We start from the raw sequence: 121,896 nt of genomic DNA, 5'->3' as shown, positions 1-121,896 counted from the left end.
ATTGAAGAGGACACAAACAAATGGAGAGACATACCACGCTCACGGATTGGAAGAATTCGTATTGTTAAAATGATTCCACACCCCAAAGCAATCTAGAGATTCAATGCCATTCCTATCAAAATGCCAATGGGATTATTTGGAGAACTAGAAAAAAGAATTCTAAAATGTGTGTGGGAACACAAAAGAACCTGAATAGTCAATACAATCTTAAGAAAGAAGCACAAACGTGGACATATCATGTTCCCTGATTTCGAACTATACTACAAGCCCGGAAACATCAAGACAGTATGGTATTGGCACAAAAGAAATACACATAGACCCATGGAACAGAACTGAGAGCCCAGAAACAAACCCATTATGTATGGTGAACTCACCTATGAAAAAGGAGGTGAGATATACAATGGGGAAAAGATAACCTCTTCAATAAATCTTGTTGGGAAAACTGGACTGCAACATGCACAGGAATCTATTTGGAACACTTTCTCATACCATCTACAAAAATAACCTCAAAATGAATCAAATACTTCAACGTAAGACCTGAAGCTATAAAACTCCTAGAAGAAAACATAGGCAGTATGTTCTTTGACATCAGTCTGAGCAATATTTTTTGGATCTGTCTCCTCAAGCAAGGGAAACAAAAGCAAAATAAACGAATGGGATCCCACCTAAAAGAAAAGCTTTTCAACAGCAAAGAAATCATCCACAAAATGAAAAGGCAGCCTACTGAACGTGAGAAAATATTTGCAAACAATACATCGGAAAAGGGGTTTATATCCAAAACGGACGAAGAATTCATGCAATGCAACGTCTAAAAGACTAAAACCCAAGTAAAAAATTGGCAGAAGATCGAACATTTTCCCAAAGAATATATACAGATGGCCAACACATACATGACTACATAGTCAACATCACTTATCATCAGGGAAATGCATACCAAAACAACAATGAAATTACCACCTCACACCTGAAAAAATGGTTATCATCCAAAAGGCAACCAATAAGAAGTTGGTGAGGGGGCTTCCCTGGTGGCGCAGTGGTTGAGAATCTGCCTGTCAATGCAGGGGACACGGGTTTGAGCCCTGGTCTGGGAAGATCCCACATGCTGCGGAGCAACTAGGCCCGTGAGCCACAATTACTGAGCCTGTGCTCTGCAACAAGAGAGGCCGCGATAGTGTGAGGCCCGCGCACCGCGATGAAGAGTGGCCCCCACTTGCCGCAACTAGAGAAAGCCCTCACACGGAAATGAAGACCCAACACAGCCATAAATTAATTAATTAATTTAAAAAAAAAAAGTTGGCGAGGATGTGGAGAAAAGGGAACCCTCAGACACTTTTGTTGGGAATGTGCATTAGTACAGCCACTACGGAAAACATTATGGCGGCTCCTCAAGAAATTAAAAATAGAACTATCATATGATGCAGGAATTACACTTGGGGGTATCTTTCTGAAGGAAACAAAAACACAAATTCAAAAAGATATACACACCCCTATGTTCATGGCAGCTGTACTGACAATAGCCAAGATATGGAAGCCACCAAAGTATCCATCAATTGGCAAATGGGTAAGAAAGATTTCATGTACATATTTACACACACCCAGTGGAATATGACTCAGCCAATAAAAGAGAATGAAATCTTATGACAACATGAATGGACCTAGAGGGTATTATGCTGAGATATGTCATACAGAGAGAGCTAACTTATGATGTCACTCCTATGTAGAATACAAAACAAAAGAACAAGCACAACAAAACAGAAATGGACTCACAGATCCCAAGAACATGCTGGTGGTTGCCAGAGGGGAGGTGGCTGGGGGCATGAGCGCAGTATGTGAGAAAGATTAAGGGGTACAAACTTCCAGTTATAAAACAAATGTCATGGGGATGTAACATACAGCATAGGGAATAGAGTCCATGATACTGTAACAACATTGTATGGTGACATGTAACTGGACTTATCTTGGTGATCATTTTGTGATGTATAAAACTATCAAGTCACTATGTGTTATACCAGAAAACTAATATAATATTGCCCATCAATTATACGTCAATTTAAAAAAAAAGAAGACATATTATCTTAAAAAAGATTGTAGTGAGATAAAAAGCAGATGTCAGATGAAACTCTGAAATGATGCGGGTTGAAAGGACAATGTCCGCTGAAGTTCCACTCTCAAGTGGCCCAGACAAATTGAGGACTGGGTTTCCCTGGTGGCTCAGTGGTTGAGAGTCCGCCTGCCAATGCAGGGGACGCGGGTTCGTGCCCCGGTCCGGGAGGATCCCGCATGCCACGGAGCGGCTGGGCCCGTGAGCCATGGCCGCTGAGCCTGCGCGTCTGGAGCCTGTGCTCCACAACGGGAGAGGCCACAACAGTGAGAGGCCCGCGTACCGGGAAAAAAAAAAAAAAAAAAATTGAGGACTGAAGACGAGCAGCCATGTGATACTACTCGAATGTTTGTTTCTTTGTTTAAATAGACTTTATTTTTTTAAAGAAGTTTTGAGTTCACGGCAGAATTGGGCAGAGTACAGAGAGGTCCCACATATGCCCTGCTCTGCTGTTGCTGCTCCCCCTGTCCCCATCCCCACAGGTGCTCAGAGCCCCCCGCTCCCTGACTATCCAACGACATTGTGTGTGTCAGTCACTATCAATGAATCTACATGGACACCTTCACCGGGGTCCAGAGTTTATATTAGGATTCACTCCTGGTGTGGTACATTCTATGGGTTTTGACAAATGTATTTCACCATGAATGAATGTATCGCACTGAATAGCTTCACCGCCTTAAAAAGCCTCTGTGCTCGACTTATTTATCAGCCCTCACCCCTCAACCCCGCCACAAACCCCTGGCGCTGCAATGGTCTTCTCACCCTTTCCATGGTTTGCCTTTTCCCAAATATCATATGTAGTTGGTACCCTAAGGTATGCCAGTTTTCCAGATTGGCTTCTTTCAGTGAGTAATATGCATTTCAGGTGCCCCATCTGTCTCTCCATGGCTCCATATCTCTCTCTTGTCTTTTCAGTGCTGAAGAACATTCTGTTGCACGGATGTAGCCCAGTCTATGTGTCCATTCACCTCCTAAAGGACATCTTGGTTGCTTCCAAGTTCTGGCAGTTCTGAATAAAGCTGCCCTAAACATCCTGGTGCAGGTTTCTGAGTAGATGTAAGCAATCGACTCATTTGGGTCCACTGATACCAAAAATTCTGAGGGCTGGATCATAGGGTAAGAATGTGTTTCATGGGCTTCCCTGGTGGTGCAGTGGTTACGAATCTGCCTGCCAACGCAGGGGACATGGGTTCGAGCCCTGGTCCGGGAAGATCCCACATGCTGCAGAGCAACTAAGCCCGTGCGCCACAACTACTGAGCCTGCGCGCTAGAGCCTGTGAGCCACAGCTGCTGAGCCCGTGTGCCACAACTACTGAGGCCCACACGCCTACAGCCCGTGCTCCGCAACAAGAGAAGCCACCGCAGTGAGAGGCCCGCGCACCGCAACGAAGAGTAGCCCCCGCTCGCCGCAACTAGAGAAAAGCCCGCGCGCAGCAGCGAAGACCCAACACAGCCAAAAATAAATAATAAATTTAAAAAATAAAAAAAAGAATGTGTTTCATTCTCACAGTTTCTGAAGATGGTAGCTGAGAGCATGTCAGCATACTGAAGAATCAAGCCAAGGAAGGAGGTAGAATTCAAAGATGCTGACAAGAAAAATGTCACCGAGACAAAACCATACCTCCACCCTCTTAGAGTTGACAGCTGGTCCTGAGAACTAAATGGAGACAGATTCACAGGCGAGAAGCATACACATTTATTTCCCATAAGATTTACAAGACACAGGGTGCCCCACTACAGAAATGAAGACAGACCCAGAGAAGTGGCAAAACCTAAATGCTTTTCTGTTGTGTTGAACAAAGAGAGGCGATTGTGGAAAAGGAAGTACACTGTGTGGGGAAGTGAAGGAGTATGAGAATTACGTTTAACAAACTCCATTTGTACAGAATTCTCTCATTCTCCACTTTCTTCCCTTGACGGTAACAATGTCGCTCTCCTTCCAGCAGAGGGAGGACGTCTTCCATGGCGGCAGGAGTGGGGGTTGGGGGGGAGGATATGTTCTCTCCTGCTTTGGGGAAGAAAGAGCAGAAAGGTCCCCGCGCCCTTCTTTGCACCTATTGGGTTGGCCCAAAAGTTCGTTCGGGTTTTTCTGTAACATCCATATTTTGGGAAATTTGATCATTTGTTTTTGCTGTTGTTGGTTTTTTTTTAAAGTGTCCATAGCTCAAAACAATATTCTGGTTTCCTTTACATCTAAGTTCTTTATCTGGGATTTGGCTTCTGACAGGAGGAGGGACACATCTTCCTGACCTGATGGGGCCGGTTAGGCAGGGAAGGATAAGATGGGTGCGGGCCCATGCCTGTTCTTTTCTCATGTGTTGGGAAGACGATTCTGCTCTTGCCAGATAGGACCTAATTTCTCCATGAACGATCTGGCAAGATACCAGATGAAAAGAGGAAGAGCAAAGGTCAAGAGATCACGGAGAAGACTGCTGATAGATGCTGCAGTCTTCTGAGCAATGATTTCCTCAAAGGCACATGCACATCCCTGGTCTCTTCTTCTCAGTGGAGTTCTCACCCCTATTCAGCAGGTCTCTTGGGGGTTAATGGAATGGGGGTGTCCACAGCAGGAGCGGGAGTCCATGACTAGATGGTGGTGTCCACAGCAGGACTGGAGGGTCCATGGTGGGCTGGAGGCCATGCGGCAGGCATGAGTGCCTGTCCACACATCATGGTCGTAGGCCCACACATAGTGCACCTATTGATGTGGTAGAAAGTGCAGTGGTCCAGGGGCCAGTCTAGCCTATTGAGGGTGCCCAGCCCCAAGCAGGTGTATGACCACTGAGCAGTAAGCACAGAGCATATACAGGGTGCCCTGGCCGTGCTCCCACACTCCCAGGGAGGATAGCTCGGCATGGTCCCTGGAAAGACTGGGAGGTCAGCCAGCAGCATTTCCCCCCATCAAGTGCATGAAACAAAAGATGCCTCTGTGCAGAAAGACAGAACATCGCTAACCTGACTGCTGTCCTGAGGAAGGTCAGTAGGCATGGATGGCCCTTGGTCAGCGTCTGGGAATTGGGCTGCGGTATGGGTTGAATGGGCCCCCTCCAAAAGTTATGTCCACATCCTGGCCCCCCAGAACCTGGGAATGGGACCTTGTTTGGAAATAGGATCTAAAGACGCTATTTACGGATCTGGAGATGAGTTTATCCCGGATGAGCGTGGCCCTGAATCCAGTGACAGGTGTCCTTAGAAGAGACAGAAGAGGACAGACACAGGACAAGACTCGTGAAGATGGAGACGGATGTGGCCACGAGCCCAGGGACGCCTGGAACCTCCAAAGGCTGGAAAAGCCAGGAAGCCTCCTCCCCTGGGGCCTCGGGAGGGAGCTCAGCCCTGAGCCGCCTTGATCTCAGACTTCTGGTCTCCAGAACAGAGAGGATCGGTTTTTGCTGTTCTGAGGCTCCATTTGTGGTCATTTGTCATGGCCGCCCCAGGAAGCTACCACAGCTGGGGAACGGCTCCCTGCTTTTATCTAAACCTCCCTCCCGTTAGGGGCGGCCCCTGCACCTACGCCGTTTGCACAAACCATGTGTTTCATGCTGAACACTGGTTCTCCTTCTGGGCACTGGCATTTTGGAGGCTGAGAGCAGACGATGCCAGGTGACCAGCCCCAGCTGGGGGCCAAGTCCCTAATGAGCTTCCCTGGGGGAAAATGTCATGGTTTTACCCTTCCTCACTGGGGGAAGAGATACTCTCAAGACCCTCGAGTGAAGGAGGGGGCATGAGGAAGCCAGCACAGGGATCCCGCCATGCACCCCTACTGTGTGCTGTGACCCATCTTAGCCTTGAGCATACGAGCCTCCCAGCAAGTCCCCGAAAGTGAAGGTGGCCCCGCAGACCTCACTCCTTCCCTCCACGTCTAGTAGGTGGAAGAACCACTTCCTGCCATTCTGGGGGCGGTTCTAGGGTTTTGCGGGCTGAGCCCCTGTCTATGCCCCGCTTCCCCAACAACAGCCACCAGAACAAGCTGTTTGCCCTGTTGTCTGAATGCCCCTCCGCCAATATTCTCAGGAAAGAATTCAGGGGCGTTCACAGCAGTATCTGCAGGCAGCTCTGCACCTGCACCCACGTTCGCATCTTCTCTGTAAACACACTGAGAGCCTTCCCTGACCTCGTGCGTACCCCCTGCTGACCGCCACCGCCTGCCAGCCACAGGCCCCGACCTCAGGTGCCACACCAACTGCCTCCCCATCTGTAAGGGGATAGTAGCCTCTGCCAGTGGGGTGAGCGGAGGGCACACCTACAGCCACAGCACTGGCTCCGTGGATGGCACGGCCCCTCGTGGGCCTGGACCATTTGCTCTCCCCCCTGCCCCCCGCCTGACACACAGTCACGACATGGTGACACTGGCTGCGCGGCGTCCAGGCAGGAGGGGGTCCAGAGGCAGCACCTGGAACCACATCAGATGTGCCTTTCCATGTGCCGTGGACACACAGGGTGTTAGGACTTTGTGTCTAGAAAATAATCCGAGCCCACTAGAAGCTGATCTGTGTATGTGGACTTGAAATCCACAGGCAGGGGTTCTCTCTGGACACTGGCTTGGAAGCTTCTGCACAGGTGCTGGCCACACCAGTGCCTCCTGCCGGAGCCCTCCAGACCTCCTCCCTGGCGGGCACGGCAGAACCCACACCCCACAGGCTCCCTGACAACAGCCGGAGGCGCCAACACTGGCAAGGCCTGGTGGTCACTCCACCAGCACCGCTCAGCCCCTCCTCCCCAGTGACCAGGACAAGGAAGGCCGGGGAGTCCAAGGCCCAGCACGGGTGAAGCTCGACCCACCGCCTCCACGGGACCCCCAGCCCTGCTTACTCAGGCCCACCAGCTGCACCTCCTGGTGTCCGAGTCCCCCTGCACTGACCCACATTCCTGGTGTGGACATCCACGTACACAAGCTGCCCCATGTCCTCTTCCCACACAGGATACCCCTCCATCCCTGCTTCTCCCTGACGACAGCCTGCACCTCACATGTCCTGGGAAGGAAGGAGGTCAGCCTGTCCCACCTGCCTCCGAGGGGCCCAGACGCAGGGCTCAGGGGCTGCTGGGCCTTGGAGTCCAGACACTTCCAGAGGTGGGATGAACCTACCACTGCCCGCTGAAGCTTCCCCGTCCATGATTCAGGAGACAGGAGGACCCACCAAACCGAGCCCGTCCCCAGGCTCTACTGCAAATCTGCTTAGATCCGCTCTCCTGATCCTGAAGACAGACCTGTGGGAAACGGGACCTGCGATTCCCCTAAAGACGATGTTCTGTGCAATTTCCACAAGACCCCTTTCTACTCTGTTCTGGGCAACTTACTAGTCAATCCATGCTGCCATCACCTTTTGAACAGACTGAGAAGCTGAGGCTCCGAGAAGCCAAGTTACCCGCCCAGAAGCACAGACATGGGGCCACAGAGTGGGCTCTGCACCCGCCGCCCGCCCAGGGGGACTGCCTGTTCCCGGCAGGCTCCACGTCCCCCCCTGAGGGGAAGAGCTCACGGAGCCTCCTCTTAGGGGATCAGCTTTGCAAAACCTCTCCTTCAGCAGGATTCATGTTACAAAACTTCCTTTTACCAGGATTTGTCTTCCAATCCTGTTTTGGGAGTCACCTGGGAGGCTTGTCTCCCCGAGCGGGGTCAGTCTCATGTCACCAGGGCAGCTTTCTTGGGTCACACTCACCACTGCTCGTCCACTCCCAACGCAGACCCAGAAAGGCCCCCTGGGCCCCGAGCCCCATGGCTCTGCGTGGGCGCCCACTCCCCTCCTGCCTGTTCCGTCCCTCTGGTGTCCCCGACAGGGTCACCAGGAATTCCCACCTGCCTGGGGCAGGCTGCACCCTCTGTCCCAGGCGGGGGGGTGCCTCCGTGGTGTCAGGTGGAAGAAACAAGAGGTACCCATGGGGCCTCCCTCACGCAGCACAGCAGCCAGCACCCACCTACTGACCTCGTTGCTCTAGACGGGCCCGGGCAGAGGTTCAGACACCAGCAGCCTCTCCTGGTTCTCATCTCATCCCAGCAGTGTCCATGGTGTCCACGGGGGAGTCGCTAAGCAACTCCGTGCCGGCTGCAAAGAGAGGACGCTAGCTCACACGCCCCCCCCAGGGCACAGGAGGCTCTCTCCGGCAGGCATCTCCCAGGATATGGAGCTCACCTGGGCAAGTACCCAGCAGCCCGCGGGGCTCACGTGGGCAGGCACATTCAAGAGCATGGGATTCACCTGGGCAGCCCCCTCCCAGGGCACAGGGCCCACCTGTGCAGGCACCTCCCAGGATATGGAGCTCACCTGGGCAGGCACCCAGCAGCCCACAGGGCCCACCTGGGCAGGCACCCCCGCAGGGCTGGGCACACAGGAACTGCGCCCATAGCCCTCGAAGCAAAGCACCCCAGCCCCACCTGTCCGTCAGAGCTGACCCTGAGCAGCTCAGAGAAGGGCCTGAACTAACACACAGCAGCTCCTGGACATGTCTGCGACCCTGGGCTTCACTCTGTGCAGCCTCCTTCCACTGGCTCTTCCAGAGGCTTCCACTGCACCCAGGCACCAGGCCTCTGTCTCCGCCCACCAGCCCTCCTCTCCCTGACACCTAGATCCCTCTTGTGAGGAGAGGGTCTTCTTGCAGTTGCCTCCCACTCATGGGTCAGTTAAAAGGATTAGAAAACAAGCCGAAGTCACAGCCCCATGTCCATCCTGACCCTCAGGACCTCACACCTGTTCCTTGGACCTGGCTGGTGCAGCAAGGCCCATTTTCTGCAACTGTGAGCCCCTGATGGGCAAGGATTGGCCGATCTGGGCAGCCTGAGTCAGCCAGCCAGCCCTTCCCAGGTGTGCCTGGATCAAGGTCTGGAAACACCCTCCCAGGCAGCAAGAGCGCTTGCAGTTGCTCCTCAGGCCACGCTCCCTGCCCTGTCAGCGGCTGCGGGGCTGGGCTGGTGGTTGGGAGTGAGGGGCCATGCCGTGTGGATGGCCCAGTCTGAATGGGCCTCTGCCGGACCTTTTGCAGGAGTTGCCGGGCTGCCACCCGTTAAAGAGGATGTGTTACCTGTACCTGCTGTTGTAAGTTCTCCCCAGGCAGTGGGGTCCAGGAGCGGAGGGGTAGCTCAGGTAGGTAAATGGAAACTTCCAGAAGAGCACCCAGACCAGGACCACCCGACCATCCCATGTGGCCTGCAACTCGGCATGCGTGCTGTCACTGGCATGGCTCCAAGCACTTTCCTCCATCCTCATCCAGGATGACTTCATCTCAGATCCTTCACTCATTCCACAAAGACCCTTCTTTCAGAAGATGTCCCTGGGCTTCCCTGGTGGCGCAGTGGTTGAGAGTCTGCCTGCTGATGCAGGGGACACGGGTTCGTGCCCCAGTCAGGGAAGATCCCACGTGCCGCGGAGCGGCTGGGCCCGTGAGCCATGGCCGCTGAGCCTGCGCATCTGGAGCCTGTGCTCCGCAACGGGAGAGGCCACAACAGTGAGAGGCCCGTGTACTGCAAAGAAAAAGAAAAAAAAAAAAGAAAATGTCCCTTTGTACATTCTAGGGGACACATCTTTTGGGGCCACCATTCAACCCACTATGTTTGTATAAAATAACCCTCGAATTTTAGGAGATGGCTGAGGTCCCATATAGACTGGCACTGGCAGCAGCCATGTGAGTGGGGGTCTGGGGAGAATGAGGACCCTGGAAATAAGATGGGGTGGGTCAAGCCCTCTGTGGGAGGAGCAGCCAGGCTACTTCCCAGCTTACCTTTTGTATTTTCACTTAGATTGTGGGGCAGTGTCGGCCTTGCCTCTGGGTTTTGCTTTTAAGAAGTCGGATTATCAGTCTTTCTGTGTGGTTTCTCAATTTATGACATATTTAGAAAGGTATTCCCTATTCTGATAACATAAAAATTATTATCCCTCAAGTTCTTCTACAACTGTTTTTTGGTTTTGCATCTTTGGTCCAGCTGGCGTGTGTGTGTGTGTGTGTATCAGGTGTGAGATAGGAGGCTTTTTTCCTAGATGACCACCTAATTTTCTCAATACCAGTCGATGAAAGATCCCTCTTTTCCCAGCTATCTGCAATATTAATCTTCTACTAATCACGTAGGTTTTGGGGTCTATTCTGGCATTTTAATTTTTTTTGTTGTTAATCTGTCTGAGAATCCATGCGTCAGTGCCATTCACACCTGTGAGATCTTTGAATCAGGAGGCAACTAAGAAGTCATAGGCTAGTTGGCAGTGTTTTTCTTAGCGGCACACGAACCAGTGATGCACCTTATAATACACAGTGTCCTAGATTCAACAAAATGGTAATAATTGTGGCTTTAAAATATTGTTTACCTCCTGGTAGGCCTTATCACACCTCATTGCTCAGTGGAAGCACGGAGTCCTAACCACTGGACCGCAGGGAATTCCCTGAATGGGTTTTTAATTAGGATTTCATTAGATGATAGACTAATGAGAAGTGACATTTATATGACATTAAATCTTACCTTTAAGAACATTGTGTGTCTTCACAATGATCCAAGTACTTGTATGTGTGTATATCGCTCAAGAGAATGTTGAAGTTTCTTTTATTTTCATTCTGTAAATATTGGGCGTCTACGTTGGAGATACATCATAAACACAGCAGACCAAAGTCTCCTGCCCTCAGATTTTTGCACACCCTGAGATCAGATATTCTACTGTGTCATCTTCCAGTTTATCTTGCCTTTCACATTTAGATCCACAATTCACTTGCAATTGATTTTTGTTTGATTTCATTCCATCTAGATTGTCAGCTGATGAAGCACCATTTACTGAAAATCTACTTCGCTGTTCACCAGTAGTAATCCTGTAATAAAGCAAGTGCTCATATATGAGTAGGTCTAGGTATATTTCAAAGATAGAATCAGCTTTATTTTTCTTCAATTCACATCTGGAGTTTGTGAAAAAGGAAGGAGCCAAGAATGATGCCATTGTTTGGGCCTGAGAAACAGAGGAGGGGTCAACTATGGGGGAAGGAATCTGGAGGAACAGAGTGGAAGCAGAAAGTCATGGCTTTGGACATAGCTGAGGTGGAGGCATCTCTTAGACATCACAGTGAAAATGTAGGGTAGGCAGGTAGAGATAAAAGTATCAAATTATATCTCTGAGAACCATTACCTTTACAAAATTAAAATCTTAATGTTTTTTTGCTTTCAACTTTTGCTGAAATTAAAAATTGTTTCTTTTTAGTTCTTTGATAATTGGTCATTTTAACCATTTTAAGTGTATATTTCAGGGGCATTAATTACATTCACAATGTTCTGCAACCATCACTATTTCCAAAACTTTGTCATCACGCCAAACAAAACTCTGTACCCATTATGCAATCACTCCAGTTCCCTCCTCCTAGCCCCTTGCAACCACTAATCTTTCTGTCTCTAAGCATTCTCCTTTCCTAGATATTTGTCCTTTTGTATCCAACTTCTTTCATTGAGCATGTTTGGTTTTTTTGTTTGTTTTTTTTGTTTGTTTTTTGCGGTACGCTGGCCTCTCACTGTTGTGGCCTCTCCCGTTGCGGAGCACAGGCTCCAGACGCGCAGGCTCAGCAGCCATGGCTCACGGGCCCAGCCGCTCCACGGCACGTGGGATCTTCCCAGCCCGGGGCACGAACCCGTGTCCCCTGTATCGGCAGGCGGACTCTCAACCACTGCGCCACCTGGGAAGCCCCACTGAGCATGTTTTTAAAGCTTATGCATGTTACAGCATGTATCGTAACTTCATTACTTTTTATGGCTGAATGATATTCCATTGTAAGTACAGTTGACCTTTGAACAATACAGGGGTGAGAAGCACTGACCCTCCATGCCAAAAATCTGTGTAAAGTTTACAGTCAGCCTTCTGCATCCTTGGTTTCACATCCATGAATTTAACAACCACAGACCAGGTAGTAGTATGTATTTATTGAAAAAAATCTAAGTATAAGTGGACCCATGCAGTTCAAACCCATGTTGTTCAAGGGTCAACTGTACATAACACATTTCGTTTATCCATTCATCTACTGATAAACACTTGACTTGTTTCTACCTTTTCGCTATTGTGAATAATGCTGCTATGACATTTATGTATCAGTACACGTATCTGTTTGAATCCCTGTTTGCCGTTCTTTTAGGTATAGACCTAGGAGTAGAATTGCCAGGTCATATGGTAATTTTAACGTTTTGAGGAACCACCAAACTTTTCCACAGTGGCTGCATCATGTTACATTCTCACCAGCAAGGTACAGGGTTCCAGTATCTCCACATTCTCCCCAAGACTTGTTAATTCTCTCTAATCTTGTTATTTTCTGTTGTTGCTGCTTTTTAAATTATAGTTATCTTAGATGTGGGGTGGTTTCTCATTGTGGTTTTGATTTGTATTTCTCTAATGACTAATGATGTTAAGTGACTTTTTATGAGCTTAGTATAACATGCAATAAAACTTAATTTAAGGGTATAGCTTTATGACTTCTGAAAAATATATACACCCATGTAACAACCACCACAATCAAGATACAGAATATTTTCATCACCCAGAATATTCCCTTGTCCCATTCCCAACCATTTCCATCAGCACCAGGCAACCAATGGTCTGCTTGTCTCCAGAGATTAGATCTACATGCACTCCTATGTTCATAGCAGCACTATTTACAATAGTCAAGACATGGAAGCAACCTAAATGTCCATCAACAGATAAATGGATAAAGAAGATGTGTGTGTGTATGTATGTGTGTGTATATATATATATATATACATATATATATATATAAAACAATAGAATATATTGTCTATATATATATATAAGTTTATATATATATATATAAACAATAGAATACTACTCAGCTATAAAAAAGAACGAAATAATGCCATTTGCAGCAAAATGGATGGACCTAGAGGTTATTATACTAAGTGAAGTAAGCGAGACAGAGAAACACAAATATCATATGATATTGTTTATATGTGGAATCTAAAAAAAAAAAAAGATACAAATGAACTTATCTACAAAAAAGAAACAGACTCACAGACATAGAAAACAAACTTATGATTACTAGAGGGGAAAGGGGGAGGAAGGATAAATTAGGAGTTTGAGATTAGCAGATATAAACTAACATACATAAAAATAGACAAACAAGGTCTTACTATATAGCACAGGGAACTATATTCAGTATCTTGTAGTAAACCATGGTGAAAAAGAATATGAAAAATATATATATTACTTAAAAGGATATATAAAAAAGAATTCTAAAAAGAAAATATAAATAACTGAATTGCTTTGATGTACACCAGAAACAAAACATTACTTTACTTTAGTTAATCAACTATACTTTAGTTAAAAAAAAGAAATGCTGATACATGATCTATCGATGAACCTTGAAGACCTTATGCTAAGTGAAATACACCAGACACAAAAGGAAAACTATTGAATGATTCTACTTATATGAGGTACCTAAAAAAGAGATAGAAAATAGTATAGGGGTTACTGGGGAGAGGAGGGAGGGGGATGGGGAGTTATTGTTTAATGGATACAGAATTTCAGTTTGAGATGATGAAAAAGTTCTGGAGGTGGACAGTGGTGATGGTTGCAGAACAATGTGTATGTACTTAATGCCACTGAACCGTACACCTAAAATGGTGTAGACATGTACTCAGATCAGTGCTGCTCAGAGTGAAAAGAATGAACATGTCAGAGGCAATGCCTCGGAGGTTCAGAGACAGCAACGATCCCCCAGGCAGAGGCAGTCAGGGCAGCAGGCCTTTGGAACTTAAAACACCTAAGAATGGGGAGGCGGGCAGGGGTGGGGTGAGGGGGGTGAGTGCATTTTAAGGAGAGAGAAGAGTGAAACAAAAGCAGAGAGGAGAGGAAAGAGCCTTGCATAGTTGCTGCCCCAGAGGAAGGTGGCAGGTCTAGCGCGGGCCTTCTCCGAGCACTTTTCGGCTGGGGTTACGGGCTAGAATTGTTTCCACCACTGCGGGGTCCATTGTCGGGCTAGTGGTGTTCGTCTCATCACAATACAAATAATTTTCAAAAGGTGCTAAACATCACCTCTTCTCACTCAGAAGGACAAGGAAGCTGCTCAGAACATTTTTTTTTAAGTCATTCTTCACTCAACACTTGCTTTTGGTGAGAATCTGCTGATTAACCCTGTCCTCCTCCCCAGGGCCATTTATCTTCTACTACTTATCTGACCTTGTCAAGCTTTGGTTCCCCCACTAAAGGAATTTCAAACATAAGACAGCAGCTGGACAGAGATTTTGTTGGATGGAGAGCCTTCCTGAAGTGCTTGGCCTTGAAAATCTTTATCTACAGATAACAAACTTGGCTGAGTGAGATGCTTTTGGAGGAAGTCACTTTAACAGCTGTACACTTAACGCCATTCCCTGGGCAAATCCCAGCCTGGGGGCCCCACGCTCCCTCCCCGTAGCAAGTAGTTACAGTCAGCATGGACTACAGCTTAAAAGGTGTCTGCCATGTCCTGAAAGCCGTTCTTGGGGGGGGGGCGCTCTTGCCAGGCCCCCTCCTGAGTACAGCTGTGCAGAAGCGCTCCAGCCTACCCCCTAGAGGCCCTGGGGATGCCAGAACTCTGTGTTCTCACAATGTTTATCCCTTGTTCACCATCCCAGAAGGAACCTCCACTGCCTCTCCTGCTGTGCTCTCCCTCCACCCTGCTCTGATTCTCCTCCCCAGTAAACACCCCTCTCCTCTCCAGAGCCTAAACCCCTCTACTATGGGGCTCACAAAGCCCTCCACACCCTCAGCCCTTACCTCCTGCAGTAGATGACACCTAGCTCCCCTGCCCCTAAGGGCTCGGCTTCCCCACGGCCCTCCCCAGCACTGGCTGCTCATTTTCTCACAGTCCGCTAGCTCAGGGTCAGGAGGTGGGGTCACCAGCCTCCCTGCTCCCCAAGGCCACATCCATTTCCCCTCCACTCTCCGAGGTTTAAGCCAGACCTCAACCCATGCCCACCTCCCTCCTGGTCACTCCCCTTACTTACCGAAGACTTTGGCAGCCTTTCTCACAGCCTTCTCTCCACCCGACTGCCACCACCATCCAAGGTGGCCTCTGTGGCCCATCCATCCCACACCCTGGGCTCTCCGTCCCTTGACTTCATCTCCAAATACCTTCCCCTCCACTCCATTTCAGCCACAGCTTCCCATGGGCAGAACGTCTGAGATCCGGAACCCACACACCTGTACCCGCGTGTCATACTCTCCCAACCTTCCGGCCCATCCATCCAGTTACTCCCATCACATTAGCGCTCATTCCTCAGCAAGGCCTCAAATCCATTCATTTCTCCAATTTCTCCCAGTCTACCAGCCCCCTCTGGCCTTACGTCACTCACTCCCTACCCTGCTTGAACTGCGGGCTCCGTCTCTTCAGTTACTCTCTTGTTCAACTCCTCAACATCACCACTGTCTTTCTAACCCCAACCCTGGACAAGTCGAACAGCCTTTTTCTGTGCAAATCTCATGATGGAGAAAAGCACACAGCCTAGGAGAGTGGGGCCTCCAGATCAATGGCCACACATCTCAGCTGGGTCCTCTACGCTGACCACAGTTCTCTGTCCTAGTGCCATGGGGCCCACCCTGGGGAGCACAGCACTCCTCTGACCGAAACCTGATCCATTCTCTCCAGCTCCTCGGCGGCCTTGAGCCACATTTCCTGCTCTCGTCCTCCTACATGGACGACCTTTCCCCGGACCGAGAAACTTCAAGCAGCATCTAAACAAATGAAAGTACTCCGGTCTCTCTCATCTGAAAAGTACATAAATAAGTCTCTCTTGAGCACATCCCCCTCCACCCACTGCCCCATCTCTCTTCCCCTTCATAATCAGATGTCTAGCTCCCTGCCTCGATTTCCCCATCTCCTTACTCCTTGCCCTGCTGTCATCAGGCTCCTGCCTCCACCAGCCACAGCTGCTCGCACAAGGTCACAGGTGTTGCTCTGACACAGCTGACTCTCCCTCCTTGCCCGTGCCTCTGAGACATCACACTCCTGCTGTCTACCTGTATCTCAGCCCCCTCGTCCCATGACCCCTAAGGTTGCAGGTCGCCTAAGATCTCTCACAGGCCTTCTGCTCTCAAAACTTCAACTCCCATCAAACGCTGATGCCTCACAAATCTACATCTTCAGACATGTTCGGCCAACTGCCTGCTAGACTTTTCCACTCAGATGCCGCAGAGGCTACCGCTCAGTGACAACATGGCCAGAACCAAATTACCTTCTCTTCAACTCACTTCTCCTCTACCTCACTCTTCTCAGTGAATGGCAGCCCCACCCATCCTGTCCCAGGGCAGACCCGCACCCAGCATATAACTAAAGATCAATATTTGCAGAATAAAAATGAACCACTGAGCCTCCCTCATTCTCCACAGCCAATCACCACGAATTATCAATTTTACCTCCTACTATATCCCCGTGCTTCTTTCTTAATTGAGGCTGGCTGCCTCCTACACATCCTTCAGAAGGCTTTCAGGGACCCTAACTCCGGAGGGACAGGGATCTTGCCCGCTGTTCCCACGGCCCGTGACTGCCGCCACGGCCCGGACCACCACGCACTGTCCGGCCGGCCCTGATGAGTGACACCCCACTGCACTGGGCGCTCCATCTCCATAAGCGCCCACGGCCGGGCACACAGGAGCCTCCCAGCAAGCACTGAACGGATGGAGCGAAGGAACGTAAGAGTAATGAGCGAAAGGGCCACGGATGACACGCGATCGCGGAAAGAAGGCCGGAAGGCCCCGCGACAGGCAGGACCTCTGGCTGTGCAAGCCCCGCGCCCGGAGCGGCCCCACGCGGCAGCCGAGCAGCCCCGCCCCCAAGTCACGCGGTACTCCCCACGGCCAATGGAAACGGTCCGCTGGCCTCCTCGGCGGACGCTCCCGGCCCGGGCGCGGCTTCTCAGCCAATGGGAGCGGCCTTCGTCGCCCTCGAGGCGGGGCGGGGCGGGGCGCGGGCTCCTGGGATGGCGCGATTGCGGGCCTGTTCTCACGTCGCGTTCCCTCCAGCGTAATCTGGGCTCCTGCTCTGCCAAGCGACGGATGATGGGGCCTCTGGGCGCCCGGCGCGGCCTGGAGTGGCTGCTGGGCCTCTACTTCCTCTCCCACATCCCCATCACCCTGCTCGTGGACCTGCAGGCGGTGCTTCCGCGCGATCTCTACCCTGTGGAGGTGAGGGCGCCGTCTGTCCTAGCCGCCGGTCGCCGAGGTTGGCGCCCCTCGGCGTAGCGATTGCCCCGGCGTCCCCGTGATCTCCCCTCCTCCTGCCTGGCGCCCCGCCTCGCCCACTCAGGGTTCCCTCCTGCTTTCCTTGGATCCCGCCGGCGCTCCGGCCCCTCCTTACCCTTCAACTCGACTTCTTCCTCGGGGTTTTCTTTGTCTCTCCCAGTCGCTTCCCCAAGGCTCCTGGGGCCAAACACCTTGCTCCTTTTAAAGACAGTTCTTCCCTGGGTTTAAGACACACACCCCAGCTCTGGTCAGTTGTCAGTATTTGAGGGAAGTAGCCTGGATGAACCAGTGTCTAAATTATGGACACATGTTGGATTTGTTTTCAAGTTGTGTTTCTTGGGAGAGCTTTAAAAATACCGACTAATGCCAAAGAAATAACGCAAGTAGTATTAGACCCCTCTAAGGGACATTCGCAGAGCGTCCTGATTTCAAGATAGGATCCAGCAACTTCAGAAGCTCATAAGTAAACGACACCTTTTCAAATCGGCCTTTTTTATTCGGTTTGAGCAAGAATGAGCATCTGAGTAGAAACGGAGGCGAAAGCCCCATTTCCTGGTTGTTGGAGAGCATTCTTTACCCCAAACTTTAACTTTTGCTTTAAATGCTTTTTATTTATTGAGTTTTATTTTCATGTCTGGACCCTATAACCTTCTATCACGGAATTCCAGTCCTCAGTTCTATACTTCTCCAATCTGTCTGCAGAACTATAGGCAAGCCTGACGTGTCTACCTAAAGATTTGATTTTAACCTCTGTTTCTCCTTAAATGCTTTTTCTCTGCAGAGCAGGGGTTCTTAACCTGAGGTCCATGAACCCCTAAGAGGGCATGCAAAATTGTGTGTGCCTTGTTTTCCATAGCTTCCATCAACTTTTCCAGGGGTCTGACCCTCCCCAAAAGGTTAAGAGCCACTGCTCAACAATAAACCCCCACTCCGTAGTCTGGTTTGTTTCTAGCTCCAAGCAGAAATGGGAAGACCTCTGACCTACCTTTTCCTGGGAAAAGTGTAGGTTGTGTGTGGCAAGAGCATTGTCTGGGGACTTGGTTCTTCCAAGAACTTCTTGAGTTCCTTGGGCAAGTCAGGGCTCTGTAGCTTCAACTGTCAAGTAGGAGAGAGATGAGTTAAATCACAAGCTCAAACATATACAAGATGTATTAGTTTCCTATTGCTTCTGTAACAAATTACAAAAATACAGTGATTTAAAACAACACGAATTTATTATCTTTCAGTTCTGGAGGTCAGAAGTTTGAAATGAGTCTTGTAGGCCTCGTTCCTTCTGAAGGTCATAGTGGCAGATCTGTTCCTTGCCTCTTCCAGTTTCTGGTGGCTGTGGGTGTTCTTGGCTTGTGGCCACATCACATCAATCTCTGCTTCGGTCCATCACTTTGCTGCCTTTTCTTCTTTAGTCCAATCTCCCTCTGCCCAACTTTTATAAGGACACTTGTAATTACATTTAGGGCCCACCAGATAACCAGGATAGTCTTCCCATCTCCAAATCCTTAACGATAATCACATCTGCAAAGTCACTTTTGCCAAATAGGGTTACAGTCATAGGTTCCAGGGATTAAGATGTGGATGTCTTTGGGAGCCATTATTCAGCCTACAACACAGGCCCAGGTGGTACATGATCCTTCTAAACAGGTCGTCACAGCTCCGCATTAGCCATTAATTGCCTTGAAGAAAGGAGAGCCATGTCTGTGCAAAGTCTATGGGGCCAGCAGAACTCAAGCAGGCTGCCTGTTCACAATCTCTGATGTTATGAGTCCCTTTAATACTAGGCAGTCATAGGACTTCCCTGGTGGTCCAGTGGGTAAGTCTTCGCACTCCCAATTTGGGGGGCCCGGTTCGATCCCTGGTCGGGGAACTAGATCCCACACGCCTGCCGCAACGAAAATCCCGAGTGCCACAACTAAGACCTGGCACAGGCAAAATACATACATACATACATAGCAGTTATGTTACTCCAGGTAGCCAACCGTTCCAGACTTAGCAGCTGTTGGTTTTCCTATCTTTTGTGAATGTGCCATTCCCACAAGTTCTTGCTCTCCACTCACAAAATACAATTAAAATGTTTCCAAAATCATAAAGACCCCATTTAAACTTATATATTTGATTTGGTAGTTTTCTCAGCTTTATTTTTTTAAGTTGACTTGTTGTAAAATGTCAAGGGCCAACATAGTGTGTGTGTGTGTGTGTGTGTGTGTGTGTGTGTGTGTGTGTGTGTGTGTGTGTGTGTGTGTGTGTGTGTGTGTGTGTGTGTGTGTGTGTGTGTGTGTGTGTGTTTGTCTATGATACTGTTTAAAGACCTTAGTAACACAGGGGCCACCCAGCTTGGAAGGCCTGTGTCTCTATTCACCCTTGTTGCTTTGGGGTGGGCAATGATGGTTTTGTTGCTTCTGTATGGGGAAATAATAATAATAAAAGCCCTGAGTTATTTTCACATTCTCTTTGAAAAATGCCAAATTTTAACATCTGTTGTGTTTTTCCTCCCTAAATAGAAGGAATTTCTCCAGAACTAAAAAGCTTGTGGAGTTCACATAATGGTTAGGCTAAAATTTGCAAATATCTTTCTTGGTTTGAAGCAGATCAACACTTGGAAAAACTCTTACTGTGAAACAATAAGAATTTAGTTTGGATTAGAACATGGAGAGGATGGGAAGCATTTTGTAGTATCATCTGCAGCTGGGTAGCATTGCTTCTGTTAAAATACGGGAAAACAAGTGAGCATCTAGATGTTGAAAGTTTGTGCGCTCGTTCTAAGAGGAGTGCAAGCTGTTCAGTAGCAACTTCGGTCTAGAAATCCATGTGCGTAGGCCAGGTGAATATTTTAATGGATAACAGTGATAAGTTGAGTCAAATGTGAGTCAGTTATAAATGGAAACAGTTTTATTTTTTGGGGTCTTACCTAATAATTATTAATGACCAGTTGCACGCTGAGATTTTAATAGGATTAAATTGAACTTCTCCAAATATGTATTACATTCAGTTAAGTAATCTTAACATTTACTGTGTGCTAGCCATTGTTCTAATGACTGTAAGTATTAACTCTTTTTATCTTACCAACAACGAGGTAGGTACTATAACTGGGAAACAAGTTTAGTGAGATTAAGTGCTTTGCCCAGAGCCAGTACTCAGAGCCAGGCACTCAGCCCCTGGGTACCATGCTCATCACTCTGCTTGGGGGTTAAGGACGTTGACCCTCCACAGTCGAAAATCCACGTACAGTTTATAGTCAGCCCTCCATACCCACGTTCCTATCTTCAAATTCAGCCAGCCACCGACTGACCGTGTAGTACTGTAGTATTTACTGTTGAAAAAAATCTGCATATATGCGGACCTGCACAGTTCAAACCCGTGTTGTTCAAGGGTCAACTGTGTTTTAAATTTCGCTGTTATCATCCTGCAGCCCTTAGAAATTACAGTGTTGTACAAATCTGCCTGGATTTATGAAATAGGTGGATCTGAATGTATACGAATTAAATAGAAAGTGAAGTTCAAATGAACCAGAATGCCTTTTTTTAAAAAATAAATTTGTTTTTTGGCTGCATTGGGTCTTTGTTGCTGCGTGTGGGCTTTCTCTAGTTGCAGCGAGCGGGGGCTACTCTTCGTTGCGGTGCGCGGGCTTCTCATTGCAGTGGCTTCTCTTGTTGCAGAGCACAGGCTCTAGGCGTGTGGGCTTCAGTTGTGGCACGCCGGCATAGTAGTTGTGGCTCGCAGGCTCTAGAGTGCAGGCTCAGTAGTTGTGGTGCACGGGCTTAGCTGCTCCGCGGCATGTGGGATCTTCCCGGACCAGAGATCAAACCCATGTCCCCTGCATTGGCAGGCAGATTCTTAACCACTGTGCCACCAGGGAAGCCCAAATGAACCAGAATGCCTTTTAAATTCTGCAATAAATCTTTCAAAATACATCCTTCTAATTTTTTTTTAAAGTAAATCTAGAAAGCAAAGAAGGATCTTAAAAAATTTAGTCCAAGTTTCTTGTTTTACAGATGAGAAAATAGAGCCCAGGAGAGGTGCAGTGAATATTTATGAATATTTTCTACCACATTACCATCCTGAAAAGTGCTTAGAAGGAAGCTAAGGATATTGCTGTGAATTTAAATTTCAAGTCAAATACAAATTCAAGATCACTTGGTCAATAAATTGATTATCTAGCTAAGGCCTTTTTGTAATTAATATTATGCTAACAGAATGTTTGTTTCTGGATGTTTGCTTAAACAAACAAACAGCACACTTGCAGCACAGAGGCCTCTATTTCACAATAGTGAGCCTTTATCTTTAGATTAAAAATTAACAGGAAAAATATCTTTGGATTTTCCATTGTAAGCCAAATGCTTTTCTTGGAAGCTGTCTTGATTTATCATATCACATCTCCAGGAGGTTAAATGTGAAATGTGACAGACCTTCAGTAGTCTATGTAGTGTGGAGAGCCCTAGGCTTTGGGCTCTTAAAAGAGCACAAAGTGGGCAGCCTCAAACCCTCCTGCTTCCTTCCCCTGCCTGCAGCCTCATCTACATGGATCTGCATCTTTTGATTTGACAGTGTCATCACGAAGGTGGGGCCCAAGCTAGAACTGAGACCACTCACTCTCCAGAGTGAGGCAGAGTCTGTTCCTCTGCAAATATACTACTGATCCCCTAAAAGAGAAAAAAAACTTTAGAATTAGGGGGGTAAAGAATGACAAGGAACTTGAGATTTGGGGATAAGTTAGATTGTCTAAAATAGCAACTTCGCAGAGGTTAGATTTACCTCCCTTACACTTCCCCCCCGCACCTCGCCCCCCCAAAAAAGACAAGGAAACTTATTTCTGTATTTGAGGCAATCTGGCCCTTGGAGCTTGCTGTGCAGTTGCTATTTTGAAAGGACAAACGTCAGGATGGTTTTCACATCATTTCTTTATAAAGAAGGCTATTGTTGGCAGATACTTCACGTTTGTGCGTTCAGCTGAGAGCCTACTAAGTGCCACATACTGTTGCTCCTGACAGTATCCACACCTGGACATGTGTTATCACAGACATGCTGGGTAGCACACGGGCTGGAAGAGCTGAGGAAAGCTGCTGGGAGAAGGTAACATTTGAGTTAGAGCTAGTGAGTTTTTATTAAATGACCATCTAGGCTGCACCACAAAAGCCAGCTGGGTGTGCCATCTGCTGCCAAGGGAGCTGGGTAGTGAGAGGCTCTGCCAGCGGGTTGGACCTGCTGAAGCCTGTCCTGCCAGGTAGCTGTATTCATTGTGATCCTCATCTTTTCCCAGCTGAGAAACCTGCGGCAGTGGTATACTGAGGAGTTCAAAGACCCCTTGCTACAGAACCCCCCGGTGTGGTTTAAGTCCTTCCTGTTTTGCGAGCTTGTGTTTCAGCTGCCTTTCTTTCCTGTCGCAACATATGCCTTCTTCAAAGGTTAGTAAATGGGGAAATCCCATTTTTGCTCTGAAACCAGGTCCCAGAAATCTTTTGGGAAAGTTTTACCAAGGGAGAGGGGAGTGGTCCCTGGAGGCTGTATGAGGGTGACATAGGATTGGTGGGAACGGCCAGGATAGATCTTGTATAGGGACATTAATGTGGCTCAGGCTAGTGTCTGTGGTCAGCTGGGCTGCAGGACTGCCTCAGTCAACTGGAAATCTCTCACACACATGAAACCTGAGGCTACTTTCAAGTTTGAACTTGTTCCTTTTTATTGTCCCTCCCCCCCCCCCACCTCACCCCAACAGAATTTCTTTCTTGTTGGTGCGTTTACTTTTCTGCTTTGGGTGGTATCATACTGGCTTTTAAGCAGTAGCATCAAGCTAATCTCTAAATGGCTTAACTTCTCATTTAAAAATTATTCTTACAGTGTCCCCATGACGAATGCCTTTAAAAAGAAGGTGGCCATACCAGTGTTCATGGTAACTAAGCTTGTACAGCTTCTCTCCCACTGGAACCCCCAAGCCATCTCTTAGCAGAATCTCTTGATCCCTCTCACCTATATATAATTACTTAGCAAAGAGATGTTGCTGACAGGGCTGCCCCCGCCTCCTCCCCTTCCCCCAATTGCATTTTAGAACAACCTGGTTTAACTAGTAATGGCGATTTAACTGCCCTAGAGTTTTTCTGAATTAATTCTGACACCACCCAGTGTTCTTTGGCAGTCAGTGGCTAGGGCTCCAGCTGTCACATAAGTCTGCACCTTGGGCATTATTATATCACATCCAGTTTCCACTTGGTGGAAAAGGAGCTAGAATGATTCAGCTGAAGGAAGCAGGCAGAGACAGGGTGGAGGATGCTGTGGACATACCTGGAGCCATGAGCAGATCTAACCCTTATCTCTTTCTCTCCTCGATGACCTCAGGAGGCTGCAGGTGGATCCGCACCCCTGCAATCATCTACTCGGTTCAAACGATGACAACTCTGATTCCAATCCTCTCCACATTTCTACTCGAGGATTTCTCCAAAGCCAGTTGTTTCAGAGGACAAGGACCTAAGACTTTCCACGAACGACTATTCCTTATGTCTGTCTACATGCCCTACTTTCTCATCCCTCTTATACTTCTGCTTTTCATGTTGCACAACCCCTACTACAAGTCTGAGGAGAAAAGAAAGAAAAAATGAGGAAAAATCACCCCGGGTCCAGGGGAGAGGTGACCACGGGGCAGTTTCCTGTTGGACCCAGTACCAGGAAAATGCTCAGAACCCATGTTTTCAGTAGTATTTGAAACACACCAGCAGCAACACACAAGGCCAAGGCACTGGCAGGAGGCACATCAAACCCTCGTCTTCCAAGGGCACTGGCATAAACAGACCGATCACCTGAGGATGAGCAGAGGGGTGAGGGCTAGGTTATAGGGAAGGGGTGCCAAAGGCCTCACTGTGTGCCCAAGTGCCATTGTAGGATTACTAAAGGCAGGACCAGACCAGACACCAGATAAACTTCCAAGCAACACGGCCTACTTGGCATGTTCATGAGTCATTTGATCCACAGTATACCTGTGACTAACCCTTTGACTCATGACTCTACAGCGTGTCACTGGGGTGTCTCAGGCCATTTTTAAGCTTGAAGCTGTGCCTCTGTGATGTTCATTAAAAACTGTTTTCTTGTCCCCACACCTAGGAGGGGGTGAGCTATTCTGTAAGAGGGTTAAACATAGTTTTCCTTAAACGTTCAACCTTGGCATGACCTTCAGTCAGAAATGGGTCAGATTGGAAGGTGTATTGTTCCTGTCCTAAACAGGTTGTCCCAGGAGAAGAGATTTTTTAAAGTCGCCTTGTTTATGCTCTTTCCAAGCCTGTCTTCTATTACTTTTTACAGACCACCTAACATAAGTTCCTTTCACATCTGGTGTCTCAAACCTGTGCTGGAGGTGTCCCTCCTACTGGATAACTTCGTCCTACCGAATAGTTTAATAATTCCTTCCTGTCTCATTCCCAGTCAAAGGCAACGGGTGGCGGGGAGCTGTGCATGACAGGTCCAGTGTGTGCATATAGGGTCTCTTCACGTTAGTACTTGGTATTCTGCTAGCTTTCTCTAAATTCATACTCGAGGCCAACTCAAAAAAAAAAACAAAGAAACTTGTGAACACACATGGAAAATGGTAGATGCTGGTTCTGGTTAGTTCCCCCTTTTTGCCTGTTTTGCTTACAAGCCCTAATGGTCTGATTGTTGGGAGTATCGTCTGACTCCTGTGTCTGGTCAAAATAAAGGTAGCTGCTGACCACTGCCTGGTTTGTTTTGTGGACCAGGGGCTAGAGAGCCCAGGGTTCTCTTACAAAGGGTTAAATGTACATTTCAAGGGCACCAGGAAAAGAGGTAGATCAAGCCATTTGAAAATAATAATTTATTGCTTTTCCTTCCAAAGCTTTGTGAATTTACAAAAAAAGTTTATAGGCCGCTCAGTTCAGACTGAGAATGCAAGAGGTGAGAACCTGGACCACAATGGCCACTGGGTGTTCGCCTGCAGATAGGCACTGACGTCTGAAACAAGCTCCCCCAGATTTGTTTTATTGCCTTCAGAGATGCTGCATTCCTCACACACCATCTCACACAACACACTTGGGTCATTGGTCAAGTCACTGGATTGGTACAGAGGTTTTTTTGTTTTGGGGGTTGTGGGGTTTTTTTTTTTGCCCTTCTGCTAGAAAATGAAATTTTCAGTTCATTTCTGAAAAATAAATTGGTCAATAAATTCATTTTGTTCTGCTTCTACTTTACACAGAGCTTCGTATTCAACCCGATACCTGAAAAACAAAATTGTTAGAAGCCCTCAAAATAGATGAAATAAACCATGGACTTAATTCTTCTAGAGAAGAACGTTAAGTGATTTAGATGATTCCAAGAAACGGTGTGAGTTCAAAATGAAGTTAGTGAGGGCAAGAAAGAGAGAAAAAATAAGAGGCAAAGCCCTACCTAGGGCCACCCATGAGAAGTCTCCAGCCCTGCGAGTCTTCCTTTCACAGAGCCAGCCAACTCTGGACACTCACTACCTGAGTGTTCATGCTCTCAAACTACTAGAGGCTGTCTGATAGTGACATTTTTCTCCCATGAAATGTAATTTTATTTTTATTTTAATCAGGATGACAAGTTAAGACACTATTCCTGGGAGAACGATGATGAACAATAAGGACAAGAGGTGACCATTCGAAAAGGAAAAATAGAACTGCAGTTCAGTAAAGAACTTGCTTTCTGTCAGAACTTCTTACCTTTCAAGCTGCATTTTCTTTTCAGCTATTAGTGCCTGGAGTTGCTGCTGTTGGGCTTCTCTCTGTTTTGCTATAGATTTGAGCAAGTTCCGAGCACCAATGGCCTAGAAAAACACGATACTGCCAAAGAAAGCCATGGCTTCATTAAAGTCCTCAAGTGGGGAAGAGACGCTGCCTGGGGCCGGTGGAGGGTGGGGCCCAGCGTGGGGAAAGTTGAGCCTCAGAGCTTTAGGAGTCAGTCAGAAAGAGACTTAATTAACCTCACGATCCCAAAGTGCCTGGTGAGAACGGAACTGCAGCTCTGACGCAGACCTAGGAGTGTCCCCAGAGCCTGGCACACGGCCCATTTGGTGTGCCATTTGTGTCCTTTGCCAAGTCATCTACACTCTGCACGCCTTCATTTTTTCATTTATAAAATGAGGGTAAACACCTATCTCAGTGATGACGTGAAGATTAAAGGAAACAATGACTGAAAGTACACTGGCATATAAGAGTTCAATAGTAGGTTTAACTGGACCAGGAATTATTTCAGGTGTACAACATAATCATTCAATATTTGCATGGGTATTCTTATTTAAAATCTTGTTCTAATTAAAGAATCCCCGCCCACTTTCCCCTACCCCCAAATAAGAGGGCAGAAGGATGAGAGGCTAGTGAACCAGGCCAAGATTTAGACAAAACTCATGCTGATCTTACCTTCATCTTCTCATTTTCTGCTTCTTTTGCAAGTTGGTCAACAAGCTCAATTAAACCACCAACTATTTTCTGAAACTGGCCAATTTCTTTTGGGGAAAGAACAAAACAAAATGTTTTATTTTCTCAGCATCACCACTCTCCCTCAGCATTCCCTTGCAGCAAGAGGGCAGGGCTAACTGCGCCTTCTAATTTGTGTCAGAAAACGTTTGGTGTCTGACACCCTTGGTCTGAACCTAGAGAAGGGTGGCCAGGTGCCCAGAGCTGGACTGGGGCGTATTTGGATCTTGAGGCACAAAGGGCTGTGTTCATGAAAGAACCGCCTCAGGACGTGAACACTGCCTCTAGACAAGCCTCAGATAAGACACTAGATTTCAGTTAATGGTGGGGTAGGGGCTTTCCACCTATGACCTGAGCTAATAAAAAGCTCAAAGCATTTAAGGACTTAATCTCGCATTTGCTTTTTTCAATGTCCTTGGGTGTAGTGGAACCCCATGTTACTGAGGAGTAAACTAAGGCCCAGAGGGTAGGACGACATGCACACAGCAATCAGAAGACTGGTGAGAGAACCCACGCTACCTTTCACCAGTCAAGCTCTCTCCACAGCCTACAGATGTCCAAAAGCTCAGAAATCCCTGCTCTAGCTAGATCTGCTCTGTATTCACTGCTACTGGGTTTGCTTGGCTGCTGGGACAGGAGGCATCCCGGGTATCTCTAGCTAAAAAAAATGAGTCTTTTGAACTGCCTCTAGAAATTTTCACTCCAAATAATGGCAAGTCAGGGACTTCCCTGGCAGTCCAGTGGTTAGGGCTCTGCACTTCCACTGCAGGGGGCACGGGTTTGATCCCTGGTCAGGGAACACGGGTTTGATCCCTGGTCAGGGAACTATTTATTTACTTATGGCCATGCCCTGAGGCATGGCAGTCAATCAATCCATCAATAAAGGCAAGCCGGGCACTGAGAACACTATTTCTCCCAAGAAATCAGATCATAACTCCACTTCCCACCCCCAAGCCATAGTTCTGAAGTTTAAGGTTCCTGAGATGGCATATCTAAACAAATACCCTCCTCTCTCCATTGCAGTGTTTGTTTTGATTGGTACTCTGGGACTACACAAGAAGACAGGTAGACAAGGTGGGTGGCACACGGGAATTCATGAAGGCCAGGCTCAACCTTCTGGAAGCCAGCAGCTCCACTGTGGCAGGGCCAAAAGCTGCAGTCCGGGGGTGGGGGCGGGGCACAAAGCTGAGTGGCACCATGTCTCCCCAGATGACACTCACTGTCCACAAAGTCCTTGCACTCTTCCTTTAGCTCTATGGTCTGCTGGGTAACCTCTGGGTCCAACACCCGCAGCTTGTTCAGCTCATCAAAGTGCAGCCCTGCTTCACCCAGGATGTCCTTGGCCATGGCTGTAAAGAAACCAGCCCCAATCCCCGATCACTTCCCAGCCACTCAAGGAAATGCCTCCTTCCAGCCCAGCCCCACTCCCGGTCCCGGACACCAATGCCAAAAACCCAGATGTTCCAAAGGCTCCCCCTTCCCTCTGCCTCTGCCTCTCTGAGCCTCACCTGTTTCCTTTCCAGCTTCCCTAGAGAAGAGCAGTCCTGCTCTGAAGGGGTAACAGTGTCAGCCAGGAAGAGGTGTGTCATAGGAGCAAGGGTCAGGAAAGAATAAAGTCCAGTTGCTTGTCACAGGCATCGTTCATTCAACACACATTTCTTGAGGGCCTACTACATGCCAACACTGCTAGATGCTGGGGGTAAAGATGAGTACAACATGGTGCCCGCCCTGGAGGAGCACAGAGTTTAGCTGGAGGAAGACAGACATGTACACTGAAAAATAATACTGTGTTAAGTGCTTTTACAGAAATATCACTAAAGCGTGGAGGAGAATAGAACAGTTAACTTGGGGTGAGGAAGTGACATGTGAACTAAGTTGTGAGCCATAAGCATTTTTATTTAACCACACCTATGTACCCAAAAAGACATAAAAGAGCTTTTCAAATATAGTACAGGAACAACATAAAAGACAAGTAAAAGAAAATCTGAGTGAATTAAAAATTAAGGTTAAAAAAATAAGAACCCAGGTGTAGGAATATTACCCAAAATGTACGCCACAGGCACAGCTGCCTGAACTGGGACCCAAAGGGGTCAGTCTCTTTCTAGCAGAAAACACAAAAAGAAGTGAAATATCATCAAGAACATACCGATAAGGGCCAAGGAAAGGCATTCCAAGCAGAGAAAACAGCCTGGACAAGAGCATGAAGCCACTGGAAGGGCCTATCCTGCCTAGAAGATGAAAAGACAGAGGATGGAGCCGGAAAGGTCGGATGGAGCCAGATCAGAAACACCCTGTGTGCTAAGCTAAGGAGTTTGGCTTTTTTTTTTTTCCGTAGACAAGAGACAAGAGAACCAGCAGCGATAACTTCTCCCTTCCCAGGCCACCTTGCATTCCTGGTCCAAAGGATGCCTCAACTCTGGGAAGGAAACACTGAAAACTCACCCTCGTTCTGGCTTAAACACACACACAAAATAAAATAAAATAAAAATAAGAGAGCACATACCCTGTCTAAAAAGGGAGGCAATGCTACTGAGGTCTAGCCATTGGCTGCTATACCAATTCCCACACCCCAGGTGTTCCGAAGGCTACCACAACCTGGCCCTGCGCCAGCCCTTCCCTCCCACCTCCCCCAGCCTCACCTGTTTCCCTTCCAGCTTCCTTAGAGAAGTTCTGTTCTGAATGGGGTGATTCTGCAAGTGACTTCCCGGGGTAGGTGTGCCATAGGAAGAGCAATGGTTAAAAAGACTTAAGCTCCATTCTTGCAAGAACTGATTTTCAAGAGGACCAGAAATCCAGATTAATATATGAAATCTGATTTTTAAAGGAGAGTATCTAATTCAAAACTTTTAAGCAAGGAAAAAAAAAAAAACATCCAACACTGTGTGGGTCAACTAATGTATGTTTGGCTGTGTATGACCGTGGTCCAGAGCCTTTGGCCTCACTGGAGCCCATTCAAGTAAGTTGGCTAGCATCTTCATTTTGAAACATTTTAATCATCCAGACCTCCCTTATAATTGGGCTTTTAAAAAAGATCTGTCTTCTTATTTGTTCTATTTACACATATAGTCTAAGCATTTAACACCTACCAGCTGATTAATTAGAACAACTGCTTCAAGTAACCTGAGGGCACAAAGATCTGCTTCAACTTCCACTCTCTTCCCTGAGAGCTTGCATTTATTCACAAACATCTACTGAGTCCCTGCTCTGGGGATAGAGAAGTGAAGAAAATGCTTTAATGCTTTAGCTTCTGACCTCTGGACAGACAGTAAAAAGATAATCATGAATTGTGATAACAGTATGAAGAAAAGCACATGGTGCTACGTGAAGCCGAAGCAGGAGGACATAATTCATATGTAAACAAAATTACAAAAAACATTTGTAAACAAAAGTCTTCTGAAAAAGTGACACTCTGAGACCTAAAGGGTGTCCAGAAGTTTTTCAAGTTAAAGGGGGAGGAGGTATTCCAGGCAGAAGGAAAAGCATGTGTGAAGATGCTGAGGCTGTGAGAAATTTGATGTGTTCCAAGAGCCAAAAGGCTAGCGTGGTAGAAACACTGAGCAAGGGGAAGAGAGAAACGGGATGAGGCGAGGTGGGGAGGCTAGGGCTAGATGGCAGAGGGCTCTGAAAGCTGCAGCAATGAGCCTGGATTTTCTCATAAGGGTAATTAATGGGCAGCCCGCAGAGTGGCATAGTCAAATATGCCTTTTAGAGAGATCACTCTAACCCAGGATGGAGAATGGGTTGGAGGGAATAAGAGGATGGAGCTACAACTATCTTGTTCATCACTGTTACCCGAGCATTTGGCATGGTGCCTGCACAGAACTGGCACTCAGCAAATGTCTGTGGCATGAATGGCTGTGACAACAAACAGAGCAAGCTATTTCAGTAACCAAGGCTTGGAGCTGAAGAAAAGTGTTCCGATTTGAGATGTTTTGTAAGTCGAGTTGATAAGACTTAGTAAAGGATGATTGAATGCAGGGGTTTGAGGAGGAGTGAAGGAGAGTCAGGCAAGATTCCCGTGTATCTGGCCGGAGCCAGCTGCACGGCTGGAAGGCACATAGTTGAATGAGATGGGTCAGACCGAAGAGCAAGTGTAGGCAGAGGGTTCACAGCCGACTACGGCATTCTCTCCCAGCTACCACCACACGCGCACCTGAGGAGCACCGGGCACAAAAGCCGGACTAAGCTCCCTGAAGATCAGGGTGGTAACGCGCTCTCCACCCCCCGGGCCCCCGGGCTCTTCCGGACCCACGCTGGGCGCTACGAGCAGGCTCCATCCGTGGGGTGTGGGGAAAACTAGGAAGACCTGGGTGATGGAGCTGGCTGTCTTCACTACGTAAACTCCTTGAACTTATCTGAGCCTCAGTTTCCTCCTAAAATGGTTGCGAGCATCAGCGCGTAAAGCTCCAGGCCCTAGCCGGGGGTAAAACCGGTCCCAGAGCCGGGCGGAATTCCCACGTTTCTTTCACCCTGGGAAGGCTTTTCCTCGGGCCGCGGGCCTGTCAGGCTCATCTTGCCCCGGGCCCGCCCACGTCCCCCGACCCGAAGTTCATGGCTTACCTGTTTACCCCGGCGGCGGCGGCTGCGACCCAGGCTGACGTCGACAGGCAGCTTCTCTCTCCGGTCAGTGGCAGCCGGCGCCCTGCTCGCCAGCCTCAGCAGCGGCCACGGCTACAAGACCTGTTTACGCCTAACATCACTTCCCGACATCGTAAGCCCGTACACCCGCAGAGCCTGCTGGGAAACAGAGGCCTGAGAGGAGAGACGGCTGCCTACAAGACCCAGAGGCCTTTGCACCGGAAAGGCTGCCGGAAGTAGCTGTGCGCTCACCGCGGGATTCTCTCAGGGGCTCCTCCCTCCGCCCTGATTGGGTGCTGGGCCTGCCCCGCCTTATAGTCTCAGGCTCCCGCTGGTTTGGGGCGGAGTCCGCGGGTAGAGGATGGGAGTTTAAGGCCCGGGATTGCTGGAGGGCAGGCGGACACAGTCTAGGGGCGGCACGGTGTCGACTTGCAACCCAGCTGAGAGGAGAGGCGCCACCTGGGAGGGTGAGAGCCGAGCCGGCCCATGCCCTAGGGGAAGGGATGGACGGGTCCTGGGCTGAGCAAAGAGAGTCCCTCCCAGTCCTGGGGAAAAGGCGTGGGACGGCGAAGGGAGGTGGAGAGCTGAAATCCTGCCCTGGGGGTGGGTGTCAGAACCGGTCTCGGTTTCTCGATAGTAGGGAAGGGTACGGGCTGGGGAAGACTCTACAAAGGCCACGGAGAGGTTGGGTCTCGATGAATTTCCCCAGACCCTTTGGATAAAGCATAAGATTTACACCTTGGGTTTCTGCTAGATCCGCCCTTTCTAACCAAGATCGGCTCCTCCCCTCGCCATCCCCAGTATGACGAATTTCTGGGACCTTCTTTCCTTAGGACCCCACCTTGTAACACCGCCGTGGTTGTTTGTCCTTTATTCGTCTTGGGTTGCCATTCGCTTCGCCGAGTGTGACACGGATACGCCCCTAGCATCCCCAAATATCCACACACAAAGTCCGGAAGGAAGAGCATTGAGGCTCTCAGTGGAAACTTCATTCTCACCGGAGTTACTTTCTGGGGCGTCACCTGCCACAGGATTCCTGGAACCCATTGGCCTGGGCGGAATCTGAGCCGGTGGAATCTGAGCTGACGTCATCCAGGGGCTCAAAGCAATTGCTTTGTTGGAAAAGAATAGATTAGCTTGGATTTGTCTTCCTCTGTTGGCAGCTGCCTAGCCTTTAGTGAGCTCCTTTTCTCTGATCCTGGGGAAATTGGGCTAGACACAAAATACATAGGGAATTTGTTAAAACCTGTTAAGGAGTGGATTTATTCCTTTGGGGTGGGCAGAGGAAGGTTAGGTGACCTCACACTATTCAAGTTTACTTACTGATTGAGCAATCTGCTGGTGGGGGCTCATCTCATACGTACATGACAAGCCACCAAAGGAATTCAGTATTTCATACAGCACCTGCCCTGGGCCTTCCTCGGACATTCCTCCCAGGGACCTACCTAAATCTTTTCGGGGACAATTTCAGTCTAACAAACTGACAAATACTTTTAAATGTGCATAGCATTGTGCTAAGCACTGTTTGGAGAGTGGAGCAGTAAACGTGGGAAAACCAGTGCACTTCTGGGTTACACTTAAAAGAGATAACGAGGTAAACTTCTGCAAGTTGTGATGATGAAATGAGGTCATTTCGCTTTTTTTTTAATTTCATTACCAGCACTGCAGTCCAAGCCTTTATCATCTCTTACCTAGACTACTGCTTCCTCCAGTCTTCCCACTTGGTCTCTTGCACCTTTGCGGTCCATTCTCTACACAGTAGCCAGAGTGATCTCAGATCATATCACTCCCCTGCTCTAAACCCTACAATCGATTCCCATCGCAATTAGTATAAAATCCAAACTCTTCAATATGATCCGGCCCTTGCCTTCCCTGAGTTTACATCCAGCCAACTTCCCCCTTCTTTCTATGCACCAGCCATCTTGGCCTTATTTCTGTTCCTAAAATTTGTGTCTGACTGAGGAACTTTGCACTTACTCTTCCATCTGTCTGGAATGCTCTTAGAGCTCAGCTGGAAAGTCACCTTCCCAAAGAGGCTTTCCCTGGCTCCCCATCTAAAATAGTACCTCTTCCTAGTCACTCTCTGTTTTATTATCTTTATTATTACATTTCTCACCTTCTGGAATTGCCTGCTTATTTATTCATTTTCTTGTTTGTTGTCTTCCCACTAGAATGTAAGCTCCACGAGGCTGACTTGTTTGTTCTCTTCTGTATCCCCAGTACCTGGCACAAAGCCAGGGGCATGATAAATGCTAACGCTTATTTTTTTTTTTCTTGTTAACTGACATTATCATGCTTCTTTGAACTCCTTGAAGTCAAGGACAATATCTTTTCATCTCTTTATCCCTCCTGCTTAACTTGGTAGGTACGCAATATTGTTTTATTGACAAATGAATTAAATGAGCTGATATATATTAAATGCCTAGAATAGTACCTGGAACATAATAAACATGCAAAGAATGTTTGCTTTTTGTTTTCGTTCAGTGAATGAATTTTAGCGATTCTTTAGAAAGCCAAAACACATATAGAATTAGATCATAAGGGGTGATCTGGCTTTGCCCTTCTCTGCTTTGCTTGCTTCTCCCTCCTGTGAACTCCCGTCAGTGTTTCAGTTTCCAAATCACCTAATTGTTTTTAAATTTATCATCTGGTCTTTTTTGGCCCTTTCTCCCCATTCTTGTTGGGCAGGAAGAGAGAAGGAGATAAGGCTGGACCTGTTCTCAGGAAAAAGAAGCAAAAATAGCCATCCTGTAGTTGTTCTATCCTGAAAAATGGTGACAATTTCAGGAACTTGGGATAGGGCTGATGCCAAAAAAGGTGAAGGTCAGGAAACCTTGGGGGGAGCTAGGGTAACCTCTGCCAGGAATACTGGCCGGCTTACTCCAGCCTGGCTCAATCCATGTTCTCCTGAAGCTGCTGTTACTTGCCTTCCTGAAACCAGACTCTGGATGGTGCTCAAAGGAAGCACTGGTGCAGGCTGCTCCTGAGCCTAGAATCGTTAGAAAGGAAGTGTATCCTGTCCCTCAGACTCCTGGGAAACTCCTAGGCTGGCTGGATTCCCAGTAGGTTTGGCCGGAAATCTTGGATCCTGGGAACACTGAGAAGAAAACAACTGGAATCTGACTGGTGGATCCCCAGGGTGAGGACTTCTGCTCTGCCCAGTCTGTTCCTGGAGCTGTCTTTGATTAGCTCCAAGAGTTTACTTGGCCTCCTTGCCACCCAGAGCTGGGCCAAGTCTCAGGGAGACTGGTGAGGTGACCAGCATCGGGTTCTGGGAGACTGTGCTCCCAGACCTGGTTCCTGGTACCATGAAGAACAGCAGGAATGTCTTTTTTGCCATTGCCTAGGGCTTTAGCCTCGCCAGGGAGACTTGGGCTCATAAGGAGAGAATGACTGGATGGTCAGTGTTTCTCTTCCTGTTGCCTCCTGGCTGAGGGCTCTCCTCTGCTGACTCCTGTCTTCTCTCCCATCTCCTGCTCACAGCGCTGAGAGTGTGAGGCTCTGGCCTCCACTGGCCACTCACTCGTGACCCTTCCACCACGGCGGGGCCTTCCAAGCCAACCTCCTGCCGTGTGGTGATCTACCTGCAGCGGGAGATGTCGGGGGATACCTGTCTGTGCCCAGCGTCAGGGGCCAAGCCCAAGCTAAGCGGCTTCAAGGGAGGAGGCTTGGGCAACAAATACGTCCAGCTCAATGTGGGTGGTTCCCTGTACTACACCACCGTGCGGGCGCTAACCCGGCATGACACCATGCTCAAGGCCATGTTCAGTGGGCGCATGGAGGTGCTGACCGACAAAGAAGGTGAGGTGCTGGGGCTTGTTGGGTGGGGTGGGGAAGGAAGGAGAAGTTCCTGAGGAAGTGATTTCAGGGCGTGGCTCAAGCCTGGCAGATCTGGAATCTAGATTCATTTTTCCTGTTCACCTAGTGCAGGACTCCTTCACCTGGAGTTCTTAGTAGAGCTTCAGAATTCTTTGAAGTTATACATAGAATGTTGTGTATTTACATATTTTCCAGGGAGAAGATCCATACTTTTAAAATATTCACATAGGACTAGATTCTCAAAAGAGCCATTGCCATAGTGCCTGGGCAGCGGGCCAAAGGCGAGCAGGGCCAGGTGTTTCTGTGTTGCCGGGAGGTGGGCCTGAGCACTCCTGAGCTTAGACAAACTCTGTGGGCCTCCGCAGAGCCTGGAGGGCCTGTGTCTCCCACGGTATGTGCCAGTTCTTGGCTTCAGGGAGGAGGGGTGAAAAGCAACCATGGACTTAACAGCTGGAGGTTCTGTTCCCACTCCCGTTACCCAGTGCTGTGGGCTCTGTGCCCCTTATCACCTGCCACCAGGCTCGTCAGGTGGCCTTTGCCTGCTACCTGCTCTGAGGTACCTGGAGGCAAACAGTAACCCTCTGGGGCCTGTCTGAATCCCTAGGTTGGATCCTCATAGACCGATGTGGAAAGCACTTTGGCACCATTTTGAATTACCTCCGAGATGACACCATCATCCTCCCTCAAAACCGGCAAGAAATCAAGGAACTGATGGCTGAAGCAAAATATTACCTCATTCAGGGGCTGGTGAACATGTGCCAGACTGCCCTGCAGGTACGGAGGCAGAGTCAGCCAGGTTGATGAGGTCGGGATGGGCCCCCTCCTTCAGGGAGGTAGGGTCCAGTTCCTGGAAGGCTACGTGTCAGTACGATTGATGAGTCCAAACCTAGTTAGACACACCAGCTGTTGCCCAGGCCAAGCAAGCCGGCAGCCGGTCGTTTTATAAGGTGACGGACTCAGGCGGTGTGAGTAGACCGTGCTTCTAGTTTATCTGCCTGGATATCTGGATTTTAGGCTTCTGGGAATGGGGGTCTGCTTGCCAGCTGGCAGTTCTATTGCCAGGGGCCTCCTGTCTCTACCTGATGCCTCCTCAACAAGTAGGGGGTGGCCATGGCAGCGGGGCTCTGACGGCTCCTGGGGAAAGCCTGGCTAAGCCTGGCAAACAGAAGATCTCGAAAAAAGATTCTTGGCTGTGTGTCACCCAGGACAAGAAGGACTCCTACCAGCCTGTGTGCAACGTCCCCGTCATCACATCCCTGAAGGAAGAGGAGAGGCTCATCGAATCCTCCACCAAGGTACTGGGACTTCCGAGGGATCGCCGAGGGCCGCGGGCTGGGGGTGTCGGGCCGTTGGCCTTCATGCTCTCTTCCCTCACAGCCCGTGGTGAAGCTGCTATACAACAGAAGCAACAACAAGTATTCCTACACCAGGTAGGGGGGGCACCTGATGAGGGGTGGGGTGCACTGCCCAGGGAAGGGCCATAGAAGCAGCGGGGAGGGCTGAGCAGACAGAAATCGGGCAGCAGACCCAAGGGAGGCCACCTGCACGCCTGGCACAGTTGGCGTGAGTCTGGGTCTCGGGAAGAGAACATAGTAGGAGGGAAATCAGAGCCGAGGCATTTGGAACTCAATGCGGGGCCCTGGCTGGGATGTAGATGGGACTGAACATGTAACAGCCTCTTAACGTGTGTCATGTCAGGCAGCGGGCCAGGTGTCTTCCCTGCATTCTCTATGGGCTGGAGGAAGGCTGGGAAGCCAAGGGGCTGGGACTCCTCCTCAGGCAGCCCTCGCTCTTCATAGCTGGGCCAGTGTCCCCCTTGTCCCCCAGTGGCCTCTCAACAGGCCATAGTTAAGTATATGCAGGAGGCTGCGGGCTCGGAGACCCAAACCCTCTCAGGGACTCCCCGTGGGCAGACATATTGCCAGCGTCACACCCCACAGCCAGGGAAGGGGGTCCTCCTGCTGAGATGGCAGCGAGCCTCCTTCCTTCCAGCCTGGTAAGAGGAGACCTCCCTCCCTCAGTCCTCTCTGCTTTAACTTAAAACCAACTCACCTCCTTTTCCTCACAGGCCCCCAAACCCGAAGGGGGCCCCATGACCCTTTCTCTCGCTGTCCCTCTGGCATCTTGACTCTTCCTCCTTTCATGAGCACGACAGCGGAGGGGAGGAGAGATCCCGGCCAGCACCCGCCCCTGTGCTGGGACCTCCCTCACTCCCAGGCCCCCGGGCCCTCACTGGTTTTTCAGCAACTCCGATGACCACCTGCTGAAAAACATCGAGCTGTTCGACAAGCTCTCCCTGCGCTTCAACGGCCGTGTGCTCTTCATCAAGGATGTCATCGGCGACGAGATCTGCTGCTGGTCCTTCTACGGGCAGGGTCGGAAGCTGGCAGAGGTGTGCTGCACGTCCATCGTGTACGCCACCGAGAAGAAGCAGACCAAGGTATGGGGCTTCTGCCGCGTGAGTGGGGCTGAACCTTTTGCCACCGGGCATACATTTTGCTGTCTTTCCCAAACTTGCCGTGATGGTGCTGCTCAAGGACACAAGCCAATGCGTGGGGTTTAGGGAATGGTATAGAACTTTGCTTTGGTCAGCTGAGAGGCAGGGCTGTTGACCAGCAGGGAACAGCCTGATGCCATGGGAAGGACCGGGTCTTTGGAGTTGGCCCAAGTCAGATCTGAATTCTGGTCCCACCATTTATCAGTTTTCTGATGTTGGATAAGCCATGTAAACCATCTGGACCTCAGTTTCCTCATTAGAAATCTGAGAATAAGAGTGTGAATTTAACAGAGCTGTTACGAAAATGAGACAGTTCTTAGGAGAAGCAGTGCAGGTTAGTAGAAATAGCTGTTCAGATCTCCTCTGGCCCCCGCTGGTTGGGTGTTTCTGGTCAATCAGCTTAGCCTCTGCAGTGACAATGCAATGCCAGGCACATGTAAGGGATTTGATAGGAGATAGCTAACTCTCTTTGCCCCGGCTGCAGGCAGATGGTGCCTCCCTGGAGAATAGCTGTGCACCCGCACCCCGCCGCCAGTGTGTTTTGGAGACGGCAGAGCATTGCTGGGGTGGAAGGGCAGCTCATCTCGGGGAGAGCTGTGTGCACGTGAAGGCCTCAGAGCAGCCAAGCTTTTCTTTTTCGTTTACTGTGCGTCAGGCTCTCTGCTAAGCATTTGGCATCTTTCATGTAATGTTCACAACAACTCACTGAGGTAGATGTTAACATGTGGAAACTGAGGCACAGCAAGGTTAAGTCCAAGGCCCCACAGCTAATAAGTGGGGGAGCTGTATTTGTACCTAGGCCTGACCACAGAGCCAAGGCCATAACCTCTACACACACTAGTCCATTGGTCTGGGATTGGGTGAGGCAGGGGGAGGGTGCTAGCGTTCCGCGTCTCTGTGTCCGTAGAGTCCGTCTCCTCACGCCTCCTTCAGAAGAAGACCCCCGCCCTCCCTCTTGAGATAGAAAGTCATGTCTCTTGAGAGAGTTCTGGAGGCCTTATGGAGTCAGCACAGGGCCAGGGGCCCTGACATGCTGCTCCCTCTTTGGGGTAAAGCCTCATTCGGTCCTCTCGTCCCCCTTGCCCCAGGTGGAATTCCCAGAGGCCCGAATCTATGAGGAGACACTCAACGTTCTACTCTACGAGACCCCCCGAGTCCCTGACAACTCCCTGTTGGAGGCCACAAGCCGGAACCGCAGCCAGGCGTCCCCCAGTGAAGACGAGGAAACCTTTGAACTGCGGGACCGTGTCCGCCGCATCCACGTCAAGCGCTATAGCACTTATGATGACCGGCAGCTCGGCCACCAGTCTGCCCATCGCGACTGACAAGACCCTCCCGGAGTCAGGGCACGAGATACCCTGTCTCCTGTCTTGTGGAACCCCGCCCCATTGGCCACCCCACGCTGCTGCTGGCTTGGGTCTCTGCTCCAGCACCCAGAGGCATGACAGGCCCTGCCTGGGAGGTCAGAGGGCCTGAGCAGGGGAGGGACTGCGTTTCTTTTCCTAGCTCCCTGAGCACTTCAGGATGACTGAGTCCCAGCCCCTTTGCTCAGCATCTCCCTTTCTGCCACAGGGAGCCGCTGCTGCCCCTGGGCTGAATGGACTGACCTGCCCACCCCCCTGCCAAGAGCATTCCCCGTGGCCCTTCGCTGAGCACCCCTTCGCTCTGCTGAAGGGCTACTTTAGGCCTCAGGGGAGGCCCATGGGGAATGGGTTCACTCTGTGGGGAAGGTGGCTTCTGGTGCTGTGGAGGCCCAATTTCTTACCGAAGGTGGGGCTTCTTTTTTCCTAAGGTGTTTAAGCACAGGCTTAATGAGTTTGGTTTTTAAAAAATAATCTAGGAAATGACTAGTTTTAAGTCTAATAATGAGGAGACTGGGTATTTCTGCTCCAGGGTTCCAAGACCCTGGGTAAAACAGAACCCTCGGCCCTTTTGATGCCTTTGGGATCTGGTTCTGTAAAGCACTTTGTACTTTTATTCAGGAGATTTGTATTCTGCCCTGACCCACGTCATCCTTCTCTGATCCTAACCCCCTTTTCCCTGTAGAATCAATCTGAGGGAGGGGAAAGAAGCAATAAAAAAAAAAACTGACCATCTTTGGCTTTGCCAAACTGGCCAAGCAGCTGGCCCAGGGAGCACTGAGGGGGTAAGGATGTGTGAGTTAGGACCTATGGTCCTCATGACACCCCTGTAAGAAAGGATACTTTGCCCCTACATCTTAGGGTCACATGCTGACTTCTAGAGTCTTCCATGATTGGTCTTTGATTCTCTTGCCCTTGGCTCCAAGGCATGCTGTCCTCACTCTAAACCCAAAGAGCCATCATGCGGGCCGGGAGCTGCTTGCAGCCAGGAGCATGAGCTGCAGCAGGAAGGCTGCGGAGCCCGCGGGCACCACACCTGCCTGCCATCAGCTGAGGACAGCAAGCGCAGAGCCCCACATTCCTGGAGGCCCTGTGCAGAGGCGGCTGTGCTTGGCCATACATCTCCCTGCCCTGCATCCATGCTATTGGTTTTGTGTCCTGGCTGCGGAATGGTGGTTCTGCCCAGTGGTGAGTCCCTGAACACAGGATAATGTGAGTAGCCTAAGAGCCTTGAAAGGTTTCTTCATTTTTATTGTTGGGTACTTGGCTGTGGAGATGCAAGCACTGGCTCTTGGGCAAGGGTGCAGGTTCCTCTTCAGGGCTTTGGTATTCATTCCCTTCTGCTTGGCTTGGCCCTTAGGAGGCTGCTTATCCGAATTCTTTTCCAAAAGAATGCCGCCAGTGAGGGAGCTGTTCAGCCAGCCTAACAAAGCAGCATAGCACTTGGCAGTACCCACTCCGTCAGGAAGGGACATAGCTTACCAAGTTCATGTCTCTTTACTCTTACTATAGCTAGGTGGCTCTTCACGGCTGACCCATGAGCCTATGGGCAAATGACAGGCCAGGGTTAGCAGACACTCACAAGGACCTGAAATGACATGGTGGGGCAGGGGAAAGTTGACTTTAATTAAGCGTTTTTCACTTGTCGCTGTCTTGAATGTATAAAGACTTCAGGTGAGGCACCTTGGTGATCAGCTACAAACGGTTCTTCCAGCCTTCACTGGAGTAACAAGATGAAGACAAATCCATTTCTTTGACCGGATTCTGGCTTTGGCTTTGTGGCTTTCCCACAGCGACTGGAATGCTTCTGCTTGAGGGCCCTGGTCTGTTTCCTCAGCTGCCTTCCTGAAGCCCTTTAATACTCAAAGTCCCAGCTCCCCACTGAGGCATTTTAATGCTTGTCCTTTGACCTCCCCAGCCCCTGTAGCCTCTCTTTACTGCTTTGACATTCAGATCCTCAGCTGTCTCAGTGGTGAGTAGTCTTTCTGGGACTCTGGGCACTTATGTTGTCCAATTGAAAATATCTCTTTGGTCTTTAAATATTGAATACTAACATTGAACTCACTGAAGTAATCTTAGCTTTTAAAATCAGACTGTGGTGTAAGGGTTTGGGGTATTTTCTTTGAGTTTCCCAGCCCCACTTAGAAAGCAGCTCTCGGCTGTGTGAATTTTTCAACTCTGAGCAGCCCAGGGGAATGTAAACAAAAAGAGTGGATGAAGGTCAAACCTTCTTGTCAGTTTCTGAGACAACTGGAAGCCTGCTGTTAACTACATGGACCAGGATTAGGTTCTAATCACTCTGTTACCTGACCAAGTTCTGCTTAAAGGATGGCACAGGTCCTGACATGACAGAACTCCTTTATCATGTAACTACAATTCTTTGTTGCTCAACATAGGTGATGGAAAAATACACTAATTTCTAATAAAATTGTGTTACACTTCAGTGGTACAGAGCTGTGCTTACAGTGAGTATAGCTTGGTCAGCTCGCTGCTGTGGACATCATAATTGTATTTCTGTTCACCACCTGACCTTATTATGTTCTCACTGGGTCCTATGCCCCATTGCACTCAGTTGCCCTGCAACCCAGGCTCCCCCTGGTGGAGGATTAAGGACACCACTAATAAGGGTTGGAACTGAAATTTAATATTAATTCAAGAAAACAACCTCTGTAACAATCACTACAGTAGTGGAGGAGCAGGAATCCTAAGAATCAGGGCAAAAATGCAGCACATTTTATCTCTGGCTCTTGGAGATCTGTGAGAAGCTCAGAAAGTAGACTGGCTTCATCACTGTCCATACCTAACGCTCCTTGGCTGAGTTTCTGCAGTTGTGATCTGGAGGCTTGACAGACCTGTGCTGGCAAGCCCATTGCTCCAGAAAACCTGACAGGCTTGCCTCACTTCTCCCCCAGGCCCACGGAGGCCAGAAATGCCAATAGTTGGCCAGCACAAAGAGCCGAGCCACTTTTTTGATCCTGACGCTGGCCTCCCGCTCTGCACTTGGCAGAGGGTAAAGGGAACAAGAGTCCAGTCCAGCCCCCACCTCACTGGCTGAGTGACCTGGGAGACATCGGCCAACCCCCAGACTCAGGAAAGAGACAGATACTCTAGCTGAAGGGGCAGCTTCCTGGAAGGGCAGTAAGGACAGCAACCAAGGGCCCCTGCCGGGTCAAAAAGGGAGCCTGAGACCCGGGGGGCAGAAATGGCAAGGGGGGCCAAGCGTGCACTGGTTTATTGACCAAACCTCACATTCTAAACAACTTGTGTGACAGGCTAGGAAACTCCTCCAGACCTATGGCAGCTGAACACAGAGTTCCTGATGGAAAGGTTTACTGGAACACAGCATAGGCAGGGCTTACGGGGAAGGCCACCCTTGGAGGAGTCCTACATGGGTCTTCTGGAGAAAACAGTTATACTCCACCCGCCAAAATAAGAACCCCACAATCAAAAGGTGCAAACAATTAAGAGACCCACTGTGGCCCATGACAGAGTTCTGCAGCAATTGTGGGATGTGAGCTGTTCTTTGGGGTCCGAGCCTGGGTGCTTAGGGCCTCAGCTGGCCTACCAGTGAAGGCCTGAAGGTGGTGTCTTCTCATCTTTATTGCTTTCAAGGGAGAAGGGAGGGATCCGGACATCGAAGTGGGAACCATCAGGCCTCTCGAAGCGGAATGTGCCCCTGTGAGAGAAACTGGTTTAGAGGGAGTGAGGGTTGAAGCCTGTAGAGCCCTATGTCCTCAGCGCCAGAACTGAGGCAGGATAAGACAGGCCTGGGCTCTCTTCTGCCTGGCTCATGCCAGGACAACATTGATCAGAGACCCAAGAGCCTATCCTGGCCCTACGTGAGAAGAAGAAATGAAGCTCTCCTGAATCTGGCCCTTAGATACACCCTGCATAAGCTACCCAACTATACTTTCAGGTTAAGGAGTGAAACACCAGGGAAAAAAACCCAGCTACGTGGGCAACTCAGTGCAGCATCAAAGTCACCAGACCTCTTTGACCTAAGTCCTCGTTCTACAAAATCACAGGGAACTGGAAAACAGTCATAAATCAGACAAGACCCACACAGCAATGAACAGCAGATAAGGCTCCACCTCAGGACTTCACTTGGTCCAGAGTTAACTGCAAGCTACAAGCTCTCACTTTTTCTGACCCGCAGTGTCCGTGGACTTGAGCTGCCCCTGCCCCAGCATATGCTTACTCACCACATGTGCCCACTGGAAGCTTGCAGGGAGACGTGGCTGCTGTACTGGAATGCGGGCTGCTCCTTGGATAACACTGGTTCCTGTGAGGGTTCAGGCAAATAGGTCAGGCCAGACAAGCTCCCTGTACCCCGGGGCCACATGCTGACTGCCAGTCCGGGCTGGATGCCCCCTCATGCCTCCCACCATAACGGCCGACCAGCACCTTCCACAGCACAGCCATTGCCCTGGGCCTTTTATTCTGACCCTGGGAAAGATAATCTCAGGCTGAATGGCTGAGGTTACAGGCAAAGATGCTAAGCCCAGGATCTACTCTGTAAATACCCTGTCCAGCACCCATTCACCAAGCACCTAAGTGCCAGGAGCCACACTGTGCTCAGCAAACTTCTGCTAACTTAAGTCTGCTGGTAATCATAAGGTAACAGGTGTGATCCTAAGAAACGGAGATTTGGGTTAACTTGCCCAAAGTTATGCAGTAAATAAACAACACAGTGGGCATCTGAAAACAGACTAACCCCACAGCCCTGTTCTTTCCACCCCACGCTGCTTCCCCAGCTCCCTGCTAACATGGATGAATGCCTGTTGAATGTGGTCCTCTCATGACTTTATTTCTCTGGAGACTGGGTAGGGTAACGCAGGAATTGCAAAATCAGATCTCTTCAAGGACCAGCAGAGGATGAACACGTGTAAAGAGGCAGAGGAAGGACGACCAGGAGCGGTGGCGGGTCCATGCCCCACCCAAGGGCATCCCAGTAGATTTTTTAATAGGCTGGCAACCACAAGCTTTGATGGCAGACTCACTTGGATTCAAACCCAGGCCCTGCCTCTACTAGCTACAGGACCATGGGCTAGTTAAACAACAGTCTCAGTCTCAGTCTCTTCATCTGTGAAATGCGTTATAAGAAAACCGATCTCACGGGTGAGGTTTCTCACCCCAAACAGCCCTAAGCTTTCACACACTAAGCCTCTGTCCCTAACCACAGAGGAGGAGGAAACCATGCACTAAGCTCCTAGGCCTGCTGGGCAGGACTAGAAACTGAGCATTATTGGCCCAAAGATGCTCACCCTGCCCACCACCCCTCGGCCCCGCACTGTCTCCAAGGTGCCGGATAGACTGAATATCCTCCAGTGTCGCTCCCGGAGCTGTACTACGTCATTGTCGAGGTTCTCCAAGCGGATGCAGTAACGCCACTGCAGGGGTAGGGGAGAGAGTTCACATCTGAGAAGGAATAGACCCTGGGCCAGCTCCCTTGGAATTCTAGGAGAGCACAGGGCAACAAAGACCAACACCGGCACTGCACCGTCTCACCTCCCGCCCCCAGAGGTAAACCTGCCCACCTCCCAACCTGTGCCCACAGGTACACCTCCTGAGCTCCCCTCCTCCCAAGGGAGACACTCACCCAGTAGACGTGGGAATTCTGGGCTTCCTGGGGGAAAAAACACAAAGAATTTCAGGCCCAGAGGGCAGGAACAAGTCTATTCCAATCAACATCTCTCCAAGGGAGTGGATGTATTCCAGGTACTTGCAAAGACAGAACAAAGCCACAGGTATCTGTGGGTTGATGATGTCTCCACTATGGCCAACAAGCCCAGAGGGAGGCAGCCTCCCTTGGGTCCATCCCTGGCGCCCTTCCTCTTCATTCCTATCAAGATCACGAACAGAGCTGGATGCCAACAAAAACCAGCCCTGGGGCTCTTCCCTTTCTCACCACCCTCCCTGTCTTCCCCCACATCACTGCTGGTCCAGGCTGCTGTCCTCCTCCTCGGCCTTTCCATATCCCAACCTTATTTCAATACTTGGAATGCTGTATGTTGGCCTCCCGCCACTACCATGAGCTCCTGAAAGGCAGGGGACAGGGTTTCATTTATATTTGTATCCCCAGGACCTAGCTTACGGCCAAGCAAGAAATAGCTCAATAAATGCATAAAAAGTGGGAAGATAAGCCTACACTGATTTAAACAAGTATGTGTATATTCTTCATAGACATGGCTCCCTTTGAGCCGGAAGAGAAGGAAGAGTCAGCCAGGAGGCCTCCTTCCTGGGATCTGAGAGTTTCCTTGCTCTAGGTCTTGGTGTCAGCTGTTGCCAAGAGGCTGCTCAATCCCAATCAATACATGCAGCACTTGAAAGCAGAACCACAGGCACGTGGTTTAAATTTGGAACCCACACCCCCAGTCACTGGGGACACCACACAGAACCTGGGGGCCTAGCCCTGAGGGGAGGTCCCAGGCTGGGCACATACCCTCATGCCCATGTAGAAGGGGATGACGGTGACACGGATGTTCTCAGTTGTTTCCCGGTGGACATCGGAGAGCTCCAGCCAGGGGTGATTCTTCTCTTGCCAGGCCCGTAGCGTCTCCCGAGCCGCAAAAGGGGGTGCTGGGGCAAGAGATCGACTGGTTAGTCCAGGCCAGCGTCCAGGGCGTTACACCCTGCCCAACTGCTCCTCCTAGAAAACCCTTCCCAGTGGTGGCCCAGGTAAACAAGACACCCAAACGTGAGCAAGAGCACAGGCTGGAAGAACACACAAAACTGCCTACCAAGAATAAGCCCTGAGGAGGTATGTGACGTCAGAGGAAGAGAAATGGACTGGGAGTTAGGAGCCCTGGTTTTCAGACCTCACTCTGCCACTACCTAGCAACCTTGAGTCCTTTCTCATCATCCCTGAGTCTGTTTCCATATCTGTAAGGAGGAGATAATAGCCATCTACCTGATAGGTCTAATGGGAGATTAAATAAGATTGTAGAAATAGAGCTTTGAAATTGCTGCTGGGATATTCTCTTTGAAGAAAGGGCCCTCCCACTCCACCTTCCCTCTATGACAGAAGTTACCTTTTGTCTGGTCATATAGAAGAAATCTTTCAAAGAGCTCGTGCTGGATGGGAACCTGATCAGTGGAGGTGTAGGGGAGGATATCTTCATGGCTGACATAATCCAGGCCTGGGAGAGAGACAGAGACAAAGAGACAGTGAAACTCACATAGGAGGCGGGGAGGAATGGGGCTGAAAAGAAACACAATTCCTGGCCTTATGGCAGGGTGGGACGACCCTGGCACCACTGCTCTCAGCGTCTATACTCCCTCCCAGCAGATTAAAGGACAGCAGAAAGGCCTCAGAATCCTCTCCCTGAGACACACCAGACCCCCCTCATTGACAGGCACCACTCAGATGCTCCTTACTCACCTGGGATGGCATAGAGGGCCCGGCTGTCATCATGGTTAGCCAAGAAAGTCACAGCTTCTGTCTGAGATCTCTGAGACTAAGGCAAGAAGCGAGTCAGGGATCTTCTCGGTCACTATCCAGTCCTGAGGACTTAGGGCCCAGTGCTGATCTGGGCCTGTTTGACCCCTCTCCTTCTTAGTCCCCATCACAGTTCGGGGCTTTCCCATGGAAAGGAACCCCAGGCGCAACCATCTTGCTTACTTACTATATGTGGACAGTCTCGGGCATCAATCAGCACCTGATAGTAAGTGTGAGTTTTGCCTTTCACCTCCTTCGAGCCGTGGCCGGCAGGGTTCTCTGCTCTATGGGGCAGGAGAAGCCCAAGATCAACCCCAGAGAAACGGAAGCAGTGCCTGCCCCAGCTCCCTACCACCCCCTCACCTCAACAGACCAGTGCCCAAGCTGAAGGAGCTTAGCACCAGCTGGGTAGCTGTGCAGCACACCCTGGCCCAGCATTCCTCAGTCAGGGGCAAGCAACAGAGTGTGGTGTAGAGTCATTATTTGTCTCACTCTCTGGATGCCTCTTAGAAAAAAAAGGGCCAAGCTGAGAAAATCAAACTGCTGCCTTAGTCCCTGGAGCCCAGTGCACCCCACTCTTCTCACATCCCAGGGGCTGTCTGTGATCATTTAATGGAGCTGGGCCTTTTCTTTTTTAATGTACTCTAGTGATGATAAGAGATTAAGGGAAAGATTCTAACTGAACATCAAGAAATCAAGAAGCCTAGTCCCCCAGATGCCCTCTGGGGTACTTATAATGCAAATTGAGAATGCCTTGGGAGAGCATCTTGGGGAGACCTAAAGGGACCTCCTAGCTTAAGACTTTTGTCTCCATGGGTATTAGTGCCAAGGGAGTGTTCTGGGACCGCTCCTAAGGCCCAGAAGGATGCTGCCTTCAGTGCTGGGACCCCAATTATGTATGTCTGCCATGAGTCAGGCCTCCTCCTGAGGATACTATGAGGCACAATGATAGGGAAACTTACTTTTCTGGAGCTACAGAAGCCACATCCCGGTCATACAGTCTGGCCTGCCAGGGAAACAGGACAACACCTCGGTAGCCAAAAACACTGTGAAGGAAAAGCTGGGAGAAAAGAGAGGCCTCAGTCAGTGTGCAGTCCAGCAGGTCCATCCAGGTGGGGCCCCAACCCCTAAGTGGCACAAGTGGTGGCAACTCCAGCACAAGGTCTTGCTACTCTTTCCCTTGAACTCTGTGATCCACCCAGACCAACTCTGGAACATGCTTACTGCCTCTTTACCTGGCTGACTTCTACTCATCCTTTTTTTTTTAAATTTATTTATTTTTGGCTGCATTGGGTCTTTGTGCTCGGGCTTTGGGAGCTACTCTTCATTGCAGTGCGTGGGCTTCTCATTGCGGTGGCTTCTCTTGTTGCGGAGCACAGGCTCTACAGCACAGGCTCAGTAGTTGTGGCACACAGGCTCAGTAGTTGTGGCTCACGGGCTCTAGAGCGCAGGATCAGTAGTTGTGGCACATGGGCTTAGTTGCTCTGCGGCATGTGGGATCTTCCCGAACGAGGGCTCAAACCCGTGTCCCCTGCATTGGCAGGCAGATTCTTAACCACTGCACCACCAGGGAAGCCCCTACTCATCCTTTAGGCCATAGCTGAGGTCTCTAGGAAGCCTTCCCTCACCTCCTCTCCAGTTAGCACACTGTACAGCCGTTGACCATTTGCATATTGTAATTCCTTTCTAGACTGTCAACTCCATGAAGGCATTGCTTTCTGATTTAACACCAATGCATAAAGCTTAGTCCATTGTAGGCATACGGGAAAAAAAAGTTGAATAAACAAAAAGTCCTCCTTACCTACAAGGGGCCTAAATCTATCTCAGTGGATTTGGCACAAAGCTGACACAGAAAAAGAGCCTCACACCCAGAGCTTACTTCACTGCAATCAGTTCAACAACTATGACAAAGCATCAGAAAGCAGGTTTGCTTTTCTGAAAGCTCCCTCCACTGGCTTCCTACCAGCCACTATGTTAGACGACTCTTCAGCAACAGGACTCTCTCCTCAATACAGTCCAAACCATCTCTGTCCACACTAACTTGGAAACAGAACCCAATGACACATGAAATGTACTCAAATCCAGGAAAACAGAAAACCCGTCTTAAAAAAAAAAAAAAAAACTTGATTCTGGTCTGGCACCAAACACCAAGGCAGAAAACCATAACTTTCAGGCCTGTGACCAACTCTGACCCTTTCAGAAGCAGAGTACACAGTGAAAGTGAAAGATGACGCAGCCCAGCACTCACCTGCCCAGTCTCATATTTTCCGTTCTGTTTTGGCACCTCAAACACACCAACTGTCTCCAAAACTTTACCCTCTGGTCGGTTTCTGATTAGGAAGGAAAAGAACAAGCAACTGAACAGCTAAGAAGTGAAGGGTACTAATCCATCAGTAAAAGCTACTAGGATACTGAGGGGCCAGGGCAATGACAGCAGAGAAGGGTAGCAGCAGTGGGGCCAGCTGAAGCAGGTAAGGGTCCTGCTAAGCCACCACTCCACAGAGATTCTGCCTTTCCTCCTTTGAGGTCCAGCCACAGATGCCTCCATAAGATCTGACTGCTCCCAGATCACTTTCTTCTCTCTTGACTCTCAGCATTCCTCATATCATGCCCTCAGACCCTGCTTAATTGTATCCCTTGCCTCCATTCCTTCCCTGACCCACCCTCCTGAACTCCCACAGCATTTTAACTGCCCTTTCCACCTTGCATTTCAGTTATTTGTGTCCCTGTCTTATCTCCATTAGAGACTGCAAGTTCTTTGGGAGCAACGCCTGTGTCTGATTAGCCTGTGCTCCCTCAAAATCTAGTGTATAAACGGTGCTCAAAAAATACTTATTTTGTGTTATAATTCCATGTCCATCTCCCCCTCTAAACTGCAGTCCTCACCCCTGCACTACACCTAGTATTATTCTCTCAATCTAGTTTTTGTTCAGATTTAATCAGTTTTTACAGGAGCCTTAAATTGGAAATAGCTATCATCTCTCTCCAGTGTCCGTGTCTAATCTCACCCACTAAAAGGTCAGCTCTTACAGTGGTCTCTCCGGACAGGGCTGCTCTTTCTAGGGGTCCTTCAAAGCACTGTTTTCTTACTATTTTGGAGATGTGAACTTTATGTTTCCTGCCACTTGATTCACCTGCCCCAATTTGATCTGCCTGGCCCATCCCTAGAGACACTGCTCACACCATCCCCATGGCCTCAAACCCCATTCCCCAAGTCACATAAAGAGAAAGTGTGTCCCCAAGGTCACATTGAAACCTGGGACCCACGCAGGGCGCAGATTCGGATCCTGTTTCCCACTTCTAGCATCTTTCTGTGGGAGGCCTTGGCCCAGTCACGGGCTGGGGGAAAGCCCTAGGACTTAATTAAAGGGCTGCCCACTAACAGCGGCGCTCGGATTCCCACATTCTGGGAAGTAAGATTCGCTCCGGGAGGGTTACTAGTTCCCCCTCAGAGCCAGCCCTGCACAACCCAGGGCTCTGGGCCGCGCTCCCTTGTCCGCTCCTGGCACGCGTCGCGGGCAGCGCAGTCGGCTCCCGGCCAGAACCCTCTCCCGGGTCGAACTCCAATCACCCCCAGCCGGCCGGGTTCCCTGGCCTCCCCTCTGGCCCGGGACACGCTCCCTGGGCTCCGGGCTCGGCCCCCGTGCTTCGTCCCTCACCGGGACGAGAGGTGCCTCCGCGTCGTCGTGGTCGCCACTGGTGCGAAGGTCCCAGCTCCACCCGCCGCAGAGAGCGGCCTCGGCCCTCGGGCCCCGGTCAGCGACCGGGACCACCAGCGACTGCCCACGGTCAGGGCCCGCCGGGCCACACAGCCCGCCATGTCCCGCCCGAGTACCCGCTGCGCTGCTGACACAGGGTTCGACCCGCCGCCGGGCGGCGTTCCGCCCCCGCCCCACACTGCCCCGCGCCGCTTCCACGCCCCCTTGGCCCTCTGCCCCGCCCCGCGAGCTTCGCGCTCCTTCCGGCACAGGCGGCCGGAAGTCCCAGCCCGGGGTCACCTGACCTTAAAGTCGGCTAGTCATGGCGTCTGCCTTGTTAGTCGGCGAGCGACTTGTACGCGCTTTGAGCCCCGGTGGAGAGCTGGAGCCAGAGCAGCTGCCCGGGAAGCTGCGGGAAGAACTTGAGGCCGTGCTAGGGAAGAAGCACAAGGGCGGCGATCGTCCGGCTGGCCCCGCTCGCCTGGTTTCTTTCCGCCTGATCCGGGACCTGCATCAGTACCTGAGAGAAAGGGGTGAGCCCCAGTCTCCAGTCCAGAGTCGCCTCCTTTTTTCCAGAGTTTAGTCTCTCCTGAGGTCTTTTTTCCTACCTCTATCATTTTTATGAGGGATGTATCTGTTGCGGATCCAAACTCGCGGCTTGCGTTACTCCCAGCAAAGCCAATCTACTGAGGCACGGTTGTGGTGAAGGAAAGTACAGTGTTCAATGCAGGGTGCCAAGCAAGGGAGTGGGAGACAAGCTTCAGATCCATTTCAGCTTGGTCTTTGAGTTAAGGGGTTTTCGTTTAAGGGAGAAGAACAAAGAGACTGGGAATAATCACTGTCATGTGACATTTCCTAATTGTCGTTTTGCGAGTCAGGATGTCTCTGATTAAGGATTCTCAGGCCAGGTGGTCCATGGCTCCGGCGTCTGTTAGCTTACCTTGCCCTGGAGAAACAACCTGAGTTTGCAGGTTTATGATGATATCTATAACAGCACTTTTAGTACATTAAAGATGTCATCAGCAATAGCAGTTTTAGTCATCTGACTCTGGTTCATTAGTATTGTTAGCAAAGGATTGAGGTTAGAGGGGACAAGAAAGGGAATAAAGTTTTGGATAGAGAGATTAATTATAAACTCATTAAGGGAACTCAGTTTTAGGGGGACTGGGTTTCAAATCCATCACTCTCCTTCACCCATGGAATGATCATCTGGCCAGCCCAAGAGTCACCTCATAAACCCTGGGGAGCCCACTCCCTTCATAATTTCCATGGGAATTCTTCGTGGATGACAAAATTTACTTGTGCAGTTTCTGTTCTCTTGAGTCTCCTCTTAACTTCCAGGCCCACTTAGGCCCACCTGACCCTTGAGGAAGTCCAAGTTCTAACCCAATACCACTGCACAGGTTCAGTTTCTTTCTTTTAAGCCACACTAAAAAACAACTTAGCATAGTGAGCTTGCCCTGTTTGGGAATCTGGATTTCTTAGCAAAAGTGCCAAATCTGATGGGTTTTTTTGTTTGTTTGTTTTGTTTTGGCTGCGCCGCTCAGCCTGTGGGATCTTAGCTCCCCAACCAGAGATTGAACCCGGGCCCTCAGCAGTGAAAGTGCGGAGTCCTAACCACTGGACCACCAGGGAATTCCCTAATGGGATTTTTTTGTTTTTGTTTTTAGATATAGGATGATGGAAAAGTGTGTTGAAAGATCTGAACGGGGAGTAGCATCTAAGTTCTAGACCTAACTCTGCTATTAACTCTTCTTGGAGAAGTCATTTTTCTTCCTTGGGCCTCAGTTCCCTGAACATGTAAAGGGGGGCAGTAGGACTAACTGACATGTGAGGTCTTTTGCCGGAATTAACAGCCTACCCAGAAGTGTGAAGGGTAATTCTTCAATTATTGGAACTAAAAAGGACCATAGAGATCATCTAGTACAGTGTCCTGTGAGTATTTGCCACCACTACGCCTTAAACCTATTTAGGGCAAGTTCTGTTGTGGCCACAGAAATTACCTAACTTAAAGGCAAATATAAATGGCTTACATGTTATTGGCTGTGACGTTGGTAGGGTAATTGAGAGCCAACAATTAAAGTCAGTATGTAGCACTAGGAGATACTTACATGGGATTGTCCTAGTTTCTTCCCAGTTGAAAATGATCCTGGAGATGAATTGGTATAGGCATGGCCATGTTTTATTTTGGTAGAAAGAACTGAAGAGCTAGACCCTTCTCTGATGTTAATCCTTCAACCTCAGCTCTATGCATCATTATGTTTGTGGAAATCTTTTTTTCCTAGGTTCCACACTATACCTTCATGAGCTCCTAGAAGGCAGTGAAATCTATCTCCCAGAGGTTGTGAAGCCTCCTCGGGTATGTAAGGGATATATTTGTGAGAGTGGGTGTTGGTTGAGTTGGGTTTACTCATGATACATCCAAATTTATGAATCAACATTTGGGCTCAAAAATTTGTCTTTTAAATCCTTGAATGCTGGGGTTGGGGAACCAGATATTGTCCTCCTAGTCTGACAGCTTGGAGAACTGAAATTTAAAAAAAAAAAAAATAGTTTCCAAAGCACTAGAGGCAGAACTGGTACGTGGGTCTTCTTAGTACTTTGTCGCCTGAAACTAGTGATTGTGACATGCTTTCTAGCAAGCTGGGAGTATCATTCTTCTCATTTGATTTTTCTGCCTCAGAACCCAGAGCTAGTTGCCCGTCTGGAGAAGATTAAGATACATCTGGCCAATGAGGAATATAAGCGGATCACCCGCAATGTCACCTGTCAGGTAAGGGCCCGCTCTTCAATACATGGACTGTGTAGCCCCTGAAAGCAGAGCCCTGCTCTGGGAAGAGGTACAAATGAAAGAAGCAACATGGAAACTTGGCTTGTATACTATTAAGGGACCGTAGAAGCTCTGTGCTGCGTACAAGCCAAATACAATTCCCAACTCATTTACTGAGTCTCTGGGCTCAGATGGTGACTGAGTCTTAAAGGTTATAGAGGGTGGGGATGAGCCTGGAGCCATTCTTCTGACGTGGCTCCGTCCTATTCTCTGTATGCTCCTGCCCCGGAGCAGGAGAGGGGTACATGGGTACTGGGAACCTATGTCTCTTCTCTGAAATGCTTGACCTGTGGTCCAGAGAAGAATCCAACTGGTCCCAGACAAAATCCATGGAGAAGGCAGAACTAATGTGTTGGGTAATAAAGAGGGCTGAGCCCAGACTGACAAATGAATACTTGCTGGGCTGCCTCTGAGCTGCTTCCATTCTGAAATCCTTTGCTTTTTCTTTTTCCCAGGATTCAAGGCACGGTGGAACCCTCAGTGACCTGGGAAAGCAAGGTGAGGTACTAGGAAATCAGGTTGCTAAAGCCTGTCCTGGGACTGGTCAGTCATGGCCCTGCTTCCCACTCCAGTGCTCTGGGTTTAAGCCTGAGCTATTCAGGCTTGCTGTTGGAGGGAAACCCAGCTGAGGGGGGAGGCAGCCATGAGATAAAAGGGCCTCTTGGAGGATGCTGACCTAACGGTTTCTTCCTTGGGCTCCTCCCCAAAGTGAGGTCAGTGAAGGCTCTGGTCATCACCATCTTTAACTTCATTGTCACGGTGGCAGCTGCCTTCGTCTGCACTTACCTTGGAAGCCAGTATATCTTCACAGAAATGACCTCGGTGAGTAGGTACTGGTCAGGGCAGGGTGCCCCAGGTGGGAGTGTTAGTGGGAAAGGGAGGACATATGTGAAAATGCCTTGAACAGGTTAGTTTATGTGATAAACAAGGGGGACATTAGATCCAGCCAACAGTCATAGAGGTAGGTAATAACCTCAAGAGAATCCAGATTCTCTTTTCTTTCCTTCCCCCCAACTTATGGGCTGGGTTGAGGTCCTCTCCATCCTTATTAGGTGCTAGAGGCTGCAGAGCTGGAAGCTGGCCTGCATCCCCTAAGCCTGGTTCTCTCACTTCCCAGCAGGTACTGGCAGCATTGATCGTGGCCTCTGTGGTGGGTCTGGCTGAGCTCTACATCATGGTGAGGGTGATGGAAGGTGAGCTGGGAGAGCTGTAACCGTGCTTCATCATCAAAGTCTGGAGACTCCAGGCTCCCAGCTGCCAATCACTGATTCTCAGTCAACCCATCAGGCTCTCTGTACTCAGCTCCGGTTAGTCAGAGGGCCGAGCCAAGACCACCTGCTGTTCCTGCAGGGAGCCCCATCCTCTGTCAATTTACAGAGTGGGCAGTAGAGGAGACTCAGACAACGACTGGAAAGAACTGGTCTATCTGTACATTCTCCTGAACCCGGTGCCCATCTGCCTTCTACAGTCCATTCTGGGCATTGCTGGGGCTGGGTTTTTTTCTTCCATTGGAAGTAAAGAGAATCCAGGCCTTTCCAGAAGTAGACCATACTGCCTTGAACTTGCCCAGGTGCAGAAACCAGTGGTCATCCTTGCTCCACACATCTTGATGCAGACCTGTAATTTAGATCAGAAGACTCCAAGAAAGCAGAAGGGATTCCCTTTCTTCAGTTTGTGCTGGAAGAGGAACCAATTAGAGGACATCAAATAAGAGAAAGCCGGGTGGTACAGGACGGTGGACTCAGAAGCAAGGCAGCTACGTTTTTGGAATCTTAGTTTCTGTTTTCATCTTCTTCCTTCTGCTTGCCTTGCTCAGATTTTCTATATGCTTCTGCCCGTCTCCACCACTCACCAGCCCTCCTTAAACCTCCCACCTTCCTATCACCCTTTGCTCTGCTTCCAAAAATGAAAACAGTTCAGATGGCAAAACAGTATGTTTGCTTTTAATTGCAAAACCCCTTGTGCTTGTTTGTATTTGTGGGGAGAGTATGCCTACTGTGAATTGTCTCAACTAATAAAGGGAGATATTATTGGTAGACAGGGGACTATTTTCAGATTTAACTACATGTATAATTATATAAATATGAGTATACACTTTATAATATATATGATATGTGTACATATTGTTATACATTAGCCTAATGTAGGTTATTTTATGTGGATTCTTAAACATGTTTGGATAGGTGCAAAACAATAGTATGTAAAAGTTCACAGTTGACTAATTGTTTTACATGATTGCTTTTTGTCTTCACAACAATCCTGGAGGTTGGAAAAGGAAGTGGTTTTAGGCCCCTTTTCCAGAAGGCAAAACTGAGGCTGAGAGAGGTCAAATGATCTACTTCGGTTCTTCCTCTGTTAAATGGAGCCAAAGACTCCTAGGTTGTCCTGAAGTCTCTATGTAATGTTAAACTTCTAAGAACTTAGATTAGTGGTGTATTGATAGAATCTGTATAAGACGTTTAGAAATTATAGCAGCATTATTATTTATCCAATAAATATTTATTGTATCCAGTGTATTCTTATTTCAAATCTCACAACAACACAAAAGCCCGAAGATTTCCATAGTTGTGAGAATTGGTCAGGGTCTGCTCCTAATGGTGGATTCTGTCTTTCCGTTTGTTCAGTGTATGAGCTCCCATGGTCTTCTTTTTTCCCAGGACACTATTCTGTTCTTAGAAATTATACACTCATTGGCTCAGTAGATGTTTCCTCTACAATATTGCCAATTTCTTGAATTATAGCAAGTCAGCCTCTCAGGGCAATATTCTGCATGAGAGAGAGGGAGGGCTTAGGCCCTTCTGTTACGCCTCGGATAACTTTATTGAGAAATCTTAGGATTTCTGTTGTTGATTGGAAGAAATGTCAACTGTGAGAAAAAATGCAGGTGGCGTTGTACAGTGTTTCTAGCAACCCAGACTGTTTAAGATTGAGTTAAAAAGCTACACTGAGTCACTCATTGCGCCTGATAAGCAAAGCCAAGCCAGATTTTTAGAATTCTTGTAGACATCATCCCTTCTCAAGTGACTGGGTCTTGCAAATGGAAAGAACTTTAACCTTCAGACCAATATCTATGCTATGTGCTTAAAAAATCTATTTGAATTATTTGCTTTGGTCTGTATTCCATTCTCCACCTTTGACAATGAATATCTCTGGGGTATTGGGGCCGAGAACAGTAAGAAAAATGAGGGAAAAAATACACAGATTTTATTCTGAAACATATAAATCAGAACAGAGAACCAGGGACTTCCCTGATGGCGCAGTGGTTAGGAATCTGCCTGCCCTGCCAATGCAGGGGACACGGGTTCAAGCCCTGGTCTGGGAAGATCCCGCATGCCACAGAGCAACTAAGCCTGTGTACCACAACTATTGAGCCCACGTGCTGCAACTACAGAAGCCCATGTGCTTAGAGCCCGTGCTGCGCAACAAGAGAAGCCACCGCAATGAGAAGCCTGCGCACCACAATGAAGAGTAGCCCCCACTCGCCGCAACTAGAGAAAGCTGGCACGTAGCAACAAAGACCCGACACAGCCAAAAATATAAATAAACAACAGAGAACCACAGAATTTTTAAATGCCACAAAAACTTAGATTAATTTTCCCAACCAAGCAATTCACAAAGACACTAATATTCAGGAGGATCACCTGGTCTGTCCAAGGCCACAGAGCTTATTAGAGCCAAGACTAGAACCCCTGGCTCTTGGCTGTCATGTCACCATTCTCCACACTTAACACTATTCAGTCTCTTCCTAAAGTTAGAAAATTGGTCAAATGAAAGTACATATGAAGTACTAACATGGAGTGGGAACTCATTCTCACCATGTGCTTAATAATTGTTAGCTCTTTTTTTCTCTTCCTGACCTTCAGGAGTCTGAGGTTGAAGTATTCATTGTGTCTGATGCAGTTCCTAATTTTCTATATTCTCTCTCCTTTCTTTTACTTCATACTTAGGGTGCTCGAGGGAAGAGTGGAGAATACTGCCTATACTTTTGTGGGGTCACCATTAAGCTTTGGTACTAGGGAGCCTGACAACTCATGTGCCATGAGACAGACTTGGGGATTAAACTGATCATCACTTTGTCCTTTGGCTTTAGTCAGTAATATAGAACCATCCTCCATTTCAACTCTTCTTAGAGAAAACATTTCACACACTGACCTAAAGATATCTGGACAGTTATGATCTACATCAGGGATCAGCAAAAAGAGGTATTTAAAAAATATGTAGGGGGCTTCCCTGGTGGCGCAGTGGTTGGGAGTCCACCTGCTGATGCAGGGGACACGGGTTCGTGCCCTGGTCCGGGAAGATCCCACATGCCGCGGAGTGGATGGACCCGTGAGCCATGGCCGCTGAGCCTGCGCATCGGGAGCCTGTGCTCCGCAACGTGAGAGGCCACAACAGTGAGAGGCCCGCGTACCGCAAAAAAAAAAAAAAAAAAAGTAGGGACTTCCCTGCTGGCACAGTGGTTGGGAGTCTGCCTGCCAGTGCGGGGGACACGGGTTTGGGGCCTGGGCCCGGGGGGTCCCACGTGCGGCGGAGCGGCTACGCCCAGGCGCCACAACTACTGAGTCCGCGTGCCTGGAGCCCGTGCTCGGCAACAGGACACCGCAGTGAGAGACCCGCGCACCGCGGCGAGGAGTGACCCCCGCTTGCCGCAGCTAGAGAGGGCCCGCGCATAGCAACGAAGACCCAAGGCAGCCAAAAATAAATAAAAAAATAAATCAATTTATAAAAAAATAAAAATAAGTATCTAAAAAAGGCATACCAACAGCCCTTTTAGAAAGCAATTTATCTCAGCCATAAAAAAGAATGAAATAATGCCATTTGCAGCAACATGGATGGACCTAGAGATTATCATACTGAGTGAAAGTAAGTTAAAGATATCATATAATATCACTTATATGTGGAATCTAAATAATGATACAAATGAATTTATTTACAAAACAGAAACAGATTCCCAGACTTAGAAAACAAACTTACGGTTACCAAAGGGGAAAGAGTTGGGGGAGGGATAAATTAGGAGGTTGGGATTAACATATACACACTTCTTTATATAAAATAGATAAATCAACAAGGACTTACTGTGTACCACAGGGAACTATACTCAATATCTTGTAATAACCTATAATGGAAAATAGTCTGAAAAAGAATAGATATATCTATATGTATAACTGAATCACTTTGCTGTACACCTGAAACTAACACAACATTGTAATCAACTATATTCTAGTATAAAATTAAAAAAAATTTTAAAGCACCAAAACCAAATAAATAAAATTCAATAGGACCCCCTAAAAAATAAATAAAAATAAAAGCTACCCACACAAAAAAGTGATTTATCAATATCTGTAAGTGATGTTTGTAATACATGCCAGTGTTCATCTCAGAGTTATGTCTAATAATAAAATTCTATATTGAAGGGAATTCCCTGGCAGTCCAGTGGTTAGGACTCTGCATTTCCATTGCAGGGAGCATGGGTTTGATCCTTGGTTGGGGAACTAAGATCTTGCAAGCCGTGTGGTGCAGCCCCCCCCAAAAAAAGGGAAAGATGAAATTTGGTAATTTATCAACTCCAGGGTGAGAAGGGTGAGAGGCATTGAACTGGGCAGACATGAGCCTTCACTTCACAGGCAACATGGAGACATCATGGTTAGGACTTGGTGTTCCGTGGGACTGGATTCAATCCCTGGTTGGGGAACTAGTATCTTGCAAGCTGAGCGGCGAGGCCAAAAAAAATAAAATTGTATATTGGATTCAACTTAAAAATCAGCAGTAAGGGCTTCCCTGGTGGCACAGTGGTTGGGAGTCTGCCTGCCGATGCACGGGACGCAGGTTCGTGCCCCGGTCCGGGAAGATCCCGCGTGCCGCGGAGCGGCTGGGCCCGTGAGCCATGGCCGCTGAGCCTGCGCGTCCGGAGCCTGTGCTCCGCAACGGGAGAGGCCACAGCAGTGAGAGGCCCGCGTACCGCAAAAAAAAAGAAAAAGAAAAAAAAAATCAGCAGTAAGATGATTAAGTAGATTATGGTAATAAATACATTTTAAAATAAAAATTATTATACAAAGATATTATTGTGCAAAATAAGTTGTTATACAACCCTGAAACATGAGAGAGAGAAAAAAAGCTTATACTGAAGCTTTGTGGAGAGTCATGGCTGTACTTACCTGTGCTAAACTCTGTGGGCTGGGGAGCCCACATATCCTCAAGTTTTCACAGCCTCCATGTACCTGGATTCAGGTTGAAAGACTTCCAAATTTTAGATAAAGAGCAGACCTTCTTTTTTTTTTTTTTTTTGCCAAGCAGTTTGTAAGATCTTAGTTCCCCGACCAGGGATCAAACCTGGGCCCACAGCAGTGAAGGGGCCAAGTCCTAACCACTGGACCGCCAGGGAATTCCCGTGGAGCAGGGCTTCTTAAATAGCTTCTGACCCAGGGCATCTTCTCAGGATGCCATTGGAGTCAATTCCCCGCACACTCCTCTTTCTTGGGATGGCATCCTTACCTGATCCCAGCCCCCTGCTCACAAGCCAATAGGTTTCTGTGGCATTAATATAGAGCTCCTTTATGGGCTGGCTTCTGAGACTAAAGCGGTCAAAGACTTAGTGCCTGCTGAGGAAATGGCCATGGTGCAGGTGGCGTCCATCTGCAAGGGCAGAATGAGAAATAGGAATCAGGTGACCCGTCCTCTAGTTCTCATCCCAGAGAAGGGAACTCTGCTCTCAGCCCCAGCCACTCCCTCTGTTTCACTATACCATGCTTTCTCCAGTGCAGTTTGGGTCCAGGGCTTCCCAGGGAGAAAGGGGAGTCCTTGGCAGGAGGCCAGAGGAGCAAGAAGTTTGGGACCTTCCCAGTTTCTCATGGCCCGCCGTAGGGGGAGTGAGCGGGAACTAGCGTGCGTTGAGAGCTTTTGCAACGTGTTGCGCACCACGTGAAGCCCTTCACCTACATTATTGCTTCTCGTTCCCAACACAGAGAGGAGATGAGTATTATCATCCCCATTTTTCGGGTTCATAGACTTTTGCAGAGTTCCAAGACTACACAGCAGCCAGGATTTGAATCCGGCACAGACCAACTGCAGATCCCAAGATTTTCTTTCTGAGGCAGAGCAGCTCCAGGAGTGGAGGCAGCTGGAGTGTCCCGGAACAAGCGGGACCGGGAGCAGGGGATGCAGCTGAGGCTCCCATCTCTCCAGGGTCTGTCAGCCAGAGCCCTAAGCCCTTCGATTAACTCTCCCTCTAACCAATCCCAGCAGAAGCCTGGGTAATACCTCCCACCCAGAATCTGCGGGGAACCTGGCCCTGTTTAGGGATTAGGTGATGGAGATAAATTTCAAAAGCAAACGGCCCCCGTCGTCCCAATTCATTTGCAGCACACAACAATCCAGATTAAGGTACAGAGTTTGGGTTTTATTTGGAGATTAGTTGGTATTACAGACGACAGTGATATCAAAACCCAATGCTACCACATGCACCACACCCACCCCATCCCGAAATCTGTCAGGTTGTCTCCGCAGCCCCAGGTCAGAGGGCAGCCAATCTGATATTTGTGAAAATTAAATAAACGTAAGCCCTGCGTTCCTATTTCTACTTTATTACTTTAATATCACTCCCTCTTCAGATCCATGGTTGTGATTAATTCATCCAGGTGGCAGGAGGACAGGAGAGGGGGCCCTGATCTGTTAAGGATTGATCCCTGCAGTCTAAAGTTAGGATCGGCACTCTCCTAGCTCACTTGACAGTCAGTTAGGTAATGGCCTGAAGGGCCCTTCGGTGAGGGGCAGCTGCCCATTCTCCTTTAGAGGGAGGACGTGTTGTCAGCTGGCATGAGAAGAATTGGGGACCAGGCCTGGCAGGAGAAGTGGGAAACATGGGCTCCCACCTCATCCCTCTGTAGGTACCTCCTGCCAAGATGATGGGCAGGTGTCCCTGGAGGGGCAGGGTGCTGGGTAGCAGAAGCCAGGCCCTTGTCACTCCACAGCACCCGCATCTAGGCTGGGCTGGAGGACAGCAGAGAGAGGGATCCCTGAGCTAATCTTTCTTCCCATAAGAGAACTGCCTCGTGTAAAAGGAGAGGGCAGGGGATCCGCTTCTGGTGTGTTCAGTCTTAAGGGGCAGGATGGGCTACAGGAGCCAGAGGAAGGGACTTGCAAGTTCTAGACCTAGATTAGGAGTGGTCCGGGTTGGTGACAATTGCCGAGGCATAGATGAGGTCAGACAGGCTGCCCAGTGAGGTCTGGGGAGCAGCTCGCTCTGAAGAGATGTGGACCCCTGAAGCCCCAGCCGGTCCCCATGGGGCCGTAGCTTTAGCCCCTACCCAGCCCTGCCCTGAACCCAAGCCAGGAGCTGGACAGGAGGCATGTCGACACACAGAGGCACACTGAGCTGTGCTGTTGGAGGGTGGAGGCTGGCCAAGGGTGCGGGGCTCCCAGGACTGCTGGATGGTGTCCGGAAGAGGAAGGGATCTCTGGGGAGGCTCGGGCCTGGGACTTAGGCCTCCTGGCTTCCTACTCTTGATTCTCTTGGCTCTGCGGTTCTGGAACCACACCTGGTAAGGAAAGAAGGAGTCTCTTCCGGTGCCAGCATCCCCTCCCCCCAGGTACAGGGAAAGCAGAAGCTGGAGGCAGGATATCCAGAGAGAAGGGACTGTGACTCAAGCTTAGAAATCTGCTGTGTGAGAGCACCCCGACCCTGAGGTCGGGGGGAGGGGCACAGCTCACCTGTATCTTGGCCTCAGGAAGGCAGGTGACCCGGGCCAGGTGCTCACGGGTGCCGATGTCGGGGTAAGGCCGTGCTGCAAACACCCGCTCCAACTCCAGCAGCTGCCCTCTGCTGAAGGTAGTCCTCTTTCTCCGGTGGGGACCCAACCCACTGGCATGGCCTGCAGGCCAGGATGGGGGTCAAGTCAGGACTCCTTGCAAGAGCCTCCACTGCAGCATCAAAGCCAACAGACCCTGAAGCCCCTACTCCCCACCCCTCTTCAACCTTACCCATCATACCTTCCCCACATCCTCGCCCTGCCCACCCTTTCCCCACCAGATCACCTGCAGGGGACGCGTCCACTGGACTGGCCATGGGGCCGGCACAGTTAGGACCCCGATGGCCATGCCAAGGCTGTGCCCACACCGCTCCCCTCCGCGTGGAGTTTTATCCTGCTCAGAAGGCTGGCCCCGCCTCCAGGAGGCGGGAGGTTTAGCATCCAGCTCGAGGAGGGCTGAGAAGCCCCGGAGGAAAAGGGGGCTTGCAGGGGTATGGGTGGGGCAACCCTGTTCCTCCGGGGCTTCACAAAAGAAGCTGGCCCCAGCCCCCCTCCTCAAAGCTCAAACTCTGGCAGTCTGTGTCTGAAATCCTGTACTTTGTGAAAATCCTCCCAGGGCTCCGTCCAGGAAGCCAACGAGATCACTCTCTAGATGCTCCTCCTGGGGCTCTGGTGCTGGCTGCCTTGGGGGAGAGCGGGTGGAGTCCTATCCCACAACTGAGGATGGGGCTGGGGAAGCTGGACAGGATGAGAAGCTGGACAGCAGATGAGCGGCAGCCACCCTCCCCTCAGCAGGGCTGGGAGCAGATGTCGCCACCAGATCACCCTCAGTTCTGCTTTAGAGCTTTACCTGCACCTAGCCCTTTGTCCCTGGCCCTTCGATAGCCCAGATGGACTTCCTACAGTCCGGGAACTTGGAACCGGAGGAGGTTCCACAAGTACATTTGAGGGGTTTTGAGAAAGATGTTTGTTTTTACAGTGTACTCATCGTTTGGAAGTCTTCTGGGCCACTTTTCTAAGAGAAATAGGTGCATTTGAATTTCCTTTCAGTTCCTGCCCTTCCTGTCTCTCCTGCCTCAGTGCTCTGCACCCCAGACCCAAGACAGAGACCTCAAAGGCCCATTATCATAGGGATAGGTTTGGGGGAGCACAGTGACCGCTTCCCCAGGGACCCAAGGGTCCGAGCTAACAGCACTTCAGGTCCAGGATGGGCAGAAAAGCTGAGCTGGAACCCACCACCTCCTGCCCCCCTGCCCCTTCCAAGACCATAGTCAATGACAAGGGGCAAAACAAACCCAGGGCTGGGTAGGGTAGCTTGGTGACTCCTGTCGTCCTCAGAGGGGTCCAAGCTCCTGCTTAGCTGCTGGTGGGTTGCTGGGGGCTGCTCCGTGTGCGAGGAAGGCTTTCTCTCACGAGGCTCTCCCAACCCACAGCTTTTCTGGCTCATGGAGAGGGCCTGAGCCCAACACAGGGTGGACACAAAGAAGGATCTTCTCTGTCTCCTCCCCCAAGTCACACTGACTGCCCAATTTCCCCTCTTTTACCCAGGCAGATCCCTGCCTCCTGCCTGTCCACTCCAGTCAGGACAGTAGTCTTAAACTCAGGGCCAAGGGATCTTTATTGAGCTGGGAGGAGGATGTTGGAGGAGGGAGCAGCAGAGGCCCAGCTGTTTGGACTCGGACTCCTACTCCTGGGCAGGGACTGAGCAGCCCAGCCAGTACTGGGCGATGGAGCGTGGGTAGGGAGGGATCACAGCATCCACTCGCCGTGTGCGAAGGTTCACTCGGTAGTACTTGTCTGGAAGAGAGGTTGGGAGAGGGTGCATGAGACCCTGCCTGGCCCTGCCCATCCTGCCCTAAGACCTGGGTCTCTCCTGGAAGGGTAAGTGAACATCCACAATGCACCAGAGGACTCCCGGCCTGGCATTTTGGAGTCACCACTCAAGGGCTGTGTTCAGCCCATGAGGACCAGGGACAGCAGGGATGACCCAGCTAGACCAGCTACAGGGCTGGCGAGGGCTCCCACCTCCTGAGAAGAAGTAGACGCTCTGGGTGGGCTCACAGTTGGCAGGCAAAAGCCAGTCCATCTCGTAGTTATCATAGTTATAGTCTCCCAGGCCCAACTCCTCACTGGAGAACCAGGACAGCCAGGTGGAACGAGATTGCCGGTAGGAGTTCTGGCTGCGTCTGCGGCCACGGCCACGGCCATGGCGCGAGCGGTAGCGTTTACGATTGCGACGCGCAGACTTGGTCATCTTGGTCCGAGAGGAGCGGGGAGCTGAGCCTGAGATGTAGATGTGGCCAGCCATGGCCGCGTCCACTTGTCCAGGCAAACCATGCCAGTCCCGGCTGATGAACCTGGGCTTTCCAGCACCACCTGTGGCAAGGAAGGGGTTAATGGGGAGCCCTGGAGGTCAAGGACGGGCTATGCCTTGTCCAAGGACACACAGCAAGTTAATGGCAGAGCCCAGCATCCCAGCCTTCCGACTACCTGTTCAATACGCTTTCCCCTGGCCTCCCTCCACCATATCCCTCCCCGGTTGCCTCAGCTACAGCTCCGCCTTCTGCTGGCTGTGCTCTTGGCTGTGCTAGGCAAAGTCCAAGGTGTGGGGTCCGGGTGGAGGCAGGCCTCCCCTACAAAGGTCAACAGAAGCAAAGTCTGGCCTGAGCAAACAGCTTTTGACGGATAGATGCACAGTCACAGCCCCTCAGGCCAGCTCAGCCCTACCTCTACCCTGGGGGATCCCAGCCCTCTGGATGGGGACGCAAGAGTTGCCCTCCCTCTGTACCAGAGGAACTGCCCCAGAAGAGAAGTCTGAAGATGTCCTCCCAGCTGTCCCGCTGCAGCAGAGCAAAGTGTTCGAACACGGCCGACTGGGAGCTGCCTTCGCACTCCTCTTGGCTGGGCTGCTGCTGGAACTCGTACTCCCAGTACTGTCTCCCTGGGGAAGGGTGGCCATGAGCAAGGCTGCAAAGCCCAGAGGCTGCGGAAGTTAGGAGCTCCTGGCAACGGGAGTGGGGATAATCTGAGGCCTGTCGCCAGCGAAGTTTAAAGGAGACCAAGACTGCTGCAGCGCGTGCGCACCCTGCCTCCCGCCTCCCGAGTACCCTTGAAGAAGTAGACGCGCTCCCGGCCACTGTAGCTATGAGCGGGGAGGGCCAAGGCTGCGTCCACGTTGTCCGGAATGCCCCTGAAGCCTTCAGAGATGTTGCGGGGGAAATCGGGGTCCAGGACACCATCCTCAAAGCGCCAGTACTGACTACCCTAAGGGGTCGGGAAGGAGAAGAGGGTGAGGAGGCAGTTGGCTGTGCACAGAGGCAGAGTCCCCGCCCAAGGCGGCAGCCCTAGTTCCAGGCTTGTCACCCAGGACCTGGAGTCTTGGGCTTCTGTGTCCTCACAGAGCCCCAGCCAGGGACCACAGGCCAGAATCCAGCCTTCTTGCCTACTTTGATCCTGGGCACAGCAGCCCTCAACCTCTGCCTAGATACGCTCGGCCCTGACCCACAGCCCCTGGGTCTGGCACCTTGAAGAGGTAGGTCTTCCCCTGACAGTTGATGCGGGTGAAGGCAGCATCAATGGGACCCTCGATGCCCCAGACATCGCGGATGAGCTTGGGGTACCCAGGCCTCACTGCCTTTTCATCCAGCTCATAGCAGTAGAGCCCTAGAGGGAGGGAGGCTGTGTGAGGGAGGATGCTCCTGGGGCAGACCCCCACCCCAATAACCTGCCCCTCAGGTCACCTCGGAAGGCAAAGAGGGAACCATTCTTGAGGTCGGTGAAGGCGTCGAAGGGCTTCCCACTGCACTGCTCTTCCTCTGCTGGGGACTCGGAGATCCCTAGATTATCAGTCTCGGGCATGACGATCCCCACTTCAGGCTCTGAGTTCTCCCGCCCAGGTCCTGGGGCTTCTTCCTCAGGGCTCAGAACAGGTGTCTGCTCAGTAGTCTCTTCAGGCCCGGCCTGCCGGACAAAGGTCTGGGTGGGGCTCTCTGGCTGTGCCTGGACGCTGGTATTAGATCTGGTCTCCTCGCGGTAGTCGTGGAAGCTGTACTCGTCTTCTGGCAGAGTGAATACATCCCCACGAGTCACTGCAGGCGGGGAGGGTGGTAGTGAGTCTCCAGCTGCAGAGGGGACCCCAGGCCCGCCCAGCCACTCTGAACGCACCTTGGGGCTTGCACTCGACCACGTAGTCGGAGCAGCAGCTCTGGTAGTAAGAGCAGAGCTCGTCACACTGACACTTCCTGTCGGAGTTGAAGCCCTCAGTGCAGCGGCCCTTGCACGACTCTGTGGGGAGGGGGTATCCGTTGGCACGGCCAAGCCCAGACCACGCTTGCCCACCCTACATTGACCCAAATGGCCACCAACACCCTCCGGCACCTTGGTCAGCCAGAACCACCCACGCCAGCAGGACCAGCATCAGAAGGGGCCTTGGGGATGCCATGGCGGGGCCTCCAGCCTCGAGCCTGGTGAAGTAGGTTCTCTGCGGTCTCTGCTCTGATGCCTGAGGAAGGGAGGGAGTGGCAAGACAAGGAGGAGGGGAACCAGAGAAGAGGAGCTGCCTTTTCTACTGCTCTGTTTGCTCAACCCCCAGCCCAGCCCCCAGTGACCCGACCCCAGAGGCTGTTGCAGCAGAGGGTCATGTTCCTGGAACTCCGGGCCTGGGAGAGCTGTGAATAGGATCCTTACCAAGCTCCGGGGCATCTCTGAAGTGCACTAGCACAGTGAATCTGGAGGGCAGAAAGAAGTCCCACTCTGCCGCTCACGGGCTGTGGGACCTTGGGGCAAACTGCTTTACCTGCCTTAGTTCTTTTTTTTTGGCGAAATGAGACTAATCATACTCGCCTCACAGGGTGTTGGGAGCTAAAGCAGACAAAATGCCCAACTCCTGGAGTAGCTCCAACTTCATTCTCCATTAGTGGTTATTGACCTGTGACCTGTTTGATCAGGCACATCCCTGGCTGGGTGGTTCACCCACCCCTTGTGTATTTAGGGCGGTGAAAGAGGGGGTAGGAGCTGGGGACACTTTTTTTATCATAAAAGAACAAAGTTTCATTTCTGGGTTCATCTCCAGGGTGCATTGATGTCCCCAAGCTGGTCTTCACAGCACGGTAAGTTGGGTGAATATTAACCCTTTGGACTGGATGTGATTCCTGAGTCTTCCACTAATTTACTGCTTCTCAGCAGGCCACTCCCTGACCCCACCCTCATCCTCCCCCATCGGTAACAAGCGGCCCAGTTCCCCACACTTCTAGGCTCCAGTGAGAAATAGGATCCCTCTACCTAGAAAATGCTCACTGGCACCCAACGCCTGATTTTGTGCCCACTTTCAGGGGTTCACATACCTCTGGAAATCCTCCCACCACCTGGAGGGAGTGATCCTCAGAGATTCCGATGCCTTTTTTCTGTTCTATAATCAGAGGGGAGTGTGACTTTGGAGAAGCTTCTCCATGGACCTCAGTCGGTTCAGCTGTTAAATGGGAGCAGTAATTGCTACCTCGTAGGCACGATGTAAGACTTACTTGAGAAACAGGCATAAAGCGTCTCAAGCGTTGCTATTATGATTGCATTAACCACTAGTAGGGCAAAGGCACACTCAACCGTGTTGCCCTCACATTCCAGTGTCATCCCAGCGTCTCCAACGTAAAACCGAAGCAGTCCTTCCGCCTCCCACCTCCTTCCCCTGCCACCAGTAGAGGAGGCAGGGAACGTGACTAGTGGGAGAGGCCCAGCCAGCGTGTGGGCGTAGCTGGAGAAGACTTGGGAGTGGGGCTACGCAGGCGGCAAGGGAGGAGCCCCGCGAGACCGAGAGGCGGGGCGTCGGCTCCCCGACCACAGCTTCTCAGAGGCGGGGCTCCTGCAGAGCATCCCTGCGAACCTAGGCGAGACTGGAACCGCTCTTTGTTCTGGTTGCTGCTTTCTAGACCCTCTGGCCCCTGGGTCCGTTCCTCGCCTTCCCGCTCTCTCCTCCCGCCTGTCCCCTGCATCTGGGCCTGCATCCCCTTCCCCAACTTCTTCGTCCTATATCCTGCCCTCACCCCTCCCCCAAACTTCTGGTCGGTGCCCTTGCCTGTTACCCTTCTCTCCACCCTCCCTCTTGCATCATCTTCCCCCTGGTCCCCTCTTGGTTCCTCCTTTTCCCAAGGTCTGGGTCGCTCCGCCCGGCCCCGCCTCTCCAGGGATGTCCCCTGAAACCCCGTGCCCATGGTCCTGACGCTGCTTCTCTCCGCCTACAAGCTGTGCCGCTTCTTCGCCATGTCGGGCCCACGGTCGGGCGCCGAGCGGCTAGCGGTGCCGGGGCCGGACGGGAGCGGCTGCGCTGGGCCGTGGTGGGCGGCGGGCAGCCGCGGGCCCCGCGAGGTGTCGCCAGGGGCGAGCACCGAGGTGCAGGGCGCCCTGGAGCGCGCGCTGCCCGAGCTGCAGCAGGCGCTGTCGGCTCTGAAGCAGGCGGGCGGCGTGCGGGCCGTGGGAGCCAGCCTAGCCGAGGTCTTCCAGCTGGTGGAGGAGGCCTGGCTGCTACCAGCCATGGGCCGCGAGGTAGCCCAGGGTCTGTGCGACGCCATCCGCCTGGACGGTGGTCTGGACCTGCTGCTGCGCCTGCTCCAGGCGCCGGAGCTGGAGACGCGCGTGCAGGCTGCCCGCCTGCTGGAGCAGATCCTGGTGGCAGAGAACCGGTGAGGGGGCCGGGCTGGGGCGGAGAGCGCCGCGTGGTGTAGGGTCGCAAGGGCGGTCGAGTGCCTCGGTCTCCCGTGTGCCTCGCACGGTGCCTTTCCTGCCTCACCTCACAAACCCCTGCATTATATCCCTGTTGGGGACCAGCGTGTCCATTTTACAGATGAGGAAACTGAGCCCTGGGAAAGTTTAGTGACTTGCCCAGCGTCACACAGTGAACTAATGGTGCAGCCAGGATTCACTCCCAGAGCTGGTGGGGTGAGAAATGAGAGAGGGGAGGAATGGAGTAGCAGGACAGGAATCTGTCCCTGGTTCTGAGGATGGAGCTGGGATCCCATTGCCCAAGCCCTCTAAACCCACAGCCCTCCTCCCGATGGGCCTGGATATCCTTCCGTGCTACCTTCTCTCTGCCATACCGTCTCACTCCCACTAAAAGAGAAAGAGAACATTGCTCAGAAAATAGGAGGGGGGACCCCTTTCCTCTTCCCCCAGGCTGAAATGAGTGCTTACCTAAGGTTACCTGCTGCCTTCATGCCACCCCCAGCAGTCCACTTCCTGCTTCCTCCTTTTTCATTTTGCTTCATGTAACAGGACAGACATGATCTCATGCTGTGCCTGCTCATGGGAAACACGATGGGTGTTTTCAGTTGGGATGGATGGTGGGGGAAGAGAAAACTGAGGTGTGGAGCTAGGCAGGGGCCAGAGTATGTGTTCCCTACATCTTCCCCACACGTGCCAAGATACAGTAGGTGGGGTCCAACTGAAGGCTGGTTGCTATGCTTCCCTGCCTCTTGGGATCTCCCCTGGAATATGAGGACCACTGACCCACTTCCTTGCGCCTCTAATGCCGGAGGAGACCAGGCTGTCACACTCCAGTCTCATGCTGAATTCTCGGGCCCTTCAGGTTTAGAAGGGTTTTGGAAGGGCCAACTTTCCATTTATGAAGCTCTCAAAGGTGTGATGGGCATGGATTAGGGGCGTTTTCCTTGCCCTTTTCAAAAAGTAAAGATAAGCTTGTGGATGGTGGAAATGATACAACTTTCAAAAGTGCATGAATGAAGCAATTTAAGTTGGGAGGCCCAGTTAGGATTCTGCTTGTTCAGTAAGTCATTAATCTTCTATCTAACAACAGGTGTCCTGTTGGGGATGGGCTGTGAATGTGGAGGGCTAGCAAATGGAGTGGGTGCTCACTGGATGTGGTGGGCTAGCACTGAAGGGCGTGTCCTGTAGGCCTGGTATGTGGGATAGGGCAGCTATAACTAGAACTCCTGGAGAATGGGTGTAGCCAGCACCCTAAGAAGAGGAGAGCTGCAAGATGCAAATAGAACTGATACTTTTCAAGGTTGAAAATAACAATCCTCACCTGGTTCAGAATTACTGAGAAAGGAGGCGCACTAACCCATGTCTCTGGTCCCAAGAAACAACGTGCTGGTGTTGGCATCACTTCAGGACCAAGGACAGAACCCAGCGAGCCAGGTCCCGATCAAAATCCTTCCAGAGAAAGGCATAATCTCCCCACACCTCTGCACTGCTCCGAGAGGAGGCTGGGAGGGCAAGAAGGGAAGAGGGTGATGACACACTGAGAATTTGTGTCTATGAAATTTTTTCCTTCCTCCACCAACCAACTTCCTCATAAAGAAGGTTCTTCCATCAGTGCACCCACTCCTTTTGCCATTCCCTTTCCTGCAGCTCTCTTCTTCCCTGGGTGCTGCCACACTCACTGCCCAGGAGCCTAGGTCACAGCTCCACTGACCCTCGAATACCAGGAGAAGCCCATCAGGGAAGGGCGCTCTGAGCCTGGTCCCACCACACTCTCTTACTGCTAGCCCTCTAAAGTCACAGCCTGCCCCCTTCAGGAGACCATAATGAGGTTAAATGGCTTTCCCAAGAATACACAGTGAATAAGTGGAGGCTACAGGTTTTTAAAAGAAAGAAAGAAAAAGGAAAAAAAAAAAAAAAACAACTATTGCACATAAATTCAAGTGCAAAGTACAAAAAAGATACACACTTAAACGTTCTTCTTTCTGTTCACTGGAGGCAAACCGGTGAAACAAGTTTCTTGTACGTCTTTCCAGAGAGAGTCTCTGCATATACAAGCACTTGCATATATGTGTATATTACATATACAGGCTTATATATGGACAATCTACCCCTCTTTCGGAGCTGTGATTTGATCCCAGACCCACAGCCTCTCAGACTGTAGAATTGAGTGAATAAATGTCACAACTAGCACAGAGTTCAACTCTATAAAGGTGCCAAGTGCATAGGGAAAGGTGAGGGCTGGGGTTCAAGAAATGCACAATTGCACAGTTCCCTGGTGGCCTAGTGGTTAGGATTCCGGGCTTTCACTGCCATGGCCTGGGTTTGATCCCTGGTCGGGGAACTGAGATCCTGCAAGCCTCGCGGCCAAAAAAAAAAAAAAAAAGAAATGTGAATAAAGTCCTCTTTCTGAATTGATGTTCCTGAACATGCCCTTCCCTCCATGGAGCCTCAGGCGGGGTGTTGTTGGATTAGATGACTTCTTAAGCACTTCCTGGTTCTGATCTTCTTGGAGTATATATAGTCGGATTGTTCTGGAAGCACAAAGTGCAGACAAAGGATCTTGAGCCCTGGAGACAGACAGATGTGAGTTCAAATCCCAGCTATGCCTCTCACCAGCTGTGTAACCTGGGCATGCCATGTAACCTCTCTGAGCCTTGGCTTTCTCCTTGGTTAAAGGAACAATTGCAGTGCCGTCTGCCCGAGTGGATGATTAGAACCCATCTGTTCCTTTGGGCTACAGAGAAGTTCAGTGATCAGCTCAGCAAAGCTGTCCTGGCCTCAGGCCATGTTCTGGGCTCACCTGGGCCCTGCAGTGGACACAAAGTCATAAGCACTGTGGTCACTGTGGTGCTCACTGGGCAAGGACTCCATAGCTGGCTGGGCCTATAAGTCTTTGAGGGACATCACTGGTGGAGGTCAGGAAGACAGGACACTTTCACCTCTGCCTGGAGTGTGGCAACTCTCCTGTCTCCTCTCTTGGCCTCCAAGCTCTCTCCCTTTGACCTGTCCTCCCCACAGCAGCCAGAGCGAGTTTCCTAAAACCTATGTGTTAACCAGGTCACTCCCCTTCCTGAAGCCCTTCAGTGACTCCCCATTTCCCATCAAGATGAAGTCCAAATGCTTTGAGATGGCTCAAACGGCCCCCAGGAGCTCTTTCCTCACTCTTCCCTTGAAACTTCCAGCTCAACCACTTGAAGTAGCTTCTGCTTTTTGCCCATTTAATGGGTGTAAAGTGATAGCTGGTTTAATTTTTATTTCTCTGATTACTAATGAATTAGAGTATCTCTATTTGCTTGTTAACGTTTTGAATTTCCTTTGGTAAATTGCCCATTTGTGTCCTTTGCCCCTTTTCTGTTGGATTTACTGCCTTTTGCTTGTTCATTTGAATATGTATTTATATATTCTATATATGAGTCCCTCGTTGATTTTATACTTTTCCTTGTTTGTTTTAGACATTGCAAACATCTCTGGCTTTCTTTCTTTTCCTGGAACGTGCCAAGCTCATCAGCCCTCGGGGCTTTTGTCCTTGCTGCTGTTCTCTCTGACTATTATGCTCTCCTTCCAGATACTGGCAAGCAGGGGTCTCTGGACATTTAACTCGCAGATGTCACTTCCTCAGACATATCCCTCCGCCCAGGCACTCTCCATCACAGCACCTGGTTTTGCTATCGTTTTGGTCAGATAACTATTATCCTGTTCATTCACTGCTTACTTGCTTACTGTTTGTCTCCATATTAGCTGTTATTAGCTCCAGTCTCTCTTAGGCACTGTTTAACTTCAGCCCCTACTGCAGTGCCTGGCACACAGTAAGTCCTCAATAAATGGTGTTTTGAATGAATGAATACACCCCAGTCACACAGCATAGAGTGCAGAGAATTTTGATGAAATGAACATTTATTGAGTCTTTCCTATGTGCCAGGAACTGTGCCAAGCACTTTAAATGCATTTTTACATTAGTTCTCGTAATAACTCTATGGGGTGGGTATGCACTTTATCCTATTTATGAGATGAGGAAACCAATAAAGATAAAGGAAGGTACCCAAGGTCCCACAGCTAGAAAATAGTAGAGAAGAAACCAGGACCCAGGAGATCTGCTCTAGAGCTAGAATTCTTAACCACTACACATGCTGATTCTCCAGGGAAGGGTGTCTGGGAAGAAATGGGTGTGGCCAGGATGGAGCACCCTTATGATCAGAGAAGTCTGGTTGTCCCAGGGCAGGAGATGAGGGAGGTGGAGGAGGCAGGGAGGACCAGACTCATGTACTATTTGACGCTAGCGAGGCCCAGAAAGCATAAGGGTTAAGATAAGCACCCCGGGCTGCGGCACCTCCACTTCCTCCCTCCCGCTTTCCTTCGGCAGGGACCGAGTGGCGCGCATCGGGCTGGGCGTGATACTGAACCTGGCAAAAGAGCGGGAGCCGGTGGAGCTGGCGCGGAGCGTGGCCGGCATTTTGGAGCACATGTTCAAGCACTCGGAGGAGACGTGCCAGCGGCTGGTGGCGGCCGGCGGCCTGGACGCGGTGCTGTACTGGTGCCGCCGCACCGACCCACCGCTGCTCCGCCACTGCGCGCTGGCGCTGGCCAACTGCGCGCTGCACGGGGGCCAGGCGGCGCAGAGGCGCATGGTGGAGAAGCGCGCCGCCGAGTGGCTCTTCCCGCTCGCCTTCTCCGAGGACGAGATGCTCCGACTGCACGCCTGCCTCGCCGTGGCGGTGCTGGCCACCAACAAGGAGGTGGAGCGCGAGGTGGAGCGCTCGGGCACGCTGGCCCTCGTGGAGCCGCTAGTGGCCTCACTGGACCCCGGCCGCTTCGCCCGCTGCCTGGTGGACGCCAGTGACACCAGCCAGGGCCGCGGGCCTGACGACCTGCAGCGCCTTGTGCCGCTGCTTGACTCGTCGCGCTTGGAGGCGCAGTGCATCGGGGCTTTCTATCTCTGTGCCGAGGCTGCCATCAAGAGTCTGCAGGGCAAGACCAAGGTGGGTGCGGGTGTGGGGTTGGGTGGGGAGGGGGTTAAAGAGAAACTGGGAAGGCGCCCCAGAGGAAATGACATTCAGCTGGGACTTGAGGAACTTCCCTGGCGGTCCATTCGTTAAGACTCCACGCTTCCAATGTAGGGGACACGGGTTTGATCTCGGGTCAGGGAACTAAGATCCCGCATGCTGGTGGCACAGCCAAAAACAAAACAAAACAACAAAGAAAACAAAAACAAACAAAAAACTAGGACTTGAAATACACATGAGAGGTGAAACAAGGAGAAAGATGAGGGACCCATCATTCTGGCCTTGAAGGCAAGACCAAGGTTTTATGTAGGGGACATACATCTCTGCATGATCTCTGTGTTCTACAAAGATCACCCTGACTGCTGCGTGGAGATGGGGTAGGCAAGGGTGAGGCTGCAGGCAGGGGGGTCAGATAGAAGGCCATGGCAGGGGGCAGCTGGGATGGTGGAGGTGAGGACCAGGGCATGACAGCAGAGGCAGAGAGAAGCAGATTCCAGAGGTACTGAAGAGACAGAGTTAGAACTTGGTGGGTGGCTGGGTGAAGGAAGATGAGCAGCTGAGGATACTCCTGGCTTTGGACAACCCAGTGGATGGTGACAGTGCTACTGAGATAAGGTGAACTGGGTGAGATAGTTTGAGGGTGGAGAGAAAGTGAGTTCAATGGGACAGATGGAGTTTGAAGTGCCTGAGGGATGACAACCTGGGGTGCTCCAGTGGGCCATTCTGTCATTTGGGTCTGGAGTCCAAAAAGGAGATGGAGTAAACAGAGGCAGGACATCCATGTGTCAACTAGATAACTCCCACCCAAGTCCCAAAGGGTCCCCAATCTCAGGACCTGATATGCAGCCTTTGCCCTCTGCTTTAAATTGCTGTGTGACTGTGGGTACCTGGCTTCCCCTCTCTGGGCCTTTATGTGCCTCACTTTCTTTTTTTTTTTTTTTTTTTTTACTATTTATTTATTTGGTTGCGCTGGGTGTTAGTTGCAGCAGGCAGGCTCCTTAGTTGCGGCTTGTGAGTTCCTTAGTTGTGGCATGCAAACTCTCAGTTGCGGCATGCATGTGGGTTCTAGTTCACTGACCAGGGATCAAACCGTGGCCCCCTGCATTGGGAACGCGGAGTCTTATCCTCTGTGCCACCAGGGAAGTCCCTATATGCCTCACTTTTGACCTCTGGAAAACTGAAGGAGTGGACCACAGCAGCAGTTCTTACCCTGGATGTGAGACTAGTAATAGTTAAATTATCGGAAGTTTCTGTGTTAGTTTTTTAAATATTACAGAATTAAGATTATCCAATAATGTCACTCTCCCTCCTTTGTATTCCTCTGGAGGTTTGGGGGGTTAGTGACACAGCACACTGCATGGACCACCCTATCTGTGCGACAGTGGTCATCTGGGGCTGGACAGGGGTCATCAGAGGAGCGTGTCTCACAGGTGATTGTCACCCATCACGTGTGTCCCCATAGATGCAGAAGAGACTGTTGTGTTAGGGGGTCTCTGAGGCCTCTTCCAAGGTCCAGTGTTCTAGGAGCTTTTGATTCTCCTCTCTGCACCCCAGAGTTGGGCCATGGGAGGACTGGCTTTACAAAACAGGCCATTCTGTTTTGGGAGGAGGGAGTTAAAGGGAAGTAGGGAGTGAGGACCCCAAGGAGTGGGTCTTGGCAGCAGCCATGACCACCAGCTCTGGCACCTCTTTCCCAGCAAGGCCAAGTGAGCACAGTTCAATATAGACATAGTGAGCCCTCACTCTGTGCCCTGCAGTGTGCCAGTTATGGGACTCCAGGGGTGACTAAGACATGACCTCAGCTTACAGTCCAGTAGGAATTGCACTATCAATTAACAACAGTAGCATCCAGAGTGTAGCACAAGGCCTAACTGGAGGTATGGGCCAAGCTGTGGGGCAATCAAAGCAGGCTGCATGTTGGAGGTGCCAATCAATTTGGATCCAATGGATGAGTAGGATTCCCACAAGCAGGCTAGAAGAACTAAGCGTCTGGAAACACCACAGGTTGAGTGAGGCCCAGAGGTGGGAGAGCCTCCATGGGTGGGTGGCTTGGTGAAGGGGGAGTAGAGCGGGGATTGGTGGGCAGGGGCTGCACTGTGCCAGGCCTGGCAGCCATACTGAGAACTCGACTTGATTTCAGGGCAGATGGGAGCTGTAGAGGGGAGGCATGAGAGCGACTTACCTGGTCAAGAGTTGAAGGAGCTTCTGGAGGGGGGAATCCACAGGACCTGGTGATTTATTGGATGAAGGCAGGGCAAGGGCAGACGGTGGGGTTTTCAGCGGTGAGAAGAGGCGAGGGAAGGGACCGGGCACGTTTGGGGGCGGCTGTTTGGGGGCGGCTGGTGAATTGGTGGGTCCAAGACACGCTCTCCGCACTTCCCCAGGTATTCAGCGACATAGGTGCTATCCAGAGCCTGAAACGCCTCGTCTCCTACTCCACTAACGGTACCACGTCGGCGCTGGCGAAGCGCGCGCTGCGACTGCTGGGCGAGGAGGTGCCACGGCCCATCCTGCCCAGCGTGGCCAGCTGGAAGGAAGCCGAGGTCCAGACATGGCTGCAGCAGATCGGCTTCTCCCAGTACTGCGAGAGCTTCCGGGTAGAGCCGCACGGGGTCGCCGGCCGGCGGTCGGAGCAGGCGCATCCCCGAGGGCCGCGGGGCCGCTAGGGGCGCCCTGCACACAGGCGACCGCGCCCCATCCCGGCGCAGCACGCCAGCGGCACCAGGGTGGACTTTTGGGGGTGGGGAGGCAGTACTCAGTGTTTTTCGGGGTCATTCGGTTCTCATCTGGGTCCCATCCGCCTCCCCCACCGCCATCTCCAGGTCCCTGCTCTTGATCTTGTGCTGGATGGGGTGCAAATGCTGAGGATGGGAGCCTTTCCTTACATCTGACCCCTCCTCCAGGAGCAGCAAGTGGATGGAGACCTGCTTCTGCGGCTCACGGATGAGGAACTCCAGACCGACCTGGGCATGAAGTCAGGCCTCACCCGCAAGAGGTACGGAGGCTCCAGCCCGCATACTCCCCCGCCCCGGGCAGGTCTAACTAAACGCCCCCTCCGCCTCTAGCCAATGCCCAGTCAAGATCTCAGCATCCTCTCCTCCCTTGGGTGCAGATTCTTTAGGGAGCTCACAGAGCTCAAGACCTTCGCCAACTACGCTACATGCGACCGCAGCAACCTGGCTGACTGGCTGGGCAGCCTGGACCCGCGCTTCCGTCAATACACGTATGGCCTGGTCAGCTGCGGCCTGGACCGCTCCCTGCTGCACCGAGTGTCGGAGCAGCAGCTCCTGGAGGACTGCGGCATCCACCTGGGCGTGCACCGCGCCCGCATCCTCACGGCCGCCAGAGGTCACCCTGCCCACCTGGGCCCCTACCCCTGCCCCTGCCCTGGAGGGGTGAGGGGAGACACATGGGGGGGGCGCTCAGAGCCTCACTGCGGGTTGATTGAGCACGTAGGCTGTGCTGCACTGGACTCTGAGGATGCAGATGAATATGTTGCACTTTGCCCTCAAGAAGTTCCCAGTCTGAGGTGCGTAGGAGGGTGGGAGGAAGGCAGATGTATAAACAGGCACGTGGCTGCAGGAGCTGGCATGCCCAGGACTCCAGTGGGAGCCTAGAGGAAGCACCACCTACCCTGTCCACCCAGGCCTAGGCTTTGGAGAGGGGAGGATGCCTGACCAGATCTTGAAGGATGTGTTGGGGGTGGGGAAAAGAGTGGTGGCAGCAGGAAGAGCAGCCCAGGCAGAGGGAGCCGTACATGCAAGTGTGGAGGTGAGACAGCATGGGGGCTGGGTACAGGGGATGTGGGCGGGAAGACAGAGGGCTTATCCTGTTAGTCCACAGCTGACAAAGTATGGGTGCTTTAGGGAGGTCGTGAGAGCAGAGTGGATCCTAGGGCTCTAGCAGCCCTCTTGATTTATTAATTTAATTTACTAATTTACTATTTGGCTGACATTTATTGTCAATTACTAGAGGCCAGGTCCTGATTATGAGATATTATGATTAATGAGATATTATCTCATTAATCTCTACATCCATTCTGTGCAGTGGGTGTTGTTTTTTTAAAGTCAGCTTTTAAAACTTTTTAAAGAATAAAAGTGGTATAATTTAACTTAAAAGTGTCCAGTTTGAACAGTTTTGAATGTATACCCCTGTGTAACCATCATCATAATCAAAGATAAAGGACAGTTCCATCATGGGTGTTAATTTTACAGATGATGAAACTGAGATTTAAATTCATTTTGTAAGGTTATAAGTCATTAAATGACAGAACTGGGATCTCAACCTCTGCCTTTATACCTCGTAAAGAGACAAACGTTGTCTGTGACTGTTGTCTGCATATTATAAGATGGGTACTTTTCATGCATGCATGCATTCAATAAGTATATACTAAGCTCCCACAGGGGACAAGGGACTGGGCTTTGGCCCCATTCTTTTGCTTCAACCAAAGCAGATTAAGTTCTATCATTTTTACATTGCAGCTCCCAATAAATCCCCAAGATTTAATTTTTTAAAAACAAGAGGGTGCTACAGCAAAAATAGCTTACAAACACCTCCTGTAGGGAGTAGGGAGCCATGCACAGCTTTGTAGTGGGGGCAATGACACACTCAGATTTGGATTTTAAGCAGAGCTCTCTGGTGCCTGCGGCAAAAAGATTAGACTGGGCAGGTGTGGATCTGGAGAGACCACTGAGGACGCTGGAGTTGAGGGCCTGGACACAGGGACGGCCCTGAGGCTGGAGTCCAGGATGTTGGTAGGCAGAATCCACAGAGCATGGTGCCTGACCCTGAGCATTGAGTGTCAGCTCCATGAGGGCAGGGTTTGTTCTGTTCATTGCTGTATCCCAAGCACTAAGAATACTGCCTGGCACACAGAAAGCACTTAGTAAGTATTTGTTGAATGAATGAATGAGAGGCAGGAGTTGAGGCTGATATCCAGGTTTCTGGCTTTGGTGGGAGACTAGGAAGAAGTGGGGTCTGGGGAGGATTTGGGATGGTTTGGGTTTGGAGTACCTGTGGGCAGCTGGCTGTGCAGGTCTGGAGCTCTAGTGTAGGCCCCATGTCTCCACCTCTCTGACCCTTTATGGAGCAAGCCACCCTGCCTGGGCTGGGCTGAGAGGGCTGGGTATGCAGGAGATGATGTACCTCGTGGTGAATGATGGGGAAGGCCCACCCTCACCAAGCCGTCTCTTGTCTGCTTCAGAAATGCTACACTCCCCGCTGCCCTGCACCGGCTGCAAGCCCTGCGGGGACACTCCAGACGTCTTCATCAGCTACCGCCGGAACTCGGGCTCCCAGCTCGCCAGGTGAGGAGGGGCGGACAGGCAGGCTGCCTGGGGCCTTGTGGGGAGGCCGTGGCAGTGACACAGGACCTCTTTGCAGCCTCCTGAAGGTGCACCTGCAGCTGCACGGCTTCAGTGTCTTCATTGATGTGGAGAAGCTGGAAGCGGGCAAGTTCGAGGACAAGCTCATTCAGAGTATCATGGGTGCCCGCAATTTTGTGCTGGTTTTGTCGGCTGGGGCTCTGGACAAGTGCATGCAGGACCACGACTGCAAGGACTGGGTGCACAAGGTAAGTGCTGGCCTCTGTGGTCCCAGCATTGGCCTGTGGCCCAGGGCACAAGGTCCCCATTTCATTCTTTCTCACCTGCATATACTCCAGCAACCTCCATAGCCCAGCTGGAAGTCAGGAGCCATGGCTCTGACTGTAATAGGACTTGAGCAACTTACTTAGGTTCTCCGAGCCCCAGTTTTCTCATCTACAAAATGGGGGTAACTTACCTGTCCTGTTCACCTCGTAGAATTGTTGTGAGGGTCAGAGAAGGATGAACACGCTTTGAAAAATAACCTCTGTGAGGGAAGGGGGGCAGGAGAGCATAGTGACAGGCACAGTGGAATGGTTAAGAGCACAAAGCTGTGAGTTTAAATCCTGGCTCTGGCTTTGGGCAAGTTACTTAACCCTAATCAGCTTCATGTTTATCACTGGAAAGTGGGATAGTTATAGTACCTAACTCCCTAGGATATTGTTAGGAAGATTAAAAGAAGTAAAATTTGTGAAGTGCTTAGCAGAATGCCTGGCACATAAGAACTGCTGTATGATAGCAGCAATTACGATTATTAATATAATTTTTGTGAGTACTACCACTGTTTAATTCCCCATTGTATCCTGACTGCCTAACGCATAGTAAAAACTTATTGGGAACTTGTAGAATGGATGGATGGATCTATATCACATCTGTAGGTTATTAATCATTACTCGTTAGTCAGCAGGAATTGGGGCCAGGGCAAAGGGAAGCAGTTGTCATATGGATAGGGCCCTTGTCCTAAAGCAGCTAAGGAGACAAGGATATGACCAGAATGACTAGATCATACATAAATTGGTGTCAACGTAAAGCCGGGTAGGCGAACCTCTTACTTGCTATGAGAATATGGAGAAAGGAAAAAAACATCAAGGGCTGGAAAAATCCGGGGAGGCTTCGTGAAGGAAGCAGAACTTGAGAAGAGTCTTAAGAATTTAGGCCAGTGGAAGAGAAGGCATCTCAGGCAGGGCAACAGCAGGAGCAAAGAAGAAAAGTAGGCATGAGGGGCTTCCCTGGTGGCGCAGTGGTTGAGAGTCCACCTGCCAATGCGGGGGACGCGGGTTCATGCCCCGGTCCGGGAAGATCCTACATGCCGTGGAGCGGCTAGGCCCGTGAGCCATGGCCGCTGAGCCTGCGCGTCCGGAGCCTGTGCTCCGCAATGGGAGAGGCCACAGCAGTGAGAGGCTCACGTACCCCAAAAATAAAAAAAAAAAAAAAGTAGGCATGAGAAGGGTGCCAGAAACCTGCATTATCACTGGTATTGCCTTCTCCATTTTACGGATGAAGAAACCAAGGCTCGGAGAAGTAGAATAATTTTTCCCATGGCCACACTGCCTGGGCAGAAATCAGAACTGGGCTTTGAACTCCTCCTGTCTATCTGACTCCAAAGCCCATGCACTTTCTTAAGATCCAGCTTTGTCCTATGTCTCAGATCTGAAGGGTGGGAGGGGAGGTGGTGAGATAGGATTGGAATCAGCTGACACCAGACTGACTGCATCTTTTCCCAACTCCGAGTTCAGTGATGTCACGCCAGTAGCTTGAAATCAGCCATGGTGGGAGTAGTTACACTAAAGAAATCGGTAAAAACTACAAATCAGGATTTTATTTGTTTGGTTGTTTTTTTCCCCCTCTGGAGAGCTAGCTGTTAAACATGTACCAGCACACCACTGGCTGGATAAGAACTAAGAAACCAGGTTATGGGGTTCCTAAAGGCAGGGAGAAGACCTGTGCTGAAAGCACTGGCAAAAAGGATCCCATGAGGGCAGTGATGCCATACCAGTGGGTTTTAGGGAGAAGGCTTCACACTAGGGTGCAGCCCAGATTGACAGTGGGGAAGAGGGTCAGGCCCCAGAGGCCATGTAGGAGGGTCTGAATACTGGGTTTGGTTTGGGGAGGGGATGCTGGGTCAGAGAGACACCCTGGAGGATCATGGCTTAGAGCAGGTGGCAGGCGGCCTTCTGAGAGAAAGAGAGGAGTGTCTGTGAGCTCCGTGAGAGCTCAGACCTTGCCTTGTTCATGCTGCATCCCTGATGCCTAAAACCATGCATGGTACAAAGTAGGCTCTTGAAGAGTTTTTAGAATAATTGAATCAATGATTAAATAGATGAGTGATTCTGATGAAGCTGAGATGACTGGGAGAAACATACGTATCTACTAGGTTTACTAGGTCAGACTGGCCATCCTCTGAATTGGTACAGTGAGCAGTGTGCTGTCTTTGCTTCTGTGTAATTCTGGATGAAACAAATGTCTAAAGGTTCCCACATAAATTGCTGCAGGGCCAGAATTCATCCAAGTGCTCAGCAGAGAGGCAGAGGGCTTGGTTGAAATAGCCTTGGACTTGGAATCTGAATGCTTGAGTCAGAGACCTGGCCCCCTCCTGGGCTGGGCATGTATGTGACTTGGGAGCAAGTCCCTCCCCTTCGCTGGGCTTCCTTCTTCTCAGTTGTAAAATGGAGAGGTGCCCCAGAAGCCAATCAGGGTTGAAGTTATGCAGATTCCTTCCCCAGGAAGGCTCTGCTCCACGAGGGTGCCTGGCGTCCATCACTGTCCCAGCCAACTGCAAGGAGGGAGGAGCGGGCAGGTGGTGGGAGCCTTTGCCTTGGACCAGTCCCAAAGGCTCCATCATCCCTCCTTGGTTGTTTTTAGTACTGAATTGCCTCTGGTTTTAAAACTGCTTTCCTCAAAGCCACATTTAGTGGGTAATCAATATGGAAAACCACAAGTGAACTGCACTCAAAAAGTCCAATCCTTGTGGTACCCCCTTGAAAGGAAAAAAACATTCAATAAGCACTTACCAGAGCACCCATTAATAGGAATATCCTCAGAACAACCTAGTGAGGTAAGTTTTATTATCCCCACTTTCCAGAGGAGGAAGTAATAACACTTGTTATTTATTTAAAGCTACACTGCATGCATACACTGCATGCTAGTCGCTAGCCTAACCACTTGCCATGGGATAGCACAGTTATTTCTCCCAGCAATCCTGCAAGACAGGGACTATCATTAACTCTATTTTAGAAATTAGAAAACAGAGGCTTTGAGAGCCTGTTGTTTTTGCCTCAAATGACAGAACCTGTGTCAGAGACTTGATGTGAACCCAGATCTGATGATTCCAGAGCGTAACCCCTAAATGCTATGCTGTCTCATTCATTCATTCAGCCAGTCCACTGTTAAGTATTTAGCAAAGGCAGACTATGGGCAAGGCTTTGTGAAAGATGCTGAGATACAAGGTGAGTCAAACCTGGACATGGTTCCCACCTTTATGTCTGGTGGGGAAGCAGATATTAAGTAAATTACTCATTAGTGAATTTAAATTTTTAAGTGTAGCATGTGATGTGGAACCTATGAGAACCTATAACAGGGGATCTGACCTGGTCAGGAAGTGAGGGAAGACTTCCCTAGGAAAGTTGATGGAGCTCAGATCAGAAAAATGAGTTGGTATTAGCTAGGTGAAAGGGCAGGGAAGAGTGTTCTAGTCAGAGGAAGCCCTGTGGGGGGAGGGAGGTAGCAAATCTAAGGGACTGCAAGGTCTGTGTGGCTGGGAGGACAGCGCAGGGATAGAGTTTGAGAAGTGAGCTGTGGCCAACCGCACAGAGCCTTGAACTTTATTCAAAGAGCCATGTAGAGTTGTGAAGTTTTAAGTAGGGGGGGGTGACATGATCAGATTTGCATTTTGCAAAGAGTAGCTAGGTGAAGGGGCAACATGGAGAATGAATTAGAGGAGGCAAGAATGGATGAGAAGAGACCCGGTAGGGGCTAATGGTAATACGGGGTTGGAGCAGGGCACTGGTGGGGGTGGAGGTGGAGAAAAATGAGAGGATTTGAGAAATAAATAAGGACTACAACTGGCAGGGCTCAGGGTGGATCAGTTTGGATGCAGGGGGTGCGATGTACTTCTTGACACCAAATTTGTGCGGGCTTTTTCCCATACCAACAACCAGTTCTCCATTTCACCAGCGCCAACTGGCTGTCCCACAATTCAGTTCAGTTCTGACACTAACTACCCAGCGGGAGCCAGTGTCAGACTCCGTGGTTTAAGGGATCAGTCTCACAAGTCGGCCCTCACTTCAGACCCAGTCGCAAGGCCCAGGCCACCTGCACTGCTGTCTGACTCAGCTACAAATGCAGGGGTTCCTATGACCACCCCCCTCAGGTTCAATAATTTGCTAGAATGACATGCAAAATTCAGGAAAGCACTTTACTTAACTATTACTGGTTCGTTTTAAAAGATACAACTCAGGAACATCCAAATGGAAGAGATGCACAGGGCAAAGTAAGGGTGGGTGGGAGCGTGGGCAGGGCTTCCATGCCCTCTCCGGGCCACCCTCTCCACACGTAGATGTGTTCACCAACCTACCAGTCCTTAGGGGTTTTATGGAGGTCTCATTATGTAGGCGTGATTAAGTCATTGGTGAGGGAACTCAGTCTCCAGCCCTTCTCCCCTCCCTGGAGGTGAGGGGGGCACTGAAAGTTCCAACCCTCTAATCACAGCTTAGTCTTCCTGGCCACCAGCCCCCATCCTGAAGCTATTCGGCACAGCCCCACCCCCCAGGTCATGCGAGAGGGCTTTAGGAGCTCTGTACCGAGAACCTGGAACAAAGGGCAAATGAGATTTATCATACCACAGGGGATGAGGGAGAAGTCAACGTGGACTTCACGGCCAACATCCCCCCTTAGGCTCAGCCTGGCCCCGAGGTCCCTGGATGGGGCTCCACGTGTCCTCCTCTTCCCCTCTTCTTCCTCTAGGAGATTGTGACTGCTTTGAACTGTGGCAAGAACATCGTGCCCGTCATTGATGGATTCCAGTGGCCAGAGCCCCAGGCCCTGCCTGAGGACATGCAGGCTGTGCTCGCCTTCAATGGCATCAAGTGAGGAGGGGGCAGGGCGGGTTACACAGGCCCCCAGCCAGCAGCTCCCTCTGCCCAGCCCTCTGACCCACCAGCCTCTGCACCCACAGGTGGTCCCACGAGTACCAGGAGGCCACCATCGAGAAGATCATCCGCTTCCTGCAGGGCCGCGCCTCCCGGGACTCATCTGCGGGCTCTGACACCAGTTTGGAGGGTGCTGCACCCCTGGGCCCCGCTTAACCAGTCCCTAATTCCCAAGCCCTGCCGTGACCCCCCATTTCCATCATCCCCCCCAATGGAACAGCTCCTCAAACCGGCTTCCCTGGGCTGAGACAGCCTGGGCTCTTCTCAGGAAATGGCTCTCTGCCTCCCCCGACCCTCACCGTCCACCTCAAACCCAGCTTCCTCAGTATCTGGAAAGGGAAGGGAAGCCAGGCATTGGGGGTGCTAAGACCTCCCCTAGCCCCTGCCCCCAGGTCCTGTCTCGGGCGTGGGAGGGTCATTGCTCAGCTCTGGAGACTGGAGAATGAGGGTGTGCTGCACGCTAACCCCTCTGCTGCCCTGCCAACAGCCAGCCTGAGTAGAGTGAAGGCAGGCAGCCTCGGGCAGGGCTCAGTGCAATGGCCAACCCTCACCACCAAGCAAGGGCTTGGGCCCAGGAGCCAGCTAGGGATGAGAGGCTAGCCACGGCTCTCCACCGAGACTGCGCCTGGCCCCTGGGCTCACCACTTCCTGCCATCCTGTGGCCTTGCCCTGTAACCACTCAGTGCCCTTAGCTGGCCTGGTCTGGTCCCAGGTCCACTCCCAGCCTTTCTGATGTGCATCCTCCTTTGCCACATCTGGGGTCAGGGTGAGACTGAGCCGGCCCTCACTCTGGCTGGTCTGCAGCCGCGGCCTGCGCTCACCGGTGCACGGGAGCCCCCTGCTTGAGGCTGAGCAGGGGACGCTGCCTCTCGAAGAGCAGCTAGCCACCCTACCTGGCCTTGGTGCTGTGTGCCACGCCTCTGCCCATCATGGCCCAGCTCCCTTCCTCAGCCCCTCACCCGTCCAAGGCTGCCCCCGAACTGGCTCAGGGGGAGCTGGGGCGAGGCAGCCCCCCTGTGGCAGCAGCAGTAGCCTGGGCAGAACCTGTAGTTCCCTGGGAAGAGGCAAGATCCTGAGGAAGGGCATGGGGTGCATTCGAATCACCTGGGAATTTTGTTAAAATCCCATTCAGGACACCTGGGGTGGGGCCCGAGTTCCTGCACTTCTCACAAACTCCCACCTGGGCTGAAGCTGGTGATCAAGGAATGATACCTTAGGAAGCAAGACTGAAACACAAATGCCCACAAACGTTTGCCATTTCCCTGACACTTCACTCCATGGTCTCTAATCATCAGAGCAGCCTTACCTGGTGTTATCTCCATCTTACAGAGAAGGAACTGAATGTCATTTTCCCAAGTCACCAGTGGCAGCCCCAGGATGCAGACCTGGCCTCCTGGCGCTCAGTCCACTGCCGGGGGGACTGAGAATCAGACGGCTTGCTCCACAGACGGCTGGCTTCCCTCTTGCCCCAAAGAATCTAGCCGTGGGGGGACAGGCTTTCACAACAGAAGGCTGACTCAGGGGCTGTAAAGAAATAACCGAGCAGGAGTGTCCCTCCGCCCCTTCCTCCACCAGGGTAGGAGAGCAAGAAAGCATCCTCCTTCCAATAAATGCAGGCTCCAGCTAATGGGCTCAGCGGGCACCTGCCCTGCCCCTCCCCTCCCCTCCTGAGGGCAGTGGGTTCACACCTGAAGGCTGGCTCAGCTCCCAGAGCCACCTCCAGCAGGTGCTGGCCAGGCCCCTCGGAGCTCTTGGGCCACATCGTCAGAAAGTCAAAGGTCTCGCTCCAGGCTTGGAACTCCTTCCTTCCACTTGCCTCCCTGTCAAAGATACTGCCTCTAGCTGGTCCTCTGACTGCACTTGACCCTTTTCCTTCTTGCCGCACGAATGCCCACCGGTGTCCTGGATACGACGGTGACTGAGGCAGACTGGATGTTGCCCTCAAGAGCAGAGACAATAACAATACAGTGTGATGAGTCTCCTCCAGGGAAAGCCTTCTGTCTTTTTGTCCCCAATCAGTCCCACTCCCTCCTGAGGTCCCTCATGGGCAGTACTCAGAGAGGTTGCCCAGCACTGTTTCTTTTTCTGTTTGGCATACTCTCTACTGCTGCCTGCCTCCTGTCTCTCTGGGGAATCACAGCCCAGCCTCCGGGCCCCACCGGAGCAGCTGAAGTGATGAGCCTCCCCTGGCCAGGCCAGTGTGTTCAGGGGCCAGCCTCCCCGGCCGTAACAAACACTGCCCAGATCGCAGCCAGGGCAGGCACCCTGGCCCGCACCTTCCACCTGGGCGTGGTCTCACAGGGCCGGTCCTGAGACAAAGGGCTGAGAGACAGCCTTTCACCCCCCGCCCCCCAGCTGGCTCTGGCACTGCAGCCGGGTCTGCGGGGTCAGGGTTTTCTGCTTGGCTGGGCTGTAGCTGCTGCTCCCAGGTCGGGGCTGAGTCAGCCTCACCCCACCCCTCTCCAAGACCAAGAATTGCTCATGACCGACCAAGAAACACTCAAAAGTCAAAAGTCCAGCTCCAACTCATTTATCCTTCCCCTAGGTCCATGAATAGAGGCATTCATTCCATTCTAGAATGTATGAGACAGGAAGGATCTTAAAACAGTATTTAATCTAGTGTTTCCTAACTTGTCCAACCATGATCAGACAATTAGAGGCATTGCTGATCTAACCCTTCATAGAGGGCCTTGCTCAAGGCCACACACGAACCACAGGCAATGCCCGGAGTAGAGCCTGGGCCTGAGGCCAGCCCAGAGCCTTTTTCCTACCACCCTCACTGCTGGGACAGTCAGTGGAGGGGGCCTCTCCTTGCTTGATCTCCCAATGACAGGGGACAGTGAGATGGTAATCTGGAAACAGGCCCAGGCTACAGAGGACCACAGCTGACCCTAGTTTGCCCTGGGCCACGTTTTACCTGCGTGATTTCTAGCCAGAAAACTGGCTAGCAGGGCAGGTGAGAGAGAATGAGGGTAGAAATACCAGCAGGGGGCCATGCCCTGTGGCCAATTCTGTTTTGAAGAGTCAAGTGTCATCTGATTTGTTTGGGGGCTTATGGCCCTCATCAAAGCCAGTGCCTTAATACCAAATCCCATTCTGCCTTTCAACTTCAGGTCCAGGCTTTCCTAACGCCCTAGAAATGGGCCCCTCATTCTCTGGGGAGTCGGGCCCATCTCCAGGTTCCTGTTGAGCTACAGATGCTCGAGGGATGGTGTCAGCACATGGCCCTGCTGAAATGCCCAGCAATGGGAGGTGTTAGAGGGCTGAGTGGTAACAAAAACTGATTCTGCTTGGTTTGGTGTAGCCAGGAAGACCACAGCAAGGTGTCTTCAGGGAGTAGGTCTCTGACCCTGAGGAATGAGCGGCCAGGGCTCTGCCCGGAGCTTCTCTGCTGACCTGATGCAAGCGTGGCAGCCCTTCGCCTCCCAGCAGCTCCGGAGAAGAGAATGGGCAGTCAGATGAGGACTGAGCTGGCCACGCCCAGTACCAATCCCATGGCAACTCAGGGGCCCCTGTCCCTTCCAGCAGCCACTGCTATCTGACCTACAGTGGGCAAACTAGGAACAGGAAAACAGAAGGCCCCACAGCCCAATGCCTTGGGGGCCGGAAGTTTCATTCCAGGGTGATTATACAGACTTCTTATTATGATTGGCACTGCTAAGCCCAGGGGATTGATCCCCACGCAGAGATAGCAGCACTCTCCCTCCAGGTGGTACCAAGTCCCTCCCACAACCCTCCCTTCCCCCAGAGCTGGCACTGACCAGTAGTACCGTATTCATCACTAAGGAGTGACTGGTAGCTGCTTGGCCGTGAACTGAGCACGGTGGGCTGCACAGTTTGGGTTGGAAGCAGAGGTGCTGCCCTCATGCTTCAACTGGTCCCTCCATCAGGACCTCTCCTCTCCCCTGGAGGGTTCTATGTGATTGATGGACTAAAGGGTTAACAGATGCCTGTTCCAAATGGCTCCCACACCGCCCGCCCTGAGTGGGACTGTCTGGGTTACAATTCCAGATCCTAGAATCACAGGCAGGCACGGCGTGGATGAGGTGGGGGCCTTGGTCTAGCTTGACCACCTGGTCCAAGGTGAACACTGCCCTTTGAGGGGAGCTGCCGCTGCTGCTGAGGACTGGGACCCAGAGGCGTGTACTTCCAGCTGGTTGGCGTTCACGTTGCTCCTCTCGCCCCCTGCCCTCTGGTCCAGGCAGATCAGGGGCTCTGGGAAAACTGCTGGAATTCAGGGCAATGATTAGCCCTTTCCAGTATCCTGTGAGAGACCAGAGAGAGAGCTCAGATTTAACACGGGGGGACCCTCAACTCCTGAAGAAGTGACACAGGCTTTATCGGATGGGCTGGTCCAGGTGTCCCCCTCCCCAAGCTGAGAGGTGGAAGACAATGTCCAGAGACAGAGGGCTCTGGGGGAAGAAACAAGTGGGTCAGGTTAGCATGTGGCCCGGCCACAACTAGCCGAGGGAGCTCTCCAGGCTTCCCTTTAGCACATTTCTGCCACCGTAGTTCCAGCTGTAAAATGGAAATGGAGGGCGATGAGGGGAACTGGGTGCGAGAACATAGCCTTGCCAAGAAGCACTGTGAGCCTGACCCTTCCCCTACCAGCCTCTGCCCTGCTACCGGGGAATCGCTCCCAGACGATTAGGCAACCAGCTGCAAGGCGAGAGTCAGGCTGGGACTGAGACACCCACAGGGGAAGAGCTCCAGGACTGAGGAGGTTGGAAGGAGGAGGAAGAAGAGGATACATTTAGGCTGAAGGGGTCCATCTTGAGCCTGGGTCAGGGCCCTGCATTACCCAATCAGGACGGCCGGGATGAAGAGGAGGCCAGCTCCCAGGAGGAAAGGGAAGCCCTTCATGAAGTTCAGGGTGGCTGGGTAGAGCGAGTTGAAGATGCCGGAGGCTGTCAGCATGGCCAAGCCATTCACACAGGCCACAGCAGAAAAGAGAGCACCTGTGAAGAAATAAATAGCACACTCAGGAATTTGAAAGACCCAAATGCAAATCCTGACACCACTACCTCGCAGCTGTGTGACCTGGAGCAAGTCACTTAACCTCTCTGAGTGTCACCTTCCTCAGCTATGACTCCTACATCATGTGTTGTGATAAGGCTTCGATGAGGTCATGCATGGAAAGCACCTGTGCTACAAAACAAATGGCTGTTATTAAACCTCTATATTACAAGTACATGTGATATCTCCTAGCAAAAGTCTGATAAAGTCTGATAAAATGGTTTTAGGTTTATCCCCTTTGGAATCATCTCCTGTTTAGGATAAATTTCTGGGCTAATTCTCAGTTTCAACACTTATCAGCTGTGTGATCACCGAATAAGACACTTATCTTTCTGGGTTTCTGTCCCCCTTCTGTTAAATAAGGATAATACCTTTCATAGATTGTTGGTAACACTATAATCGCATGTAATGCACCTATCACAGGGCCTGGCCCCCTGAAGTCAGTCAGTTAGTAAGAGCTGTTCTTTTCTCCTGTTCCCCTTGGCATCTCTGGGCACAGTGAAGGTGCTAGAAAAATGCTTATTGAGTGAATGAATGAAGGCACATGGGTTCTGAGGATAACAGAACCCATGGTGGGCTATACATGGCACCAGAGTCTCTGCCATCACCAGATCCTACTTCCAGGGCAGATGGGAAAAAGTGGATGAGCCACATGTTTCCGGATTGGGATCTAAGACCAAGAGGCCTGATAAGCTATTCTTTATAGATATGACAGCATGGGACTTCCCTGCTGTCACAGTGGTTAAGAATCCACCTGCCAATGCAGGAGACACGGGTTCGAAACCTGGTCCGGAATATCCCACATGCCACAGAGCAACTAAGCCCGTGAGCCACAACTACTGAAGCCCTTTCGCCCAGAGCCCGTGCTCCGCAACAAGAGAAGCCACTGCAATGAGAAGCCCGCGCACGGCAACAAAGAGTAGACCCCACTCACTGCAACTAGAGAAAAGCCTGCGCGCAGCAAGGAAGACCCAACGCAGCCAAAAATTTAAAAATAAATAGAATCAATATGCCAGCAGAACACAAATTTTGCAAAATAAGCAACAGCCCAACAAAAGTTGAGATTAAACTATCAGACTGTCAGAGCTCGAAGGGCCTACAGATGTCATCAAGAGCAATTCACAGGACTTCCCTGGTGGCGCAGTGGTTAAGAACCCACCTGCCAATGCAGGGGACACGGGTTCGAGCCCTGGTCCGGGAAGATCCCACATGCCGCAGAGCAACTAAGCCTGAGCACCGCAACTACTGAGCCTGCACTCAAGAGCCTGCGAGCCACAACTACTGAGCCCTCGTGCCACAACTACTGAAGCCTGTGCACCTAGAGTCTGTGCTCTGTAACAAGAGAAGCCACTGCAATGAGAAGCCTGAACACCGCAACGAAGAGTAGCCCCCGCTCGCCACAACTAGAGAAAGCCCACGTGCAGCAACGAAGATCCAATGCAGCCAAAAATTAATTAATTAATTAATTAAATTTAAAAAACTATAAAAGAACCCCTCCCCCACACACACAAAAAAAGAGCAATTCACATGTGTTACAGATGAGGAAACAGGCCCAGATCACAGAGCCGCTGTGACAGAGCCAGGACTAAAACCCAGATCCCCAGATCTGCTGCTGTTAGAAACAGACCTGGGTGTGCATCCTAGTTCCACCACTTACTGAGTGACCTCAGGTGAATCAATTTAACCCTCTGGGCCTCTGCTTCATCGCCACGTGGAGACAGTGAAACCTACATCACAAAGTTGGACACTCTGACCCCAGAGAAGCAGGGAACTCTGGCATCGTCACATCCATTTTACAGATGGAAAAGCTGAAGTCTGGAAAGAGTAAATCCTCTGCTTGGCTTATGCAAAAGAACATAATCGTAAGCTGCTGACTGCAAATTCCAACGCTGTGGTCTGAAAATCCAAATCGCTGTGGTTCCCTGCCAGCCCTGGGCGCTGTGACAGCAATGCAGTTGTCTTGGCTACTTATTTCTCCAGGGTGGGAGGGAGGAAGGTAAGCTGCCTCCTGGCCCGTGGCTACCCTCTGCGCAGTTCAGGAAACACTGGGCGTGAGGAGCCAGACACAGGCTCACCCTGATACTCACCCTGCTCTGACTCTCTCACCAGCCTGGAGAGTTTGGCCCGGATGACAGGCGTGACGACCAACGACAGGAAGAGGAGCCCGTACCCTGTGAGGAAAGAAACAATCATCAAGGAAATGGGCTTGGGGAGAGGGGTGCCCAAGTGAGATGTAGCAGAGGTCCTGTATCTACCCCATGAGGGACTCGGATTGGACACAGGAAGAACTTCCCTGACGGGGAAGGAGACAATGATGGGGGACAGCAAGCACACAGTAAATGCAAGTTCCTTTTCCCTTGACATTTAGTTACTCACAGGCTTACACTGTTTCCTTCATAACCATTTCTCTCCCTTGTGCAACTGTTACCTCCTCAACAAAAACTGCAAACTGCTAAAAAACAGTGGTGCCTGTGAAGTGCATTCACGATGAGGCCCCCCAGGGCCCCTTCAGGGGAAAGGCCCCCAAATCCCAGGGCAATGACAGTGTCTTCAACATCTCTGCACCCCCGAAGGCGTTGAGCCCAGCACCGAGTCCATGGAAGATGCTGTGGGCAGGAGAAAAAGGTACCTGGTCCCCGTCAGCACTGTCCAGGCGAGCGGCCACATTAGGAAATCTGTGATTACAGAATGGCTGACTGTACACATTTTAGGGCTCTATTAAAATAAATCTGTCCATTCAGGAAAGCTAACTTCCTCATTCGCAGCTGCCCCCTCCCACCAAAAAAAAAAAGGAAAGAAAGAAAAGAAGAACTAACACAAGCAGGAATTTGATAGCTGCGGTCTGAGAAGACTGGCTTTTTTAAAAACCCAAAGAAGCTGACCAAGGATATTTGAGATAGGTCCTGTGATTCTTATCAGAGAAGTGAGTATTAAGGCATTAATGGCTTGGACTTTGCTTAAGAGCACCAGGAATATAGGCTGTGGGAGGCCAAGGAGTGGAGCAATTAGTGTAAGAGCCATATTTTTGTCTTTGGCTCTATCTTACTAACAATATTTATGGTTGGTAATGTGAATGAATTACTTTGGCTATTGAAGGTCTATATTTTCTGTATAACAAAGATGGCATTTTTATGAGGTTTCTTAGTTGTCTGTCCTCCAGTGCAGGCTAGGGGCACAGTGATGTTTCCGAAGACATGGGCATGAACTACGTTTGGCGGCAGCAGGTGACCAGTCCCCAGCTTTCACCCAGCAATTCTGAGACAAACGGTCCCTGAACCCATACACACTTTACCTGTGAACATGAGGGGTGTAATGGTAGCAAATGCAAAGACCACCATCCCCATGATGTTGAAGGCCAGACCGATCTCAGCCACCCAGGTGTCGGCCAGGCAGTACTGCAGAAGCCGCAGGCCCAGCAGGCTGGTGAGGTATGGGAGGTGCTGAGCCGCAGAACCGTAGCCAATCAGCCTAGAGTCCCAGCAGAGGGGTGTGCTCAGCTCATAGAGGGTCAGGATGTCCTGGGCCCCAAGGTGCACAGTGATCACCACGAAGATGGCCAACGAGTACAGGGCTAAGTGCTTCCTGGACTTCTCCGGGGCCTGGGTCACATAGAGCTGGACGATGGATCGGTGGTGACGGAGTGTGAAGAGCCGGGCGGGTGTCGCCTCTTTCACTGTCTCACCAAAGCAGAATGCTGCATAGAGAGTCATGGCAATCAGCACGGCCAAGGCCAACCAGAAAGGGTTGGCATAACCCTGCTCCTGGAGCCAGTTGCCACCAATGAGACTCGCCAGCATCCCTGCCACCCCGATGCACGCTTCCAGCAGGGCCATTCGGATGGTACGGGTGCGGCTGGAGCTGACATCTGCCACGGAGGCAAAGCCAGCAGCCAGGAGGCCACTGAAATCGCCGAGGAGGGCACAAAGGATGCGGCCCAGCACGAAGTAGCCAACGTGGAGCTGCAGCTGTACCACAAAGATGGACAGCACGGTCTGGAGCAGCAGGCCGAGGGAGGCCAGCACCAGCAGCGGGCGGCGGCCCACACAGTCACTCCAGGCACCCAGCAGGGTGGACGAGAAGAGTCCCACCAGGAAGCCGCCCATGTTCATGTAGAGGGTCCAGTGGGAGGTAAGCGTCTCCACTTTCTGCGGAGGCAAGAGTCTTATTACCAGGGTGCCGTTCCTCACTCTGGGCTGCCCATCGCCCACACCATCACCAACCTGGGAGATACAGGGATGAGGACTTTCTTTGGAGCCCTAAACCTCAGAGAATTTTAGTACAACTCTTAAAAACTGACACTGGAGGGGTATGGGAAATGGGCAAGATCCGTTCTCTTACTTTTAGCACTGTGAATGAAAACTGCTGCCTGCCGCATCGGCAAACAATGGATGCTGCGGCCATCGAGCCCTCAGCCACTACTGCCGCCCCTGATGCTGAGCCCTGATGTAACTCAGGATGGAGACCAACAGGCTGCCGACAGCCAAGCCCTCAGCCACTGCAGCCAGCCCCAAGTACAGACCCAGGATGGGACAGAACAGGATACTGGCTCTAGAGAGCTAAGGTGCATATCAGAGGAGTGATTTCAATAAGCCCAGGCTCCTGCATCTTCCCTTACTTAGAAAAGTGCTAAATTCATTGACTCGTGGGAATTCCCTGGTGGTCCAATTTTTAGGACTTGGTGCTTTCACGGCTGGGGCTGGGTTCAATCCCTGGTTAAAAAACTAAGAGCCCACAAGCCAGGTGGTGCAGCCAAAAAAAAAAAAAAAAAAGCCCAGTAACTTGAGATGTCTGGTTTTCCTCAATTAACAGTAATCTTTTGATGTTCCAACTACCTGGTTTTTATTGCAAAACTCCTATATATCCTGGCGCCTCCCTTACCTCTTGGGAACAGTCCCTCAGAGCTATCTCAGAGACTGCCTCCCGGGCCTGAGTCCTCAGAAAGTCTGCCAAATAAAACATAATTCTCAACTTTCAGTTTGTGCTTTTTTTTTTTTTTTTAATTTATTTTTGGTTGTGTTGGGTCTTCGTTGCACGGCGCGGTCTTCTCACTGTGGTGGCTTCTCTTGTTGCGGAGCACGGGCTCTAGGTGCGCGGGCTTTAGTAGTTGTGGCACGTGGGCTCAGTAGTTGTGGCTCGCAGGCTTCGCGGGCTCTAGAGCGCAGGCTCAGTAGTTGTGGCGCACGGGCTTAGCTGCTCCGCGGCATGTGGGATCTTTCCGGGCCAGGGCTCGAACCCGTGTCCCCTGCATTGGCAGGCAGATTCCCAACCACTGCGCCACCAGGGAAGTCCCTCAGTTTATGCATTTTTTTTTCAGTGGACACCCTCTTTTGTTAACCCTCAAACTCGCTTTACCTAGATCAACTTTAAGCATCCCCGTAACGCATTTCTCAGTCAAGCCCCAACTTTGCTCCGGCCCCGCCCACCACCTAATATCCTAACCCACTGGGCTGCCCCCAACCTTTAGGCAGGCCCCGCCCACTCCGCTGCCCCCAGGGCCCGCCCCTGGCACGCTCCTCGCTTCTCCCCGCCGCCCCTACCTGCGCGGTGGGGTCCACGCTATGGTTGGTGCAGCTGCCCCTGTCACGAGTGCCGTTGTAGCCAAGGTCGGCACTGAAGCGGTGCCACAGGTACTGCGTGGTGACCGGGCCCTGCAGGACCAAGGCGAAGTTGGCAAGGAAGATGAGAGGCTCCACGCAGCCGCGGCACAGCACGGGCCCGGCGGGCCAGGCGCGGGACTCGCCCCGGGAGTTCGCGCGTTCCTCCATGCTGAGCTGCCGCTAGGCTTACAGCTCGGCTTTCTGCGCCTGCGCCCAGCGTCTTTTTTTTTTTTTTTTTCTTTTTTTAAGCCTGGTGGGGCGGGGCTCGGAGTGGTGGGCCCCCTTCCTCTCGGCCCCTCCCTCTCTGGGCTGGGGAGGGGAGGCGAGGGACCCCGTACCCCTGGTTTACAGAGTGACCTCAACTGCAGACCGTGCCAGGATACAGCCCTGCATTCCTCAGGTGCAGAACACCCATAACAGTAACAAGAATATCAATAATTAACATTCATTGATCGCTTATTATGTGCTGGGCACTGTACTAAACTCTAAGTGCATTAATGTCCCAACAACTCTATTGGCTAGATGTTATCAAGGATCTCAATTGACTCATGAAGAAACAAGGACATTGGACACTCAAGGCTGAGCTAGAAGAACACACCTTTTTTTTTTTTTAATTAAAAAAAATTTTTTTTTTGTTTATTTTCGGCTGCGTTGGGTCTTCGTTGCTGCACGAGGGCTTTCTCTGGTTGTAGAGATCGGGGGCTTCTCTTGTTGCGGAGCACGGGCTCTAAGCGCGGGGGCTTCAGTAGTTGTGGCACTTAGGCTCTAAAGCACAGGCTCAGTAGTTGTGGCACACAGGCCTAGCTGCTCCGCAGCATGTGGGATCTTCCTGGAACCAGGGATTGAACCTGTGTCCCCTTCACTGGCCAGCAGACTCTTATCCACTGCGCCACCAGGGAAGCCCAAGAACACATGACTTCCGATGTCTATGCTGATGTTCTGCGCTGTGACAGGGGCGACTCAGTGGATAAGAGTGCAGCCTCCAACTCTCCTGCCTCAGTTCCATCACCTAGGCCCCGCTACTATCTTGGACATGCCATTTAGCTCTTTGTACCTCCACTTCTTCACCTTTAAAATGGTGGTGCTGATAGAACCTGCCTCAAAAAGTTGCTGTGGAAAAAGCGTCTGATACATTGTAAGTGCTGTTGTTGTTATAAACAGGCTGTCACTTGCTCCCCTCCTGCCACAGGATCTTTCCCTGCGAAGCTTATCTTGTTTCTGGGGCTGGGGCCTGGCTCTGCAGTGCCCTTGGAGGAGCAGAGGAGGAGGAGAAGAAGATGGAGGACCTGGGAGGCCCTTAGGTGTGGGCTTGTGCTCCCTGGTCCTCCTACTATAGAAATAGGGGCATAAAGCATTTGGATCTCCTGTCTGGGCCAGTTCTATTGCCGGTAAAAGGGAATGGTATTACTTGGCTTTCTCCCTTATCAGTGCATTTGTTGAGTGCTCCTTGTATGTCAGGGACAATGCCTAGGGGAGGCTCTGGAAATCAGCCATTAGCCGCTGCGGTCCCCCACCATCCATCCACCCACAGTGCACCTGAGGGAAATTCTGTGCTTTGGACACCGCCCCTAGGTAGTTAAGAGACACATCTGAAGAAAAAATTCAGTCACCCTAGATTCCTGTGTCTTCCCAAACATAGAAAAGTACTCAATCATTAACTTAAGATGCCTGTTCTTTGTGGTTAGCAGTAATCTTGTTATGTTCGACTAGATGTTTTTCTTTCCATTGGGTGGGCGACTGCAGTGGCTAACGGCTTGATCCTTGTAGAACTGGAATGACAGGTAACATTTTATTTCTTTACACTGTTGTGTTTCCAGAGCCCCTCCCACCCCCCCAGCATGGTCCCAGACATACAAAAAAATTTTATATATATATCCCAGCTCCTCCGTTACCTCTTCGGAACAGTTTCTCAGAGCTCAGTGAGAAACTGAATAAACTCAACTCACAGCTCTTATGTTGTGCATTTTTTTCAAGTCGACTGCAGTGAGGAAACAAAGCCCTCAACCAGGCCCTGAAGTTTCTAGAATGGTCGGGGAGAGACATCAAAGAATCCTATTAGGGCTTCCCTTGTGGCGCAGTGGTTGAGGGTCCGCCTGCCGATGGAGGGGACACGGGTTCGTGCCCCTGTCCGGGAGGATCCCACATGCCGCGGAGCGGCTGGGCCCATGAACCATGGCCACTGAGCCTGCGTGTCCGGAGCCTGTGCTCCGCAACGGGAGAGGCCACAGTGAGAGGCCCGCGTACAGCAAAAAAAAAAAAAAAATCCTACTAAGATTTCAACTGTGGAAAGACCTTTAAAGGAGAAGAGCGTGGGACTCTGAGGGTACTAATTCAGAAGACTAGCCTGGTCTGGAAGGAGCGGTGCCAGGAAAGGCTGCCTTCCCTGACAAGGGGGCAGCTGAGTGGATTTCTGGAGGCAAGCCTTGTGCCATGACCCACAGGCCTGATTCTTGGGGTGGTGAGAGCTCCGTTTCTGGCCATCATGGCTGTGCATGGGCTTGTTGCTGGCTTATTGACTCTCCCCCCTCCCCTGAGCCAAAAGGAGTCCGAGCCTCAAACTAGGTAGATGCTGGCTAGGTACCAGTGGACTGAAGGATGCCCAAGCTCCCCACAGCCATCACCACCCTGTGGTCTTCCTAGAGACAGGAAATGGCACATTAAACATACAAGCCCCTGGGTTGGCTCCCTCCCCTCCCTCCCCGCTACCTGTACAAAAGCTTGGCCCAGTTAGGTCAGCTACAGTGAGGAAGGGGTGCCCAGCTGAAATCTTAGAATCATTTCCTAGATAAAGAACTAAGACTGAGAGATGGAAGGCCAAGGTCCATCTCTGGGAATGGGACAGGGTGTGGCTCGTCCCAGAGCTGGAGCCTGCGGTGCCCACGTGGCGAGAGGCCCCTTCTAACCAATAAAATAAGAATATTTGCAAGACAGGACGAGAACATTTTTAACCATAAAATTCTCTCTCTGCCCATTTGAGCCACCACCCCCTCCCTTTAGTGTGCAATGAGCAGCTGTATGATACATTAACTAGATCCCTTGAGAAGACACAGCAATGCCTAGTCACCCCCCGCCCCCTGAAAAAAAAAAAAAGCAGTTTTCTCCTGGCACAAGCAAGGTAACTCTTTAGGAGACATTTCTTTCTCAATCCTGTAAAGAGGTCAAAATAACCCACTACTCGCCTTCTTGGACTATGGAAACTGTCAATATGTTACTTTGATGTAGAACCTTTTGTCTCAAAAGCTTCTATAACAGGTAGAACAGTCCTCAGAGCTTTCTGAAAGACTGTCTCCCAGGTTACAATCCTCAGACTGGTTTTTTTTTCTTCTTTCTCTTTTTAAAATATTTTCAACTCTTCTAATATAAACATGCATTTTAGTCATGGAAAATATAACATTAAAAAAATCTGATGTTCTCCTACTTTAAACCTAACCTGGCTCTGTTGCCAGAGATCAACTTCATGTCCCTTGGTATTCTGGTTTATTTTTTTTGGCCATGCCAGGAGGCTTGTGGGATCTTAGTTTCCCAACCAGGGATCGAAACTGGGCCCTCAGCAGTGAAAGCGTGGAGTCCTAACCACTGGACTGCCAGGGAATTCTGCCCCTTGGTATTCTGGAGACATCAAAAGGAGCTGACTCGGGCTTCCCTGGTGGCGCAGTGATTGAGAGTCTGCCTGCCGATGCGGGGGACACGGGTTCGTGCCCCAGTCCGGGAAGATCCCACATGCCGCGGAGCGGCTGGGCCCGTGAGCCATGGCCGCTGAGCCTGCGCGTCCAGAGCCTGTGCTCCGCAACGGGAGAGGCCACAACAGTGAGAGGCCCACGTACCACCAAAAAAAAAAAAAGGAGCTGACTTTCCTTGAACCAGGCACTGTGTGGGGGCATTACATATTATCTTATTCAACCCTCACCACAACTTTATGAGGTAGGTACTATTATTTTCACAGATGTCATATCTGTGGCTTAGAGAGATGCAGGGAAAAGTCCTCCCCACCCTGGGTATAGGTTTCCTTCTCCCTCTTCCCACTCCAGTGTTTTCTGGATCCCAAGCCTTAGTATATGTTAGTCCTTTTGCCAGGAATACCCTTCCCGCCTTGCTTGGCCTAGTCAACTCCTATTCATCCTTCAAGACCCATCTCTGGACCGTACTTCCAGGCAGAATTAATCATTGCTTAGTATGTGCTTCCACAGGACTGTATTCAGACATCTAATCCTGGTTTTAGACTTCACCCGGTTATAAGTACGTGTTCACAGGATTGTCTCTTCCCAACCCCTACCCACATCCTGCCTCCAGACTTGAGGCCAGAGACATTGTTTTATTCATCTCTGCATCTCCTAGCAATGGGCCTGGCACACGATAAAATGAAATGTTGAATAGATTTGATGGCATGCACCAACCTCAGTCGATTGATTGCAGCTGCCTGGATTGCAGCATTGAGATGGGCTGCTTCTCTGGCTTGGTGGGAAGGAGTCATGTGATCCATAAGTTCTGTCTGCCATGGCCTCAGGAATGAAAAGTATCTAATGATAGTGTTGTCTAGCCCTGGGCCATGCGCTCAGTAAGTTTTGTTGACCAGCTTTGGGGAAGCCCGTGGAAGCTACAATGGTTTCTTCACTCCCAGTTGGTTCATGCCCGTAGAGCACTGTCTTACAACCAACCACTGCGAAAGAGATGATTGCAGCAAAGATTCCTCATCCAAATGGCAGTCTTGTCATGACTTCCACCCAAAGCCTCTGCTTCCTTTTCACAAGTGGCCAACCACAGCTTCTGGAGAGCTGTTCTTGTTTTTAGATAGGGTAAAGACATTTCCTGTTTCGAGTTGTTGCTTCTCACATGCCAACTCTGAACTTTGTGTGACTGGGTCCAGGTGCCACGGATGGTGTTTGCTGTTGAATCGAGCTTGAAGATGGGCAGGGATTTTACCAGAAAGAAGTGAGGCTGTCCCAGGTGAGGGGACCAGCTGAGCCTTAGACAGGAAGGCTGTCCAGGATCCAGAGAAGTGCAGGGCTGCAGGCACAGCTCCCCAGCCACTTACCCGACTGGGGAGCTTCCCCAGACCACTTCCTGTCTTGGGACTCCTGCTCTTGGTCTCATTTTAAACACTTTGTCCCTGATAGGACCTTCTCATCTTTCCATCCCTCCATCTGGTTCACTTAGCATGGACTGCTTGCCAAGCTCACTGCCAGGTGCTGGGGTTACATACTAGCGTTTTACACAATCCCTTCCCTCAGGGAATTCCCAGGCCAGTGGGAGGCAGCACTACCACTTCCAAATTACAATAAGAAAAGTATGCAGTTGCATAAATCAGTTCAGAGAACGTCCTCACAAGGAAGTCAAAGAAGGATTCACAGCAGAGGAGCTGAATTTTGAAGCATGAGGTGGTGAAATGGAGTCACCAGGCGAACAGAGAGAAGAAATAGAGAAGGGCTTTCTGCGCCCTGGGAAAGGCAGGTCCATGCAATTATCCCGTGAATGGCACAGTTAAACAGCATTCTGTTGTGTGTCTTAAAATGTGTTAATTTATTCAATGTAAATGTTTAAAATGTACTATAGGGGCTTCCCTGGTGGCGCAGTGGTTGAGAGTCCGCCTGCCGATGCAGGGGACATGGGTTCATGCCCCGGTCCGGGGAGATCCCACGTGCCGCGGAGTGGCTGGGCCCGTGAGCCATGGCCGCTGAGCCTGCGCGTCCGGAGCCTGTGCTCCGCAACGGGAGAGACCACAGCAGTGAGAGGCCCGCGCACCGCAAAAAAAAAAAAAAAAAATGTACTATAAAAACCTGTCTTGGGAATTCCTTGGTGGTCCAGTGGTTAAGACTGTGCTTTCACTGCCGAGGGCCTGGGGAACTAAGATCCCGCAAGCCGTGCAGCACGGCCAAAAAAATAAAAATAATAATAAATAAAGCTATTAAAAAAAAAACAACCAAAAAACCTGTCTTGACAAGTGTTCATTTTCATTTTCCCTGGATTCTCAAATAAGGTAACTGAACCCAGGCTTCTTGATTTCTGGGAGGCCCTGCAGGAGTTCCTCATGGCTGACCCAGTTGGGGGATGACCATGAGGGTAATGTCTAGGGGTTCAGAGGAAGGACAATTTTGCTCAGGCCCTTCCTCAGTTCCGGGCTCAGAACCCCAGCGGTGATGGTCTCAAGCACCTGGTTTTCTGAGTGCACCAGAGAATGAACTCACACGAGACTGGGGGGCCAACCAGAAGGCTGTTCACGGACTGTACTGGCCACATTGCTCATCTAGGGCTGCCCGTTCCTGGTACAGGGAAATGGGTGATGGAATTACTGATCAGAAAGGTGCTGGGTGAGCAGGAATCAGAGCCAAAGGAAGGAGGATGGTTGAGGGGTTGGGGGCAGGCTATCTTCTCCCTGCACAAGGGAAGCCACCACTGAGAACAGCTATCTGGGGACTGAAGTGATTGTGGCACCATCAACCAGGCTCGCTCTTCCCTTCCTTGGTGGTGTTCATGTACCCTGTTTTCCTAGGCTGACCATATAAACATGCTCTTTTCATAGATGTATCGATAGTGCTGATACAGTAATAATTGGCTTCCATTTCGGGAACTGCTCTGTGCTCCCCATTAAACAAATATGATCTCTTGGGAATTTCCTGGTGGTCCAGTGGTTAAGACTTGGTGCTTTCACTGCTGTGGGCCCGGGTTCGATCTCTGGTCAGGGAACTAAGATCCCACCAAAAAAAAAAAAAAAAAAAAGAGAGACTGTCCCCTGTTTTGAGGTGGGGTGTGTGTTCGCCAGTTCACCACTCCCCCGCCATCACCTTCACTCATGGAAAGAACACCTGGCCTTGTAGGCCAGCAAGATTGCAGCCCCTTTACCGAGCTCTGCCGTTGTCTGGGAACAGGATCCCAGTCTCTCTGGGGCCTGTATTGATGGGTTCTGAACAGAAGGCAGATGGAATCACTGTGATACTATGTCAAGCTGCTATTCCAAGGATCTGAAAAATATTCTGTTTCCTCCCATACTTTGCTGATTTAATTAGCTGTGAGGCCACCACAATCTGGTATTGCTACACCTTACAACAAAGGGGAGAGAGTGTGAAGCCAGAGAAGTCAGCAGGGGCCAGATGATGCCCTTGCGGAGTTCAGTTTGGATTTTACTGAGTTCGAGGTGGCCGTGTGTGACATCCTGGTGGAGGGGGGCTCCCACGGGCAGGTGCACCCAGAGCTCGTGAGGAAGGGCAGAGCTGGGAGTCAGCCGCCTCTGATAGAGAGAGCCATGGGGGTGGACAGACCCTCCTGAGAGGACAGGACAAGTGACAAGGAGCCTGGGCAGGAGGCAGTGAGGTGCACAATGAGTTCAGATGGACAGAGGAAGGAGTAGGTAGAGAGGGAGGAAGAGGAGAAGCAGAGGAGAAGGTTGAGGAAGCCAAGAGGGAAGAATTTGCAGCTGACATTGGTGACATGTGGGATACGTCAGTGCTGGGTGCCCCAGAAGTTTCAGCAGGTGAGGCAAGGGAAGGGAAGTGTTGTGATCTGTGCATGGGTCGGAAGAAGAATTTCCAGACACGAAGTATTTTAGAAGAGAGTTTATTGAGAGCAAAGAGCAGTGTTAGTGAGGGGCGCTGCAAATACAGCGGGCCAGCTTCCTGATAGACAAAGGAGAGCCCACCCCCTTTGTGGGCCAGCAGCCAACTTTCAGAGCCTCGAGACAAAGAAAATTCCTGCTGGCAGGATGGCATTAGGTGATTGGTCAGGATGCTACATGGTGAACATTTTACCTAATATGGAGTTGGGGGCTGTCCGGTTTAGGTCGGGAGAGCCCATGGCAACAGTTGCTATGGGGCCTCGGTTATTGGAGATTTTTGTCCTGTGCCCTGGATATTGGGCTCCACAGGAAGGGTAGAAGTCAGATCACAATGGGTTAAGGACAGATCGGCCGGGCATTTAATACGAAGGAATGAAGCAAACGTGGCCCTTGATAAGCTCACCCTTAGAGAATGTAACAAGCAAGATGCAACACATCTGGGGTGAGATTAGCTCCTCTTTCAGAGGTGGGACTGAAGCTTTAGGGACAGGCAGGCCTGATATCAGAGACCGATGTAATTTCAGGGAAGCATATCTGAGGCTGAAACCCAGTCAGTGGGGGAGAGAAAGCAGAAGGTGCAACCCCAGCCAACCCTGGCCGGCTCGCTCATGACAGCAGCAGACGCACTCTCCCATCCCCACAGCGTAACCTGTCAAGGCAGACAGCTGCCCTCCACGGTTCGAGCGCTGACCCTTTCGTACTTAAACACTCCAACGCTTCTAGGTCGGCTGTCAGAGGCTAATCTGGGACACCTTCGCAGCCCTCCCAAACCAACACTTCAGGCTGTCTCACTAGCCTTCCCCATTCTTAGCTTTTCTATGCAGTTATTTTGACATTTGGTTGACATTTGCCTTTATTTTATAAGACTGAATGGGAAAAGGGAAAACCCTGAGCTGACCCTGTTGCAGTATATACTTCAGATAAAAGACGGAACGCCACCAGGCACCTGAGAGCAATGGGTTTGGGCCAAGGTGAGAGCTCATTGCCCTGAGAGTGAGTGACAGGTGTTCAGCAGTGAAAGAAAAGGGCAAATTTAAAAGAAGACTTGTGGGACTTCCCTGGTGGCACAGTGGTTGAGACTCCACGCTCCCAATGCAGGGGGCCCGGGTTCAATCCCTGGTCAGGGAACTAGATCCCACATGCATGCCGCAACTATGAGTTCACATGCCACAACTGGGGAGCCCACATGCCACAATTAAGGAGCCCGCCTGCCGCAGCTAAGACCTGGCGCAACCAAATAATAAATAAATTAATTAAATATTTTAAAAGAAGACTTGTGACTCGTACAACTCAACATCAAAAAAACAAACAATCCGATTGAAAAATAGGCAGAAGCTCTGAACAGACATGTACCCAAGGTAGACATACAGACAACCAGCAGGCATATGGAAAGATGCTCAGCATCACTAATCATCAGGGAAATGCAAATCAAAACCACAATGAGCTGTCACCTCACGCCTGTCAGGATGGCTGTCATCAAAAAGATAACAAATAACCAGCGTTGGTGAGGATATGGAGAAAAGGGAATCCTCGTGCGCTGTTGATGGGAATGTAGATTGGTGCAGCCACTACGGAAAACTGTATGGAGGTTCCTCAAAAAATTAAAAATAGAACTACCATACAATCCAGCAATTCCACTCCTGGGTATTTATCCGAAGAACAAAAACACTAATTAGAAAACATATATGCACTAGCCAATGTTCGGAAGCAACCTAAGTGCCCATCAATAGATGAATGGATAAAGAAGATGTGGTATATATATACAACGGAATATTACTCAGCCATGAAAAGAATGAAATCTTGCCATCTGCAACAACATGGATAGACCTAGAGGGTATTATGCTAAATGAAATGTCAGACAGAGAAAGACAGATGCTGTATAATCTCACTTATATGTGGAATCTAAAAACCAAAACCAACAAACCTAACAAAACAGAAACAGAGTTATAGATACAGAGAACAAACAGTGGTTGCCAGAGAGAAGAGGGAGTCGAGGGAGGAAGAAATAGGTGAGGCGATTAAGAGGTATAAGCTTCCAGTTGCAAAATATCAATAAATGCGTCACGGGTATGGAGGGTACAGTGTAGGGAATATAGTCAATAACGATGTAATATCTCTATATGGTGACATATGGTAACTAGGTTTGTTGTGATGATCATTTTGAAATGGACAGAAATATCAAATTACTATGCTGTGTAACAGGAACTAACATAGTGTTATAGGTCAATTCTACTTCAAAAACAAACAAAGGAAAAGAGATTAGATCTGTGGTTCCCAAAGGTGGGGGGAGGGGGAATTGGAAGAAGGCAGTCAAAAGGTACAAACTCCCAGTTGTAAGGTAAATAAGTGCTAGGGATGTAACGTACAGCATGAGCCATATATTTAACACTGCCGTACGTTATATATGAAAGTTAAGAGAGCAAATCCAAAAAGTTCTCATCACAAGGAAGAAAATTTTTTTCTATTTCTTTAATTCTGTATCTATATGAGATGATGGATGTTCACCTAATTTATTGTGATAATCATGGTATGATGTATGTAAGTCAAATCACTATGCTGTACCCCTTAAACTTATACAGTGCTGTATGTCAATTATATCTCAATAAAACTGGGAGAAAAAAATAAAGAACACCTGTGAAATGATGGGACTGTGTATCCAGGGGTGTATCTAAAACATGAAGAAATGGGATGTCTCTAAAAGGATGGGGGACTTCCCTGGTGGCACAGTGGTTAAGAATCCCCCTGCCAATGCAGGGGACACCAGTTCGAGCCCTGGTCCGGGAAGATCCCACCTGCCGCAGAGCAACTAAGTCGGTGTGCCACAGCTACTGAGCCCGCATGCCACAACTACTGAGCCTGCGTGCTGCAACTACTGAAGCCTGTGCGCCTGGAGCCCGTGCTCCGCAGCAAGAAAAGGCACAGCAATGAGCGACCCACGCACCGCAACAAAGAGTAGGCCCCGCTCTCTGCAGCTAGAGAAAGCCCGCGCGCAGCAATGAAGAACTAATGCAGCCAAAAAATAAATAAAAAATAAAAGGATGGATTAAGATCAAAAACATCTACCTGGAGCACAGGATAAATCACCTTAGGATCACTGGTATGAACTGGAACACAGATGATGAATACCAACATAGGGTTCTTGCAGGAATTCCTAATTCCTCAGAGCAAATACCGTGACCCCCCTCCTTTTTTTTTGAATATGTATCTGAATCTCCTTTCAGATAAATTCTTTACCTGTGTACTACAATTCCTCTTGTTTTCAAAATGTACATCTGAATCTCTTTTTAAGTCTGTATTTTCTTTTCTTTACTCTATTTCCATTTCCTCTGTTTTCAAAGTGTGGACCTGAATCGCTTTCCATATATACTCTAAGTCTGTTAATTGCGAGTGCAAAGATGTCCCTCCACTATGGATCCTAAAACAACTTCTGGAAAGGCAGCAGTGGTGCAGAGAGATCCTGGGTGTTTCCCATGAATAATAGAGAACCTGTAAAAACTGATGTGAGCAGTCGTCCAGCTTCCGGAGAGTGGGATCTCCCCTACTCTTTCCTATATGCATGTTTCTTAGGAAACTGAAAAAGTCATATTACAAAATAAATTAATAACGACAAAGAAATGTCAGTGACCCAAATGCAGCAAGAATAATAACAGTAGTTAATGGTTAATGATTACTCACTATGTGACAAGCACAGAAATATCTCAACTAATCCTAATAAAACCTTATTACGGTTCTCGTTTATAGAGGGGAAGACTGAGGCTTTTAGCGATTGAGTAACTTATCAAAAGTCCTGTGTAGGGCTTCCCTGGTGGCGCAGTGGTTGAGAGTCCGCCTGCCGATGCAGGGGACACGGGTTCGTGCCCTGGTCCGGGAAGATCCCACATGGCGCGGAGCGGCTGGGCCCGTGAGCCATGGCCGCTGAGCCTGCGCGTCCGGAGCCTGTGCTCCGCAACGGGAGAGGCCACAACAGTGAGAGGCCCGCGTACCGCAAAAAAAAAAAAAAAAAAAAGTCCTGTGTAATTAAGGATCAAAGACATTACTGGAACCCTATCTGCCTGCTTCCAAAGCTAGACTGCTCACTCCTGCTCTCTGCTGCTTCCTGGGTCTTCAAAACTATTGGCAGGCAACCAGCCCATTAGAGTCCTTTCTCAAGCAAAGAAGTGTTTAATATTTCCTCTTGAAAATTTTCAAGAAAGGTCACTGAAACACATCCACATCACAATCTTCCACTCAATCTTCTACAAAATCCCTGTTGAAAAATCAGCATCAGCAAGCCCTCATTCCCAACCTTAAAATTAATTTCTGTGTCTCCTCAGTAAGATGAGAGAATGAAAACAGGGTGATAAGAAATTACCCTAGAAATTTAATTTTCATTGCTGCTACTGTTTAATCCATCTTTAACTTTTTATGATTATGAAAATGTTCAAAGGCACACAAAACAGAGGAGCACAATGAACCCCCCATATACTCATCACTTAGATTCAGCAATTACCAAAATCTTGCCGCAGATTCATTCACTTTTGTCCTTTGCTGAAGTATTTTAAAACAAATTCCAGACATTATGGTGTTCTGTTCTGTCATTTCATCCCATATTTTACATTTCTAAAACATATAGACATTTTCTCACATAATCCCAATGTTATTATCATACCTTAAAATATAACAACAATTCTTTGCCATGATCTAATACTGGGTATTCAATAACTGTTTCCAAAAGAAGTCTTTTTATGACTGATGTGTTTGAATTAGACTTCAAACAAGCCCACACAATGCATTTTAAGGGCACCTTACGGCTCTTAAATCTCTTTTGTTCTGGAACAGTCTCTCCGTTCCCTACCATCCCCACGTCTGCTTTTATTTCATGTCATTAACTTGTTGCAAAAACAATGTTTTAATGTTTCTCCAAAAAAATCATGTATAAATTGGGCTTGCCTGGTGGCGCAGTGGTTGAGAGTCCGCCTGCCGATGCAGAGGACACAGGTTCGTGCCCCGGTCCAGGAAGACGCCACATGCCGCAGAGCGGCTGGGCCCGTGAGCCATGGCCGCTGAGCCTGCGGTTCCGGAGCCTGTGCTCCGCAACGGGAGAGGCCACAACAGTGAGAGGCCCGCGTACCACAAAAAAAAAAAAAAAAAAATCGTGTATAAATTAAACGATGCTGAGTTGTAAAAAAATACTCATAAACATTTATGTAATATGGAATTTTATAGCATTCATGAGCTCTACGAATGGACTCTACCAAATGACATGTAAATCTATTTATCAACTTTTGTATCCTTAACTTCCGCAGGATGTAAGAAATAAGGCACTCCTTGTAGTGGAAAAATGTGTCATATGAAAAGAGTGGACCAAAAGAGGATGAGGAAGACATCCAGGAAATGGAGATCAAAGGGAAAGATGAAATTTGATAATTTTTTTAATTAATTTTTATCGGAGTATAATTGATTTACATTGTTGTTAGTTTCATGTGTACATCAAAGTGAATCAATTATGCCTATACATATATCCACACTTTTTTAGATTCTTTTCCCAGATAGGTCATTACAGAGTACTGAGTAGTTCCCTGTGCTATACAATAGGTTCTTATTGAAAGTTGGTAATTTATCCACTCCAGGATGAGAGACGTTGAACTGGGCAGACATGAGCCTTCACTTCACAGGCAACATGGAGACCTCAGTTGACAGTCCTTGCCAACAAGTAGCTCAGAGTCTTCATAAATAGCCTTACAGTATCTACACACACACACACACACACACACACACACACACACACCTTCATTCTCCTTCTCCCTTGGTGACCCCTGATGACCCTTCCAGCCTCCAGAGCCCTTGATGAGTGGGGTAGAAGTGCCTGTTGATGGGCACATGTACTCTCGTCCCTCTTTAAAGATCTCTTTAGATTTTCCGAAGTTTGATTCCCTACTAAGAGTTAACACATTGGTATTTGGAACTATGAGGCAGTCCCTTATGGGCCTGGTTACTGCATGTCAGCCTCTGAAAACCAGATACAGTCTAGCTGTCCTGACAAAGTGGCATTTGACTGCCCAAGATTCTGTTGCCATGGCCAGGATGGCTCTCAGACAAGCTGCCACCCTCACCACTTAATGTCTTACCTGGTAGACGAGGCCTTCCGTGACCTGTTCTTTTCCTCTCCTCCCCCTTATTCTACCACCCCAATAAGCTCACCCATCAATTTCTTCCCTGCCCTCACTGCCACTCCACCAGCCCAGGCCCCTTCTCTCCTCGGACTATTCCAACTAACTCCTAATTTGTCTCATACATTCTAGGCTTCATCTGCTTCCAAATCTTTCTCCACAGTGATATGTTAAAAAATGCAAATCTTGGACTTCCCTGGTGGCCCAGTGGTTAAGAATCCACCTGCCAATGCAGGGGACATGGGTTCAAGTCCTGGTTTGGGAAGATCCCACGTGCCGCGGAGCAACTAAGCCCACGAGCCGCAACCACTGAGCCCGTGTGCCGCAACTACTGAAGCCCACGTGCGTAGAGCCTGTGCTCTGCAACAAGAGAAGTCACCACAGTGAGAAGCCCGCACACTGCAACGAACAGTAGCCCCCGCTCGAGGCAACTAGAGAAAGCCCGTGCACAGCAACAAAGACCCAACACAGCCAAAAATAAATAAATAAATATATATACATATACATATACATATATATATATATGTATATATATATATACACACACACATACAAAGCAAATCTTACTGTGTCACTTCTCTGCTTAAAAACCTTCACTAGTTCCCTTGGCCTGACCTCTGAGGCTCTTTCTGATCTGGTGCCGGCTCCCTCACACTCAGCACCCACTCTATGCAAGACACTCTGCCCATTTCCCATAGAGCCCTTGGCCCCGGCTACTGCCCTTGCCTAAAAGTCCGTCTCTCATGCCCACCACTCCCTCCCTGCCTATTTCCTGGAATAACTCCTTCCTACACATCCTTCTAGACTCACCTCAGATACTCCCCTCCTCCAGGAAGCCCACTCCCCATCTGGAGCAGGCACAGCCACAGAGCTCTGCTCCCCCGAATCAGGGCACTAAACTGTAAGTTATGTGTCTTTCCTTATCTAGCCGTGTCTGACATGCCAGGAATAATTGTCAGAGGATTGAATAAGTAATTGTTTAAGATAGCGTGCTTTCTCTGCTCCAGGCTGAACAACTCTGCTCCTCCAATTATTCCTCCTTTGAAGGGATTTCCAGTCTCCTCCCCATAGTGACCTGTCTTGCAGGAACAGATCACTCTACAGGACGCCGTGTGAGCGTCCCCTGGCTTGTCCCCATTACCTGATCTCATTAATTAAACCATAATTGGGGGGGTGGGAAGCGCACTCTCACTGCCTTGCTGGCTCCTGCTGTGTTATTCTGGGAATCCCCAAGCTTTCATCTCACACTCTGCTCCTGTGTCCACCATTTGGCCCACGTGCAGGGGCTTTGGGACCCATTTGCAGGCCCTTTCAAGTATCCCTTACACTTGATGTCATCTCGTGAGATTCAGCCCATGTGTCACTTAGCATTCTCTAGTTGCAAGGAAAAGAAACATATTCTGGCTGCCTTTTTAAAAAGGATTTGTTTAAAGGCCCTGGAAGGGTAACTCTCAGAATACAAAGAAAGCCGAACAGCCAGGTCACAATGAAGACAAGATGCAGGACAGTTATGGGAATCCAGGCAGCAGGAACCATCAGACACACTTTATTGGACACTGTTGTCAGGAGAAAGCAGCTGTAACCCTATTCCATTACTCTCAAGAATCCAGTTTCCAGGAAATGAAGAGGCTGGCTGGGCTGGCTGGGTCACGTGTGCCCCTTTCGGCATGGGAGAGGCATCCTGATTCTCCCAAGGTTGTACACAGTGAGGCGTGGGGCGTGCAGAGCAATACGCTCTTATCAGAAGGTGAGTTGATTGCCAGTCAGGAGAAAACCCTGATCTCTACCCAGCTGCAACTTGGATAGATTCCGGAGATAAAGGAAGCCCGATGGAAAAGATTAAGTGCAGTTTGCAAAGGGTAACCTTGGGTCCAGCTCCAGCAGGGTCTACCCAAGGCTCTCTTCTGAACAGCACAGCAATGGGACAGATGGTCCTAAAAGCAGCCAGGCAGTCAGTATGGTTCTAGGGCACCAGTCTTTTCAGAGCAGACCCCACCAAGGCCCAGGCTAGGACTTAGGGACCGTGCACAGGCTCAGTGACAACCACCCCACAGGTAACACCAGGGACCAGGCTTCAGCAGCAAGACTAATTCCAATCTCCGTGGCCTGGGAGGTTCCCTGCTTCCTGGTGACTGGGAACCTTAGCTGTCCTCTTCCTTATCTCTTTGCATCCTGCTCCTAATGCACTTTCTCTCTAGACCTGACCCAAGCTCTCTTGCTTGCCCCCTTGTGGCCATACCTGGTATGACGGTGCTCTCCAAGCTCCAAAGAAGTCCCCAACCTGCAGATAGAGACCTCACTCTACATCTTGAAAGTGAACCCAGCAGATTAAGCAAGGTTATTTTCTAAACAAATAATTGTCAAGAGAGAAGATTCTTTTCAATGGGTTGATTTATGTAATGACAGGTCCTGTAAAGGTATGAATATGAACAATTACATCTAGCAAGCCAGTTCTAAGTCATCTCTATTGAAAAGAGTAGAAGTGCATGACCCCAGGACTCTCCTAGAATCTTGCAAATGTCAGACCATAGCCTCAGTGGACCTCCCAGAGACTAGCCCTCTTGGTTCTGTGCGGCTTTTCACTGGAGAGAAAAGTACACACTATTGAAATGTTAGTCTGTCAACACATCACATGCCCTTCTACCAGGAACTTCCTTCTCAGCACACACACCTCATTTCCCAGGCTTCCTTGATCACAAGACTTCTTATCCTCTCAAGACTTGATTGCCAGCATTTCTTCACCAGATCCCATCAGGCTTCAATCCACGAACTGCTATTTGCAATCGCCATGTAATTGGTGTTCCTATTCTCAAAGAAAAGGAGGAAGAGGAGGTAATAGAGGAGGCGGAGGAGGAGAAGGATGGGGTAATTGAGAGGACAGGACCACCAGCTGACCCGCAAGCTAGACCAGGGCAATCGGAAGCTCCTCACACGCTCCCCTGTGCCTGGAATGTGCCTTCAACTTGCCTTCCCCTCTAGAAGCTTCCCTCTCCCTGCTCCCACCCCCCAGGAAGCTGCCCCAAGGACACAGCCTTAAAATACTCAAGTGTTTTGAGACCATCTGGTTGGCATATACGACTGAGCCCAGATAAGTCCTCTACATAAAGTTTAGAGATGCTGGCTGGTGGGTGTGGAGATCTACTCCTCTTGCAGTCACCCAAAACAAGCCTGATGTGTAAGTTCCCGTGATTTTAAACCTGTCACCTACCCCTCTGGAGTGGCTGTCTCTTTATTTGGACTCTCTTTGCCCTCTGTGTTCAGGGACCAGTTTGCAAACCAACAGAAGGAGCAGTCACTGTATTAAACACTTAACAATATTATCTCATTGAGACCTGTAGACATTCCCATTTTACAGATGGGGCAGGCCCAGAGGCCCCACAGCTATCAAGAGCCAGGGACATTTACAAGTGGGGGTTAGGGGCTGTGGGAGACTCCTGACAAAATGGCCATACCCCCTGAACTGGCCTTGAGCTGGAAATCCTACCCTGGGAGAGTCATTCCTCTGAGACGTTAAGGCTTTGGGGCTGGGAATTCTCATTGCAAATGGTCATTAATTAAGGATTCATTGACCAGACTGTTTTATCAACGGAGTCGTGTGTGTGTGTGTGTGTGTGTGTGTGTGTGTGTGTGTGTGTGTGTGTGGAAGAATATTAACAGTCTTTTTTTTTCTTTTTTTAAATTTTTGGCTATGTTGGGTCTTTCTTGCTGCACGTGGGCTTTCTCTAGTTGCGGTGAGCGGGGGCTACTCTTCGTTAGTGTGCAGGCTTCTCACTGCCGTGGCTTCACTTGTTGTGGAGCACGGGCTCTAGGCGCGCAGGCTTCAGTAGTTGTGGCACACAGACTTCAGTAGTTGAGGCTCATGGGCTCTAGAGCGCAGGATCAGTAGTTGTGGCGCACAGGCTTAGATGCTCTGCGGCATGTGGGATCTTCCCGGACCAGGGCTCGAACCCGTGTCCCCTGCATTGGCAGGCGGATTCTTAACCACTGCACCACCAGGGAAGTCCAACAAAGTCTTTTGTTGTTTTTCTTTTTTGTTTTTTTGGCCACGCCACGTGCCTTGCAGGATCTTAATTCCCCAACCAGGGATCAAACCGGTTCTACAAGGGATCAAACCTGTGCCCCCAGCGGAAGCGCGGAGTCCTAACCACTGGACCACCAGGGAATTCCCAACCGTCTTTAAAAAAGGGATTTTTACTTCCCTCTGTCATGCAAACGCTTGCAATCTGTAGAGAAGGATTTAATTTTTTTAATTAAACTCTTTTTTAAGATCATTGTAGATTTATGTGCAGTTGTAAGAAATGTTCTATCTGTATATTCTCTTCAATTAGATTTCTCTTCATATCTTTTGTCTACTTTCTAATTAGATTTTTTTTCAATGTAGAGTCTTGAAAGTTCCTTTATATCCTAGATATTAGTCCTCTGTTGGATATGTGGTTTGCAAATGATTTTTTTCTCAGTCTATCGCTTATCTTTCATCCTCTTAACAGGGTCTTTCACAGACCAAAAGTTTTCATTTTGGTGAAGTCCGACTTAGCAACTTTTGCTTGTATGGATTGTGTTTTTGGTGTCAGATCAAAGAACTCTGCCTAGCCCTAGATCCTAAAGATTTTGTCCCATTTTTTCCCTAAAAGTTGCACGGTTTTCATTTTCATAGTACATGATCCATTTTGAGTTAATTTTTGTATAAGACGTGAGGTTTAGGTTGAGGTTTTTTGTTTGTTTGTTTGTTTTGCTTATGTATCTCCAACTGCTCCAGGACCATTTGCCGAAAGGCTATTCTTCCTCCACTGAATTACTTTTGCTCCTTTATAAAAAAATCAGTTGGGGGAATTCCCTAGTGGTCCAGTAGTCAGGAATCTGAGCTTTCACTAAGGCCCCGGGTTTCAATCCCTGGTTGGGGAACTAAGATCCCATAAATGGCACAGAGCAGCCAAAAAAAAAAAAAAAAAAAAAAATCAGCTGAGCATATTTGTGTGGGTCTACTTCTGGGTTCACTATTCTGTTCCATTGATTATGGGTTCATCGACCTTTTTTTTTTTTCTCTTGGCCTCGCTGCACGAGCTTGTGGGACCTCAATTCCCTGACCAGGGATTGAACCCTGGCTCTCAGCAGTGAAAGTGCAGAGTCCTAACCTCTGGACCGCCAGGGAATTCCCCACCAATACCAGTCTTGATTACTCTTACTATATTATAACTCTTGAAGTTGGGTAGACTTGTCCTTGCCACTTTATCTTTCTTTAGAAAATTGTTTTGAGCTATTCTAGTTCCTTTGTATTTCCACATAAATTTTAGAATAACCTTGTGTATATCTGCAAAAACTCCTGCTATAATTTTATAGGGGCTGTATTAAATCTGTATGTTAATTTGGGGAGAATTGATATCTTTACTATGTTGAGCCTTCCAATATATAAACACTCTGTGTACTCCATTCGTTTAGATCTTCTCTGATTTCTTCCTTCAGCATTTTATAGTTTTCAGCATACAAATGATGTATACGTTTTGTTAGGTTTATACCTATTTCTTTTTTCTTTCTTTTGAGTGCTTGTAAATGGTATTGTATTTTAAATTTCAGTGTACTAATGTACGAATGAATACATATTCATTAGTTCTAGGAGTTTCTTTTTTCCTTTTTCTCTTTCTTTTTCTTTCTTTTTGTGAATCCCTTTGAAATTTCTTTCTACACAGGCAATCATGTTATCTGCAAATAGGGATGGTTTTCTCTTTCTTGCTGATCTGCATGTCTTCCATCTCCTTGTCGTGTCTTATTGGACTGGCTAGCACTTCCAGTACTTTGTTGAATAAAAGTGGTGAGAGTAGAGTCTTTGTCTTGTTCCCAGTCTTAGGAGAAAAACATTGTCTTTCAGCATTAATTATGTTCGCTATAGGGTTTTTGTAGATGTTCTTTTTTTTTGTAATTTTACTTTTATTTATTTATTTTATTTTTTTATTTTTATTTTTTATTTTTTTATTTTTTAAAATTTTTGGCTGCTTTTGGGTCTTCGTTGCTGCACGCGGGCTTTTCTCTGGTTGCGATGAGCAGGGGCTACTCTTCGTTGTAGTGTGCAGGCTTCTCATTGCGGTGGCTTCTTTTGTTGTGAAGCACAGGCTCTAGGCATGTGGGCTTCAGTAGTTGTGGCTCACGGGCTTCAGTAATTGTGGCTCGTGGGCCCTAGAGCTCAGGCTCAGTAGTTGTGCTACACAGGCTGAGTTGTTCCGCGGCATGTGGGGTCTTCCAGGACCAGGGCTCGAACCCGTGTCCCCTGCATTGGCAGGTGAATTCTTAACCACTGCGCCACCAGGGAAGCCCCGTAGATGTTCTTTATCAAGGTGAGGAAGTGCCTCTCTATTCCTATTTTTCTGAGAGTTTTTATCATGAATAAATATTAAATTTTGTCGAATGCTTTTTCCGCAATGATTGATATTATCATGTGATTTTTCTTCTTTGGCCTGTTAATATGATGCATTACATTGTTTAATTTTCAAATACTGAAACAGTCTTGCATGCCTAGAATAAACCCCTCTTGGTCACGGTGTGTAATTCTTTTTATATATTGCTGAATTTTATTTGCTATTTTTTTAAGGATCTTTTCATCTATATTCATGAGAGCTATTGGTCTGTAGTTTACTTTTTTGGTACCGTCTTTGTCTGGTTTTGGTATCAGAGTCATATTAGCTTCATAAAATGAATTGGGAAGTGTTCCCTCCTCTTCTATTTTCTGGAAGAGACTGTAGAATTGGTGTTAATTCTTCTTTATATACAAGTTTCCCCCCCTATCTGGAAGTAGAGCATTCCTATGAAAACCTTTCCTAAGCTACAATGGAATAAATCAAAGAAACACACATCTTGCTTCTTCTTTAGGACACATTGTGCTAACAGATGCACAAAATAAGTTGAGATAAAGCTTGCTTCTTGCAAGCTTGCTTGAGATAAGCTTGAGATAAAGCTTGCTTCTTGCAAGATGCACAAAATAAGTTGAGATAAAGCACAGATACTCACAGGCACAGTTCAGAGCTATGGCAGCTTGATGCTGAGATGCTGAGTGGAGTTACCAGAAAAGAAGCTTGGCAGTGCCACTCCTGCTGCCCAGGGATGTGTGCTGCTTCTGTGATGCTTGCTGCAAAACAAACTCTGGACACTATTTTTGCTTTTAGCATTCTTTTGTAAAATTGAAAATCCTCGGGCTTCCCTGGTGGCGCAGTGGTTGAGAGTCCGCCTGCCGATGCAGGGGACACGGGTTCGTGTCTTGGTCTGGGAAGATCCCACATGCCGCAGAGCAGCTGGGCCAGTGAGCCATGGCTGCTGAGCCTGCACGTCCGGAGCCTGTGCTCTGCAATGGGAGAGGCCACAGCAGTGAGAGGCCCGTGTACCGCAAAAAAAAAAAAAAAAAAAAAAAAAATGAAAATCCTCTTCAGATTTCTTTTGCTTATCGAAAACAGATACTAATGTAGGTCTTTTATAAAAGTAAAGTAGCATAAACTTTCGATAACCGGGGTATACCTGTATTTGGCAGAAGTCTTCAGTGAAACCATCTGGGTCTGTAGATTCCTCTTGGGGGAATTTTTAAGTTACAAAATCAATTTCCTTAATAGTTATGGAGCTATGTAAATTTTATGTTTCATATTGGGTGAGTTATATTAGTTAGTGCTTTTTGAGAAATTGGTCCATTTCGTCTAAGTTGTCAAATTTATGTGTGTAGAGTTGTTCATAGTATTCACTTATCCTTTTGATGTCTGCAGGGCCTGTAGTGATAGCCGCTGCTTTATTCTGGACAGGCAAAAATGTGATCTCTCTTTTTTCTTTGTCAGTTTTGCTAGAAGTTTCTTTTTTTTTTTTTTTTTTTTTTTTTTTTTTTTGCGATACGCGGGCCTCTCACTGTCGTGGCCTCTCCCGCTGCGGAGCACAGGCTCCGGACGCGCAGGCTCAGCAGGCTCAGCGGCCATGGCTCACGGGCCCAGCCGCTCCGCGTCATGTGGGATCTTCCTGGACTGGGGCACGAACCCGTGTCCCCTGCATCGGCAGGCGGACTCCCAACCACTGCGCCACCAGGGAAGCCCTAGAAGTTTCTTAACTTTATTGATCTTTTCAAAGAACCAGCTTTTCTTCCTCCCATTTGACCTTCTCTATTTAAAACTTTCTGTTTTCCATTTGCAGCAACATGGATGGACCTAGAGATTATCATATTAAGTGAAGTAAGCCAGACAAAGACAAATATGATATGGTGTCGCTTATATGTCGAATTAAAAAATATATATAAATGAACTTATTTACAAAACAGAAATAGACTCAGAGACATAGGAAACAAACTTATGGGATAAATTAGGAGTTTGGGATTAACATATACATACTACTATAACATAAAATAGATAACTAATAAGGACCTACTGTATAGCACAGGGAACTATACTCAAAGTTTTATAATAACCTATAAGGGAAACGAATCTGAAAAAGAATATATATACATACATATATATATATACACACACACATATATATATACATATATATATAACTGTGCTGTACACCTGAAACTAACACAATGTTGTAAATCAACTATCCTTCAATAAAAAATTAAATTAAATTTAAAAATAAACATTAAAGATACTTTGTTAAGTATAAATAAATAAATAAATTTTCTGTTTTCAATTTCATGGATTTCTGCTATTTATTATCTTTATTATTTCTTTCTTTCTGCTAGCTTTGTGTTTATTTTGCACTTTTTCTAGGTTCCCGAGGTGGAAGCTTAGATTATTCTTTGAGATTTTTCTTCTTTACTAATGTAAGCATTTAGTCCCGTAAATTCCTCTTTCAGCACTGCTTTAGCTGTGTCCCACAAATTTTGATATGTTGTAATATGCCTCATCTTCATTCAGTTCAACGTGTTTTTTAAATTTACTTTGAGACTTTGCTTGGACACACGGACCATTTAGAAATATGCTGTTTATCTTTCTGAGTGTTTGGAGATTTTCCTGTTATCTTTCTGTTGCTGATTTGTAATTTGATTCCACTGTGGTCAGAGAACACACTCTGTATGATTTCAACTGTTTTAAACGTGTTACAGTTTGTTTTATGGCCCAGAGTATCTTGTTACCCCTATTCAGTGCCAGGCGCTTGAAAAGAATGCGTGTTCTGCTGTTGTTGGGCAGAGTAGTCTGTAAATGTCAATTAGATACTGTTAGTTATGGCGTTTTTTAGTTCTTCTCTATCTTTGCTGATTTTCTGACTGGTTGTTATATCAGTTGCTGAGACAGAGATGTAGGAGAGGGGAAAATTATATAATTTTAGGACATCTGCAAGCTTTGTGACTTTGGGAAAGCCAACTAAGCTCTTTGAGTCTATTTCTTCATCTATGAAATGGTGACAAAAATACTAAACTCTCAGGATTATTTGGAGGATTTAAATAATGAAGTAAATAGTCCAACAAGTGCCTGGCACTGAATAGGGGTAACAAGATCTTAATCAATAGGGTTAAACTGACCAAATTATGTTTCTATCCAAACAGCTAAGGGAAGAGCATCCCAAAGAAGAAAGGTAACTGAGAGGGCATCAAGGGGTTTTTGTTTGTTTGTTTGTTCGTTTGTTTGTGCCACACTGCGCGGCTTGCAGGATCTTAATACCCCAACCATGGATTGCTCCAGGGCCGCTGCAGTGAAAGCACCGAGTCCTAACCACTGGACCGCCAGAGAACTCCCAAGGCATATTTTTAACCCCGAAGTCCATCATACCCAGGCTCAGGCCTATCCCTCCAGAGGTCTCCCCATCTCCCACCCTGGGCTCCTCAGATCCTTCTGTCTGCCGACTGTAAAAGGTCTTGGGACCCAAGGATTGTCCACTGAACGCATTCTCGATTTCTGAGGCTCAATTATTTTAACAGTAAATCTATCAGCTAGAATCAAGTCCAAATTTTAAAAATAGATATTTAGGACTCCACCTAGAAATAAAGAATGTAACAAAGTACGCTTTGGGGCTGGCTCCACCTCACCTCCTCTTGGGGCTCTATTGCAGAGAAACAACAGTCTAGCAACCAAAAGCATTAAAAGTAATCCTAGGGCTTCCCTGGTGGCGCAGTGGTTGAGAGTCCACCTGCCGATGCAGGGGACATGGGTTCGTGCCCCGGTCCGGGAAGATCCCACATGCCGCGGAGCGGCTGGGCCCATGAGCCATGGCCGTGGAGCCTGCGCGTCCAGAGCCTGTTGCTCCGCAACAGGAGAGGCCACAACAGTGAGAGGCCCGCGTACCGCAAAAAAAAAAAAAAAGTAATCCTAATATTTACTTACATTTTTCAAAGATCCCCTTCATAAGCTACAATAATATCTCTTGAGATCTCCATTCCCAGGATAGTCTTTTTAATAAATGGTACTGGGTCAATTGGAAAGCCATATAGAAAGAAAAAATTAGCCCCTACATTACACCTTACACAGAAATAAATTCTAGATGGGTTGTTTTTAGAAGAAAACATAGGAGAATGCTTTAATAGCCTCAGAGTAGGCAAAGAGTTTTTTTCAACGGGACACAAAGAGCACTAATTATAAGGGAAAGAATAGATAAATTAGACTATATTAAAAATTAAAACTTCTATTTATCAAAAGACACCCTTAAAAGAGTGAAAATGTAAGCCATAGAATAGAAGATATTTGTAATACATTTATCTGACAAAGGACTCACATCTAGGATATATAAAGAACTCTTAAAAATCAATAAGAAAAATGTAATTTTTTAAATGGGCAAAAGACTTGTACAGACATTTCACAGAAGAGAATATTCAAATGGGCTGATAAACAGATGAGAAATTGCACAACTTCATTTGTCACCAGCAATTGCAAAATGAAGCCACAATACAATGTTACTACATCCCTGAAGAGCTGAAAGTAAATATCAAGTCTTGACAACATAGCCAAATATCTGGAAACAACTCAAATGTCTATCAGGAGCAAAACAGAGAAATTGTGGTTATACACACAAGGGAATATTATAAACAGCAAGAATGAATGAACTACAACTATAGGCAACAATATGGGTGAATCTCACCAACATAACACTGAGGGAAAGAAATCAGAGACAAACGAGTACATACTGTGTGAATCCACTTCTGTAATATACAAAGAACTGTCAAAAGAAATCTATTAATTTGACTACAGGCAGATATTGTTATCGATGGAAATGCTCAGTAAACAACCTGTAACAGGAATAGAAAAGAGGTTTTTTTTGTTTTTTGTTTTGCAGTACGCGGGCGTCTCACGATTGTGGCCTCTCCCGTTGCGGAGCACAGGCTCCGGACACGCAGGCTCAGCGGCCATGGCTCACGGGCCCAGCTGCTCCGCGGCGTGTGAGATTTTCCCAGACCGGGGCACGTACCGGTGTCCCCTGCATCGGCAGGCAGACTCTCAACCACTGCGCCACCAGGGAAGCCCCATCTTTACAGTCTTGATCGTGGTAAAAACCCATCCACTTCTTTGCCTTGTTGCCTGACCAATGACCTGCATCTGTCCTATCCGAAGATCCAGGGACCAGCTTCAGAACATGCTGGAAGGAGGGCTTGGCTCTCTGGTATGAACCTTGTAAATTATCCTATGGACATCCCATCTGCTCACCCATCCATCCATCCACCCATCTATTCATCCATCTACCCATCCATTGTTTCAAAATGTATTTGTTGAGTATCAGCTCAAGAGGCTGAAGAGGTGCATATGGACACCCGTACAGACAGACCCTGACTTCATGGAACCTACGCTGGTGGGGGATGTAGGGAGGTTAACAGAAGAATAAAATGCAGTGTGACATGTGCTGTGATAGGGTCTTCTAGCGCTAACTTAGGAGCAGTGCAACTGCACCTGCTTTCTCTTTCACTCTGTGATGAGAGTTCACAAAGGAAGTTTAGTTTTAGTCTGAGACTTGAAAGATTAACAAGACTTAACCAGTAAAGTGGGGAGAGAGACGCAGGGAGAATGTGTCTGAGAGAAGCAAGGGCGTAGACAACTTCCTGGAGATCGTAGAAAATGCAGTTAAGGATCTGAAAACAGTTGAGCCAAGGCAGGAGTGGTAAGAGCTGAGGCAGAGGAATGCAAGGAGAGGATCTTGTAGTGTTGTTTAAGCACCTTGCAAGGTGCTGAGGGGGGATGTGAACATGTATAAGACAAAATGAGAGGACCCAGTTTGAGAGGAAGTGGAAGAAAGGGGAAGAGATCAGGGCCCCTGGAGTCAGATTCTGGGTGAACAAGATGCTCGGCCCCCTGCACAGTGTGGGACCCTGTCCACATCACCCTATTGTCTCAGGGCAAGCCAGCCACCCAGGAGGAGCACTTCCGGTGCTGGGGAATGCATCACCTTCCACCCAGCTCTGTTTTTTCTCTTGGGGAGGGAGATTCCTTGAAAATAGCACCAGTGAGGCTCCCTAACCCTGCTACCTGTGGTCTCTCTCTGTCCTTGAGAATACCTCTGCCCTCTACTTCAATCAAGGATTTGAAGACAACCCTCACACCCTGTCTTCTCTCCTCCAGTCTGGGTAGTCTCAGGTCTTACAAATCATTCCTGGGGCTCCCTGCTGTGTCCAGCCATCCCTGTCTTTCCAGGTCCACTTAGGTTGTACCCCTGTGGGCCCCAGGCCCAACCTGCTCAACCCAGTTCCGCAGGAGCCTCTGTCTGAATGTCTGGCTCCCATGTCCACGTGTGAACTTCCTAAACTCACCTTTGGGCCACAGCCTCAGCCCCAGCTCTATCTCCAGCTTATCTGCCAACTGCTCCTGAGGATAAACCGGTTCTTGTGAGCCAGAGAGCATCTCTTCTCACCCTAGGGCTTCCTCAGCTGTTCTTAGATGAACTTCTCAAGGAGGGTCAATGGTCACAGGGCACTCCTCCCTGAGATAGTGCTGACGCCTGTCACCCAAAGGGTGACAAGGACAGAAGAAGGATAGTCACAGCACCTGCCATAGTCCATTATGGGTCACAAAAACCAGAATAGTTATTTATAGCATTAACTGAAGGAAAAGGAAGTGGGGCAAATGAGAATTGAACTAAGCCCGGTAGAGGAGGGCCCTGCCTGTGATTACCGGGCAAGGGAAAGTTCTTGGAACACACGTGATAGATGGAGACTTCCCGCCTTTGAGACGAATTAGTCACTGATGGGGCCTGGCTGCTGGGGGTGTGATAGTCCCCCCACACCAGTCCGCAAAAGAGAGTCAGCAAGGGTCCCAAGAGTCTATGACTTTGAAGGGGGCTATACGTACAAAGCTGGGGGGTCTCGGTGAAAGAGTGGTCATCTAGTTTGCAGTCAAATGCTCTACCACTGAGCTATTCCCCCCCAGGAGCCATCTAGTTTGGAAAAATTGAGTTTTGTCCCGGCACCGTCACAGGGGCCCAGGGCCCGGAGGGTAGGCAAAGAGCATGGATGTTCTTAGATATGAATCGGGTTCTCTCTCAGCTCACACATGCTGTGTGACCCTGGCAAGGGACTTCACTGCTCTGAGCCTATATCACAGGGTTGGTGTGGAGAGTTGGGTAAACTGGGATGCAGATTACACACACAGTGGATGTTGTCCCTCTGGGGGAGGCTCAGCCCTGCTCCCCTTGTGGCTCGTCCAGAGCCGCAGGCCAGGGGAGAGGCCTCCTCCAAGGGCGAGACAAAATCAGGGAATGTCTTAAGTCTCTGAAACCCTTTGTCTCTCCCCGTGCTTCTGGACTCTTCCTCACCTTGCCCTGGGCAGGTG

General features: G+C 49.7%; 9 protein-coding genes across 12 annotated transcripts; 4 read left to right on the top strand and 5 right to left on the bottom strand.

Moving 5' to 3' along the window:
• The first annotated feature begins 17,029 nt into the window (after positions 1-17,029).
• Positions 17,030-24,964, top strand: TMEM97 (transmembrane protein 97). The gene is made up of 3 exons (XM_082680163.1): positions 17,030-17,223; positions 22,532-22,676; positions 23,605-24,964. The coding sequence occupies exons 1-3, from the start codon at positions 17,095-17,097 to the stop codon at positions 23,862-23,864; spliced, it is 534 nt and encodes a 177-aa protein (XP_082536289.1). The 5' UTR covers positions 17,030-17,094; the 3' UTR covers positions 23,865-24,964.
• A 108-nt stretch (positions 24,965-25,072) lies between these two features.
• Positions 25,073-31,436, bottom strand: IFT20 (intraflagellar transport 20). Its single transcript, XM_082680164.1, is given in 7 exon segments — positions 25,073-25,487; positions 25,950-26,053; positions 26,646-26,731; positions 27,923-28,051; positions 28,211-28,244; positions 28,247-28,451; positions 31,263-31,436. Coding segments are annotated over 6 exon segments (480 nt in total). The 5' UTR covers positions 28,292-28,451; positions 31,263-31,436; the 3' UTR covers positions 25,073-25,405.
• A 206-nt stretch (positions 31,437-31,642) lies between these two features.
• Positions 31,643-40,063, top strand: TNFAIP1 (TNF alpha induced protein 1). Of its 2 annotated transcripts, none has more exons than XM_082680161.1 (7): positions 31,643-31,747; positions 34,764-35,081; positions 35,704-35,873; positions 36,305-36,394; positions 36,477-36,529; positions 37,344-37,539; positions 38,685-40,063. In XM_082680161.1, exons 2-7 carry the CDS (start codon positions 34,877-34,879, stop codon positions 38,919-38,921), a joined length of 951 nt encoding a protein of 316 aa, XP_082536287.1. In that variant the 5' UTR covers positions 31,643-31,747; positions 34,764-34,876; the 3' UTR covers positions 38,922-40,063. The 2 variants fall into 2 exon arrangements, with proteins under 2 accessions (XP_082536287.1, XP_082536288.1); XM_082680162.1 differs by lacking the exon at positions 31,643-31,747 and adding an exon at positions 34,296-34,419.
• A 169-nt stretch (positions 40,064-40,232) lies between these two features.
• POLDIP2 (DNA polymerase delta interacting protein 2) lies at positions 40,233-50,274 on the bottom strand. Of its 2 annotated transcripts, XM_082680159.1 has the most exons (12): positions 50,055-50,274; positions 48,644-48,725; positions 47,358-47,455; positions 46,583-46,679; positions 46,339-46,414; positions 45,989-46,096; positions 45,400-45,536; positions 44,557-44,583; positions 44,222-44,347; positions 43,160-43,239; positions 42,523-42,633; positions 40,233-40,545 (listed from the first exon to the last, which is right to left on the bottom strand). In XM_082680159.1, exons 1-12 carry the CDS (start codon positions 50,213-50,215, stop codon positions 40,536-40,538), a joined length of 1,113 nt encoding a protein of 370 aa, XP_082536285.1. In that variant the 5' UTR covers positions 50,216-50,274; the 3' UTR covers positions 40,233-40,535. The 2 variants fall into 2 exon arrangements, with proteins under 2 accessions (XP_082536285.1, XP_082536286.1); XM_082680160.1 differs by lacking the exon at positions 40,233-40,545 and having other exon boundaries at positions 41,580-42,633.
• Positions 50,275-50,413: 139 nt separating this feature from the next.
• On the top strand, positions 50,414-55,430 carry VMA12 (vacuolar ATPase assembly factor VMA12). 2 transcript variants are annotated; one of them, XM_082679898.1, is made up of 6 exons: positions 50,414-50,626; positions 52,379-52,452; positions 52,777-52,866; positions 53,379-53,421; positions 53,633-53,745; positions 54,044-55,430. In XM_082679898.1, the coding sequence occupies exons 1-6, from the start codon at positions 50,416-50,418 to the stop codon at positions 54,134-54,136; spliced, it is 624 nt and encodes a 207-aa protein (XP_082536024.1). In that variant the 5' UTR covers positions 50,414-50,415; the 3' UTR covers positions 54,137-55,430. The 2 variants fall into 2 exon arrangements, with proteins under 2 accessions (XP_082536024.1, XP_082536023.1); XM_082679897.1 differs by having other exon boundaries at positions 54,041-55,430.
• Positions 55,431-61,076: 5,646 nt separating this feature from the next.
• Positions 61,077-61,984, bottom strand: SEBOX (SEBOX homeobox; the record flags this gene model as incomplete). The annotated part of the gene is made up of 3 exons (XM_082679663.1): positions 61,077-61,457; positions 61,630-61,790; positions 61,954-61,984. 3 exons carry the CDS (start codon positions 61,982-61,984, stop codon positions 61,077-61,079), a joined length of 573 nt encoding a protein of 190 aa, XP_082535789.1.
• Positions 61,985-63,267: 1,283 nt separating this feature from the next.
• On the bottom strand, positions 63,268-66,213 carry VTN (vitronectin). Its single transcript, XM_082679561.1, has 8 exons — positions 66,045-66,213; positions 65,832-65,951; positions 65,408-65,755; positions 65,191-65,330; positions 64,775-64,931; positions 64,456-64,608; positions 63,693-64,043; positions 63,268-63,464 (listed from the first exon to the last, which is right to left on the bottom strand). The coding sequence occupies exons 1-8, from the start codon at positions 66,106-66,108 to the stop codon at positions 63,352-63,354; spliced, it is 1,446 nt and encodes a 481-aa protein (XP_082535687.1). The 5' UTR covers positions 66,109-66,213; the 3' UTR covers positions 63,268-63,351.
• A 1,640-nt stretch (positions 66,214-67,853) lies between these two features.
• SARM1 (sterile alpha and TIR motif containing 1) lies at positions 67,854-84,044 on the top strand (the record flags this gene model as incomplete). Its single annotated transcript, XM_082679337.1, has 9 exons — positions 67,854-68,338; positions 72,739-73,354; positions 75,763-75,975; positions 76,282-76,373; positions 76,491-76,726; positions 78,582-78,684; positions 78,761-78,950; positions 83,704-83,825; positions 83,915-84,044. The coding sequence occupies exons 1-9, from the start codon at positions 67,869-67,871 to the stop codon at positions 84,042-84,044; spliced, it is 2,172 nt and encodes a 723-aa protein (XP_082535463.1). The 5' UTR covers positions 67,854-67,868.
• Positions 84,045-88,003: 3,959 nt separating this feature from the next.
• Positions 88,004-94,669, bottom strand: SLC46A1 (solute carrier family 46 member 1; the record flags this gene model as incomplete). The annotated part of the gene is made up of 5 exons (XM_082678977.1): positions 88,004-88,152; positions 88,690-88,846; positions 90,992-91,075; positions 92,197-93,049; positions 94,442-94,669. 5 exons carry the CDS (start codon positions 94,667-94,669, stop codon positions 88,095-88,097), a joined length of 1,380 nt encoding a protein of 459 aa, XP_082535103.1. The 3' UTR covers positions 88,004-88,094.
• Positions 94,670-121,896: the final 27,227 nt, after the last annotated feature.

This window comes from Grampus griseus (assembly GCF_964374135.1).
Source record: "Grampus griseus genome assembly, chromosome: 20".
Taxonomy (NCBI): Eukaryota; Metazoa; Chordata; class Mammalia; order Artiodactyla; family Delphinidae; genus Grampus; species Grampus griseus.
This window is presented reverse-complemented; position numbering and strand designations above follow the sequence as displayed.

What these genes read in the sequence shown, in the direction of transcription:
- TMEM97 (XM_082680163.1), top strand. Translation starts at nt 17,095, where the DNA reads ATGATGGGGCCTCTGGGCGCCCGGCGCGGCCTGGAGTGGCTGCTGGGC. An exon ending in GCGATCTCTACCCTGTGGAG is followed by an intron (nt 17,224 to 22,531) that starts GTGAGGGCGCCG and finishes ATCTTTTCCCAG; the next exon opens with CTGAGAAACCTGCGGCAGTG. An exon ending in AACATATGCCTTCTTCAAAG is followed by an intron (nt 22,677 to 23,604) that starts GTTAGTAAATGG and finishes CGATGACCTCAG; the next exon opens with GAGGCTGCAGGTGGATCCGC.
- TNFAIP1 (XM_082680161.1), top strand. Translation starts at nt 34,877, where the DNA reads ATGTCGGGGGATACCTGTCTGTGCCCAGCGTCAGGGGCCAAGCCCAAG. An exon ending in AACAAGTATTCCTACACCAG is followed by an intron (nt 36,530 to 37,343) that starts GTAGGGGGGGCA and finishes CTGGTTTTTCAG; the next exon opens with CAACTCCGATGACCACCTGC. An exon ending in CCGAGAAGAAGCAGACCAAG is followed by an intron (nt 37,540 to 38,684) that starts GTATGGGGCTTC and finishes CCCTTGCCCCAG; the next exon opens with GTGGAATTCCCAGAGGCCCG.
- POLDIP2 (XM_082680159.1), bottom strand. Translation starts at nt 50,215, where the DNA reads ATGGCGGGCTGTGTGGCCCGGCGGGCCCTGACCGTGGGCAGTCGCTGG. An exon ending in CCCGAGACTGTCCACATATA is followed by an intron (nt 46,415 to 46,582) that starts GTAAGTAAGCAA and finishes TTCTTGCCTTAG; the next exon opens with TCTCAGAGATCTCAGACAGA. An exon ending in GCCGAGGGGTGGTGGGCAGG is followed by an intron (nt 43,240 to 44,221) that starts GTGAGCATCTTT and finishes GAACCCTCACAG; the next exon opens with GAACCAGTGTTATCCAAGGA.
- VMA12 (XM_082679897.1), top strand. Translation starts at nt 50,416, where the DNA reads ATGGCGTCTGCCTTGTTAGTCGGCGAGCGACTTGTACGCGCTTTGAGC. An exon ending in TCAGTACCTGAGAGAAAGGG is followed by an intron (nt 50,627 to 52,378) that starts GTGAGCCCCAGT and finishes TTTTTTTCCTAG; the next exon opens with GTTCCACACTATACCTTCAT. An exon ending in CCCGCAATGTCACCTGTCAG is followed by an intron (nt 52,867 to 53,378) that starts GTAAGGGCCCGC and finishes TCTTTTTCCCAG; the next exon opens with GATTCAAGGCACGGTGGAAC.
- VTN (XM_082679561.1), bottom strand. Translation starts at nt 66,108, where the DNA reads ATGGCATCCCCAAGGCCCCTTCTGATGCTGGTCCTGCTGGCGTGGGTG. An exon ending in GGAAGACCTACCTCTTCAAG is followed by an intron (nt 64,932 to 65,190) that starts GTGCCAGACCCA and finishes CCGACCCCTTAG; the next exon opens with GGTAGTCAGTACTGGCGCTT. An exon ending in CGTCTACTTCTTCTCAGGAG is followed by an intron (nt 63,465 to 63,692) that starts GTGGGAGCCCTC and finishes CCTCTCTTCCAG; the next exon opens with ACAAGTACTACCGAGTGAAC.